Genomic DNA, 144,179 nt, shown 5'->3' with positions numbered 1-144,179 from the left:
TCCCAACACTCTCCCTTCAACTTTATGTCAACTTCCTTCCAATTCTTAATAGTGATAGGAATTCCCTCTTTTGACACTGTTGTCACGTAAGTCAAGTATTTGCTCAACATTTTACCCTTTGGATTCCAATGCCTGTTGAACCTGATACGTAAATTAGGCCTCTTTCCTAAATTAGCACAAGTGGTCTGACCTCTCGTCTTTTTTTGTGGTGCTTCCTCCTCACCACTCGATGAATCAAAAGATTTTGAAGGATTGTACTCCTCTATATCCATCTTTGTAATTCCATAATTTAACATTTCAACTTGTAATTTATTTTTGAACCGTATCATTGATATAAAAAAATAAGCCTACTGTTTTTGTTTATTTACCTGGATTTGCTCCAATGAGATTTTGATGGCTGCTGCCTTCCCCTACCAAACCTTGCGGTAGATATGTGTTCTAAAAGTTATCTTATGTTGATCACTTTTACATGTTATGTTTATGAATTGGATGCTACATGCATTTTGTTCCATGAAATTTATGTTTATCTATAGAAGTGTTCAAGAAGATGCTCTTGGTCTTGAACCATAGAACTCTATATGATGACAAACATAAATCTCTAAAATGTTCACAAACTTGGTTATTAGCATGGAATACTAATATACCATGATAAGTTTGTCATGTTGATTAAAGTACATTGTAGTTCTATAAATGTTGATAAAGACTTATTGTTTAATAACATGAGTATATGAAATGTTTCATATATTGAACAGACCTAACGAATGAAAATATTATATGGGTTATATTAGTGTCATTAATATTAACATGTCAGGGACAATGATAAATACTTCGCAGACATAAGGATATGATAAATACTTCTCAAACATAAGGATAAATACTTGTCAGAACAATGATAAATACTTTCTTGAACATCAATAAATAGATAAATAATTGCTAGCGTGGATTGTTATTAAAGGAAAGTATAATTAATGCGGGCATTGTTATTAGAGGACATTATAATTTATGCGAGGATTGTTAATAAAAGGACAGTATAATTAATGTGGGGATAAATGAAAATTTTTAGCGAAATTAATGGGGGGGATAAAAGACAGTTAATGAAGTTAATTTGGAGAGAGAGGATGAAGGGATAAATGGGGGGACAGGGGTGGGGGAATTAGTATAATTATTCTAAGCACTTAGGTCGAAGTGCTATCAGTAACAATTTAGCCATGCTCTATATATATAGAGTTAGGCTGGGGTGCTATGGATAGCATAGTGGCCTCTATTCTACGGCTCAATATTCGAGTTTCCAAAATCCAAACGGTCGATCCGAACCGTTCATCTTATTCTCCATATTAATATCTGCTTGGAGACCAAATTTTATAATTTTCTGAATTTTTTTACTATTTATTAAGCCACTTTGAAAATCGCTAATCCAACGGTTTTACTGTTTTGTGCAGCCACCGTTGGATCAACAATTTTGTAAAATACTTAATAAATAGAAAACAATTCAGAAAAATGTAAAATTTGGTCTCCAAGCAGATATTAATATGGAGAATAAGATGAACGGTTCGGATCGACCGTTTGGATTTTGAAAACTCTAATATTGAGCCGTAGCATAGAGGTCACTATGCTATCCATAGCACCCCAGCCTAACTCTCTCTATATATATATACACACACACACACAAACACACACACACATACACAGTGTTTTAAAATGCTGTTTTGTTCATGCATGCGGAAGGCCACTACATACCGCATATGCGGATTTATATATACGGATTTAAAAATAAAAATTTATGTGTATATATATATATATATATATATATGAGGAGGGTTCAAATGCACCCTATCCTTTTTCTCCTTTTTCAAAGTCCGAATAGTCAATCCGAACCGTTAGATGCGATCTATATATTAAGATGTGCTTGGAGACCAAATTTTATATTTTTTGAAATTTTTTTACTATTTATTAAGCCACTTTGAAAAATCGCTGATCCAATGGTCCAGAAAATGTAAAATCAGCGATTTTCAAAGTGGCTTAATAAATAGTAAAAAAATTCCAAAAATGTAAAATTTGGTCTCCAAGCACATCTTAATATATAGATCGCATCTAACGGTTCGGATTGACTATTCGGACTTTGAAAACGGAGAAAAAAAATTAAAAAGTTAGGGTGCATTTGGGTGCATTTGAACCCTCCTCTATATATATATAGATATATATATATATATATATATATATATATATATATATATATATATATATATATATATATATATATATATATATATATATATAGTACGGCTAACGCGCTTCCTCTAGCATATGGGCCGAAATGCTTCCGGTGGAAAGTTGAAATTTCAAAATTCAAAAAGTCGATCTGAACCGTTCATCTTCTTCTCCATATTAATATCTGCTTGGAGACCAAATTTTACATTTTTCTGAAATTTTTTACTATTTATTAAGCCATTTTGAAAATCGCTGATCCAACGGTAGCTTCTGATTTTTACTGTTTGGTAAGCCACCGTTAGATCAACAATTTTCAAAGTGGCTTAATAAATAGTAAAAAATTTCAGAAAAATGTAAAATTTTGTCTCCAAGCAGATATTAATATGGAGAAGAAGATGAACGGTTCAGATCGACTTTTTGAATTTTGAAATTTCAAATTTCCACAGGAAGCATTTCGGCCCATATGCTAGAGGAAGCGCATTAGCCGTACTCTATATATATATATATATATATATATATATATATATATATATATATATATATTCATATTCATACATTTGAATTTATTTTCACATAATAACATAACCAACAATAATTTTTTGATTTTTTTAATATAAATTTTAATTAAAATACAATCAAATTATCAAAACCGCATGGAAAAACTGCATGGTCGCATATTTCAGTCCGCATAGCTGCATATTCAGACCGCATGGCCGCATATTCGGACCGCATTGCCGCATTTTTAACCCTCATGACCGCATATGCGGCCGCATGAAAAAACCGTATGGGCATTCTGAGCACGGCTGCCGACCGCATACGCATATGCGGCCCATGCGGCCGCATTTTAAAACACCGCACATACATATATATAGTTGCTAGTGTTTTAAGTAAGCTTTTAGTATGTTATCTATTTCTAATGAATTAACCAAAAAATATAAATAATTCATAAAATAATTTGAAATTATGTTTAATTTCTGAATAACTCATCATAAATTACAAAATATTGTTACTACTAATTACGAATTATACTAAATTAAAGTTTCAATTCTATATAAACACAAATGACACATCCGATCTTTCATAGAATTGTGGATCACAAAAGATCCATTCTCCTACGTAAGACCATGCACGTTATAGATGTCAGGCCTTAATAATTAATTAATGTTGTGCATCTAGCCAACTTCAACAGTTGATGTTTCCTTCCGGTTTGCCGTCAAATATTATACATGAATTTGGTATTAATAAAATAGAAGTTGGAAGTGAATTAGGTGTCTTTGTCTCCCAATTGGCTACTCTTATATTATCCTTAATTACTTTTAGATACTCAACCCTTAAATATATATTTTTTATGATTATTTAGAGTGAAATTTAACTAATAATGTACAATATAATGTTTCAGAATGTCAATTCATTTGAAGCAAAATGAATACTCATTGTTTTTGTTTAAAATAGTTGTTGACAGTTGTCAAGCTAGTATTTTTATTTTTTATTTTGATCAAAATGTGTTTTAATAACTACTAGTATCCAACAAGTGCGTTGCAACGGAAACATATTATAAAATGAAGAAGATTAACAATTTGATTTATAATTTGAATTTCAAACTTTGATGCAAGTAAAAATAAAAATAAAAAGACAGATTGTAGAAATATATACATCCCATAGATCAAAAGGACATAAAAAATATTTAGTAAAATTGAATTCGTATTAATAAATTAGTTGCTCTATTTTGTAGCACTAATTATAATTAATGTTACTACAATTTCTCCTCAATATATGTTCTCCATATAATCTCCATTCTATTATTATGCACGTTGGGTGTCCGATCCGCCAACGGCTACGATTGAGAGATGAAACTTCGGATTTGATCTCAGCTCTCCAATTACATAATTTGTCTTCTTTTGATTAAATGCATCTCTTTTATGTATAGAAGTCTAACTTTAGTTAAAAACATACCCACCACATGTGCTGCCACACGATACGTTACAATTTAAAATGAACAAATTCTGAAATATAGCTATATATTTATTTGTTTCCTTATTCCTTTATTTTCATATTTTTTCCTCTTCAATTGAGAAGACTTCACATTCTATTTTCTTATTTATTGTTTCCTTACTTCTTCGTTTCTATACGAATCACAATGGAAATCATTTTTTTTTAATTTTCTTATTTTTCTTTTTTTGTTTCTATACATATTGGTGTGGGTAATTTAGAATATATTTTCAATATATAATATACCAATGTGTGTATGTGTGTGGAAACAAAGAAGAATATAAATTGGAACATGTGTGTGAATATATATTTTTCTTATAATATGTGTGTGTGTGTGTGTGTGTACATCCTATACATACAAACGATAACACTTTTTATTTATGTTTTTTATATCATATTATATGTTGATATTGAATTGTTGTATGATATTTGATATTATATTCGAATCGAGCTATTATTTGATATCATATTATATGTTGATATTGAATTGTTGTATGATATTTGATATTAGATTCGAATCGAGCTATTATTTGATATCATTGGTACTTAAAAATAAAGAATCATCACATCATCAAATTGTTATCAGAGATCACGATTAAAGTTAATTAAAAATACATAATCATATAAATTTTCTATTAACATGTGTTTTAATTTTTAGATAATTATTATTTTCATTGATATATTTGTTTCTTATAATATGTCCCCGTTGCAACGCACGGGTATGATACTAGTTAAGAACTAAAACTAAAAATGAACCTGAACATACTAATAAAAAGAAATATTTTATCTTATAAAAAATGAAGAAGTAAAATTGTAAAAAAAATGTTATAGCTTAAATTGAGTAATGTATTAAATTTGGAGATATCAAATAATTTGAGAATATATCAAATGCTGATAAAATAGTTTTAAAAGATGTCAGCATTTGATATTCTTAAAAATAAATTGTTCATCTATATATGATTCTTAAATAAGAAAATAAAGAATGGGAGATAGCCGGAGAGGAGAAAAAAGGAAATGAATAAATTGATTTCTCTCCAATTTTGTTCTCTATTCAATTTTAATTGTAACATATCGTGTGATAATATGTGTGGCGAGTATGTTTTTAACTAAATTTAGACTTATACACGTAAAAAAGATGCATTTAATCAAAAGAAGACAAATTATTTGATTGGAGGGCTGATATTAAATCCGAAATTTCATATTTCAATAATAGTCGTTGACGAATCAGAACATCTACATGCATAATATAAGAATAGAGATAAAGATAATTGTCTTTAATTTGAAATTCACACCCATCATAAAATGGACATTTTGTTATTAATATTATTTAGAAGTAGTGAGTAAAAAATGCAGAAGATTTTTCTGAAGGTGAACATGACCAAGACTCATGAGGTAACTACAATATATCATATGTTAAATGAAGAGGGTTCAAATGCCTCAATTTTTAAAATCTTTAATAACTCAAAATTTAAAATTTATAAGAATAGAGATAAAGATAATTGTCTTTAATTTGAAATTCACACCCATCATAAAATGGACATTTTGTTATTAATATTATTTAGAAGTAGTGAGTAAAAAATGCAGAAGATTTTTCTGAAGGTGGACATGACCAGGACTCATGAGGTACTTACAATATATCATATGTTAAATGAAGAGGGTTCAAATGCCTCAATTTTTAAAATCTTTAATAACTCAAAATTTAAAATTTAAAAGTTAAAATAAAACTGTTGGATATGATCTACATCATTGTATCTATGCACTTGTAAAAAATTATGACATTTCAACCTTGTTTTGATTATCATCGAGAGCTTGTAAATACGTACTAATATGAATAATTTTTAGATGTTGATTTTTCAACTAATTGATTCACATAAAAAGAAAACCGAAATTTGATAAAAAAATTTAACACATAGATCACATCTAATGATTTTATTTTGAGATTTATAATTTAAATTTTGAGTTATTAACATTTTAAAAATGGAGATATAGTGGAGGTACAAAAAATGGAGGAATTTGAACCCTCGTCATGTTAAATATTGTAATTTAGATCATATGTATATGTCTATGTTACTATATATGTACGTATATATATATGTATATGATAAAAATTGATTATGCAACTGAAAATTCGGATGAACAGTAAAACAGTAAAAATTTCTGGACCACCAGATCGGTAATTTTCAAAGTAGCTTAATAAATAGTAACAAAATTCCAAAAAATGTAAAATTTGGTCTCCAAGCACATTTCAATATGGAGAACAAGATGAACGGTTTGGATTGATATTTTGAACTTTAAAAACGTAAAATATGAGTGTGAAGTAAAATAGTCGCTTTACTTAGCAACTCAAGTCTAAAACCCATCGAATATGCTTCAAATTACAAATGTGAACAGTTGAAACCTGTTTACCTTACGAGTGATGTGTCTACATGTGAAAATTTTAAACATTTGAATTAATTTAGTATAAAGTCAAGCGGTCAATATTATAAGGTTAATAAATTAATTTTAATGCCTTCATTTTTTGAATGTTTTTTTACCACCTGACTCTATGAAAAATAAAAAATAAAAATTATATACAGACACATCACTCGTAAGGTAGATGAGTTTCAACGGCTCGGATTCATTATTTGAAACCGATTCGATGGATTTTAGACTTGAGTTCACCAAGAAGTTTGATGAACTTAAGAACACCCAAATTCTATTCGTATATGTTATCAAAAAGAAAGACTATACCTTCTCTCTTGTTCGATATTGTACCCTTTTGTTAGTTAGTTAGCTATTCCAATTAATAGCCATATACATATTTCTGAGAATGAATATATCCCCTTTCTCACGGATGTTGTTAGCAACCCTAGCTAACAAGCGTCAGCATAATTAATTAGTAATTAATTTTCCAAATCCTAAATTAGCCGAGGTTAATTAGTGGAATAATAATATATAGATAACTAGCTGGAAGGAAGCAGCCCCATATGTTGAATCAGGCAATCAGCCTCATGTTTTGGAAATTAACTAACATGTCATACTAAATATATATATATATATATATATATATATATATATATATATATATATAGAGGATGGCTAAGCTCAAATCGTTTGTTCCTGGACTCAGGAACAAACGATTCAGTTCTCTGATTTCCGAAGTTCAAATAGCCGATCCAAACCATTAGATGTTTAATCTATATTAAAATGTGCTTGGAGACAAAATTTTATATTTTTTGGAATTTTTTTACTATTTATTAAGATGGTTTGAAAGTCGCTGTTTTTTAAAGGTGCAGAATTTTAATAAAAACAGCGACTTTCAAACCCTCTTAATAAATAGTAAAAAAATTCTAAAAAATATAAAATTGTCTCCAAGCACATTTTAATATAGATTAAACATCTAACGGTTTGGATCGGCCATTTGAATTTCGGAAATCAGAGAACTGAATCGTTTGTTCCTGAGTCCAGGAACAAACGATTTGAGCTTAGCCATCCTCTATATATATATATATATATAGAGTTAGGCTGGGGTGCTATGGATAGCATAGTGGCCTCTATGCTACGGCTCAATATTTGAGTTTTCAAAATCCAAACGGTCGATCCGAACCGTTCATCTTATTTTCCATATTAATATCTGCTTGGAGACCAAATTTTATAATTTTCTGAATTTTTTTACTATTTATTAAGCCACTTTGAAAATCGCTAATCCAACGGTTTTACTGTTTTGTGCAGCCACCGTTGGATCAACAATTTTGTAAAATACTTAATAAATAGTAAAAAAATTCAGAAAAATGTAAAATTTGGTCTCCAAGCAGATATTAATATGGAGAATAAGATGAACGGTTCGGATCGACCGTTTGGATTTTGAAAACTCGAATATTGAGCCGTAGCATAGAGGCCTCTATGCTATCCATAGCACCCCAGCCTAACTCTATATATATATATAGAGAGAGAGAGAGAGAGAGAGAGAGAGTTGGGCTACCGTGCTATGCATATATAGTGTCATATGGTGCTATGTGTTTTTCAACCGTCAGATGGACTTTGAGATTCGTGCAAGAATTTAGTCGCTGATTTGATATATAACGGAGACAAACAGAGATAAAAATTTCCATATGACACCATATAACGCATAGCACCATGTGACACTCTATATATATATATATCTTAATTATTTCGCTTGCTACTGGACCGTTAGCAGTGGCCACACTGTGACCTATGTATTATTGTCAGAGTCCTTTTCGTACATGACCCCACTGGAACCCCAGCCACACAACTTTTGTTTACATGAAAAAGGAAAAGAAAAAAAAACATTTTAAAAAATTAATTAAAAAAATACTTAGACTCATATATATACTATGATTACAAGAGAAAATTATTGTCAAAGGTAAAGTAAGTTAAATTGTGTGAAAATAGTAGGAGATATATGATATATTAGGCTAGCTAGAAAGATTTTGTGTAAATTAAAAAAAAATGGCTATACATTTTTATAATTGGTAAGTTATTCACACAAAAAAAAAACTTTTGAAAAAAGAAACGAAATAATTTTTGAGCAAATGATGTTTACTATTTAAAATAAATTTTCTACAACCGTATTAATTTGTTACCGGTGATAAGATAATCTGGTCTCTTAAACACGACATGTGTATGGAGGAGAGATCACTTGATAATGGTTATTTTAAAAGAGGAGGGATTCACTTACATTCTTATTGGTGACACCGGATTACATCATATATTTTCAAAATTCAAACAGTCGATCCAAATCATTCAATATGATGAATATATTAAAATATACTTGCAGATCAAATTTTCTACAACCGTATTAATTTCTTACCGGTGATAAGATAATATGGTCTTGTAAACACAACATGTGTAGGGAGGAGAGATGATGATCTTAACAATGTGATTTTCAATTTAATTCAATAGAAATTGAAAATTAAAAAGTAAATTTACAAGTATATTATTGGACTTGCAATACTTAAGAATCAAATTTCATGCAATCTAAGTTGTTTGACGATGCATTAGTTGAAATTTTTAAGTCATTTGATGTAAGGTTGAATACACATCAAATTTTATCATATTTTATAGACAATATAGAAAGTAATTGAAAGTAACAAGGCAATAAAAAAATTAATTGATAGTAATTCATTATTGCAAAAAAAGGAGGTCAAAAATGACATCCATTTGAATGCATCGAAGGTCAATTCATGCATGTTTCAACTAATAATTTTATTTATTATAATATTAACTTTTCGTTAAACTAGTAAGAGGTTAAATTAACAAGGTAAGTAAGACTAGGTGGGAAAAATGTTCATTTTAAATATTTTAATGTGAAAGTTTAAGGTGGGTACATGATTAATCCCCCCCCCCCCCATTGAATTTACCATTGAAATTTTCTCTTTTTTTCTGACGCAGGAGAAACAATTCAATTGATACTTTAGATATGGAAAATCTCTTTCAGTTCAATGACAAATAGTCAAATGAAGATCTAAGAGGGTGTCACCTAATCACTGGCTTACGCCAATGCTTAGAAAATTCAATCCGGTTGGGAACTTTATGTATTTGCCCCTATAATATACGGTTTTGTACTTAATTATACAATCTTCAAATTGTTTTTGTAGTTCAAGAAAAGGAACCCTCCAAATTAACAGAAATTATAGCTTCTCAAGTTTAGCATTCAAAAGAAAATATATCTATGCTGACATATATATACTTCTCATGTTAGATTGCTAACCAGTTCTTAGTTGTCTTCTATCAACTTGGTTTTTTTTTTTTTTTTAAATAATTTATAGACTAATTTGATTAATTAACGCACCTAATTTAACTGACATGTAGTTTAAGCAAATTGATGGTTTGGATGTGTAACTGTATATAGATAATTGTAACTGTCAATACCAATTAAGGTATGATTTGTATGCAATTAATACCAATTGGTTCATTTAAAAAGAACCAATTGCCAATTTGATGCCTCAAAATGGGGTCTTATCAGATTAAACATATGCAATAAGCACACTTAGTCAAATTAAAAAACTGCATAAGGAAAAAAATATTAATTTTAGAAATGACAAAACATGAATCATGCCACAAATAGTCATCTGCAAGTAAGATTTTCATCTTATTTTTAAGAATTAGTAGCAATTAATGTAGCATTATTATTAGACCGTATGCGCGCAGATATTATAAGCATGGTTTGCTGGTGCTATTGTCTTGATACATGGAATGGTTTGGTGCTCTTACCTGCCATCAATTTTTTATTTGTCCTCTATATATATGTCCTCATATTTTGGTGTGAAAAAAAGTTTTAATGGTTATCCATTTAGCAAATTACATTAGACCAATTTTAACCAGGTTCTAAATAGCGTGCTCTAGGGGTGCTATAGTGTTTTTGGACTATAAAAACTATGGTGCTATAGTGGGCTAAACCAAATTACATTAGACCAGTTTTAATCAGGATTCTAAATAGTGCACTATAACTAGCATTTTTGGACCATAAAAACTATGGTACTTGCTTTTGGTGCTATAGCACGCTATAGCATTGCAATATGGCAATAACATCGTCTTTTTAACCGTTCTGCTATAATGCAATAAACACTATTTAAACCATTGGTTTTAACAAACACAATTTACAAATTAATAATTAAGTATAATAATTTAGAAGGGTAACACTTTGACAATCTTTGTGTTTTACAAATTTGATAATCTTCCAAAATAAAGCTCAAATTTAAAATTCAATATTATAGGAAGAATAAGATTTAGCGTATGCTTCACCGTACATTGAACAATTTAAGATTTTAACAGTCCAAAATCATCAATTAATTTTCAATATTTAATTGTTATGCTATTGATATATCCAATAACATATCTATAATAATTTTCAATATTTAATTCCATTTACTTTGTTTTAAAATATATTATTAAGATTCTTGAATTAAAATAATCATTGTCAATTGATTCCTCCCCATTTCTTTATATATTGGACAAGTACAGAGTATCAAATAGAAGCTACTATTAATGAGTCTTTTAAAATGTGGCCTCATGGACTACATATGCAGCCGCATATGCTTATGCAGTGGTCTTCCGCATACAGAATCTCATGCAGTCAAGTTCATACAATTTTTAATATACAGTCCATACGAACTTAAAAAAAGCCTAAAAATTATTTTGCGGTGGACGAGATTAGAATCTATAACATTTATAATACGGTAAAGAGCACAAACAACTAGACTAAACAAGTCTTTAGATATAAATTAGTTTTATTTTATCTATATTTCTTTAGCAAAGCATAATAAAACCACATATATACTTCCGCATACAAATCCGCATATGCGGTATACAGTAGTAGCATTTTGCATACATAAACAAAACCACATTTCAAAACACTGACATTAACTGATCTAATTCAACCTATCTAATTCAATATACTGGACATCAGTTTGAGGTTGTGGCCAACTCAGATAAACATTATTTTTTACGGAGTAAGTTTCTGCCTCTTTAAAAGTATATACATTATGGATGGATTCTTACTTTAGATTTATATCTTTATTTTTAAAGTTCAAACAGTTTATATGACCGTTAAACTTAAACATAATCTCTGTATGAAAATATGTATGCAAACTAAATTTTACGATATTTTGATTTTCTTTTATTATTATTTTAGATAGATAAAAAAAATATTATATTCAAATGATCCATAATTTTTAGATCAAGTGATTTTCTACTTATCTAAAAGAAACAGTAAAAAAAAGTTAAAGAATAGAAAATTTGATCTGTTAGTACATTTTCACATGCAGATAATGTTGAGTAATATTTAAATTAACTATTTGAACTTTAAACACAAATATATGAATCCATAATGCGGATAGCTTTGTAACATGCATATTAATTGTCACGAACTCACTCAAAAAGTTGAAAACAATTTTGTCTTGCAGATTGAGATTTTGGCATTGATATTGATATAAATATATGGTCGATGCTTCCTTGGGTTCGGCCTAAGGTTTGCAAATAATGTCTTTCGTATTCTCAAACATTTTATTTATGTATGAGATTTTTAATTTAGTTGTAAAGAACAATATACAGCTGGAAAGTTTCTCAAACATTTTATTTATGTATGAGATTTTTAATTTAGTTGTAAATTAAAGGGACCTACGAAGTGTCAATTTTGCAACCAATCTAAATCTATTAACCACCTATTTGTCACATGTTCTTTCACAAAAAAAAAAAAAAATGGTTGTATATGGGTTCTTGCCAAAATAAAAGTATAGCCTGGACTAGATTTGTAGATGTTATTAATTTTGTTAACCAATTTCCTATTAAACATAGAACTATTTTTCTCTTAGTTTGCAGTGCAATACGCTGGACTATTTGAAAGCATCGTAATGAGCTTTGCTTTGAAGAAGTAAATAGAAATCAATCCGACAACTAACTTTTCTAATCATTTCTCTTGCTCACTGTTAGACATGTCGGGTGACACAGCAGATAGCTGCGTCTACAGCACTTTGGCTCCCCAATGACATGGATGTACTCCCATTGGCAAGCTAGCATCCAGATGATGCGGTTGACTTCTCCACAGTTGATAAAGATCTAGGGAATCAGCTAGTGCTCTATGAAGAGTAGGTGTCTCAGCATGACTTTGGTTTTCATGCTCAATTTTGTAGTTAAATTTACTTTCCTTAGACCCTTGGAGTGGCTTAGTAATAACCTTGTTTTGTGCACTGCCTTTGGACCACAACCTAGCATAGTTATTAGACAGCTAATGTCTGTTTTTTTTTTTTTTTTTTTTTTTGTCATTTAGCTAATGTCTGTTTTAGTTCTCTATAATGGTTGTGATTGTCCTGCAGTAGTAGTACTTCCTTTTATGTTTTGTAAAGGACTAATGTTGTGAAATTAGGTGCATGAACTACTGTTGAAGGGTGTAAGTTAACTATTTTTTTCAATGGAAGATGGACTTCGGCCTTTTTAATATAAAAAAAGAGAGAACAATATACGTGTTCTAATATCAATTGGACAAAGGTGTATTTTTTGTTTTTTTGTTTTTTGTTTTTTTGTTTTTTGTTTTTTGAGTAAAGGTTTGATGAAGGTGTGTGTAATTAGAAATCAAAATATAATGGGTTTTCAATAAAAAAAAAAAATTAGGTTGCAGGAATAGGGATGGCATGATGAGTATTGGATCAAATTTGGTCTAATGCCAGCTGATCAGAGCTGTTTGATTTGTATCACAATTCGTATCGGATTATTTTTTTTGGGGGGCTTTTTTTTTTGTTTCACTGTGGTACCAAATCATTCACGAATTATACTCGAATTATTTCTATATCACGAATTTTCAACTCCACCAAAACGAATCCAAACTATTTATTTGTTACTATTGCCTGCATAGTGTTGCAAGATTCGAATAGTGTTGCAAGATTCAGTGCATAGTAAGAACGTCTTGTCATTGGCCCTTAAATTCTCGTATTAATTTACAAGTGCACGCTTGTAGTTTCTAGCATCATAGCATGCTATAAAATGCCACTTTTCTTTTAATTTGTAGTATAAGCTTGCTTGAATTTATCTATAAGAGTGACATTGTAAGAAGCAACATTTGGACCACATTTACCTTGTAATTAAAATAACCAGATCAATTATGTGGATGTAAATATATTTTAATTTATCACGTATCTATTTAGAAATGAAAATAAATGAAACAGTTATAAACAGAACCTCTATGTGATGTTGAAATTAAGCATCAAGGCACTTGTCTAAAGAACTAATTAATAATTAACAATTATGTTTAATTATTAGTCATAGGGGTGTCAATGGGTACGATACGGGTCGGATGGAGATATTTTCATATTTATGATAACGAAAAAAAATCTTTACCCATACCCGTATTTTCGAATACAGTATGAGTCGGGTAAACGGCTCAAAAAATGTTATTAACATTTCGATTTGTACTTTCGATAAAATATTTTTCAAAATAAGAAAAAAATAATAATAAATACAACTAATTTGTATTCTGAAAATTTAATAAAATACAAAATTTTATTATATCATGTATTATCTTCATACAAATATATATATATCTATATATATAATTTTATTTTTAAAAATTATCTTATATGAAAACGGGTAAGATAATGGAAAAAAAAAATCATTACTCTTACCCGTATCCGATTAGCTAATGAAAAAAAAATCTTACCTTTATTCGTATTTTCGAATACGATATGGCTCGAGTAAACGGGTAAAAGAGTGCCATTGACACCCCATAGTTAGAGCTGTCTGAGGTTCTTTAATGAATCAATTGCTTCTAGATTAAATGGAATGAAAAGAGAACTGCCAACTGCTCTGGACTCTGCTTCTCTTGATTTGCCGAGACAATTACATCCCAGCTGAGCTGGTTATGTTTCACAGTAGAACTCCTCCGTACGAACTTCCCACCTCGGCCATGTCGCCATGGCCCCATGCTATGGCAAGAACTTTTTTTTTTTTACCATGGATGCATGTTATGACCAGATTTTTGTTGTCATGTGCATACACGTAATAAATATATATCACGATACGTCATGTTATATATGTCGCTTAACGTACTTTCATTCAATCGAAAATAACTCGTTACACAAACTGACCTTAACCGACTAATTTTTTTAACATAATTTCTTTATTTTAATTAATTTTACAATATTTTTTATGAACCAACTTAAAAAATATTAAATCTGACATGTTACTTGACATAATGTGACTGTCATTTATCATTTTATTTATATCATATAAAAAAAAATTTAATCACATATCATGACATGACATGATATAACAATTCACTTCATATTAACATGTTACGTCACTTTTTTTTTTCATTGTTATCGTATGAGCTCTGTTTTATTAATCTGGAATTTAATTTTTCTGTGACCGTCGACCTATTAAAGAACACAGCTGAAGATGAGTTCAGATCCCATGAAATAACTCAATATTTGAGTTTTAAATCGGAACCGTTCGATTCGAGTTCGTGATAATCTATTTGAAGTGGAGCACACACATTCCGAGAGATGAATTCAAATCATGAAGCAATCTCGAGTGTCGGATTCGAATCGAACGGTCTTGATCCAAAACTCAAAGATTGGGTTACTTTAGGATCCGGACCCCTTGAAGATGGCTTGGGTTCGGAAACAAGAGCAACAAAAGGGCCTATAGTTCCATCTGAGGTTCTGATGTTGAGGCCCAACCAAATGTATTGAGTCCGGTTGCTCTTTGCCTTCAGCCTCCGGTTAAATATCTCTGGGTAGACCCACAAACTATGGCCCAGTACTGATGGCTAAGGATCTGTCAAGCCCAAAATATAATTCAAATTTTGAATTTAGATTTGAACCATCCAATCAAAATCTGGATAAATCTGATCTAATTTAAAAAATCAGGAATCTCTATTCTTATGTTAAGCACACAAATATTCTGATTTGTCAACGACTTTGATTAAAAGATAAAATTTTGAATTGAATATTAGCCATCGGATCAAATATTTTGATTATATGCATCTATTTGATTTTTTTTTACGTGTAGAAGTCTAAATTTATTTTGAAACGTGCTCATCACACGTACTCTCTACATGCAAATTGTATCACACGTACTCTCTGCATGCAAATTGTATTATATTTCTGAATGATCATGATTTCTTTCTATTTTTTAAATGTCATTTAAAGAATTTTTAATTGATTGATAATTAATTAGTTGTGTCTTCATTTCTTTCTATTTATTTTATATCATTAAATAAATGTTATTTGTTATTTAATATGTCATTTGGTATACTCTATCTTCTCATCTTCTAGAGATGCCACTGTTCTACATTTCTGGTGAGTTTTTTTTTTATGAAAATATGTGAAAAAAGATTAAAAAAATATATATCATTTAATATGTTATTTAAGGAATATTATTTCTATGTAGATGACATTTAATATGTCATTTAAGAAATATAATTTGTCATTTAATCTATTTTTTTTTATGAAAATAAGTCATTTTATATGATTGTTTTTTCTATTATAACGTGTCCTCGTTGCAATGCACGAGCATGATACTAGTAACTATATATAGTTGTATCAGACTATCCGTAACAACAAGAAGATTAAACTTCAAATGTCTTGTTATATGATATATCACTTGTATCATAAACGTCGATTAAGATAAATAACTCGATGGTTACTCTAAATAGTTGTGACCATTTACATAAATAACTCAAGCAATTATTGAGTTGGATTGATTCGAAACTTAAAACAGGTGAACTAGTAAAATAGAGCCGACCACAGACCATGTAATCAGTTCTTGACGTGAGACAATTGATTGTTAAGATGATTTGAGTTGTAAAACTGTGGAACTTGTCCTATAGCCAGCGAGCTCTTTGCAGATTCTTTTTAAAATTTCTCCACCAGAGAATTTTCCTCGCTTGATATCGGATCACAGATAGTTGGTCCATCTGAGGCGGCAGCTCTTCCCGCACCGCTTCAACCCAGCTTTTTTCGGGAGGTAGTGCCAGTTCCCTGGGCCGTGTTTCTCTATGAATTCCTTCAGCTTCTCATCCTCCTCTGCTGTCCATGGACCCCTCTTCACCTCCGCCTTGTCAAAGCACGGTGCTCTAACCATCTATTTAGTTGAAGTATTTGTTCTCTTGGAAGAGCTAATGTAACCTATAATCAGTAGAAGTATTTTGTGTGATGGAAAAAAAAAAAAACTTCTGTACATAGGTATAGATATTTAAATACTGAAGAAACTAAGAAACCAAAATCTAGTAGTAGATTCCATGTATAAAACACTATAGCATGGTGTAAGGAGAAGGGAATATTCTAAAAGCAGATGGATCTTAACAATGTTTCTACAAGAATATTTAGTAAATGCAAGATCAGAGGAAGAGAGATGGGAGAGGGGATGTACCTGAGGAGAAAAGACACCTAAATTGAGGTGGAATTGTGAAATGATTTGAGGGATGATAGTGGAGACAAAGATGTTTTATAGTGTAGTAGGTTGACCATGGTCTCATTTTTTATTTGTTTATTTATTTCATTTATATACGTATGTTGATTATATCCAGTTAGGGTTTTAGTGGAAGGACAAAATATCTTAGGATATGGACTAATGAGGCTACTATATATGTGTTTCTCTATTGGAAGTTTAGTAATGGCTGGATTTTATTGGGCTACAGATAAAGCGTTCTAGTTTATGCACATTCGATTGTTTTATGCTTACACATTTTGACTTATTTAAATCATATACTGCCAAGTTAATTTATAGTAAAATTACCATAATTATATGAAACTAACGACTATATTTGATGCAACAATCAGAGCAAAGGTTTTGAAATTGAGTGGCTGATGTTTGCTAATATTCGTGTAATAATAAAATAATTAATATGATAAGATTTTTTTTAATTTTAAAAGCCCGTAGACATATATGATAAGATCGGAGAACAGAAGTTACATATATAGTACTTACATGTTATTTCCTTTCAATTTATTGCGCAACTTCTTACAACTTGAAAGTGCTTGGAACAAATATTAACCCCCTATAGTTTCAATAGGCAATAGATTGAGTTTGGCAGGGGCGGATCCAGGGAGAGGGAGGGCAAAAAAATATCAAATCGGATTTAAACCCATTAACTAATTAGATACTCGATAAAAAAAATACTGTTTTGACTTATATTTTTCAATACCCTAACTTATAATTTATGATCCTATAACTTATAATTAATATTACCAATCATAATTCAAGAAATTTATTTTAATTTTAACACTAAATATTTAACCCGAATTACAAATCAAACATCCAGAGGGGAGCAAAAAATTTTTTAGGGAGAGACAAAGTCGAGTGGTACCAATAAATCACCACTAAAACTCAAAATGGAGAGAGAGGGGAAGGGGGTGCTATAGTAGATCCGCCCCTGAAGTTTGGCTTGACTGAAATTAATCTGGACCGTCCGTTCTTTTTTTTAATTACACCTCTGGTGCCTGGAGGCTGGAGGGACGCGGACTCCAAATTCGGAATCTATCTACAACCAAACTTTATAAAGTAAAAAAGAGAGGTCAAAGTCCTTTGTTCAAAAAAGAAAATTAAAAATAGTATAAAAAATAATTTTTATAGTCATTTTAATTAATTGTAAAATTTCTTATGATTTTTATCGTCTTGTATTTCATATAATTTACTTTCATATAAATGACAAAAAGTTTATAGAACATAAATGTAATAGATTTCATGTTTCAGTGTTCATACATAATTTTGCTCCGATTCCAAATTGCTAGTGCAAAATAGTTTTTCTTATATATATATATATATATATAAGTTTTATTTATACATTAGTTACTACTGTTTTAAAGTAAGATTTCAGTATATGTGTTATCTGTTTTCAATTAATTCGATCACTATTATACAAAATATTTATCATATCTGTTTTCTTTATATCTACACACCCGATCTTTCATAGAATTGTGGTTCACAAAAGATCCATTCTGCTACAGTCCTACGTAAGACCATGCATGTTACAGCTGGCAGGCCTTAATTAATTAGTGTAGTGCATCAAGTTGAACTTGAACAGTAGATGTTTCCTTCCCGTTTGCAGTCAAATATTATACAATAATTGTTGCAGTTTGGTATTAATAAAATAGAAGTTTCCCGTTTGCAGTCAAATATTATACAATAATTGTTGCAGTTTGGTATTAATAAAATAGAAGTTGGAAGTGAATTAGGTCTTTTTGTCGGAAAATTTTACAAAGTTTCGTTTATTCTTCTTTCAAAATTCTTAACAAAATGTTCTTGTGAACCCCACTTATTCTCTCTCTTTCCCTCTTTGTTCCTTCTCCCTATTTACTCTCATCTATTATTTGCTTATGTAAAATATACAATCGTAATTTTATTTAAGTTATGAATAACTTTTATTTTTTTATGTATATAAATGATTCAGAATAAAAAAATTAAGTTTGAAATTTTATTTGCTAAAATAAGAAAGTTTAGTGTATATGTAGAATATTTCCAACATATGAGTCTTTTAAAAAATTATTATAAGACATGGTATTAACTTATTTTATAAAATCTAATATATAAATATTTTTAACATATGACATTTTATCTAGTTTATTTGGTATAAAATTTCATATTCCTAGTTTTCACACTTATAAGAATTGTATCAGTCACATGTTAAGAATAATTTAGTGAGATACTTGTGCTTCAATAAAAATATGCTAATTATGTATATGACATAATCTTAACAAAATAAGAATATAAATAACCAATGTATTTACTGGCGAGTCATATTACTTGCATTGCAACTAATTCAAAATTGTTGGCATTATTTCTTGCATTGGTTATTTATATTCTTATTTTCTTAAGATTATGTCATATACATAATTAATATAAGCATAAGTATCTCACTAAATTATTCTTAACATGTAATTGACAAAATTCTTATAATTGTGAAAACCAGGATATGAAATTTTATACTGAATAAACTAGATAAAATGTTGTATGTTAAAAATATTTATATGTTATATTTTATAAAATAAGCTAATTATACCATGTCTTATAATAACTTTAAAAAAACATATATATTCTTCAAACCAAAAAAAAATATTTTACATATATACTGATATACTTTCTGATTTTAACAAATAAAATTTCACACTTAATTTTTTTTATTCGAAATCATTTTATACACATAAAAAATACAAGTTGTTCAAAACTTAAATAAAATCACAATTGTATATTTTACATAAGTAAATAATAGATGAGAGTAAATATGGAGAAGGAAGATGAAGGAAAAGAGAGGGAACAACTGGGGTCCACAAGGGTATTTTGTTAATAATTTTAGAAGGGGCTATTTTTTTTCTATGTTTTGAAAAAGAATGACACTTTGTAAAATCTTCCCTTTTTGCCTCCCAATTGGCTACTCTTATATTATCCTTAATTACTTTTTAGATACTCAACTCTTAATTAAATATTTTTTATGATTATTTAGAGTGAAATTTAATTAATAATGTACAATATAATGTTTCAGAATGTCAATTCATTTGAAGCAAAATGAATACTCATTGTTTTAGTTTAAAACAGTTGTCAAGCATTTTTATTTTGATCAAAATGTGTTTTAATAGCTACTAGTATTGAACCCGTGCGTTGCAACGGAAACATATTATAAAATGAAGAATATCAAGAATTTTATTTACAATTTTAATTTCAAACTTTGATGCAAGTATAGAGATTTGATTAAAAAAAAAAGACAAATGGATTATAGAAATATATACATCCCATAGACCAAAAGGACAAAAAAATATTTAGTAAAAGTGAATTCGTATTATTAAATTAGTTGCTCTATTTTGTAGCACTAATTATAGTTAATATTACTAAAATTCCTCCTCAATATATGTTTTTCATATAATTAACAACTAAAAGTAAAAACGAACCTGAACATACTAATAAAAAAATAATATTTTATCTTATCAAAAATGAAGAAGTAAAATTGTAAAAAAAAATTGCTATAGTTTAAATTCATGAGTAATGTATTAAATTTGGAGATATCAAATGCTGATAAAATATTTTTAACAGATATTAGCATTTGATAACATGAAAAGTTCAGTTACCTCAAATAATGTACTCTCCATAAGGTGACTTGTCATAAATTATATAGTAGCCTTGGACATAAAAGAAAAATAGTTGTTCTCTCAACCCATAAAAATAAATATATAACGAAAAAAAAGTAACAAAACTTTCGGAGTGTTCTAGGAAAGTGGTACAAGAAATTAATAAATAACAAAAATCAGAGCAAATCTATCTCTCTTCTTAATAAAACAGAAACACCACCAAATCTAGTGTACGTTGACCAACTTTTTAGTTATTTTCAAGCATTCAAAATGTGTGGCTGCTGAGAAATTGCTAAGAATTTGAAAATTTGAAAAGTCAACAACAATTACCTCGTCTTATGTGCTTGTTTTGTTGCAAGAGAATAATAAGAGAGATCTCTTCCTTTCAGCAAATTCATACATTCAAAAAGGAGATTTGTTACATCATTTGTTCACCTAACGACTCCATCAAACTTGGAAATAAACTTGCTTTACCAATGGCATTGTAAAATATGTTATATTTTGGCTTCGTTTGTAGGTGTCTAATCAATCAATGTAGTTTTGTTTTTTTCTTTCTTTTTTATCATGTAGTGTAATGTAATATAGACTTTATTGGTGTTAGGTATCAATTTTTTTTAATACTTCTCGTCAGATATGATGATTTCAATGCAATAGGTGGGATATTTACTCAACTTTTATGAGAAAAAAATAATACAACAAAACCATAAAATATCTCCAATGCCTTTGTACATAAGTTATATTACAAATTTAATCAGGCTATATCGTCTACGTGACAAGTGCAAAACCCAGGTGTACAAATATGTTCTCTTTTTTTTAGTAACATGTGGACAAGTAATTGGATTTTAGTAGTCTATGGACCTACCTAAACAAATTTAGGAAGTGATTGATCATTTATGATTACATATATAGACAAGCAACATCGTATTGTTTATATATTTATGAGTCCGGCTAATATATTTTTAGTAGTATTTCAACTAATATGTTTTTAATCTAAAATCAATCTAATTAGCTTCAAACGAAAAATCCAAATCGTTCAAAATGATCTTCTTCAAAAGAGCTTCATTTACTTATAAAAAATTAAAATTTTTAAATTCATTTAGTATCAAGTTAAGCAGTCAAAAAATGAAATTGGTGTGCATATTGATGCATTATTGGTATGTCCAAAAAGACAAACTTTCAAAAATCATAAAACAATAGTAAAAAAGTTATAAAAATAGTAAAAATTTGTATTCTACAAGTTTAATATACAAAATTATTGAGCTACTTATTTAACCCAACGTTTAAAATGTAAATTCTAAAATTTCACGCGCAAGTATTTTGGCTGAAGTACTAACAAAAGCATATCTTATATCCTAAGATTTATAGAATTAATAGTCAAGAAATTATCTTAATTTTAACCATCCTTCAGATCGTTTCCCTATGCTTTTTGTTACGTCATTCCTCTTTTTTTGGTGGGGTGGGGAGGGGGGGAAGCGTATCCTCTACATTAATTAACTCAAAAGGGAATCTTTTGAGTTAATGAGTTTCAATCGTCTGATTTTAAACGGAGCCAATCAAGCTCTTGCTTATGTAGGAGGCTCTTTAATATTAGTGCGGATCTATTCCGCACGATTCATAAAACATATCAGATAGTTAAGAATCATTAACTCAAAAGATTTCCTTTTGAGTTAATGCAGAGGATACGAATTCGAGATGCGAGGCCTCTACTCACCCTCTCCCATCTTATTAAAAATCCTAAAAATGATGTTCATGTTAGATATGTGTTCTAAAAGTTATCTTATGTTAATCACTTTTATATGTTATGTTTATGAATTGGATGCTACATGCATTTTGTTCCATGAAATTTATGTTTATTTATAGAAGTGTTCAAGAATATACTCTTGGTCTTGAATCATATAACTCTATATGATGACAAACATAAATCTCTAAAATGTTCACAAACTTGGTTATTAGCATGGAACACTAATATACCATGATAAGTTTGTCATGTTGATTAAAGTACATTGTAGTTCTATAAATATTGATAAAGGCTTATTGTTCAATAACATGAGTATATGAAAGGTTTCATATATTGAACAGACCTAATGAATGAAAATATTATATGGGTTATGTTATTTTCATTGTGTCTCGGAATTCTAAGATATGAGATGTATTTCTTTTTCATATGAGAAGTATACAATGTAATTAGTATTAAAAGCTGCTTAACATAAGTGGTGATAAAAATATTAGTTCCTTGTATATAACTTGTGCAGGAGAAAGAAGTATGTCAACACTATCATTGCCCCTCGATCATTTATAATGAGTGATGATATTTTATGGGTCCCTTGGTAAAGTTGAATTATAATGCATGCAATATAACTGAAGTGCAGTTATATATTTATAATTTACTTAAGAGACCAAGAAACAAATATAATACAAAAATGACACAGTCCGACTTTGTATATTATTCATAATATCATGTGGCAAGGAATGGACACAAGTAATGTTATTTGTAACGTTACTTTAAAGGATCATGTATTGTAAAAATGATACTTTACATCTATGTTATTTGGGTAACTATAATGTATAGCTAGAATACCGCTTATAGTTTATGGTAATAAAATGTTTTATTGCCATTGCTAACATAACACAGATCTTCCATATAGGTCACACCAACTGAACGAGAAATAAGAAGGATATTTTATTTATATGATGTATATTGTTTTATATGACATGAAATAATAAACATGTGATAAATAAATATCATGACTGCTTAAAATGAAGATAAATTTATAAGAAGTGTGCATATATATTATTTGGTATAATATGGTGCATATTATATAGTATATATACATGACACATAAATATAATAATGTGCAAAACATCGTTATAACATAAATTTATTAAAACCCAAAACTAATATGAGTTGAGGCTGGTACTGTAGCAGTTACTGTAGCAGAGGCTAGGGTTGGCTCTTTTAATAAGGAGAATTGTACTAGGAAGGTTACACAATGGAAACCCTAGTATATTTTCATATAAGGAGAGGTAGAGAAGGCATTCAAACAAGCAAGCAATTTTCTGAAAATTTATTTCCTTCTCTTCCTCTCCTTCTTAGCCGCCACCCCTCTTCCTCTCATATTATTGGTTTCTCTAATGAAGAATTATTAGAAGAACAAGAAGGGTTATTAATTAGGTTCTAAGCTTAGATTAGATTAAGACCTCTAGCAAGGTCTTTCTAATCCTTGTTTAGTTCAAGGTGAACACTAGGAGGCCGTTTCGACAAACGAAGGTATCCAAGAGACCTAGAAGAGAATACGACTTCTCTCTATTTACCAAATTGACATTTGGTAGAGGTATATCCAAATCACCTTTAGTAGATAGATTTGTGATGAATGAATGAGTAGATATCCATTTGCATATATATGAATTGCTTTAATATAATTAGCATAATAAAGTAGATTCATAGATGATTGTAAGAGGGTCAAAAATTTTGAATTTATTGCCTTGCCACATCATGAAATCCTTCAGTTCAAGAGATGCAGTAGTTATATAAATAGAATTGACTACTAAAAGTACTCCTAAATAAAATTGACTACTAGATAAAAATACATTGCTTGCATCTCTCTCAACCTGAAAATTGACAAACAAAAATGTATTGTTATTATTAAGTCTCAATATTTTTTTTAAAAGTTGGAATTTAATTTAAAAATATGAGTTAACTACTTCGTGCATCTCGAGCAACTCTGTTTTGTTGTCCCTGTGTATCTCGGTCAGCCTGATGTCCTCTCCTTCTATTATGTAGTAAATCAAGCCACATCAGAATCCTATTTACTCGCCTTCGATCCAAAGTAATATTTTTGTCATTTGGAACAAGGGTTGGAACTTTATTTTCCGGCCAATCAGACTAATTGTCATACACATGCCATTCACCCATCCATGTGTTGATCAGTGTCTGAATGTGGTAGTAGTAATGTACAAACCTGCCAGGGTCGATTCCTCGGAGACGACACACTGCCAGAACATGAGAACATGGTATTTTGTTTAATTGCGACTTCTGGCATGTGCATGTAACCGTGTTCTCATCCGTGATTACCACCATGTATTTGTAATTCACCTTGGTAAACTGGCCAAAAGCGTCAGACATGTATGCATTAACTTTCTTTTGTATGGATGTTATCTCAAACTCGTTCCAGTTGCCAAATTCACCGAGCGTTGTCATAGATTGTGACCTCCCGCACTGTTTGTTAATCAACTATTAAAAATTGATGATATTAATATTTAAAAATAATTGAATGAAAATATAATAATTTAAAATTTAAAAAATAAAATAATTTAATGAAAATAAAATGCCTGGTGCACACGACATGAGAACTGTTGACCATGGCTTACTTCAAATTGTGTTTTTGCCCTCCTTTGAGCAAACCATTACTGACATTTGTAAAATGCGTTCTCAATTATTGCTGCTACCAAAAACCTACGAGATGACCTAAAGACATTATTGAATGACTCGGATTCGTTTGTGGTCATAATTCCCCAACAGTAACCCCCATCCAGCGCTTGGAATATCTTCCATGGTTTTGGACACTCGTTCTCATCTTGATCCAGATACTTACACACACCGTCCAACCAATTTAGAGCACGGTCACATACATCCCTCATTGCTTGCATTCCTTGCTTATATCTCCTCATCTTCCTCTTCACCACACATATCCTGAAGTACTTGATTGCCTGGTCATTGCAATGGTTCTTCTTCATGTTTTCTGCTATGTGAGTAGCACAAAGACGGTGAACGCACTCATCCTCGTCTTCCTCATTCCATCCCAGATCATCATGTCTAAATACCTTTTTTATGCCCTTGCCCCTATCAGTGATAACACACAAACTTGGAGCAAATTACATTGTGCCTTAACCATTGCATGGACCATGCATAATCTTCAAAATTCTCTGTATCTACCAAAGAAAAAGCCAACGGGAGGAGCTAATTTTCTGCATCATACCCGGTTGCAAGCAACATTTTATCTGTATTAGACCATCAAAAAAAGGTGAATAAAAAAAGAGCAAAATGCATCAATTTATCGACTACATGTGAATAAATAAAATGACATATCAATTTCGATTTTTATTACCTTTGTACTAGCCTAATAAGAAACATGCATCAATAGTGATGACAGGTCTCAGGTGTTGGAAATCCTTTATGCACAGTCCAAATGCCCAAGCTGCCCTATAAAAGTACTTGTAAGGTCCAGGCTCACCAGTTGGATATGAGGTAACATCAAACAATGTACCTGTCAATAAAAACAAATTATTTAGTTTTAGAGTTAGCAGATGACAATGTTATTGAAAGAAAATAAATATTATAATACCTGATTTTTTTCGCTTAATTGCCTCCAACAAGGGGACTATAAGTGTGTATGACCCCTCCCAACTACCAAATTGGCGGGCAATTGCCAACTCCCTTCCACACCATAATTTGTTGTACGTTAGTACTTGACCATTGTACGTTTGTGCAACCGCGATTATGATAGTATTGATACTCAAATCCACGTTATTTTTCATGTGCACGGCGATGCAATCGGCAACCATAGCAGCCGTCAACTGTGCATGATCTATTCTTGTGGCATTCGCATGACAAACATGTTTTGTTGGGCACTCAGATACCTTCCATTATGTACCAAAACCAGTGGCCCTTGGTAATATGTACCAAGCACATCTGGGGTTCCTGCACTTGAGCCTAATCCGTTGTTTGTTGTTGTGCGAATTTGTAATCTATTTATTACAAAGAATGTGAAACTTGTAAATTGTAGCTTTCATTTGCTCCTTTGAATCATACGTTTGTCCCTCTGACAATTCATTCTCAAAATCTGTATGTCTACCAAACAACTCCACATTTGCTTCCTGAAATCCTGATAGATCATTGAAAGCTGCAATCGTGTGCTCGAATCCCGCTACCCATTATCCGAAATCCTTCATCAATCTTGATTTTTTTTCTCTGCCCGAGCACAGGTCCGGTATCTTCCTAGTCACTTTAATTGCTCATGCAATCAGGATCAACATCCCTCCAATTTTCCTCTGCCTCTTGTATTTTCGGATCCATTATCTCCTCGATTTCATCCAAATCACAAGGCTGACCCCAATGAGCGGTCCGACTACTACTAGCAATTTGGTCAGGCTGGGGTCGAGACCGACGGGAGGGCCGACTACTAGATGGTCGGTCCCTCTGAACTGGGCTTAACTACTCTCAGGCATGTCAATCTGCAAAGGGGTTCGAGACCGTTGGGAGGGCCGACTAGTAAATCGTCGACCTTCCTAAACTGGGGCATGACTACTCTTAGGCATGTAAATCTGGAGAAGGTATTGGGACACTGGACTTGAGGAGATTGACGCATTATCCCAAGTAGCACTCTGGATTAACCTCGCAAGGGGGTTGCGACGCTGGACTCGGTTAATCTCCACAAAGATTTCAATTACCTTTTATCCATCCTCAGGAAAACTCATGGTCTGGTTGTACAGAACCTGCTAGACTCCATCATTCTGAATAGGAAATAGTTGGAACCAGGTTTGTCTTGAACCAGTGGGCATGCTAATTTTTGCCTAAATATCAAGGTCATATCGATCCTGATTCAATCCCAAGTTTTGAGAAATAATCAATTTCAGAACTAACAAATCAGTACCCGGCATTACAAATATCATAGAAATAGGCCCGATACTGTAATAAACGCCATTAAGGTCTGTTAGAACCTCAACACCAGTGTAAACAGATACCATAATAGCCATTTTGGTCTGAGTATATAAGGAAACCTAAAATTACAAATTAAGTATGCTACATGGGCTTTTTTTTTTTTGCAATTTATATGGGCTTCTGTACTTTTATTCTTATTTCTAATGCTACATGGTCTTCTACAATAAGTATGCTAAACCAAACTATGTGCTTCTATTTTTATTTGTGATTTATTCTCTCATTCTATATCGAGAAATATTCAAATATTAATTCTTTATTTTGATTGTTCTTTGTATAGTATTCATTTGTAAAATTATTATCATTGGTTTCAATTGAAAGCTGATTTTTATTATTATTATTATTATTATATATAAAATGTTTAAATATGTATATTGACTTCATTTACCTATAAAATTAATTACTCTTCATCTATTATAATATGTAATACTATGAAGTATGAACTATTAAATAATGTAACTTTTTAGATTTTTTTTCCTTCTTATTTACATAATTGATAAAAAGTATAGACTTAGATTAGTTGTCATTTAGTTGTTACCTCAATTCTCCAGTATTGATTATGTTGATAATTAGTATAAATATAAAATATAAAATTTGAAATGGAAAAATCACTATGTATGATAGCTTTCGCTATAGCTACGCTATTCGTAATAGCTTTTTTTTGTCTCCCGCTATGCCGCTATAATCGCTATTTAGAACCTTGATTTCTTCTGTTCTTGGAGAGCGAAATATTATTATTTTATTATAAATTATGAAATAATTAGGGGAATGTATTGAGAGATCGGACTTGCATGAAGTGTTGTAGCCCTTCTTTTAATAGTTTAATTGATAGCGTAATAATATTAAGAAGACGGTTCAAATGTCTCTATTTTTTGTGTCTTCATCATGTTTTTATTTTTAAAAGTGTTAATAAATTTAAATTTAAATCATAAACGTCAAAATAAAACCATTACATATGATCTATGTTATTTTCTCTAGCTATATGCTCATAAAAAAATATCATATTTCGATTTTGTTTTTATGTGAATCAATCATTTGAAAAATCAATGTCTAGAAATTATCCACATTAGTACGTTTTTACAAGCTCTTGATGATAACCAAAATAAAGTTGAAATGTCATAATTTTTTACATGTACAGATAAAATAATGTAGATCATATCCAATAGTCTTATTTTAACTTTTAAGTTTTAAATTTTGAGTTATTAAAGTTCTTAAAAATAGAGGCACGATGAAGACACAAAAAAAATGGAGACATTTGAACCCTCTAACATTAATTGACACCAAACCATCTTTATATATATACATGTTTGAACTGTTTGTGTGTATGTCTTAAAAAGGCATTCAACTACAGATTAATTAATTAACCACCTCTGCCTAAATTAAACTTCTCAACGAAAAATCAGCAAAATTACCAAATTTCAACAAGCCTTAAATCATCATTCAACGTAAAGCACTTGTTTTATATAACGATGCTTTCATTATTTGAAAACTATAATTAATTAACAAATTTACTTGGCCAATGTCAAAAGTAGAGCTAGAATACCACATGATAGAATAAGTTAATTTGACAGGCAACTGTCTCTATTTGACTTCAGTAAGAAGACACAAGTAATCAAAGTTTGTTAAAGCTTTCATTGATTTACCTAATCTCTTGTTATCAAAGGTATGACCTGTTATAGGAGTTCTAATAGCAAAAGCAAAAGCAATGATGTATGTTGGATCATAAATTTAATAAAGTGATGTGTCTGGAAAGGGGCAAAAGATAATTGATGATAATAGGATAATTAGTTGTTTTCACAACAAATTTATTAACAAATATAATAATTGTGACAATAGATAAATTTGGTCACAAAATAAAAAATAAAATGTTTTTCTATAATATAGATAGGTTATGTATCAAATTATGTAATTAAAATGTGATTGATTTATATATATGTGTGTGTGTCTATCTATCTATATATAGAGAGAGAGAGAGATGAGCTACGGTGAGTTGCGAAGTAAAACGCGTTTCTACTTCACGTCGTATAGAGAGAGAGAGAGAGAGAGATGAGCTACGGTGAGCTACGGTGAGTTGGAGATCATGTTGAGCGGTTCGGATCGATCGTTTGAATTTTCAAATCTCAAAATATGAGTGGGAAGTAAAATAGTCGTTTTACTTCGCAACTCACCGTAGCCCATGTCATATATATATAGAGAGAGAGAGAGAGAGAGATGGGCTATGGTGCATTGCAATGCATAGGCCATGGTGTGCATTGGACCATAAATCACCGATTCAAAGTCCAAATGACCGATCCAAACCGTTCATCTTGTTCTCCATATTAATATGTGCTTGGAGACCAAATTATATATTTTTTGGAATTTTTTTACTATTTATTAAGCCACTTTGAAAATCATTGATCAAACGGTGACTGTTTGGAACAGTAAAATCAGAAGCCACCGTTGGATCAGCGATTTTCAAAGTGGCTTAATAAATAGTAAAAAATTCCAAAAAATATAAAATTTGGTCTCCAAGCACATATTAATATGGAGAACAAGATGAACGGTTTGGATCGGTCATTTGGACTTTGAATCGGTAATTTATGGTCCAATGCACACCATCGCCTATGCATTGGAATGCACCATAGCCCATCTCTCTCTCTCTCTCTATATATATATATATAGGAATATGCTAGCATGTTATGCATAGCATAGAGGGCCTCCATGCAACGGCTCAATATTCGACTTTTCAAAATCCTAACGGTCGATCCGAACCGTTCAATATCTTGTTCTCCATGTTAATATGTGTTTGGAGACCAAATTTTACATTTTTTGGAATTTTTTTACTATTTTTTTAGATTTATTGAAAATCGTTGTTTTCAGCCAATCTGGACCATAACAAAAACAGCGATTTTCAATAAATATACAAAAATTCCAAAAAATGTAAAATTTGGTCTCCAAACACATATTAATATGGAGAACAAGATGAACGGTTCGGATCGACCATTAGGATTTTGAAAAGTCGAATATTGAGCCGTTGCATGGAGGCCCTCTATGCTATGCATAGCATGCTAGCATATTCCTATATATATATATATTTGAAAGGCATAGTAGAAACTACAGCTCGATAGTCAATATATATAATTAATTATTTTCTTTCACTTCTCTTTCACTTTTACTTGATCTTAAAACTTTCAAAGCAGCTCATATATATGTTTTGAGTATTTTTTTGTAACTTTATTTTTCTTGTTACAAATTAACCTTGTAGCTGTACTTAATCAAGCTTAATATTAATCAAATGAATATGGGTTGACCCTTACTTTTACTCAAAAAATAATATCTATATTCCAAGGATATTATATATGTTTCATCCTTATTCTATATATATATGATGTAAAATTTACGTATATATGCACTACGTACATGCATATCATACATATCTCTACGTGTTATTTCTACGCGGTGCAATGCGTTCAATTATCCTACGTACTAGGGGTGTCAATGGCACCCTTTTATCCGTTTACCCGACCCGTATCGTATTCGATACGACGGGTATGGGTAAGATTTTTTTTTTATAAACTTATCGGGTATGAGTATGGGTAAAAATTTGTTTCCGTTATCAAAACGGGTAAGGATACGGATAAAGCCTATTTCGTACCCATTACCCGATCGGGTAATTATATATATATATATATATATATATATATAGTATATGTTAGTGAGCATTGAATTATTATTCATCTCCAGCAGTCCAACTGGCAACTACTCTTGACCTTAGAAAACAAAATTTATTAAATTTTCTAACTTGAATAATTGACTATTTATGTAACTGTGTTAAACACAATTGACCATCTTTTTTTTATTTGCATGCTTGTTTTTTTTTTAATTAAAGAACAAAGATATTTGTGTTTTTGAATTTGTCTTTTGATAAAAAAAATAATTTAGTTAGAATTAATTTTCATATTAGTAATGTGATTATATATGTGACAAATAAGTGTGTCTTAGTATTTTATTTAATAAATAATAAAAATAATTATTATACAAGTATTAACCGTTATTTACCGGCTACCGTTTCGTTATCCGACAATTACAACGGGTAAAGATAGGGTACGGGTAAGGCAATTTGTAACGGGTAAGGGTAGGGTACGAGTAATGATAATTTGTGACGGGTACGGATATGAAAATGCTTCCACCCGATCCTTACCGTACCCGTTGACACCCTTACTACGTACCTAACAAAGCAACAGACGCTTGTTTCCATGCATGTTTATTTGTCACAGGACATTAATTAATTAATTAAAAGCTCTTGTAAACTCGTGTGTGTGTGTGTAAATTAAAGGTGTACAGATTTCTGTCCTTAGTATTAGTAGTATTGCGTACCTCTAATCATTATTATTGTAAGAAAAACATATATTAGTTGAATTATGAATGTTCCTCTTAATTAACATATTCCAATAATTTACATAGGCTGGTAGTCAACATCAGTTGGTTAAATGTTAGTTGTAATTTGATAGCAACCAAATAAAATATATGTATGTATTGTTTTACTTCAGCTATATATATATATATATATATATATATATATATATATATAGATAGGCTACGGTGAGTTGCGAAGTAAAACGCGTTTCTACTTCACGCCGTATTTTTATTTTGAAAGCCCAAACGACCGATCCGAACCGTTAGATGTTTAATCCATATTGAAATGTGCTTGGAGACCAAATTTTACATTTTTTGGAATTTTTTTACTATTTATTAAGCATTTTTGAAAACTGCTGTTTTGCTGTGAACAGTAAAAACAGTAAAATTTTGTGAACCCTCAGATCAGCGGCATTCAAAATTGCTTAATAAATAGTAAAAAAATTCCAAAAAATGTAAAATTTGGTCTCCAAGCACATTTCAATATGGAGAACAAGATGAACGGTTCGGATCTACGTTTTGAACTTTAAAATCACAAAATATGAGCGTGAAGTAAAATAGTCGCTTTACTTCGCAACTCACCGTAGCCCAGCTCTATATATATATATATATATATATAGAGTACGGCTAACGCGCTTCCTCTAGCATATGGGCCGAAATGCTTCCGGTAGAAATTTGAAATTTCAAAATCCAAAAAGTCGATCTGAACCGTTCATCTTCTTCTCCATATTAATATCTGCTTGGAGACCAAATTTTATATTTTTCTGAAATTTTTTACTATTTATTAAGCCACTTTGAAAATCGCTGATCCAACGGTGGCTTAACAAAACAGTAAAATCATTGGATCAATGATTTTCAAAGTGGCTTAATAAATAGTAAAAAATTTCAGAAAAATGTAAAATTTGGTCTCCAAGCAGATATTAATATGGAGAAGAAGATGAACGGTTCAGATCGACTTTTTGGATTTTGAAATTTTAAATTTCCACCGGAAGCATTTCGGCCCTTATGCTAGAGGAAGCGCGTTAGCCATACTCTATATATATATATATTTATATATCTGACTCTTGTGTAGACCACAACTTCTTGTCTGGTCATTATTTTTTCTTTCCTTTTTATCTTTACCAAATCAATTTGTTCAAGCTCTGTTGACGCTTTCTACATAATTCTATATATATGTTGCATCGTCATTAACGTGTACCACCTAGTTATCTTCGTACTGTTATTTCTTTCTTCTTCTTCTTCCTTTTTTTTTTTTTTTTTTGCTAAATTGTAGTTTCCCATTTTGTAAATTTTATTGTGGATATATATATGAGGAGGGTTCAAATGCACCCAAATTTTTGTGCACTCAAATGCACCCTATCCTTTTTCTCTATTTTCAAAGTCCGAATAGTCAATCCGAACCATTAGATGCGATCTATATATTAAGATGTGCTTGGAGACCAAATTTTACATTTTTTGGAATTTTTTTACTATTTATTAAGCCACTTTGAAAATCGCTGATCCAATGGTCCAGAAAATATAAAATCAGCGATTTTTAAAGTGGCTTAATAAATAGTAAAAAAATTCCAAAAAATGTAAAATTTGGTCCCCAAGCACATCTTAATATATAGATCGCATCTAACGGTTCAGATTGACTATTCGGATTTTGAAAACGGAGAAAAAGGATTTGAAATATAGGATGCATTTGGGTGCACAAAAATTTGAGTGCATTTGAACCCTCCTCTATATATATATATATAATTACTCAGGTTAACAAGAAATACCACAATTTAATAATAAGCAGGACAGACTGGAATTAAATATAATATCGTTCTAAAGGGAAGAGGCAGTTTGGCCAATATCAGCAGAAAACTTGTTAAATAATTAAATAATTAATTGGTGATCTTCAGCGATCGATTTTTCTCTGGAGGAGCGAAATAATTAATTTTCTTTATTCATATATATATGATCTATTGACAAACGAAATCAATTAATTGTTAAATATATGGCTTATCATAACAGTCTCATAACTTTCAAAAATCAAATATATGATGATTCAAATTTTAAATTTAATCTTTAACTAATTTGACTCTATTTGGACAATAGCTTATATATCACCAATTTTCTGTAATGTGGGGTATACCTTTCAAAATCACTAAGGCTGTACACATGTCAATGAAATTTGTAAATCCTTCTCAATGAATAATAAATACATGTATCACATAAATAATTGTCCTGTAAACCTTTTGTCCTAATTAATATGGAAACCTAAATTTACACTACTCATGGACAATGGAAGATTCTGATTATATTGTCACAGGTTCCAAACTCGGCTAAGAGATTTCTTGTGAATATTAGACAGTGGTGGCTTGATGCAACCTTCTTCTAACAAAAATAAAATCATTATTAGTATTAGTAAAACGGGTGTGCTGGATTTAGAGAGGTCACTAGAGTACTAGACCAATAATGGAGATTCTCCTCATGGACACACAAATGATGCAAATCATGCAACTACATATAGAACTCAGGGACCATGTTTTATATGTCTGTATATGATACGATACATGATTGCATGACATATGATACTGACTTTTTATAGGGTAAGTATTCTTGTACTTTTCTATAGATGCCTAGGTTTCACCTACCTGAAAAGCTTCCACCTCCAAGGAAATGCTTGCTTCTTTGGATGAAGGCACTGTACTGATGAGACAGAACTTGTGTTTTTCTCTTGTATGTATCCATTTTATCATGACAGGAAGCATCTAAAAAATGGAAGCTTTATTTGTTCATTTCTTTAAAAGGGCCCGCAAGAATGAAATAGAGAAACAGAGTAAAAAATATATTCTATTTCTACTGAACAAGAGAAGAAGAGAGTGAAATTGGAGAATTAAAAATAGTGGAATTGAGTTTGAATTTTAATTTGTAGTCAAATTCTTGTTTTTTGCATTTTTGTCTCTCTTCAATTTTTCTATGAGCCAATTTCTTATTCCATGAGAAAGATGGAATAGAGGAATTAGATTTTTTTTTCAAGAGATAGATTTAACTCGTTTAAAATATGTGCGGCATCAACACAAATCTTAAAGCAAATGCACATGGATCTTAAATACCCAAAAAACAGGACGACACAGAGCAAAGATATTTGTTGCATAAAACTTTAAAGAAACAAATGAAGTTATAAAGAAATAACTTGGCCACTTGGCCATGTCAGTAAATTAATTCATGAAATAAAAAAATTAGGAAATATATATAGAGGTCAACCACTACTTTTTATATAACTGAAAATGCAGTACATATAAATAAAGCTTTTTACTTTTTATAATGTAACAAAACGAAAGGCTAAAAAAATAATACAAAAGTAGTACCCATTCATAAGATTTGAACTGGATTATCATAAGGAAAAAAATAAATAAATAATCAAATTAATGTAATTAATGACTCTGCATTTATACCCCCTTATATATATATATATATATATGTCCCTCCACCAACTCATTACTGTTTAAAAATATTTATCTCAAAATTCGGTTGCATCCCCCCCCCCCCCCCCCCCCCCCAAATGATAAATGTTAGAATCAGCATATATATATCAGTTCTCTTATTTTATTGTCGACATTTTACTATCTTTAACAAATTAATTAACACCTAAAACGAAATTTCACTTTATTATAGTAATAAAAGAATATTTTGTTTAGTTCACTTAATTAGTAAATGGGAAGTAATAGTTTGCATTAAGATCTTAAATATTAGAGATTCAGATCGAGTTTTTAAACTTTATAAATAAAAATATAAGCGTGAAGTAAAACATACACTTTACCTCATGAAGCACAATATATAGCTCAACTCTATACACACTCAATTTAATTTATTATTAGAAATTACTTTTCTGATCTTGAAAATTAACAACTTTATTAATTTTATTTTATTTTTGATAAAAGTGGGTACCCTTCATTTCCATTAATTGAGAGCCACTTGTTCTGGAGACATGTGCCATACTTCTGTCATACATACATGACCCTCGATCGGTATACTATTACATGATCAGTACCAAAATAGCACTGCAACCTACATATTAACTACAGCAGATAAAGCAAAACACACATAGCTAACACAAAAGCCTGCATAGTACTACAATAACAAAACAGTTTAACACCTTAACAACTATAAATTAGATGTACGCTAAAATTATATATATATATATATATATATATATATATATATATATATATATATATATATATATATATATATATATATCCATGCATTGCAATGCACCACAGCCCATCTCTCTCTCTCTCTATATATATATATATATATAACTGAGTAGAACTAGGGTGCTCTTAAGCTCACCAAAGTGTTTGGTGAGCTTGATTCTAAAACCCATCAAATTGATTTTAAATGACGAATCCGAACCGTTCAAACCCGCCTACCTTACGTGTGATGCGTCTACATGTGAAATTTTTAAACATTTGAATTAGTTTAGTATAAAGTCAATCGGTCAAAATTAGAAGGTTAATAAATTAATTTTAGTGCATTCATTTTTTGAACGATTTTTGACCGCTTGACTTTATACTAAATTAATTCGAATGTTTAAAAATTTCACATGTAGACGCATCACACGTAAGGTAGGTGGGTTTCAACGGTTCGGATTCGTCATTTAAAATCGATTTGATGGGTTTTAGAGTCAAGCTCACCAAACACTTTGGTGAGCTTAAGAGCACCCTAGTTCTACTCATATATAACTTATATTCACACTAAAATTATCCAAAGATTTTATTGCCATTCACATTATTGGATGCTCTTTTTACAATTATAGATCTGAAATCTATTAAGCTCAGAATACATTGAGGCACATGTTATCCATTTGAAAAGAAATGTCAAGCTTAGCTGATCTGTCATTAATAAAAATGATATTGATTTTATATTGTTCATCAATAAATTAATGTTCCCAATCATGGGTCATACATGACTAGCTTGGGAAAGCAATTAAAGTGGGATTTAGGTGAGATGTAATTAATTAAACAAATAAAGCATAATGGATACACGGCAAAAGTTATCTTGTGCAAATATATATATATCAGGATGTCATACGAGGTATGTATATTTACTTAAATGAAAAGGTAATGGATCATTATGCATGCATATATATATGCACACACTTGTACGCTGACTATTCTTACTGTCAATGCCTTGAACCCAAAGGAAAACCCATTACCTAATACTACCTAATATTGCGACTTTTAAACAGTTCTTAGAAACAGAAGACGCAGTGCAGCCAAAAAGAAAGAGAGAGAGAGAGAGAAGGAGAGAGTATATTGGCAGCCTCTTCAAGTTTTTTTTTTTTTTCAACAGAGAGAGAGACATGAATATAAAAACTAAAATATTTAAGTTCTATTATTGTTTTATTAATTAAAGTAGAGTTGCATATTATATAGGTCAATTATTGATAGGCTAATTTCTCTAAATATAAGAGTTTGGTAATTGTAAAAGTTGAGAGGTTTGGGTTATATATGAAACCATCTCGTTGACTAAATTTTGATGCTAATGAAAAGGTAGGGACTTGGTCTGGTAATTAAATTGCAATTGATTTTGCCTTTTGATGTTAATTAGTTAGTCTTTTACCAAAATACAGGTGCAACTATGCAAGAGGCAGAGATGGTTATCTATAAGAACTTTAATTAGCGGAGCTTGCTTAATTAATTACATGTCTTTTTTAATCTCATTGGTAACAAGATATTGTACCATATGCATTATTATTATATGGCTGTGTTGTTTTAGGCTTTTAGAATTTAGCATGTAGTGTGGTACCATTGATCACTCTTTTGTTTCGAATGAAACTGATGGTATAACAACTTTTTAAAATATATATATAGGGTCTGTCTAAATTGCTGCTGGCAGCATTTCAGCAGAGGTGCTGCCGGGGCTATATTTAGCTGTGTGATGTCCAAACAACAAATCCAAATCGTTAGATGTTTAATCTATATTATAATCTACTTGGAGACCAAATTTTACATTTTTTGGAATTTTTTTACTATATATTAAGCTGGTTTGAAAACCGCTGATTTCAGTAAATTTCTGCAGCATTGAAATCAGCGTTTTTCAAACCAGCTTAATATATAGTAAAAAAATTCCAAAAAATGTAAAATTTGGTCTCCAAGTAGATTATAATATAGATTAAACATCTAACGGTTTGGATTTGTTGTTTGGACATCACAAAACAGAAAAATGGGCGGCAGCACCGCCGGCAGAAATGTTGCCGGCAGCAAATTAGCCACAGCCTATATATATATATATACATACGAGAATGAAGGAGCAAGAGTATAAAAAAAATGAGATAAAAGTGAATGAGAGCAAAAAAAAAGAAGTGTCAATAATCCTCTTCTCTTTCTTGTTTGCATCAGATTAGTGTCTATTTTCTTGTCTTCTTTATGCAATAAAATTAGGTGCAAATTAAGTTTTCAAATTAATCTTCTCTGATGAGAACACTATATTTTGAACCAGCAATTAACTTCTAATTATTCTCTCACATATAGAAATAATCAAATAGAAAGTTAAATACACTTAATGTATAATTGCACCTTGTAACCAAAAGAAATAGTATCTCAAATTTAGTCTTTCAAGTTTCAATCGATCAAAAAATATAATTGTAGGATATGAGCACACGGCCCACAATTTTCACTGGTCTATATCAGTTAACAAAAAGACAATTTTATCTGGCAAATTAATTATTCAGATAACTGCACAGCTTTCTAATGAAACAAATTTTCCTTAATCAAACTCATGTGATACTTCCGTGCTAATTAAATATGTTATATATATTGTTGAAATTCAATTAAAAAGTATGCTGTAACGCTATTAATTTAACATGCATGATTTGTTCAAAAACTTTAGTGCCGCTATTTGAGAACCTTTCTCAAGTTTATAGAATAAAATAATGTTCAATAACTTCACAAAATATAGTTCAATGATAGAAAATCATTTTCCCTTTTAATTTGCATATTGGCAGTTGACCATGCATTCTTAGTGTGCGTCAGTACATATATACATCTAAAAAGTTTATTTAATTGCTAAAACTATAGCCAAAAATACCACAAATAACATAGATCAAAAATAGAAATGGTATATATTATCTTTCAATTCTTTTATTAATTTTTATAGTTTACATATGATATTGTGAATAGTGGATAAAGATTTTTGATAGTTCAACTTACTATTTGAACATTTCAAATCAAGAAGAAAGGTCACACTCAGCTCGTTATCTCATTCCACAAGCAACAACCTATATAACTAACCTAACTAATCAAATTTTAGTAGTGCATATATATATAAAAATTATGTCATCGCTGGATTACAAGTATCTAGCAAAGAGTTAGTTAATTAACATGCTGAGTAAAGGAGACGCTCAAAATTAATTAAGAAAATAAATTCAAGGAAGCTGGGGATGAAGTACAAAAACAATATCTTAATTAAAAGAGCCGAAACAACTAATTAAACAAATCATATATAGAACCCTTTTTTACACAAACTCTTTTCTAAAATATCTTCTTCTTTTTATTGGGTCTCTAATTAATCACTCAAAAACATAAAAATAGTTTCCGTCTTTACTCCCACATGACCAAATATCTACGTACTGCTGGGCCATGATAGTTGGCTGCAAATAATTATAAAAAAAAATTAGATAATTAACATAGTGACATTGAGAAAACTTAATCTTGGTAGTCACTACCAAGCTTTCAAAAAAAAAAAAATACATTGAGAAAACTTAAATAAAAATATATAATTAATATCAACAAATTTTGCTACTTACTCTAGAATATCCTTCCAACTAAAACCCTCATCCACTAAATCAGTTAGATTGAGCGTCTCTGACGGCTCAGATAAGCTTGATAAATTTGAGAACGTATTCGGGCTCAAAGCCGGCTGAGCCATTTCCTCAGGTGATGCCGCAACCAATGAAGGGACTTGAGAGATATCAAACAAGGAATTATAAGTACCGTCACTTGCCAGACGACATATTTCGTATGAAAATGAAATGTCAGATTCTTGGTTGAAGGTTTTAAGATTATAGATACCTGAATTTGAGAAATTTGGCTGACAGAGGTTGCTAACAAAGCCGGTCTGAAGGGCATTGCAACCCAAAACAGAATTCAATGCATCAACATTTGTAGACAGAGGATCTGGACTGATTGCTTGAAGCAGGTTTTTTATAAGGTGCATCCTTGCTAGGTGTGCGACATCTGCTTGTAGCCTCAACGCATTTTCTAAGGGGTTTGTGATGTTGCCAAGATTGAATCCATTCACGGTGTTTAGAAGGCTAGGTAAATTGGACAGTATATCGAGATCTGTGCGTTGTTGATGAGTGACCGGATCGATTCCCATCATGAGGAGCTTCTTTCTGATGTGGGTATTCCAGTAGTTCTTGATCTCATTGTCGGTGCGTCCCGGCAATTTTGTAGCTATCATAGACCACCTTCAAAAGATTAATTAGAACATTAATTCGATTTGTTCTTCTAAACACAAGAACATGCTGTCAGGTTAAGTTCCAATTGAAATCATGCTACCGATCCATACTTGAATAAAGTATGTAAACTATTTAAATTTGTGTTCTTTAGAATGAGAACTTCAAAATTACATATGGCCATGTTGATATCAAAGTAAACAGAATCAGACCATGATCGCATAAGCACTTAATAATTTCTGCGTGTGCGCGCAAGCATGTGAGAGAGAAAGAGGTCATACTTGTTACCAAGGATGGAGTGGAGGTGTATGATGAGGCACTCTTCATCATCAGAGAATTTTCCTCGCTTGATATCGGGTCGCAGATAGTTGGTCCATCTGAGGCGGCAGCTCTTCCCACACCGCTTCAACCCAGCCTTTTTCGGGAGGTAACGCCAGTTCCCTGGGCCATGTTTCTCTATGAATTCCTTCAGCTTCTCGTCCTCCTCTGCTGTCCATGGACCCCTCTTCACCTCCGCCTCGTCACAGCACGGTGCTCTAACCATCTATTTAGTTGATGTATTTGTTCTCTTGGAAGAGCTACTGTAACCTATAAGCAGTAGAAGTATTTTGTGTGAAGGAAAAAAGAAATACTCTTTAGGTATAGATATTTAAATATACTGAAGAAACTATAAGAAAGCAAAATCTACAGTAGTAGATTCTATGTAGAAAACACTATAGAAATATAGAATGATGCAATAAATCTAGAGAGGAGAAGGGAATATTCTATAAGCAGATGCATCTTAATAATGTTTCTACAAGAATATTTAGTAGATGCAAGATCAGAGGAAGAGAGATGGGAGAGGGGATGTACCTGAGGAGAAAAGACACCTAAATTGAGGTGGAATTGTGAAATGATTTCAGGAGGGATGATAGTGGAGACAAAGATGTTTTATAGTGTAGTAGGTTGACCATGGTCGCATTTTTTTATTTGTTTATTTATTTCTGTTAATTATATCCATTTAGGGTTTTAGTGGAACGAGAAAATATCTTGGGATATGGACTAATAAGGCTCCTATGTGTTTCTCTATTCATATTGGAAGTTTAGTAATGGTTGGATTTTATGTAACTTCCCCATATATATGATCGCATGCACTGAAGATTTTTAAAATGAATAACTTAATTTATTAGTTTAAGGCTAATCTTCAGTCCTCTAAAATTTGAAAAAATTTAACTATATATATTTATGGGCTTACAAATAAAGTATTCTAGTTTATATATGTACCACCTAGCTAGCTAGCTAGTTAAAGTTTAACTACATTTGATTGCTTTATTCATATACATTTTGACTTATTTCAATCAAATATGACCAAGGTTATAGTAAATTTCCATAATTTATCAAATTATAACTACATTTTGTAACCATCATAACAACAATTTTGCAATTAAGTACAATTTCAGTTCGCAGGGGCATTTTATTTATTTTATGTTTCAAACTCAAAGAAGAAAATGTTTTCCCAAATGTAAAATTTCAGTTGTTAATTAATTAATACAAACAATATATATATACATATATACAGAGAAATCAAGTCCGAGACTATCTCCAAACTTTGTGAGGAAATTAAAAAGAGAGGTTGTTGCATAGAGGGCTACGGTGCTACGGCTCAATTATTCGAGTTTTCAAAATCCTAATTGTCGATCCGAACCGTTCATCTTGTTCTTCATATTAATATGTATTTGAAGACCAAATTTTACATTTTTGAAAAAAATTTACTATTTTTTAGATAGGTAGAAAATCACTTGATCTAAAAAATTATGCACCATTCAAATATTTGATTTTCTACCTATCTAAGAAAATAGTAAAAAAATTTCAAAAAAAGTAAAATTTGGTCTCTGAACACATATTAATATGGAGAACATGATGAACAGTTCGGATCAACCGTTAGAATTTTGAAAACTCAAATATTGAGCCGTAGCACCGTAGCTCTCTATGCAACCCATAACACCGTAGCCTTACGCATATAATATAAATAATTCCAAAATCGTTGCTAGTGTTTTAAGTAAGCTTCTAGTATGTTATCTATTTTTAATGAATTAACCAAAAAATTATAAATAATTCATGAAATAATTTGAAATTATGTTTAATTCCTGAATAACTACAAATTATACTAAATTAAAGTTTCAATTCTATATATCTACACACACATCCGATCTTTCATAGAATTGTGGATCACAAAAGATCCATTCTCCTACCGTCCTACGTAAGACCATGCACGTTATAGATGCCAGGCCTGAATTAATTAATGTAATGCATCTAGGCATCTAGCCAATCAAAAGTTGAACTTGAACCGTAGATGTTTCCTTCGAGTTTGCACTCAAATATTATACAAGAATTAATTTTAAAGAGTTATGTGTGAAAAGCGGTGCCAGCTTCCAGAGGGGAAAAATAAAAGCGATTTAGATCGCCTCGCCATGGCGACACCCTCCTCCACCCCTCCTCTATCTTTTTGAGCTTGTGTTTCTGTCCGGTAGATTAGGTTATCGATTTCGGTACTTTCGTTTAGTGGATCTGGTCACTGCTCATTGCTCCATTGTATTTCGAGCCGGTGTTTCCATTTAACGGATTCTACTTTGTTGGTGATTCCGCTTTATGGATCTGATCATCGTTTTTCGCATCGTTTTTCTGGAGATTTTATTCTTCAGTACCAGCAGTTTGCTTTTTCTTACCTTTCTTTTAGCTCTTCTTCTCCTTTTTGGCAATAGAAGAGTGAGTGGAACGAATAGTACCTATCGTTGCTTTATATATAGTCAAATAAATATTAAGTTAGGAAATAAATGTTCAGTTTTTATGATGATGATGTATGTGTTGGTTTGGTTGTTTTTTGCATCTTCTAATTGTCTTTCAAGGTGATTGTCCTGGTTGATTTAGCTTCCAGTCTGATTTGATTCAGTGCCTCCTTAGCTGATAGGTGACTGTCCTGGTCCAATTGATTCAGTTCCTAGTCTGATTTGGATTCAGTGCCTTATCTGCTGTGATATGCGTACAGAGGACACAATCGCTAGGCTCCTATCACTCTCATCAAGCAAGGATAATCAATTTATGTCCAAATGATGAACATATCCCTGTGCATTTTTTTATTTTGTTTAGCTGTGTGTTTTTCATATACACTTGTTGTCTAATCCTATGTAGCAGCTACTTTATATTAATGAAACTGCCTATGGGTTTTCAACCAAAAAAAATTATTATACAGGAATTGTTGCAATTTGGTATTAATAAAATAGAAGTTGGAAGTGAATTAGATCTCTTTGTCTTCCAATTGGCTACTCTTATATTATCCTTAATTACTTTTTAGATACTCAACTCTTAATTAAATATTTTTTATGATTATTTAGAGTGAAATTTAACTAATAATGTACAATATATAATGTTTCAGAATGTCAATTCATTTGAATCAAAATGAATACTCATTGTTTTACTTTAAAACAGTTGTTGACAGTTGTCAAGTATTTTTATTTTGATCAAAATGTATTTTAATAGCTACTAATATCGAACTCATGAATTGTAACGGAAAGAAATTTGATAAAAACAAAAACGACAAATGTATTGTAGAAATATATACATCCCATAGATCAAAAGGACAAAAAAATATTTAGTAAAAATAAATTTGTATTAATAAATTAGTTGCTTTATTTTGTGGCACTAATTATAGTTAATATTACTAAAATCCCTCCTCAATATATGTTATCCATATAATTAACAACTAAAACTAAAAACGAACCTGAACATACTAATAAAAAGGAATATTTTTATCTTATAAAAAATGAAGAGGTAAAATTGTAAAAAAATATTTGCTATAGCTTAAATTGAGTAATGTATTAAATTTGGAGATATCAAATGCTGATAAAATATTTTTAAAAGATGTCAACATTTGATATTCTTAAAAATAAATTGATCATCTATCATGATTCTTAAATAAGGAAATAAAAAGTGGGAGATAGTTGGAGTGAAGAAAAAAAGAAAATGAATAAATTGATTTCTCTCCAATTTTATTCTTTATTCAATTTTAATTGTAACATATTGTGTGGCAGTATGTGTGGCAACTATGTTTCTAACTAAATTTAGACTTATACACGTAAAAATGATACATTTAATCAAAAGAAGACAAATTATTTGATTGGAGAGCTGATATTAAATTTGAAATTTTATTTTACAATAATAGCTGTTGACGGATCAAAACGTCTACATCCACAATATAAGAATAGAGATAGAGATAAAATGCATAAGATTTTTCTGAAGGTGATGATCAGTACTCATGAGTTAACTATAATATATCATATGTTAAATATTGTAATTTAGATCATATGTATATGTCTATGTTACTCACTACTATGTATATGTTTATGTTACTATGTATGTATATATATGTGTATATGATAAAAATTGATTATGCAACCGACTACGGTTGTGTTTGGATGGGGCAAGAATAGAGCTAATCTTGGGTTAGCTTCACTATTCTTAATCTTGGATGACACAAACACAAATTAGAAAATTGAGTTAAGTCAAGAATAGCTCTATTTTACTAATCCATAGAAATGGCGGGTTAGAAAGAATAGAGCTAGTGGGGTTAGTGATATTAATAAAAAAAATAGTTTTCATTCTTCTTTAGAGTTAGTTTAAATATTAAATTAGTATTAAATAAAATATTTGATTTAATATTAAATGTAAAATAATATTAATTTAAATAATAGATCAGTATTGAATAAATATAACATCAAATTAGATTAATATAAAATAAAATGTTAGATTAAATATAATATAATATTAAATTAAATATTAAATGCAATATAATATTAGTTAAAATATTAGATTTGTATCAAATAAATATAATATCTTATTAAATTAGTATAAAATAAATATTATATTAAATATAATATAATAATAGTTTAAATATTAAATGTAATATAATATTAGTTAAAATGTTAAATCTAATATAATATTAGTTTAAATATTAGATTAGATTAGTATTAAAGAAAATATTAGTTTAAATATTAATTGTAGTATAATATTAATTTAAATATTATATTAGTATTGAATAAATATAATATTAATTTTACATTTTAATGTAATATAATATTAGTTTAAATGTTAAGTGTTGTATGTAATATAATATTAACTTAAATATTAGATTATTATTAAATAAATATAGATTAGCATTAAATGTGATATAATATTAATTTAAATGTTAAATGTAATAAGATATTAGTTTAAATATTATACTAGTATTAAATAAATATAATATCATATTAGATTAGTATTAAATAAAATATTAGATTTGTATTAAATAAATTATTAAATTAGCACTAAATAAATATAATATTACACTATATTATATTATATTAGTATTAAATAAAATATTAGATTAGTATTAAAAAAATTCAACTTAAATATAATATAATATTAGTTTAAATATTATATTAGCTTAATTATTATTTTATTCATCCCTCCATCGCTATTCTAAATATACAATTCTAATAATATTTTTACTAACCCGAATAGTTCAAAGTTAGCGCAATTCTAAAACCTCTCGGATTAGCACTATTCTCAACCATTAATCCGAAGATCGTTATTCTTGCAGTAATCCTTGCACAATCCAATCATACCCATACAAGTGTTGCAAAAAGAAACATTAACTACATATATAATGGATAGGACCCTATAACGCCTGATAATTACCCCAAACAAAATCCCCGAGTGCATCCCCCAAGTAGTTTAACAGAAAATACTTTCAATATTATATAGCTTCCATTTCCAGCGTAAATATCCAAACATTTATGTTTATAACATTTTATAATGCTACTCGCAAGCATTTAAATCTTTACCTGCAAGCATTAAAATTCTAAATTTGTATAGTTTTAACTCCTGACTATTTTTGTCTTCAAACCAAAACGGAAGATTCCTTTTATCCATTTTTTTTTCTCTGATAATTCTCGTCCATTATCCTGACGATCCATGATGAATTTTGCGAATCTAAAAATACGAACATTTTTTTATCCAATTTTCTCTTTCAAATGAGATCCATGAAAATAACTTTCGAGTTATATTTGTGTCGTAATTTTTTTTACCACTTTAAATCTTTGTGACTTTCAATTCTTTTTATTTTGTTTCAAAATAATTTAAACCTCTGTTTACAAGTCTTCAAATCTTTTTGTATATACCTCATGTACAAACGTATAAACCTTATTAATAACACTTTAAATCTCTAAAATAAAGCGTATAAATCCCATGTACAAAGAATTTATACCTCAATAATAATACTTCAAAGCGTATAAACCTCAACAGTAACACTACATGTAAAAACTTATGTACAAAGCATATAAACCTCATGCACAAAGTCTTGAAAATTTTAATGGTTGTAGACTGGGATTTAAAAACTTGAAAAATTTTAAGTGTTCATGAGTTTTACAAAAAAAAAACAAATGACTTCAAAATTACTCAAAAGTATTTCATCATGGATCTTATTTGAAAGATAAAATCGAATAGAAATTATTTGTATTTTTAGATTCGTAAAATTCATCACGGATCGTCGGAAAAATGAATTAAAATGATTAAAGAAAAAATAAAAAATAGTGGGTGAAAAGAAAAAAAAAATTCTTGCTTGAAGACAAAAGTAGATAAAAGTTAAAACTATTTAGAAATGCTTTCAGATAGATGTTTATATTCTTGGGAGTAACATTTTAAAATATTATAAATATAGTTTTAAATGTTTGGATATTAGCTCTGGAAATAGAAGTTAGACAATATGGAATGTTTTTTCTGTTAAACTACTTGGGGGACATACTCAGGTATGATGGCTCGGAGACCAGAATATTTCTTTTTTTTTTTTTATATCCAATATTTTTTTGAAGGCAAAGAGCTTCAGCATGATCAAGAAACTACTAACTTAAGAACAGCCATAGCCAAGTATTATTACACCATACTAGATTAACAAACAATTTTTGTATCTAATTTTAATTATTTCACCTAAATTAAGTAGCTCGCTTATCTGATTGACAAACTATCGTATAAAAAAAAATGAAAAAAAGATAAAAAAAAAAAAATACATGCCAAATATAAAAATTAGGGAGCTGATAATTGTCCCCGCAGGCTCATCCCCGCAATATCCCCGCACATACTACCAAAAACAATCATGGGGGTCAGTAAATAAAATAATAATCATTAAATATTTATTCTGATGAATAAATGTATTTACCATTGGCTGTAGCAGTATTAACTACTATTCGATGAACTCTATTTCTAAAGGGCCATGATAATTGTCCCCCCACTCTCATCCTTCCATTATCCCTCCAATTTTATTTGTTCAATCTCGTTCACATTTCTCACGATCTATAAGGAATTTTGCGAATCTAAAACCACGAACGTCTTCTACGCAATTTTATCTTTCAAATGAGATCTATGATGACATACTTTCGAGCTCGTCGTCATACAAGTATTAATATCAAGTATTACAAGTATTTATATCAAGTATTACAAGTATTTATACATATGCACTGAAGTATATATACTTATGTGGCTATGTGGTCAACTATTTTTGTTAAAGAAAGATTGACGCAGGGATGATTGGGGAAGGTTGATGCAGAGATGCGAGGTCCACGATTTGGGAAGATAAATACTTACAAGTATAGGTATAAATACTTGCACAATGAGGTATAAATACTTCTGTGACGATGAGTCTGAAAGTATGTCATCATGGATCTCATTTAAAAGATAAAATTGCGTAGAATACGTTCGTGGTTTTAGATTTGCAAAATTTCTCATAGATCGTGAAAAATGAGGATGACATTGAAAAAAGAAAAAAAAATCCACCTCTAAAAACATATATGATTTTCCTCCCCATGTAGTTTGAGTGGTTCCCCTCATATAGTCATATCAAGTTAGACATGTAAGTATTAATATCTTCGTTTGCAAGTATTAATTTATTATCTTCCAAGTATTTATACCTATGAATTTAATTAAACTTGGAAGACAACATTATTTTGAATAAATTTAATTAAACTAGTTAGTTAAGTTAGTTTATGGAAGTTAAACACGATTGGGGAATATAAATACTTATAAGTATAGGTATAAATACTTGTGTGACGATGAGCCAGAAAATATGTTATCATTGATCTCATTTGAAAGATAAAATTGGGTATAATACATTCGTGGTTTTAGATTCACAAAATTCCTCATAGATCATGAGAAATTTGAACGACATTGAAAAAAAAAAAAAACACCTTTAAAAATGTGTATGAGAAGTTTAAGAGATAGGGAGATGGGAGTGGGGAATTCATATAATTATTCTAAAAATTAACGCAACTACTTAATAATTAGAGTGTGTAAATTAAGGATCTCTCCTACTAATTATACCTTACTAGTTCTATGTACGTTATCAAAAAATTAAAAAAAACTATGCCTTCTCTATTGTTCAATATTGTACCCTTTTGTTAGTTTTTTTTTTTTTTTTTCCAATTCATATATAGCCATATATATATAGTGTTTTGAATACAGGTACATTTACGATAATACTTTAGATATTTCTGAGAATGAATATCTCCCCTTTATACCACGGGAGATCTACTTGGGTCCAATGCCCATTGGATTCAAAGTGGTTCCAATGGGTTCGGTAACCGTTGAATCTGCTTTAGGATTCATGTATACAGATTTTAAAGCAGACGCAAAATTGCAGGCGCAAATCCTAAAGCAGATCCGACAGTTAGCGAACCCATTGGAACCACTTTGAGTCCAATGGACATCAGACCCAAGCTGCTTCCTTATCACGGATGTTGTTAGCAACCCTAACTAACAAGCGTCAGCTTAATTAGTAATTAATTTTCCAAATCCTAAAGCCGAGGTTAGTGGGATAATAATATATAGATAACTAGCTGGAAGGAAACAGCCTCATATATGTTGAATCAGGCAATCAGCCTCAGGTTTTGGAAATTAACTAACATGTCATACTAAATATATATATATATCTTAATTATTTCGCTTGCTAGTGGACCAGTGGACCGTTAGCAGTGGCTACACTGTGACCTATGTATTATTGTCAGAGTCCTTTTCGTACATGACCCCACTGAACCCCAGCCACACAACTTTTGTTTACATGAAAAGGGAAAAGAAAAAAAATATTTAAAAAAATTAATTAAATAATACTTATTAGTTAATTATTAGGATAATTAAGAGGACAATTAAGAGGACTCATATATATACTATGACTACAAGAGAAAATTATTGTCAAAGTTAAATTAAGTTAAATTGTGTGAAAATAGTAGGAGATATATGATATATTAGGCTAGCTAGAAATATTTTGATTAAATTAAAAAAAATGGCTATACATTTTTATAATTGGTAAGTTATTCACGCAAAAAATAAACTTTTGAAAAAAGAAACGAAAAGAATCTTCAAGCAAATGATGATGTTCACTACAAAAAATAAAATTTATACAACTGTATTAATTTGTTACCGGTGATAAGATAATTTGGTCTCGTAAACACAACATGTGTAGGGAGGAGAGATCACTTGATAATGGTTATTTTAAAATATTAACAATGGAATTTTCAATTTAATTCAATAGAAATTGAAAATTAAAAAGTAAATTTACAAGTATATTATTGGACTTGCAATACTTAAGAATCAAATTTCATGCAATTTAAGTATTGTTTGATGATGCATTAGTTGAAATTTTAAGTGATCATTTGATGTAAGGTGAAATACACATCAAATTTCATCATATTTTATAGACAATGTAGAAAGTAATTGAAAGTAACAAGGCAATAAAAAAATCAATTGATAGTAATTCATTATTGTAAAAAAAAGGAGGTCAAAAATGACCTCCATTTGAATGCATCTATGGTCAATTAATGCATGTTTCAAATAACAATTTTATTTATTTATTATAATATTAACTTCGTTAAACTAGTAAATGGTTAAATTAACAAGCTAATTAGTAAGATTAGGTGGGGAAAATGTTCATTTTAAATATTTTACTGTGAAAGTTTAATAAATAATCCTCCTCCCCCCCCCCCCCCCCCCCCCCCCCCCCCCCCCCCCCCCCCAATTGAATTTTTCTCCTTTTTTTTCTGACGCAGGAGAAACAATTCAATTGATGCTTTAATTAGATATGGAAAATCTCTTTCAATTCAATGACAAATAGTCAAATGAAGATCTAAGAGGGTGTCACCTTGTCACTGGCTTACGCCAATGCTTAGAAAATTCAATCCAGTTGGGAACTTTATGTATTTGCCCCTGTAATAGTACGGTTTTGTACTTGCACAATCTTCAAATTGTTTTTGTAGTTCAAGAAAAGGAACCCTCCAAATTAACATAAATTATAACTTCTCAAATTTTGCATTCAAAATAATATCTATGCTGATATATACTTCTCATATTAGATTGCTAACCAATTCTTAGTTGTCTTCTGTCAACTTGGTTTTTTTTTTAATTAATTTATGGACTAATTTGAGTTAATTAACGCACCTAATTTAACTGTCATGTAGTTTAAGCAAATTGATGGTTTGAATGTGTAAATGTATATAGATAATTGTAACTATCAATACCAATTAAGGCATGATTTGTATGCAATTGATACCAATGGTTCATTTAAATAGAACCAATTGCCAATTTGATGCCTCAAAATGGGGTCTTATCAGATTAAACATATGCAAGCACACTTAGTCAAATTTAAAAACTGCATAAGAAAAAAAAATATTAAATTTAATTAGAAAGGACAAAACATGAATCATGCCACAAATAGTCATCTGCAAGTAAGATTTTCATCTTATTTTTAAGAATTAGTAGCAATTAATGTAGCATTATTATTAGACCCTATGCGCGCAGATATTATAAGCATGGTTTGCTGGTGCTATTGTCTTGATACATGGAATGGTTTGGTGCTCTTACCTGCCATCAATTTTTTATTTGTCCTCTATATATATGTCCTCATATTTTGGTGTGAAAAAAAGTTTTAATGGTTATCCATTTAGCAAATTACATTAGACCAATTTTAACCAGGTTCTAAATAGCGTGCTCTAGGGGTGCTATAGTGTTTTTGGACTATAAAAACTATGGTGCTATAGTGGGCTAAACCAAATTACATTAGACCAGTTTTAACTAGGATTCTAAATAGTGCACTATAACTAGCATTTTTGGACCATAAAAACTATGGTACTTGCTTTTGGTGCTATAGCACGCTATAGCATTGCAATATGGCAATAACATCGTCTTTTTAACCGTTCTACTATAATGCAATAAACACTATTTAAACCATTGATTTTAACAAACACAATTTACAAATTAATAATTAAGTATAATAATTTAGAAGGGTAACACTTTGACAATCTTTGTTTTTTACAAATTTGATAATCTTCCAAAATAAAGCTCAAATTTAAAATTCAATATTATAGGAAGATTTATATATTCCACATATCATATTCATAAAAAATGATAAGATTTAGCGTATGCTTCACCGTACATTGAACAATTTAAGATTTTAACAGTCCAAAATCATCAATTAATTTTCAATATTTAATTGTTATGCTATTGATATATCCAATAACATATCTATAATAATTTTCAATATTTAATTCCATTTACTTTGTTTTAAAATATATTATTAAGATTCTTGAATTAAAATAATCATTGTCAATTGATTCCTCCCCATTTCTTTATATATTGGGCAAGTACAGAGTATCAAATAGAAGCTACTATTAATCAGTCTTTTAAAATGTGGCCTCATGGACTACATATGCAGCCGCATATACTTATGCAGTGGTCTTCCGCATACAGAATCTCATGCAGTCAAGTTCATATAATTTTTAATATACGGTCCATACGAACTTAAAAAAAGACTAAAAATTATTTTGCGGTGGACGAGATTAGAATTTATAACCTTTATAATACGGTAAATAACACAAACAACTAGACTAAACAAGTCTTTAGATATAAATTAGTTTTATTTTATCTATATTTCTTTAACAAAGCATAGTAAAACCACATATGTACTTCCGCATACAAATCCGCATATGCGGTATGCAGTAGTAACATTTTGCGTACATAAATAAAACCGCATTTCAAAACACTGCCATTAACTGATCTAATTCAACCTATCTAATTCAATATACTAGACATCAGTTTGAGGTTGTGGCCAACTCAGATAAACATTATTTTTTACGGAGTAAGTTTATGCCTATTTAAAAGTATATACATTATGGATGGATTCTTACTTTAGATTTATATCTTTATTTTTAAAGTTCAAATAGTTTATATGACCGTTAAACTTAAACATAATATCTGTATATTTCATTGTACATCGAGCAATTTTAAATTTTAACAGTCCAAAATCATCAAACAAGTTTCAATCACTACTACAAAAAATATTTTTTCCATCGCCCCTTTACCATCGAATGTGCTTTCGCACAAATGGTGTACGTCACGAGTGGCAGCGCTATAATTACTTTGAAATTTTTACCATCTGTTATGGGTACAAAATCGATGGCATTGATGGACCCCCTCCTGACCAGCCCCTTTGCCATCAGTTAAATTTCAGGAACAGTTAGTATTGAGCGACTCTTTAACATTGGTTCGGCTAACCGACCGATTGCATTGAGGGGGTTACTTTTACCATCCGTTATGTACATGATCCGTTGGTGATAGTACAAAGTAACACTAGTGGAAAAATTGAAATTAGGATCGGCCTATCTGGACCGACTATATTAAACCATCGATACTAATACCTAACTGGATTGGTTTTTTTTTTTAAAACTGATCTTAAAAACTATTTATATCGGGTTTTTTATCGAACCGATCCTAATTCTATGCTAATTAGGATCGGTTATTGTAAACAATTGATCCTAATACTATGCTAATTAGGATCGGCTGTCTATAATAACCGATCCTAATGGTGCATATATTACAATTCAATTCAGTCCAATTCTTCACAGAACCTTTGCGTGTCTCTCTTGCTCAGGCCTCGCCTCTCTTTGCGCAGCAGCTATCTCGCCCTAGTGTGCACCACCTCTTCAGGTTTTTCGCAGGTTCCTTATCTATTTTCTCAAGTTTTCTATTAATGGAGCACCATTTATAGGCTCTGATTCGGCTCAAAATATAAACCCTAAATTTTATACAAGAAGTGAGCTATGATCTCCGCTCAAAATCGAAATATAGGCCTTGATTCATCTCTTTTATTGATTCCACACGCTTTTAAGTTCGAATACCTCTTCTTATTTCAAGTTTTTCTTTATATGTGGAGATTTGAACATGCATATATTGTTGTTCTAGCAATAATCTTTTTAGTCTATTTGACTAATTTGCAAAAACATACAAATATTGAATTTTACGATTTCTTCTATTTTAGAATTATGCAGGTTTAAGTCAAATGGAATTGCTATATGGAATACTTGAACTGAAGAAATCATGAAGACTTATCAAGAATGTAAATTGTAAAATCTAAACTTGGTAAAGTGTTTTTGATGTTGTTTCAACAGGATAAAAACGTTGGTAACGTTTGTAAAACGTTATAACGATTATACCTTAAGAAAACGATGTGAAACAACTTGATCAAAGACAAAGGAATCAAAAAAATATGCTGTAACGTTTTAAAAAGTTACAACGTTTTCTGTAACGTTTTAGAAATTATGTTGTAACATTTTAAAAAGTTACAACGTTTTCTGTAACGTTTTAGAAATTGTGCTGTAACGTTTTAAAAAGTTATAACGTTTTCTGTAACGTTTTAAAACATTATGTAACGTTTTAATTAAATTCAGCCTTCAAACAATTCTTGTTTTTGATCAAGATTTTACAGAACAAAACGTTATGTAACGTTTTACAACCGTTGTAACGTTTTGGATTGATTAGCTGAGCTGTCAGAAAATTGAAAACCTAAAATCGCATTATAAGATAAAACGTTGTAACGTTTTAGCTCAATTTGCTCATTTTTGAGCTGTCTCTATAAATAGAGCAGTGGGGTCTCTTCCCCACTAAACCCTAGCCGTCCCTAATTGCAAAAGAGGCGATTTTCTGTGAGCTTGGTTCCACCATTGTTGATTGAGCTTAAAACTTCAATATCTCTCAATCAATCTCAAACAACCTCAAATCCACTTCACTAATCTCTAATTAGATTAGGTTAGAGTGATCTATTGAGTGTTTCTCTTGTTCTTGAGTAGCTTGTGTGACTTCCCTTGTTTGTAAGGGCTCGCCGGCTCAAACCTCGAGTTGCTCGTGTGACTTCCCTTGTTTGTAAGGGCTCGCCGGCGCTCATCTCTCGTTGGTCGTGACTTCCCGTTTTGTAAGGGCTCACGGTTCACAATTGTAATCCTTTCATATTGGGTAATAGAAAGGCGCACCTAGAAAGAGGTTGCGACGCCCCGGAGACGTAGGCCATTGTTTTGCCGAACTCCGTTATCATCCCGCGTGTCAATTTCTTTAAACTCATCTCTTTTACTCTTAATTACAATTTAATTTCAGTTTTTCGAGCTAATTAGTGGTGCCCCTAGTTACAACATATATCTCTCCTCCGTATTAAGGAGCTTAATGTCTAGATCCTACAAGGGTCCTGATTTACTGTTTTTTTTTAGAAGGATGCTTAGCTGTTGAATTTCCAGATTGCACATAGACGAATTTTCCAAATTATGTGCTTGAACACTTAAGCATGCACTGGTCGCGCCGCATATGATACCAGCGCCCGTAGACCGCACGCCGCACCCGTGGACCGCGCTTGCGGACCGAGCCTGTGCACCGCGCGCCCTTTTTTCTGCTGAAGGCGGGATTCGAACCCAGTTGGGTTCTGTTGGTGCCAAAATTTCTTACCACTACACTAGAGTTCACATGTGTTATCTTATAGATAAATATAGTATTTAACTATTTTTCTCTACAAATTTGATTTAAATTATAATTATATAAATATCTTATATAAAATAATAAAATATATATATATATATATATTAATAGCCGTATTGTATCCTTCATTTTTGAAAATTGTCGTATCGCCGTATTCGTATCGTATGAGTATTATTATTGCTTTGAGATTTGTGCAGCACGTATTTGAACGGTTGATTTTCAAAAAGGTCACGCAAATAATGAAATAATGAAACGCTTGATCTTCTTCAATTTATAATATTTTATAATGAAGTAATATGTTTCCGTTGCAACGCACGGGTACGATACTAGTATGCTATATATGAGCTTTTGATAATCATATTCTAAAATTTTCTTTCAATACATTTGTGCAAAATTATTTGCATCTTTTAATTTTAGGATAGCATGTTAACTTAGCTTTTCTTTTAATTGAATTTGGTGTAGTTAGTTATATACAACAATTAGAGGTTCGACAATTCAATTTGGGATCCGATGATATTGGAAGTTAGAAATAATGTAAAGGGCTGCTATATACATCTCTTAATTAGGATACGATGGTTTACTTTTGTAGATTGACTATTATTGAGAGATTTGGTGCAACGATCTTCATCTCACTCGATCCATCATCCAAAAAAAGTTGTAAGTACAACATAAAATTCATGTTTAATTAGTTTTGTGCATGAATGTGTATTTTGATAAGAGTATATAGCTAGAGTAAATGTATTTATATTAGATATATATGCAGCTAGAGTATTGTCTTATGAGCCACAACCGCATGAATAATGCCTTTAAGTCATGATACCCATTCAAAATTAATCCAATGGATTAATTTTGAATAGTCCCCGTTTTGGGACTACTCTTTGAATACTTTGTCTCAATTAGGATGTGGCCACATGTTAGTCGTGTTTTAGTATTTAAGAAAATTTCAGCAGCATTTCATCTTATTAGTTCCCCGAATACTCAGGGAACTAAGGGGAAATGATGCTAAAATTTTCTTAAATACTAAAACACGACTAACAGGTGGTCACTACTGAGACAAAGTATTTAAAGAGTGGGATAGGATGGTAACCCGACCCCATGTAAGCCCTATTGTGAACATTTAACCCTAACCTTGTTCTTAATTAATTGTATTTTATTATAATTGCAGAAGGACTGTAGTTGGATGTACAAAACATCACGTCTATCGGATGAATATATGACAGGTGTCGATGAATTTATCATAGTTTCTATGAAAGATATGGCGAATAAGGGGAGTGCACTTATGTCGTGTCAATGCCGCGATTGTAAGAATGGTCAAAAAAATTCCAACCCAAACCAAGTGAGGAACCATTTAATCTGTCGTGGATTCAAGTAAGGATATAAGTGTCGGATATGGCATGGTGAGAGTTTGCCAACCGACATAGGTACTGGTACTGAGCATCAGGAATACCATATCGGTGGAAATAACGGGAATGATGTACGTGTTGGGTTTCGAGGCTGTCAAAACTCGTTTAGGTTTAAGATGCGAAAAAACCGTAAAACAAAAATTTTACTTCTAACTTAAGCCAAAGATTAAACGGGGTATGTCAGGAAACTTTCCAAGGCAATCCACCTTCAGTATTCCTTTGGCATCAAAACCCAATTTAATCCTTTTATAGATCTACTCCATGATTGATTTCTAAAACTTTAATCTACTTACTAATTAAATAAATTAATATAACATATTTATACCTTGTTTCCAAATTCCAATTGAAATACAGACCGAGCGAGAAGAGCGACACAGGGAATGACTCGTCTCGGAGCACCAGACGTCTGATGCCTCTATTGGTTATCCACCAGGACTAACCGGAGAGCGGTTTATTTCTTTTGCCAGAAATAGTATAAACTGCGGAATTCTGCAAAAACACTATTCACCAGTAAAAGACGAAAACACAAATTTGCAGTTATTCAGATTCACTAATAAGCAAAACTAAAATACCACAAAATTTGGAAAAACAACAAGATTATACATTGATTATGTATAACATCCTTTTCTAACCCGAAACACTATTTGGGAGGGAAATCGAGAAAAAGAGAAAATACCAATTCGATTTAATACGAAATAATACGAGTGAATTAGTAATTTTCTCTCTCACTCTCACCCCTCTATTTATAGCCATTTGTGGCCGACCATAAAATTACCAAAATGCCCTTTTGTGTCGATTTTGGAGAGGAGAAAGCAAAATTGGAATTTTGCACTTTGGCCTAAAATTAAATCTAATCGATTTGGGCTTTTAATTATAATTAGGGCTTTGATTGTTAATGGACTTTAAATCCATAATTCAAATCCATAATTAACAATGCCTTTCTAAGCGGTCAATTAACTAACCTTATGGGCTTTGTGGACGCTCCCTCAGCATACAACACGATATTGGGCCGAGGAACGCTAAACCGGATTGGAGTGATCGTTTCTTCCCCTCACCTGAAGATTAAGTTTTATACGGACCATGGAGTAAGGGAGGAGTGCGGGCAACAGAATGTAGCCCGAGAATGTTATCTCACCTCTGTCACCCATCACGGAGGATCAGTACACCAAGTAGATAAGAAACCAACTGCGAAAACCTCCCCACAAAACCCGCAAGTAAAATCCAGCGCTGACTTCATGCCACCCGGCACAGAGATCTCGCTGGATCCCACCAAGTCTGAAACTTAGATCGAGCCGATAGATGAGATAAAGCAAACCGAGTTGGAAGTAGGAAAATTCTTGAACATAGGAAAGGCAGTGCAAGGCGACGCGAGGAAAGAACTAGTCGCCTTCCTCAAGAATAACCAGTCCGTCTTTGCATGGACCACCGTTGATATGCCCGGGATTCCGCGACATATCGCTAAACATAAACTCAACATAAGACCGGGAACTAAGCAGGTAAGACAGAAGAAGCGGAATATGGGCGAAAAAAGGCAGATGGCAGTGAAAAAAGAAGTAAAGAAATTACTGGAAGCCAGGGTCATCCGAAATGTTGATTGTTCGGAATGGATAGCCAACTCCGTATTAGTAAAGAAGTCAAATGGTGACTGGAGGATGTGCATCGACTATACCGATCTCAACAAGGCTTGTCCTATGTATCATTTCCCTTTACCCAAGATTGACCAATTGGTGGATTCCACCTCGGCTCATGCCTTTCTAAGCTTAATGGATGCCTTTTCCGGGTACAATCAGATTAGGATGTGCCTGGAGGATGAAGAGAAAACGACATTCACGACGCACTCGGGACTTTATTGCTATAAGATGATGCCCTTCGGCTTACGAAATGCCGGGGCACATTCCAGAGAATGGTAAATAAAGTCTTTGATAAGCAAATTGGGAGGAACATGAAAGCTTATGTAGATGATATCCTCGTAAAGAGCATGTCCGACTTTGGGCACATTGAGGACCCCCGCAAGACATTCACAACGCTGAATGGGGCCGACATGAAGCTCAATCCCAAGAAGAGTTTCTTCGGCCTCATAGGAGACAAATTCTTAGGGTTCATGGTATTGATGCGAGCCATCGAGATTCATCCCTTCAAATCCCAAGCCATCCTGGATATGAAGCCTCCCAAAAATCTTAAGGAGCTCCAGACACTGACTGGCAGATTGGCCGCACTTAACAGATTCATCGCGAAATCGGGAGATGTTTGCTTCCCATTTTTCAAGTTAATGCGTAAGTCCGCTAGGTTTGAATGGACAGACAAGTGCGCGCTGGCCTTTCAGAAAGTGAAAGAGTACCTCGCTAACCCGCCATGTCTCAGCAGACCCACGTCGGGGGAATCATTAGTACTGTCCATAGCGACCATGGGTCACGCGATGAATGCCGTGTTGGTGCGCGAAGAAGACCGGGAACAAAAACCGATCTACTTTTTTTCTCACATTTTATGCGACGTAGAGACCCGATATACCCAAATTGAGAAGGCTGCCTATGCCCTCGTCAAGGCATCCAGGAAACTAAGGCCCTATTTCCAGTCCCACCCGATCAAGATATACACCGGGGTATCCTTGAAGAAGGCATTCGCAAATTTTGAATCCTCAGGACGCCTATTAGCATGGGCGTTAGAATTATCCGAGTTCGACATCACCTTTCACCCTCAGAACTCACTCAAATCACATATCTTCACCGATTTTATAGCTGAATACTCCGGGATACCTGCGGAGTTGGGAGGAAAATGGAAATTGTATTTAGACAAAGCCTCATCGCAACAAGGTGGGGGGGCGGGACTGCGGGAGTATCTTTACTCGGGCCACAAGGGGAGATGTTGAATTACGCACTTCATTTTCAGTTCCCAGACACTAATAACACCACCGAATACGAAGCACTAATCGCGGGGTTGCGATTAGCTAAGGAGATCAGGGCCCGAGATGTTCACTTACATAGTGACTCTGAGTTAGCCGTACGACAGCTGAATGAAGAATGCCGCACAATTGACGAGAAGTTGTGTAAGTACCGTGACCATTTCCAGTCTTTGAAAGGGCAATTCGATGAAGTCGAGATACAGCATGTCCCGCATACACAGAACAACCAGGCATATGCTCTCTCTAAGCTGGGAGCTGCAGGAAATCTTGTTAAAGACAAGCCAGTTATAGCGAAGAGTAACCAAGAAGTGTTGATGATAGAAGAAGTCGAGGAAATGTGGATGACCCCGATGTGGAAATTTCTCACCACGGGTACCTTACCCGACGATCCATTGATAGCCCAACGCCTTAAAAAGATAGCACATTTGTACTTAATCTTCAACAACCACTTGTACAAAAGAGTCTATGTAAGACCATGGTTGAGATGTGTAAGTAACGAGGTAGCTGAGAAGATTTTACTGGACATCCACGAAGGGCTTTATGGAAGTCACCAAGGCACGAAGACATTGGCAAAGCGTGCTATCCGAGCTGGTTTCTACTGGCCAACGATGCAAGATGACGCGGCGAGGTTGGTAAAAAAGTGCGCTAAGTGTCAATATCATAGCAAACTCAGCAACATCCTGCCATATGATCCAGTTTTGATCTCGGGGGCCTAGACCTTTGATCTATGGGGTATTGATATAGTGGGACCATTCCCAAAGGCAACCTTAAACAGAAGATGGCTCATTGTCGCTGTTGAGTATTTCACCAAGTGGGTCGAAGCTGAAGCCCTGTCTGAGATCACCGCAATTGCAGCCAAAAAGTTCATCTGGCGTAATATCATTTGCCGGTTCGGAGTACCTGATGCCATCATTTCGAATAACGGGACGCAGTTCAACGCGACATTAACTATGAAATTTCTAGCCAGCCTGGGAGTCCATAACAACTTTGCAAGCATCAGCCACCTTGCGAGTAACGGACTTGCCGTGGTAACCAATCGCATGATCTTAGACAGACTCAATAAAAAAGTTGCAGCAAATCGGAAGAATTGGCCCGACATGCTCAATCAAATCTTATGGGATTATCAAACAACTCCACGGGAAGCAACGCAGCAAAGTCCTTACTCCTTGGTGTACGACATGGAGGCCGTAACCCCAATGGAACTCAACCAACCATCTCTACGAGTCATGACTTATGCAGCAGACAGTAACAACGAAGCTCGTGCTACCGAGTTAGATTTCACCACAGAAGCACGAGAGAAAGCAAGGGTGTGCACAGAGGAATACCAAAAGCGTGTCAAACGTGGCTTTGACAAGAAAGTGGTGCCCCGAGATTACAAACCCGGGGACCTAGTGCTAAAGAAGGTGAAGGCCTCGGGCAAACACGTTAGTAAGCTTGGGCCAAATTGGGAAGGCCCTTATCGAGTCGTATGTATTCGAGGCAAAAGTGCTTACAAGTTGGAGGACATGGAAGGACGCAACCTAGTCCACCTTCGCAAGTTTTACATCTAGTGAACACAGCCATGTTGGAATGTAACGTTGTCTGCGTTCATTTCGTTGTATCTTACTAATCTTGTTTTTATTTCCATTGCATTTACTTTTACAAGAGTCAAAGGTCTCGGGAGTCGTAGAGGTATGCCTACGCGATCCCGGTACCCATAGGTTGTAGGGTTTGTGCATTATAAGTGCTTATGAAAAATTTCAATTTTAGGAACATCATTTCTTTTATTCTATGATGATCAACGAACGAAACCCCACGTGGCAACGATGCAGAACTTGCGTAAAAAGATATAACTCCGAGGTTTGGGACAAACGAAAGCCCACAGGGCAATAAATTTATACCTCGGCACAAACAAAAACAGAGATCTAATGAACGAAAACCTTCTTTGGTAACGAAAGTGGATCTCAGACGAAGCACACGCGAGATTCGTAAATGATGAAAGCCTGTAAGGCGACGAATCAAACCTCGCAGGTAAATAAACTGGGTTCGTCACAAATGAAAGTATTTCTAAGACAACGAAATCGGGTCCCAGTCGACATATACGTGAGGTTCATAAATGACGAAAGCCCATATGACGACGGATCGAACCTCGTCTGCAAATACTAACGGATTCATCACAAACGAAAGCCTTCCTAAGGAAACAAAATCGAATCTCGGCACAAACAAAAATGAGGTCCGTAAAAAGCGAAAGCCTTTCGAGGCAACGACATCGGACCTCAGCGAATAAACTTACGGGGCTCATAACTAACGAAAACCTATAAGGTAACGAGATCGAACCCCGTAACAAAAATAATGAGGCTTTCCTAATCGTAGAGAGCCTAAAAAGCAACAACACTCTGATTTCAAGCCATTCACGATCAAGGAGCATATCAGCACATGTGAAGAAATTTCAAAAAATAAAAGAGAGGGGGAAGGGTACTTCTCCCCTCCCAAAAACAAGGAACCATGTCGGAAGAATAAAAAAAACATAAGAAGAGAAACGAGGAAGAACGAACATCTTCACAAAGGTAATATTTAATACATCCAAGTTTTTTGTTACTTCCCCACATCTCGGGACCAAATGCAAGAAACAACTATTATGACCCCACAGTAGGGGAGCCCAAATTAAATAATTAAAATATTACACACATTTCTGTTATTACCCCCACATCCCGGGGGCATCAAATGACAACCTAAATAAAATAAAATAAAAACATAACGCGTATTTTTCACGTTCATCTACACCGGTAAATGTGTACACCGCATATTCTCCACGTTTAGCTTAAAACTCGCGTATAGGAAATAAATTCTTACCGCGTACATTAATAAATCTTATTGCGTATGCCTTCAACTATATATACGATATGATGTCATGACATAAGCAATACCAACAACTGTTGAAAGCGACGTCATGAATCCCGGACCAACCTCAAATAGCAGAGGGAAGGAAATAGAAGTCCGAGATAAAAAAAAGACTTCTGCCCAAGGTGCCAACAATTTGGAAAACGTAAGGAAATGTTCATGTGTGACGAGTGTAAAGAGGCATTCCACCCTCCTTGTATCACGGAATATCTTCCTAAGAGTAATGAAGACTTGAGATGGAGGCATTTCATTTGCTCGCCTTGTGCACTTGATAAGTCGAAGCGACTTAGGATCAAAAGAAAATGCAAGAAGATATTTTATTCTGATTCCAAGTAATAAACTCGTTATCGAGTTAATAACCCTATCCAAGTTCATTTCAAGTCCTTCTAAAAAGTTTTTTGAGTTTCGATTAACATATGTACGCAATATAAATTTGAATGAATGAACTTTTATGTTACTCCGGGATGGTTTATGCTTTAGCTTGTTTTTCAAAAAGATTATGACTGAAACAAGTCAAAAACACCTGAGTGTGATGCATTTTGACTTTGGGGGATAATGATAGGGCCATGTTCCCAAGGCCCTTTTAGCTTCAATCTAGGCCATGAAAAAGGCCGGGATTAGGACCTCATTTTTAGATGCCAACCCGGGTACAATGCAAAGCCCACGATTGAAGCCCCTTATGACAAAAGTCCAAAATAAACTGACTCAGCTAGGCCAAGATAGCTCGTATATCGCGACATGGATCCCTGAGGTTGCTCCTGGATGATAATCATTTATAACCAGTCGCGATGTCGGTTACAGCATAACCGTCCACGACATCGTATAACCGCTGGTCATACGTGGCCATGATCACATGATTTTATGACTAACCCACGAACCGGCTTATCCTGGCATGGGTGAGGTGGTACGCAAGTCACATTATATAAAGCCCTCCCTTTGACAGGAAAAGGGCGAACCACAGGTAATACACGCTTATACCCTTACACACTTACACTCTCAAAGATATCAGATAGTAAAGAGTTCGATATCTCTGAAATCATCCCTCAGTCTCCGAGGCCACCTTGCGACTTCCGAGATCTAGACACAAGATCATCCCTTGGTCTCCCCGACTTAGTCATCTCTCGGCCTACAATCCCGAGTAGGGCGAGCCCAATCCAAGCCCTTATTAGCATACGGCGTGCTATCCCGAGATAGCATGTATCATGTATGATATTTAATTATTGCTTTTTATTGTGCAAAACAAAATAATTTAGGATGCTGACCAGCAAAATATATATGGGAAGCTGGCCAAATAAATCAAAATATTTTTTTTAGATTCAATAAAACATCAAGATAGGTTATTTGAAAAAAAAATGATCTAGATACAAACAATTAGGATCGGTTTAATCAATTAACCAATACAGATTTTTTATTGTATAAAAAAACTTCGAAATAACCATTAGGATCGGTTATTTCAAAAACCCGATTCAGATTAATAACCATTAGGATCAGTTGTTTCAATTAACCAATCCTAATATGTATTAATCTGGATCGGGTTTTTGAAATAATCGATCCTAATGGTTATTTAAAAAAAATAAAAAACAACTATTAGGATCGGTTATGTTAAACAACTGATCCTAAAGGTTATTTAAAAAAATGAAAAACAACTATTAGGTTCGGTTATTTTAAACAACCGATCCTAATATTTGTTAATCTGGATCGATTGTTTCAAATAACTGATCCAAATAGTTTGAGTTAGGATCGGTTATTATATACAATCAATCCAGAATAACAAATATTAGGATCGGTTGTTTAAAATAACTGATCCTAATAGTTCTAATCTAGATCGGTTGTATTGAATAACCGAAAATAATTCAAACTATTTGGATCGATTATTTAACCGATCCAGATTAGTCTAGTATTAGTATCGCCTTGATCATGATCGGTTAAATTCCGATCCTAATGTGCGTATATAACCGATCCTAATTCTAGTTTTTTCACTAGTGTAATAACAACTCGTTACCATATTGAACCGATGGCATATTCCTAGGGGCAACGCTTTGTAAATAATTAGAACCTCGAGTTTAGTATACATTATCTGCTCAATATGTTAAACCGATGGTGATGTTGTTATATTTTATATATTTCAATAAACCCTAGGTCGATCGATTCATCTCTCCAGAGCCTTCCAGTATATCTCCAAATTAAGTATTGTGCTATATTGCTCGCTGCGAATTTTAACTTGTCAAATCGACGGACAAAGATCAGCATTTCCTCTCTCGGAGTCATTAATTTGTATGCTAGATCACTCTTCCCTCCTTTATTTTCTGTTTATTTTAATCGTTACTTTGAATGCATGGTTTCTAAAATTAGGGAACAATTAATTTAAACTAGGGTTTAGTTAATTAATGTTATTTTTTGTTTTGTATAGGAGAAATGAGTAGCCAAAGTAGTTGTTACTCATTAGAACCTTATAATTGCAATAGATGTCTTAAGCCGACTGTTGTGAGGCTTTCGAAGACCAAAAAGAATATGGGGAGGAAATTTTATACATGTCTAGCATGCAATCAATGGATGGGTTGGTGCGACAGCACGGCCAATTTAAGTAACGTAAGTTTAAATAATCCTCATAGGCAACATTACAGACAAGTTGTGATATACCAAAATGAGACAGAAGTATCTTTGATTCTCAAGAAACAACTAGTATTAATTGTGCTTTGTGTGTTGATCCTGATTGTGATCTGTTTTTTTTATTGTTTTGTTGCTTCATGTAAAGTAATTGATTTAATGAGATAGGTGTCACAAGCTGTCCAAAATCCATGCTAAACATGTTCTTAAAATTAAATCATATTTTGATCCCAACTCTTCGGCAGTGTAAAAATGGCATGTGACAGTGCATTGTTGTTTAATCTCTTACACAAACTCCCTTTGAATTAAGTGGTGGTTTGCGAAAGAGTTTAAACAACAACGTAAGTCCACTGTCACATGACCATTTTTACACTGCCGAAGACTCGGGATTAAAACATGATTTAATGTTTAGAACATGTTTTGCATGGATGTTGGACAATTTGTGACACTCATCTCATTTAATTATTCTGACATAGTGTTCTCTCTTCTAATGCAAAAAATATAGTAAGTTTAGCTCTATATTAAATCCATCCTACCATAATGAACTAATGTGTGTGATGTGTTGTAACTGTTGTGTTGTAATTATATATATTAAATTGATCCTACATATTAAGTTTGTATATGATGTGTTGTAATTAATTGTAAATAATGTGATGAATTTTACGGATGTTTATTTGAGTGTTTATGTTGCATGTGCATGGTAACTTTTATATGGATTAATTAATTATCACATGTGCATTGCGACACTGCCGAAGACTTGGGATAAATACATGATTTATTGTTCAGAACATGTTTTATTAGTTGAAAGTTAATTTGACCCATTTCTTTGTAACTTAACCAAGAAAATTGATAATAATCTTATAAATTTAGTGTCTAATAAGATATAGTGAATTAATTAGTCAAATCAAAAGAAATTGTTGCATATTTATGATGTGTTGTAATTGTTGTATTGTAATTGTAAATAAGGAGATTAATTCTATATATGGATATGTTTATTTGAGTATTTATGTTGCATATATGCACTGGTAACTTTTATGTGGATTAATTGCACAATTAGATAAATTAGTGAATGTTGTTTGCATGTACAATTCAATCAGTGTTGTCAAGCTCCACGTATTAAATTAGAAATGGTAAACTCCAATAGAATTGGCAAATCACTATGAAATATTAATTTATAAGAAATATCAACGAAACAAGTTCACATAAGAAGGGATCCACTTACAATTAACATTTGTTTACAATTGTTTACCTATTGCCTAAGAAATGTCAATTTATAAGAAACATGCATCAACAAATGTTAATTATAAGTGGATCCCTCCTCGTATATTGTTTACCTGTATTTATTGCATGCACAACTCGTTAACTTTTATGTGGATTAATTGCACAGTTACACAAATTAATTAGCAAATGTTGCTTGAATTTATGTGGATTAACTCAAATTTACATCATCTTCAATACTGCATAAGGGAATCTTTTACAATTAATGGATCTAGACCGTTCTTTTTAACTTGGCACGAATCACAAAGCCCAATAATACTTCTAGTTTGAATCCCAAAGCGATGAGATTTAATCTCAAATTATAAATCAAGCCCATGCTCTACAGTATCGGAGAGGAGTTGAATCCGATGTTGCTATATTAATAAATACGTGTTTGCATTTATCCACCGTATTTATCAACATACCACCATCGGTGGCACTATTGACCATCACTACGTAACTGATGGCATTACAAGTTAAAGAGGGACCTAGGATTTCAAAATATATATATCTAACAACACAGAGTGTTACACCGCACTCTTAAAATTAATGGTCATATCTAGATAGCTCGCTTTCTCTGCCACTACTCCGTCTTGACAATAACACTCATTGCCCGCCACCTCAAGAACACCGATCGAGCACTCTCCGTCGTAAGGTTCCTGCAACTGACACTCTGTCTATATCTTAATTTCTAGGGTTTCCTAGTTTAGGGGTTTTTAGAATAATATGGTTATAGGGTTTAGTTTTAGAGATCTTTAGCTTTTTCAAACATTAATTTGTAGTTTTTGAGGTTCCTTATTCTTTGATTTGTAATTTAATTTCAGCAATGTCGGTCCAAGATTATTTGCCACTGACGAAAGGACTGAGAAGACCGGTTGCTGATCCACAACAAATTCATATTACCACCAATGGTGATGCTGGTTTGGATGTATGGATAAAAAATTTTAATTTAGCATTTTATTGATTTTTAATTCTTCAATAACATGAAATATGCAAGAACGACTTTGCCTTGACATCCAATCAGATATATTTCATTTTTTTGAAGATTTGCATCAATTCAAGACCTGTTAGGAGGAATGCAAGAAGAACAAGGGATTGGATATTAGCTTGAGCAAAGCCAAATGCCAACCAAGAAGCTAATTCTCCGAACTGTACTAAGGTAAGGCAACTGACTGAATAAATTAGTGTTTTTTAAATAAGTTGCTACATGTACATGAAAGTGATACAATCATATGTACATTGTCAGGACTAGTCTATAGTATGTTATTCATTTTTTATGTTATAAGACATATATGGCTGTTAGTAATAGTTGTTAGTGTAGTTAGTTACAACTGTAACTATATAGTTAGTTATGTGTTGTTATGATGTAAAGCTGATGGCTATATAAACAGCTCAAGTGTAATCAATTCAGACTAATGATGAAATACAATTGATTCAATCTATTCTATCTCTCTGTCTCTAGTCTATCATACATGATAGGGGCCTGCTGATGGGATTAATGAGATGGCCAGCAAGAGTATTACTGAATTGGTGCTACCGAGACAGTCAGTACCTGTAGAAGGAATATGGGGTCGGGTCCCGCTTGTAAATCAGGAGGCATTGGATGAACTGGGTCTAGAATTCCAACTGCTGCATGACAGATATCTTGCGATGCCACTATCCGAAAGAGGAGCCTTCTGCCTCTCTATCGAGCCGGGAGCTTTACAGGATGAGAGTTTTTCAGATAACAGTGGATTTTAAAGATCTTCGTGATTTTATGGCTTTTAACGATATTGACATCTTTATTATCCAAGTCTGGACGGTGTGAGAATTTATTATTATAAACATATCTATTTTTTTACAATCAACTCCTTTATTTCATTATGTCCCTGACTATTTTCAGGTATTGCATGAAACTAATTCCTAAAGGTGTCCAAAATAATGTTGACATTTGTTTCTTGGACCCCAGTCAGCTTAGCGACATAGCTATTAAATATGCTGGTGAACATTCTCTTTCATACTTGGTCGATTCCTTGCTAAAGTTGCAGGATAAGAATCTTATATTCTTACCATGCCACAAAGATGGATAAGCTGCTAATTATACTCGTGATTATTGTCTATTATTAACAGGATAAGAATCTTATTTTATTAATTAAATTATAAGGAACGTTGGAGGCTTCTTGTTATTATTCCAAGATAGAATGTTGCCTACTTGCTGGATCCGGTGCTAAATAATAATGACCGGGAGTTTTACATTGTTCTCGTATTACAGCAGTAAGTAAAATACATATAATTTAAAATGCAAAGTACTTCCCATTGACTACTTCTAGGTACGTACCATATACTGACATTTAATAATTTTAGGGCTTTTAAGTCATACATTGTTAGTGTAATAATCTAGAAGTCAATAATACGATAATTTATCATAAAGCTTTGTTCATGAATTGGATGATTAATATCATTTTGTTGCCTTGAGTATTATTGAATTTATGGATCATTTCGAGTTCATGACTGAAATTGTGAAACTCCATAATATAGATAATATATACTCTTAAAAAGTCACTAACCAAGGTAATTAGCAGGAACACTAATTACCGCGATAAGGTTAGTATGTGGATTAAAAGATGGTTAAGTTTTACAAATCACCTGACACGAGATGTCATTTTAATCACATAGATACATGTTCTAGGAACATGGTATTTGACAGACCCCGAATGAAACAATAAATAGAATTGTGTTCGTGTCATTTATGTTTTCATTCAGTGTCAAGTTCTACAGTATGAGGTATTCATCTTTCCTACTAAGAAATGTATATGTGTGATTGTTATCAAACGCTGTCAGTAAAATGCAGTTATAACGGTAGCTCTTCGGTATACATGGCTTAGCTGAGGTAGTGATGGTTTACCAAGAATACTATTTGTCCCTCGTATCTCTATACGAGCTATAGCATCACTGGGCCCCTTGATAGAGTAAGATTATCTGCTAGCGGTATAATTACAAGAGTAATTATATTTGATAATCTGCTCAAGATCAAGAAAAAATTCAGTTAGCAAGGATGACACACATCTACCTTGAAACTAATATGATAGCTATGAGACAGAAGAACAGACACAAGTAAATTGTTTACTGGATCGTGATATTGTACAGTACAGCATCATCTGTGTAATTGGATGGTCATGATGTGTTGCCAGATGCCGCTCATGATTATAGAAGTTAAAACAGTTTTAACTCTATTTACCAACATAACACAGATCCTATTGGGTCACACCATATAGGAGTTAATCGGAGAATCTTATTGTGATTGATTATAAATTTGTTATGATCAATAGTAAGATGGTTATAATTAATTATACGTGTTATAATTAAATTATAAATGTTATGTAAAAATAACAAGCAAAAACATTGGCTAATTTATAAACGTGTGTGACACGTTGTATAAAAGTTAACCGGTTAATTTATATATGTGCATGACACATTGTATAAATTACCGAAACAACAACCGCAAGAAAAATATATATAATTGTTCAGAATAATTATACGAATATTATTTGTATTCGGGCCGAGGGCATTCGGGTCTTTTCAGATTCGTCCTTATCCGCATGACATGTCATCGATCCTATCCAGATGACACGTCATCGATACCGAAACGAACAACCGAAGAAAAATATATATAATTGTTCAGAATAATTATACGAATATTATTTGTATTCGGGCCGAGGGCATTCGGGTCTTTTCAGATTCGTGCTTATCCGCATGACATGTCATCGATCCTATCCAGATGACACGTCATCGATCTTATCCACATGACATGTCATCCTTATCCATTCAATGGCATATCTTGTAAATAGGCCGAACTTGGAGGGTATTTTGGTCTTTTGGTAACCGACCCTAAACCCTATAAATAGGGGTGGAGGGGTAGAGAGAAATTCGCTAATTCACTCATACTGTTTCGTGTCGAAACAGATCGGTATTTTCTCCCTTTCTCGGTTTCTCTCCCAAATAGTATTTCGGTTGAGAAAAGAAAGTTATACGTAGTTGACGTATAATCTTGCGAGTTGTTGTGAGGTATATTTACGGGATTGATGAATAGTGTTTTACCGAATTTCGCGATATGTCAGTTTTGCATATTGATGAAACTGAGCAACCGAAAATTCGTGTTTACGGGTTTTCATTTTTTTCCCCGTGAATAGTATTTTTGCAGATTTCCGCGGTTTACGGTATTTCTGGTAGAAGAAATAAACCGCTCTCCGGTTAGTCCTGGTGGATAACCGATAGAGGTATCACACGTGTGATACTCCGAGTCGATTCCTTCCCTGGTGAGGCTCTACTCGCTCGGTCTGCATTCCAACTGTGATTTGTAAACAAGGTATAAATATGTTATATTAATCTATTTAATTGGTAAGTAGATTAAAGTTTTAGAAATCAATCATGGAGTAGATCTGTAAAAGGATTAAATTGGGTTTTGATGCCAAAGGAATACTGAAGGTGGACCGCCTTGGAAAGTTTCCTGACATACCCCGTTTAATCCTGAGCTTAAGTTGGCCGTAGAAATTTTTGTTCTACGGTCATTCCGCAACTTAAGCCTAAACGGGTTTTGGTTACAGCACCCCAAAACCCCAACAGTGGTAGCAGAGCACAAGGCTCCCCGCTGATTGATTTTCTAAAAGTTATAACTTATGCAAATTAGGTGCATATACCGCATATCTGTTTAATTCTTACATTTGCAACTTAAGTCCAAAACCGATTAGAAATGAGATTTTCTTGGATTGGTTCTACCGACTAAGAAAGTTAAATTAGATTTAAGCTTTCTTTATACTTTCTTATGAAATGTAAACTTTTACATTTCTTGGATCGGTTTTCCGACCGAGAAAGATAAAATAGGATTTTATGCTTTATTTATGTTTTCGTTTTCAAAACTTTCAACTGCGTTCGAGTATATCTAAGAATGTGATGAAGCAATAAAGTACCCAAGTAAGAACTGCTAATCTCCACCCGTGAACGACAAGGTTAATGACAAGAAAAGTCTCGACTTTTCGTCTAACCCTCGTTTACGTGTCCTGATAGCTGGCCCAAAGGGGACTTTGTCACGTTATCAAATTACTGTATGCTTTTGAAATGGAAAAATTTAGTGTAAGTTTTTGCCTTTTCGAAAACCTTCGGATAAGTAAAGTTCATCGAAGAATGTGATGAAGCAATAAAGTACCTGAGTAAGAGCTGTCATTTCCACACAAGAAAGAGATGGTTCTGTCTAAGAAAGATTGAGTCTAAGCGGTCCTCGTGACCCCAATCTTTCCTGGGAGCCCCTTTCACGTGTCCTAATGGCTGGCCCAAAAGGAACTTTGTCACGTTACCAAATTGCTTTATGGACTGAAAAGAATATCTGATTTTAAAACATATAAATTGTTTATGTGCTTTAAATGGTATAAATAAGAACTGAGCATAGCTGCAAAATAAAGAATTGGTAACTGATAGATTATATACCCGACTTGGTCCCGTATATAAGTAAATTAGATTTACAGCTTAGAGTAAATTAGATTTACTGCTTTAAAATGAAAATGGATAAAACTAGATTTACCGTCTTTCCAAGGAACCGTGAAAGAAAATTTTCTTTGAAGAAAAATACGAATGTGGAATCACATTTGGCATTGTTTTCTTTCTGACTTCCTTTCCACGACTGCTTGCTGAAGCATATGAAAGAGGTCTTTTTAAGAAAATGGAAATGCGATCATATTCACTATTCTTTCTGTCTGACTTCCTTTCCACGACTGCTTACTGAAGCATATGAAAGAGGTCTCTCAGGAAGATAGAAATTGAATCACAATCGGTATTTTTCTGACAAGCAACTTTCACGTGTCCGTAACGCTGACCAAGGTCAACATTACGAACTGAAAGAAATATACGTGACTCGGTCACATATATAGGTAAATCATATTTACTGCTATCATATAAAAACGTATAGATTAGATTTACCGTTTTTATAAGAAACCATATAAATATCTCTACAAGATAGACGGTAGCTAAAGTCAGTTACAAGAACTGACTGCTTAACAAAGCTAAGCGTATCAAAGAGGTACTGATAAGAACAAAAACTAATGGAGATCACATTTCGTATTCAAGACTTCATTTCCACGACTGCTTAATGAAGCATATGAAAGAGGTCGTTATAAAGATACGAATAGAATCACATTTAGTCATTCTTACATATGCTAAGAAAAGAAAGTAATGGGGATCACATTCGATATTTTAGACTTCCTTTCCACGACTGCTTAATGAAGCATATGAAAGAGGTCGCTATAAAGATACGAATAGAATCACATTAATTGTTCTTTCTAACATAAGATAAGAAAAGAAATGGAGATCACATTCAGTATTCAAGACTTCCTTTCCATAATTGCTTAATGAAGCATATGAAAGAAGTCGCTATAAATATACGAATAGAATCACATTAGTCGTTCTTTCTGACATACCCCTTTGGAGATTGCTGGCACTGTTAAGCATAAACACCAACTCACTAATTAAGTATTATGCCCTTCCTACTCTATCCTCCTCACATCGTTGTTCATTGGTTGATGATTGAAACCTACTCAGTAGGCATCGCCTTTTACCTTTGGTGGTCGAGGGTTATGTGAGACATAACAAAACAAAATAGAGCGAGGTTACTTACCGATGATTTCTAAAAGAGTTTTAGGCTCAGGGCAAAGTCTTTGTTAAATACACGTGATGTTTTAACGAAACTAAGAATCACAAAGAGATGTGATTAGCAAGTTTGCTTACCTAAGATAACTGATAGCCATGATATGCATACACTGCCTTGGTTATTGGTGAAAACATGGATCTTGGTCCTACTGCAAAATGGGAATAGAACAAATTTGCAGTGGGAGTTTTATTATTGGAATAAAACATTACATGAACAAAGCTAAAATCTTTACATTAAACGTTGTAGAAATATGGCTAAATAAACATCTTTCTCTTTACACTCCCTACTAAAAAAGGTAGACATACGTGAGAAAAAGGAATATATCCTAAATACACCGGTCCCTGCTGAAATAGTAGAAAGCAGCTCTGTCAGTACTCACACGCTTCGTATGACAAGCGATGATGAGAAACTGGAGAAGCTTAACTGTCCGTTGAGCCACGAGTTGGCCACGGAAGTTATCCTGAACTCATTTCCTCTCAGCTATTCGGAGTTCATTGTGAACTCCCATAAGCAAGAGTTGGATAAAAGCTTGCAGGAGCCCCAAGGGATGCTGAGGATCACTGATAAAGACATCGAGAATAGCTCTCATGTCCTCATGATCCAAAAAGGTGGGAGGAAGATCAAGAAAGCAAAAGGGAAAAATGGCTATTAAGTACAAAGGCAAAGGGAAGTCGGTTCCAGGAACGAACTCTCCCAAGATAAATGTTTCTGCTAACTCTGACTACTATTTTAGCAATAGCAAAGGTCACTGGAAGAGAAACTGCCCGGAGTATCTTGGAGATATGAAGTTTGAGAATGTCTCAAAAGTCTCAGTCTCAAGTATTTATGTTATTGAAATTAATGTTGCGACCTCTCTTAATGATTGGGTACTGGATACCGTATCATATGCTCATATTTGCACGAATATGCACGCACTAAGAGGAAGTTACGCAATAAGGAAGTACAACTCCGAGTTGGAAACAGAGCACAAGTTACAGCCGTTACAGTCGGTAGAATAGAATTGTACTTGCCTAGCGGGTTTATTCTGGAACTAGAAAATGTCTATTTTGTTCGTACCATTTCTAGAAATATCATATCAATCTCGTGTTTAGAGATGAATGGTTTCTCGTTTGTTATAAAGGACAATAGATGTTCTATTTATAAAAATGAGACATATTATGGATCATCTTACTTGTTAAATGGTCTTTATATGCTAGAAATGGAAAACTCCGTGTTTAACATCAATAACAAAAGACTCAAAACGTTTCATGAAAGTATTGACTTACATGAGACATAAGTCTGAATCCTTTGACGAGTTCAAGGAATTTAAGACTAAAGTAGAAAATCAACTGAACAAAAGTATTAAGGCATTATAGTAGGACCGTGGAGGAGAATACTTGAGTTATGGTTTTCAAAACGTACTTAAAGGAATGTGAGATAGTCTCACAACTCACACCTCTAGGAACACCGCAATGTTACAGTGTTGCCAAGAAAATGAAACAAACCATGTTGGACATGATTCGTTCCATGATGAGTGACGCCACCCTTCCAAAATCATTTTGGGGACACGCACTAGATACTGCCGCACTAACGATAAATATGGTTCCATCCAAGTCAGTTGAAAAGACTCCATACGAGTTATGGTTTGGGAAATCCAAAATATGTCTTATCTTAAAAATGGGGTTGCGAAGTATTTGTCAAACGCTAGACGTCTGACAAACTTGATCCCAAATCTGACAAGTGCTTTTTTCGTAGGGTATCCTAAGGAAACGAAAGGATATTACTTCTATTACCAATCCGAGAATAAATTAGTTGTTGCTCGTCATGGTATACTTTTGAAGAACGAGTTTCTTGCAAAAGGAAGTAGTGGGAGTAATGTAATACTTGAAGAAATTCAAGATACATAACACAATAAAATATCTGAACTAGATCAGATTAACCCACCTCTTGATTTTTTGGCTGATGAGCATCTGGAAGTACCAAGTCCACAAGTAGCTGTGGATGAGGTTCTAGTCCCGAGCTCAAGTACTTCGATGCAAGTTGAAGTAGAACTGGATCCGCAGACAGTTGTGGATCAAGTTTGACAGCCTGAAGAACAAGTGCTATGTAGGTCAACGAGAACAGTCCATGCACCCGAGAGGTACTTGGGACTGCACGAGGTCTCAGTTTTTGACACTGAAGATCCTCTGACCTATGCGGAAGCAATGGATAGGCCTGACTCTGATAAATGACTGGAGGCCATGAGATCCGAAATATAGTCCATGTATGACAACACGGTCTGGAACCTAGTTGTACCACTTGATGGGGTGAAACCCATAGCTAACAAGTGGGTTTTCAAAAGGAAAACAGACATGGATGACAATATGACTATTTACAAAGCACAGCTAGTAGCAAAAAGGTTTCAAACAAATTCTGGGAATTGATGAAACTTTTTCACCCGTGGCTATGTTTAAGTCAATTTGGATACTCCTAGCAATTGCCGCATTTCATGATGATGAAATATGGCAAATGGATGTCAAAACCGCCTTCTTAAAAGAAATTTAAGAAGAGGATGTGTATATGACACAGCCTACGGGTTTTGAAGATCCAGAGAAAGCTGGGAAGGTATGCAAGCTTCTTGAATCCATTTATGGATTGAAGCATGCATCACAGAGTTGGAATCTTCGATTTGGCGAAGAAGTCAAAAAGCTTGACTTCGTCAGATGAGAAAAAGAATCTTATGTGTACAGAAAAACTAGTGGGAGTGTCATCGCCTTTCTTAATCTTATATGTAAATGACATACTCTTAATAGGAAACGATATTCCTCTATTTGCAATTAGCCAAGTCTTCATTAAAGAAAAGTTTTCTCGATGAAGGACTTGGGCGAGGATGTCTATATACTAGGCATAAAGATCTACCGAGGTAGATCAAAGAGACTTATAGGATTAAGTCAAAGCACGTACATTGACAAAGTGCTGAATCGGTTCAGCATGCAGGATTCTAAGAGAGGATTCCTACCAATGAATCATGGTACACAGCTTAGCAAGACTCAGTGTCTTTCGACAACTGATGAGCAAAGCACTATGAGTAGAGTACCATACGCTTCGGCTATTGGCTCTATCATAAATGCCATGTTGTGCACTCGCCCTGATGTCTCGTACGCTTTGAGTGTGATGAGTAGATATCAGGCTAATCCAGGCATAAGGCACTGGAATGCTGTAAAGAATATCCTTAAGTTCTTGAGGAGAACTAAGGATATGTTTCTCGTCTACAACATTATCACCTAATACGAGAGATCGTAAACATAATAAGATGTTTATAATTTAATTATAAAAGATATAATTAATATAAAGGTGATGTAAAGATATGTAGAGTTGACACAGTCAGCAACACAGCTGATCCACTCACAAAATCTCTTCCTCAAGCCAAGCACGAGATGCTTAATGCTTCTATGAGTCTGGAACACATAGAAGATTGGCTGTGAGATTTTCTCAGGATCTACGAGATCTTAGAGAATATAGAGTTTTGTATATAAGTAGGGCCTATGATGATTGGCTCCTAACTTAAGTGGGAGATTATTAGTGTAATAATCTAGAAGTCAATAATACGATAATTTATCATAAAGCTTTGTTCATGAATTGGATGATTAATATCATTTTGTTGCCTTGAGTATTATTGAATTTATGGATCATTTCGAGTTCATGACTGAAATTGTGAAACTCCATAATATAGATAATATATACTCTTAAAAAGTCACTGACTAAGGTAATTAGCAGGAACACTAATTACCACGATAAGGTTAGTATGTGGATTAAAAGATGGTTAAGTTTTACAAACCACCTGACACGAGATGTCATTTTAATCACATAGATACATGTTCTAGGAACATGGTATTTGACAGACCCCGAATGAAACATTAAATAGAATTGTGTTCGTGTCATTTATGTTTTCATTCAGTGTCAAGTTCTACAGTATGAGGTATTCATCTTTCCAACTAAGAAATGTATATGTGTGATTGTTATCAAATGTTGTCGGTAAAATACAGTTATAACGGTAGCTCTTCGGTATACATGGCTTAGCTGAGGTAGTGATGGTTTACCAAGAATACTATTTGTCCCTCGTATCTCTATACGAGCTATAGCATCACTGGGCCCCTTGATAGAGTAAGATTATCTGCTAGCGGTATAATTACAAGAGTAATTATATTTGATAATCTGCTCAAGATCAAGAAAAGATTCAGTTAGCAAGGATGACACACATCTACCTTGAAACTAATATGATAGCTATGAGACAGAAGAACAGACACAAGTAAATTGTTTACTGGATCGTGATATTGTACAGTACAGCATCATCTGTGAAATTGGATGGTCATGATGTGTTGCCAGATGCCGCTCATGATTATAGAAGTTAAAACAGTTTTAACTCTATTTACCAACATAACACAGATTCTATTGGGTCACACCATATAGGAGTTAATCGGAGAATCTTATTGTGATTGATTATAAATTGGTTATGATCAATAGTAAGATGGTTATAATTAATTATACGTGTTATAATTAAATTATAAGTGTTATGTAAAAATAACAAGCAAAAACATTGGCTAATTTATAAACGTGTGTGACACGTTGTATAAAAGTTAACCGGTTAATTTATAAATGTGCAGGACACATTGTATAAATTACCGAAACAACAACCGCAAGAAAAATATATATAATTGTTCAGAATAATTATACGAATATTATTTGTATTCGGGCCGAGGGCATTCGGGTCTTTTCAGATTCGTCCTTATCCGCATGACATGTCATCGATCCTATCCAGATGACACGTCATCGATACCGAAACGAACAACCGAAGAAAAATATATATAATTGTTCAGAATAATTATACGAATATTATTTGTATTCGGGCCGAGGGCATTCGGGTCTTTTCAGATTCGTGCTTATCCGCATGACATGTCATCGATCCTATCCAGATGACACGTCATCGATCTTATCCACATGACATGTCATCCTTATCCATTCAATGACATATCTTGTAAATAGGCCGAACTTGGAGGGTATTTTGGTCTTTTGGCAACCGACCCTAAACCCTATAAATAGGGGTGGAGGGGTAGAGAGAAATTCGCTAATTCACTCATACCGTTTCGTGTCGAAACAGATCGGTATTTTCTCTCTTTCTCGGTTTCTCTCCCAAATAGTGTTTCGATTGAGAAAAGAAAGTTATACGTAGTTGACGTATAATCTTGCGAGTTGTTGTGAGGTATATTTACGGGATTGATGAATAGTGTTTTACCGAATTTCGCGGTATATCAGTTTTGCATATTGATGAAACTGAGCAACCGAAAATTCGTGTTTACGGGTTTTCATTTTTTTCCCCGTGAATAGTGTTTTTGCAGAATTCCGCGGTTTACGGTATTTCTGGCAGAAGAAATAAACCGCTCTCCGATTAGTCTTGGTGGATAACCGATAGAGGTATCACACGTGTGATACTCCGAGTCGATTCCTTCCCTGGTGAGGCTCTACTCGCTCGGTCTGCATTCCAACTGTGATTTGGAAACAAGGTATAAATATGTTATATTAATCTATTTAATTGGTAAGTAGATTAAAGTTTTAGAAATCAATCATGGAGTAGATCTGTAAAATGATTAAATTGGGTTTTGATGCCAAAGGAATACTGAAGGTGGACCGCCTTGGAAAGTTTCCTGACATACCCCGTTTAATCCTGAGCTTAAGTTGGCCGTAGAAATTTTTGTTCTACGGTCATTCCGCAACTTAAGCCTAAACGGGTTTTGGTTACAGTACCCCGAAACCCCAACATACATCTCCTGGGGAGGTCGGCACACGCCGGGAAAAAGAGCACTGGAGGTCAGAATGTTTCAAGTAAGGGATACTTTAATCGAGTATTTCCTTGCAACTTATTTGAAGTTCCAATTGCACTACTAATTAGATCTTATTTTAAACAATACACATTTGATCAGATCCCCACACAAAGCGATTTATGGGAGTCCGGGTATTATGTAATGAAGAACATGGAGACGCTCATCAAAAATTATGCACGTTCTTTTCCAAAGGTTTGTCAATCACCTGTTTCTATCATATGTTTTCATTTATTCATGCAGTGTCGTATGTCCAAAATGTCATACAAAGAACACGAATTACATGACATCCGTATCCAATGGTGTAAGTTATTCTTGGAATTATCATCAGTTTAATTGTCGTGCATGTACTTGGCGGTGGGAGGATTTGACATGTTGTTGTCTATGGTTTGAAACAGTTATTGTTTTCAGGTTCTTGTGTTCAAACACTTAATTAATTTGTTGTTGGTTTTAATAATTGTGGTAAGAACAATTAGTTTTCTTGTACAATGAACTATTGTTGTGTTTATTAGCTGTATGTGTGATGTTGTTAGTGCTTGTTTAATAATTGTTGTAAACTCTTTTTATATATTGCTTGTGGTATGGATTGATATATATTATATGGCTAAGCTAGCCTATAATACGAGAATTAATAGTAAAAATAATAATAATTACATATACATCACCATCGGCCCAGAAATTAATGACATGCTAGAATTCTAGAATTTGCCAGCGCCAACACAAAGAAAATAGATGGTGCAAAACACTATTGTAATCGTCTATTGAAATTCAGTAGACAGCGTTAATCACATCTGCCGTCGGTAGGCGAAACGAGAGCGATGACATTGGGTTTGTCAAACCCGATGGCCAAAGGTGCAATGCCGATGGTATATTTAATAACGTCATTTGTTTTGATCTGATAGCATAGATGTGTACATTTCTTATTGGGGTGATATGCATCAGTTCGAAACCTGATGGCCGAATGCGATTTCAACCGATATAAAAGAATTTTTTTGTAGTAGTGAATATTTAATTGTTATGTTATATATAGGTCCAATAACATATCTACAATAATTTTCAATATTAAATTTCATTTACTTTGTTTTAAAATATATTATTAAGATTCTTGAATTAAAATAATCATTGTCAACTGATTCCTCCCCATTTATTCATATATTATAAAATGGGGCAAGTACAGAAGCTAGTATCAAAACGAATCCAAACTATTTGTTTGCTACTATTGCCTACATAGTGTTGCAAGATTCAGCGCATAGTAAGAACTGTCTTGTCATTGGCTCTTAAATTCTCCTATTAATTTACAAGTGCACGCTTGTAGTTCCTAGCATGATAGCATGCTATGAAATGCCACCTTTTTTAATTTGTAGTATAAGCTTGCTTAGTTGCTTAAATTTATATATCAATAAGAGTGACATTGTAAGAAGCAACATTTGGACCACATTTACCTTGTAAATGTATTTTAATTAAACCAATAAGGTTGTAACAAGCTTATCACGTATCTATATAGAAATGAAAATAAATGAAACAGTTATAAACAGAACCTCAATCAAATTGTTATGTGATGTTGAAAGGGGTTGAAATTAAGCATGCATCAAGACACTTGTCTAAAAAGCTAATTAATAATTAACAAGTCTGTTTAATTATGAGATAGTTAGAGCTGTCTGAGGTTCTTTAATGAATCAATTGCTTCTAGATTAAATGGAATGAAAAGAGAACTCACTACAAGAAAATATGCTTTTACCGGCGTTAATCCAGCCGGCGCTAATAGAAAACGCCAGTATAACATGCGAAATTAAATCGCGGAGTATCAAACGCCGGCTTAAGTTGGGGTTAAAAAAAAAATTTCCATGATCGATCCGCCAAATCGCACGCCAGACCCCCAAACACTCCCGCCTCTCTGCCTCTCGACCCAAACCTCCGCGCCTTGGGCTTTTCCTCTCTGCTCTCCTCCGCCTCCGCACCTCTCCGCCTCTTTTCTCCGCTCACCTCAGTCTTCTCTGCCTCTCCTCTTCCACCTCAGTACTGCCTCCTTTTTCTCTCAATCCGCGACGGCCGCGCGACTTCAGTTTGTGACCTCGCCGTTCGCTCTTCTCCACTCCGCCGGTAAACACACACTCTCTCTCTCTGGAACTCTGTCACTCAAGGCAACCTTACTACTGCATCTTTTTCTCTAGATCCGCAACGGCGGCGCGTCTTCGGCTCGTGACCTCGCCGTTCCTTCTTCTCCACTGCGCTGGTACTCTCTCTCTCTCTCTGGAACTCCGTCACTCAAGGCAAGTCTCCTCTCTCTCTCTCATATATTATAATTCAATACTACTTTAATGAATTACAATGATAATTTTTTAATTGCATCCACAAATTAAACTTATAAAAATAAACATTTTTTTAATTACTAACATAAAATACACAATTCAAAAGATTTTCAATCATCCAACAATTTTATTACTATTTGGCATCCACAAAAGATTCACTCTGTTAACATAATGCATAAACGTAACTTGCCTAAAATTAAGTTTTCATTTTTGTTATCTTTCATTTAATTATTTTCATGTCAACGAAAAGAATAGTTAACAAATTTTATTAAATTAATATCGAATTTGTTCCTTAATTGGTTAAATTTCATTAATCACATAAATTACTAATCATACATAATAAATAAAATGTATTCATTATCGCATAATTCAAAAAATCCCATTATAAAATATTTATTATATCTACAAATTCAATTTAAACAAATAAACTTAATTATTAAATATCTTACAAAATATTCATTACTGCGTAGATTTCAATAATAACATTTTTAATACAAAATATTTTACTAAATTAATGTCAAATTTGTTCATTAATCGCATAAATTTCATTAATCACGTAAATTATTAATTTTTTGTCATCTCCAATTAAAAATATTAATCACGGACAATTAAAAATGAACACATTATATTCGAAATTTCATTCGAACGCTTGAAAATTATAATGAAACTGACAAGAATAATTGAGCCAAAATATTAAGAAACTATTTAGAAGTGTTTAAGATCTCCAACAAATTGAGTCTATGAAATAAGCGGCCCGCCTGTCAGACAGAACCACACAAATAGCTGTATGGCCTTGCCTCACTTTTTTCTTTCATTTGCTCTCAATTTCTCTATCTCTTCCAAGTGGATCCCACCCCAATAAAATATATCCCATTTCTCTCCCTTCATTTCCTTCCTGGAGAAGATGACTAACGCGCTCCATTTACAATTTTGCTCAAAACTTCCAAAATTTTCAAACCAATTTTTTCATTTCGCTCCAAAACTCTAATTTTCATTTCCCTCTAAAACTCCAAAACTCCAGTACTTTTAGTGACTTCCCTCTACATTTTCCCTCCACAATTTTTGGCTGCCGCCAAACAATTTTTTTACAGTGCAATGGACGATTAGTGTTATTTCTACTGTCATTCCGTCTAGAGACCGTCGGATAGAGGCAATCAGACTCGGTGCTTGTGCGTCGCTACTGAAGACTCGGTGCTGGCACGTCTCTCTACACCAACGATTGCGCAGTGATCTCAGATCAATATAGACGGGTGTCTTTGGACTCTTCAATGTTACTTCCAAATTGTAAGACTAACTTTGTATCATAACTAATTTCTATGATTTGAACTGACTTCAGATCATAACTTCAAAATTGTGAAAGGTACTTGATGAATTGTGATTAGAAACTGACTGCATGTACCTTGCGTGAAAGGTGTTTGATGAATTGTCTGACTTAGGCAAAGTTATTAATTCAGATTTTTGGTTGTCAAATTGATATTGTACTCTATTCCGATATGTCTTTCATCAATTAATTAAAGATAAGAATATTTACAATCAGGATATATGAGGCCAGTAGGCAGTAGTTATTAATAATCAGCGAGAGAGAAGCATGAGTTAGTTCATCAATCTGTCTTTTTTCTTTTATTAAAGTTTACTTGAATTGTAAATAGATGGTTAAAGTGGTTTATTTCTTCAAATTTCAGGGTACGAATGACAGTTTTGCTCTAGTACACTATTGTCCTTTCTCGCTACTGTCTCCCTCTCTCTTTCTCACTAGCCGAACCCAAATCAGATCCGGTGTCTCCCCTCCACGCGACCACTGCCGACGCTTGCCGACCTCTCGCGACACATCCTAGGCTTTCCTGGTGTCTCTCTCCTTTACAATTCTTCAATTTTTAGGTGTATTATTAAGGTACGAATTCCTTTGTGTTGTTGGCAGGTCAAAAATTGAGTAAAAGATGGAGTCTGAGATAGAGCATAATACTTGATTTGAACTCTCGATTAGTGAATCTAGGTTAAGTGGAGCACAATCTTTTCTTTTTGTATATATACTGACAACACTGTAACAAGGATGCATGCCTTTAAAGTGTTCGACAAATGCCCAAACCAAAAAGAAATTGAAGTTAGTAATAAAAAAAAGTCTACCTTCAGTCGTGCAGCTGCACGGCTTTAAAAAAAAAAGGCTACCTTCTGTCATATATTATTTACAATAACATTAATTGAATAATTAGTGTGCTAGTTGAAACGTTCAACATTTTCCACAGATGGTCTCAATTCACTTTCATGTTAGCACTTTAAATGTTTTTTTATTCACATTTTTTTAATTTGTGAGTTCTCAGTCACAAAGAAAATGGGGGAGACACACGTAAACAACCTTGTACAAACTGCCATGATTAGCATGTGCAATTGTGAATCAAAGAATTACGGTATAGCTAGAATACGGTACCAATTGGGATCAAAGAATTACGGTATAGCTAGAATACGGTACCAATTGGGATCATATGGCTGTTATCACTCTTTTATGGTAACCACAATTTAATTGGTGACAACAATTTGCTACCAAGTTTTTTATATTTTTCATACGGAAATGCACATATTAATTTAACATGATCTAATTGCTCACAAATATTCAATTTTTTTCACATTATCAGCAGCTATGCCTATCCGATGCCACCCTTCATTGCCCAACAATTTTTTTCACAAATGCTAATTAAATAGTGTCAAGGCATAAACCCTTCATTGCCCAAGCAATGAATTCAACCCCTTCACATGCCACCCTTTCATAAACACTTGCGTTTTTTTCATTCCAGAATCTTCACATGTCACCCCTTCACAACCAATGCTAATTAATATGGTTTTTTTGTTATTAATATTTCGAATTATAAAATTGTATTATGTTGTGGATGTTAATTACAAGCAATGAATCCACCCCTTCACATGCCACCCTTTTGTTTTTTTCATTCCAGAATCTTCACATGCTAATTAATATGGTTTTTTGGTTATTAATATTCGAAATATAACATTGTATTTTGTTGTGGTTGTATTAATATTTTGAATTTATGTGATGGTTGTATTAATATTTATTGTGTCACAAAGGGAGATATCAAATTCAGGTGTGCCTCTCTGTCTAAGGGTGTAACAAACAATTGCAACGGTGGCCCTTGCTAATAATTTCCTTCTTTTACAATAAAATAATATAAACCGAAACTTAGAAAACATTAGCAACGGTGCCCCTTGCAAATAGTTTAGCCCTTCACAATAAACTAATATAATCTGAAACCTAAACTCAATTGCAACGGTGTCGCTTGCAAATATTATTGACTTTAATAATAGAATAATATTAAAAAAAATCGTTAAACTTTTGCAATGGTGACGCTTGCAAATAGATATGGCATTCGCAATAAAATATTATAAATAACATCTTAAGAACTTATGCAACGGTGGCCCTTGCAAATAATAAGGTCTTTCAGAATATAATAATATAAAAATCAACTCCAAAAATATTTGCAACGAGGACGCTTGCAAATAGTTTAGGCCTTCACAATTAAATAATATAAATACAATCCTAAACATTATTTGCAACGGTTGCCCTTGCAACAAATGTGTGGGACCCGTCTACGACTCATTTGCAAGTGTAACAGAACTGGTAATTGCAACGGGTTTTAATAAAAAAAAATAATATCTGGGGTGTTTAGGGTGGGTCTTATTATTTGCAAGGGGGAATATGTGACATTAGCAAGGGCCAGTGGAAGACATTAGCAAGCGTGATTATTTGCAAGCGCCTCCCGTTGCAACAATATTAATTTAATCAGCGAAATTCAAAAGCTCTATTTCTATTGCAAGGGGGCTTCCTACGCTTGCTAATAACGCTTCCTACGCTTGCTAATATTGGGGATTCTAGTAGTGTAACATTAATTGACACCAAACCATCTTTATATATATCCATGTTTGAACTGTTTGTGTGTATGTCTTAAAAAGGCACTCAACTATAGATTAATTAATTAACCACCTCTACCTAAATTAAACTTCTCAACGAAAAATCAGCAAAATTACCAAATTTCAACAAGCCTTAAATCATCATTCAATGTAAAGCACTTGTTTTATATAACGACGCTTTCATTATTTGAAAACTATAATTAATTAACAAATTTACTTGGCCAATGTCAAAAGTAGAACTAGATTACCATGATAGAATAAGTTAATTTGACAGGCAACTGTCTCTATTTGACTTCAGTAAGAAGACACAAGTAATCAAAGTTTGTTAAAGCTTTAATTGATTTACCTAATCTCTTGTTATCAAATGTAGGACCTGTTATAGAAGTTCTAATAGCAAAAGCAAAAGCAATGATGTATGTTGGATCATAAATTTAATAAAGTGATGTTCCTGGAAAGGAACAAAAGATAATTGATGATAATAGGATAATTAGTTGTTTTCACAACAAATTTATTAACAAATATAATAATTGTGACAATAGACAAATTTGGTCACAAAATAATTTTTTATCTATAATATATATAATAGGTTATGTATCAAATTATGTAATTAAAATGTGATTGATTTATATACATATATTTGAAAGGCATGGTAGAAGCTACCAGCTCGATAATCAATATATATAATTAATTATTTTCCTTCACTTCTCTTTCACTTTTACTTGATTTTAAAACTTTCAAAGCAGCTCATATGTTTTGAGTATTTTTTGTAATTTTATTTTTCCTGTTACAAATTAACCTTCTGAATACTTAATCAAGCTTAATATTAATCAACTGAATATGGGTTGGCCCTTACTTTTACTCAAAAAATAATATCTATATATATATATATATATTCCAATGATATTATATATGTTTCATCCTTATTCTATGATGTATGATTTACGTATATATGCCCTACGTACATGCATATCATACGCGCGAACCTCTACGTGTTATTTCTACGCGGTGCAATGCGCTCATTTATCCTACGTACCTAGCTAACAAAGCAACAGACGCTAGCTTAATTTGTTTCCATGCATGTTTATTTCTCACATTAAGATGACTATTTACATATATTAGAAAAATTTTGTTAAATGAGAAAAGTTGTATCCACTGGCATTAATTAATTAAAAGCTCTTGTAAACTCGTGTGTGTGTGTGTGTGTGTGTGTGTAAATTAAAGCTGTACAGATTTCTGTACTTTAGTAGTAGTATTGCGTATCTCTAATCATTATTATTGTAAGAAAAATATATCAATTGGGCCTGTTGAATTATGAATGTTCCTCTTAATTAACATATTCCAAATTTACATAGGCTGGTAGTCAACATCAGTTGGTTAAATGTTAGTTGTAATTTGATAGCAACCAAATAAAATATATGTATTAATTGTTTTACTTCAGCTATGCGCTAGCTATATAAATATACATAGATATAGCTATATATCTGAGTCTTGTGTAGACCACAACTTATTGCTTGGTCATTATTTTTTCTTTTCTTTTTATCTTTACCAAATCAATTTGTTCAAGCTCTGTTGACGCTTTCTACATAATTTTATATATATGTTGCATCGTCATTAACGTGTACCACCTAGTTATCTTCGTACTGTTATTTCTTTCTTCTTCTTCTTCTTCTTCTTCTTCTTGTTTTTTTTTTTTTTTTTTTTTGCTAATTTGTAATTTCCCATTTTGTAAATTTTATTGTAGATTATATAATTACTCAGGTTAACAAGAAATAACACAATTTAATAATAAGCAGGACAGACTGGAATTAAATATAATATCGTTCTAAAGGGAAGAGGCGCCAAAGATTTGTTACATAATTAATATGTGATTTTCAGCGATCTATTTTCTCTGGAGGAGCGAAATAATTAATTTTCTTTATTCATATATATATGATCTATTGACAAACGAAATCAATTGTTAAATATATGGCTTATCATAACAGTCTCATAAATTTCAAAAATCAAATATATGAGGATTCAAATTTTAAATTTAATCTTTAATTAATTTGACTCTATTTGGACAATAGCTTATATATCACCAATTTTCTGTAGTGTGGGGTATACCTTTCAAAATCACTAAGGCTGTACACATGTCAATGAAATTTTTAAATCCTTCTCAATGAATAATAAATACATCTATCACATAAATAATTGTCCTATAAACCTTTTGTCCTAATTAATATGGAAACCTAAATTTACACTACTCATGGACAAGGGAAGATTCTAATTATCACAGGTTCGAAACACGGCTAGAATATTTCTCGTGAATATTAGACAGTGATGGCTTGATGCAACCTTCTTCTAGCTAACAAAAATAAAATCATTATTAGCATTAGTAAAAGGGGTGTGCTGGATTTAGAGAGGTCACTAGACCAATAATGGAGATTTCTCCTCATGGACACTCAAATGATGCAAATTAATCATGCAACTACATAGAACTTAGGGACCATGCTTTATATGTTTTTTTGCTTGATTGTTTTATATGTCTATGATATGATACTGCATGACATATGTAAATTACTGTTTTTATAGGGTAGGTATTCTTGTACTTTTCTGTAGATGCCTAGGTTTTACCTACCCGAGAGGCTTCCACCTCCATGCAAATGCTTGCTTCTTTGGATGAAGGCACTGTACTGATGAGACAGAACTTGTGTTTTTTTGTATGTATTCATTTTCTCATGACAGGAAGCATCTAAAAAATGGAAGCTTTATTTGTTCATTTCTTTAAAAGGGCCCGCAATAATGAAATAGAGAAAACAGAGTGAAAAATATATTTTATTTCTGCTGAATAAGATAAGAAAGAGTGAAATTGGAGAATTAAAAATAGTGGAATTGAGTTTTATTGTTTGAATTTTTGTAGTCAAATTTTTGTTTCTCTTCTATTTTTCTATAAGTCAATTTTTTATTCTATGGGAAAGATGGAATAAAAAAATTATATTTTTTTCAGGAAATAGATTTAACTGATTTAAAATATGTGCGGGATCGGCACATCTTAAAGCAAATGCACACAAATCTTAAATACCCAAAAAACAGAACGACACAGAGCAAAGATATTTGCTGCATAAAACTTTAAAGAAACAAATGAAGTTATAAAGAAATAACTTGGCCACTTGGCCATGTCAGTAAATTAATTCATGAAAAAAAAATTAGGAAATATATATAGAGGTCAACCCCCACTTTTTATATAACTGAAAATGAGTAGATATAATAAAGTTTTTTACTTTTTATAATGTAACAAAACGAAAGGCTAAACAAATAATACAAAAGTAGTACCCATTCATAAGATTTGAACTGGATTATCATAAGGAAAAAAAAAACTAAATCAAATTAATGTAATTAATGAATCTGCATTAATACCCCCTTCTATATAAATCCCTCCACCTAGGGGTGTAAACGGATCGGATATTATCCGATTTCGTCCGGATCCGAATCCGAAAAATTACCTAAATTATCTGATCTGTGTTCTTATTCGAGACTATCCGTATTCGTATCCAAAAAATTATAACGGATAAGAATACGGTAAGACTTTTAACTATCGTATCTGACCGTTTACACTTTTAAATCACAACAAATGTGCTATATGTTCTTAAATTGATTTATTAAATTGCATATTGTACCAATAATTTATTAAATTGAATATAGATGTATATTTTGATGAACAATATAACACAATGACATAATTAGTGACTAATATTTTAACAATATAATAGATATTTTGTAACCAATAGCTAATTATTAAAAATATATGTATCCATCCAATATCCGATTCGTATCCACAACGTTTAATATCCGAGACTATCCGTATCCGTATCCGAAAAATTATAATGGATACGGATACGGTAAGACCACTATCGATCCGATCCGTATCCAACCGTTTACACCCCTACCTCCACCAACTCATTACTGTTTAAAAATATTTATCTCAAAATTCTGTTGCATCTCTTCCTCCAAATTAATGATAAATGTTAGGATCAGCATCAGTTCTGTCATTTTATTATCTTTAACAAATTAACACCTATAAAAGAAAGTTCACTTTATTATAGTAATAAAAGAATATTTTGATTAGTTCACTTAATTAGTAAATGGGAAGTAATAGTTTGCATTGATTAAGATCTGAAATATTAGAGATTGAGTTTTGTGAAGTAAAACATATATGGGTAAGGTTACGGTGCTATGGGTTGCATAGAGGGCTACGGTACTATGACTCAATATTCGAGTTTTTAAAATCCTAACAGTTGATCCGAACCGTTCATCTTGTTCTCCATATTAATATGTGTTTGGAGACCAAATTTTACATTTTTTGGAAACTTTTTACTATTTTTTTAGATAGGTAGAAAATTAAATATCTGAATGGTGCAGAATTTTTTAGATCAACTGATTTTCTACCTATCTAAAAAAATAGTAAAAAAATTTCAAAAAATATAAAATTTGGTCTCCAAACGCATATTAATATGAAAAACAAGATAAACGGTTCAGATCGACCGTTAGAATTTTAAAAACTCTAATATTGAGCCGTAGCTCCGTAGCCCTCTATGTAACCCATAACACCATAGTCTTAATTACCCAACATATATACACTTTACTTCATGAAGTACAATAGCTGAACTATGTACACACTCAATTTTATTATTAAAAATTACTTTTCTGCTCTTAAAAATTAACAACTTTATTTATTTTATTTTTATAAAAGTGAGTACACCTCATCGATTCCCATTAATTGAGAGCCACTTGTTCTGGAGACATGTGCCAAACCACTGGTATCTGACAAGACCCTAGGTATACTATTACATGATCAGTACCAAAATAATACTGCAACCTACATATTAACTACACCAGATAAAGCAAAACACACATAGCTAACACAAAAGCCTGCATAGTACTACAATAACAAAACAGTTTAACACCTTAACAACTATTATTTAGATGTACGCTAAAATAATATATATATATATATATATAAAAACTTATATTCACACTAAAATTATCCAAAGATTTTATTGTCATTCACATTATTGGACGCTCTTTTTACAATTATATATATAGATTTGAAATCTATTAAGCTCAGAATACATTGAGGCACGTGTTATCCATTTGAAAAAATATGTCAAGCATAGCTGATCTGTCATTAATATAAAAAATGATATTGATTTTATATTGTTCATCAATAAATTAATGTTCCCAATCATGGGTCATAAATGACTAGCGTGGGAAAGCAAATTAAAGTGGGATTCAGGTGAGATGTAATTAATTAAACAAATAGAGTAATGATTTCATCCCCCTTCTAGTCCCCTAACAGTCTCCTGACCATTAACTACTTATGGTAACTATATATCTCTCTCATTCTAGTTAGTCTTTCTAACTGTTTTGATCTCTCTTTCTCTCCCAATTAACAAAAAAAAAAAAATCACGCTCTTCACGGCCTTCACAGCCTCCGCCTCTTCTCTTTCTCGGCGTGGTGCATCATCGAGATCTGGTGAGGAGAGCGTGGTGCATCATCGAGATCTGGTGGGGAGAGCATGGTGCACCATTGGAGGGGGTCCATGCTAGCCCAGTGAAGGTTATCAGAGTGCAAGATATGAATACTTCATTAGTTGGATATGCATACTTCATGTTGTTAGATATAAATACTTCATATCTACATTAATTAGTTATAAATATTTCATTATTTGTTAGATATGAATACTTTATACCTTCAATATGAATAGTGTTAATGTCAGGTGTGAATACTTACTATAAAAAAAAAATTAAGTAAATTGAAGAAGTATTGGAAGAGATGTCCCAGAAGAGGTGTCTAATTTTGAATTGTATAAATTATTTCTTATATGTATGAATACTTCATTAATTAGATATGAATACTTCATGTTGTCAACATATGAATACTTCATTTGTTAGATATGAATACTTCATTATTTAGATATAAATATTTCATTAGTTTGATATAAATACTTCATTGTATAGATTCGCTGTAGTGGTCCCCAATCTTGGCAAATGTCGCTTTCAAACGGTTGCGGTCCCTAATCCAAGCTGTTAGATGTCGTCAGTGGTCCCCTTGATCGTTACTGGTCCCTAAAATTAATGGTCCCCCAACAGTTTGTGTTTACATTTGACCAATATTATGGATAATAAGTAAGACTACTTAAGTTCATAGGTATGAATATTATGCCTGTCAACGATGAAAAATCGCGTTAGCCCTGTAGGTTGTCGGTAGTTATCTGATGTCCAAGTCAGTTAGTGGTCCCCTGTCACACGTTTTTTGTCTTTTAGCACGAAGAACGTTTAGGGGACTGATATGGAGGTAGTGTTAGTCGACCCAAACAAATAAAGCATAATGGATACACGGCAAAAGTTATCTTGTGCAAATATATATATATATATATATCAGGATGTCATGCAAGGTATATATATTTACTTAAATGAAAAGGTAATGGATCATATGCATGCATATATACACACACACACACTTGTACGCTGACAATTCTTAATGTCAATGACTTGAACCCAAAGGAAAAGCCATTACCTAATATTGCGACTTTAAACAGTTCTTAGAAACAGATCAGTGCAGCCAAAAAGAAAGAGAGAGAGAGAAAGAAGGAGAGAGTATATTGGCAGCCACTTCAAGTTTTTTTTTTTTTTCAAAAGAGAGAGAAAAATTGGATATTAATTTACTTGGCAGTCACTGCAAAGATTTAAAAAAAAAAACAGAGAGAAACTGAATATAATTAAAAACTAAAATATTTAAGTTCTATATTGATAGGAGTTTGGTCAACTTGTTAAGATGAACTTTTCTCTAAAAAGAGAGGAATAGAATAATATTCAAGGTGGTAATTGTAAAAGTGGAGAGGTTTGGGTTATATATGAAATCATCTCGTTGACTAAATTTTGATGCTAATGAAAAGGTAGGGACTTGTCTGGTAAATTGCAATTGATTTTGCCTTTTGATGTTAATTAGTTAGTCTTTTACCAAAATACAGGTGCAAGAGGCAGAGGTGGTTATCTCTAAGAACTTTAATTAGCGGAGCTTGCTTAATTACATTTCTTTTTGAATCTCATTGGTAACAGGAAATTGTACCATATGCATTATTATTATATGGCTGTGTTGTTTTAGGCTTTTAGTAGCATGTAGTGTGGTACCATTAATTGAACTCTTTTGTTTCGAATGAAACTGATGGTATAACAACTTTTTAAAAATATATATATACGAGAATGAAGGAGCAAGATTATAAAAAAATGAGATAAAAGTGAATGAGAGCAAAAAAAAAAAAAGTGTCAATCCTCTTCTCTTTTTCTTGTTTGCATCAGATTAGTGTCTATTTTCTTGTCTTCTTTATGCAATAAAATTAGGTGCAAATTAAGTTTTCAAATTAATCTTCTCTGATGAGAACACTATATTTTGAACCAGCAATAAACTTCAAATTATTCTCTCACATATAGAAATAATCTAATAGAAAGTTAAATACACTTAATGAATAATTGCACCTTGTAACCAAAAGAAATAGTAGCTCAAATTTAATCTTTCAAGTTTCAATCAATCAAAAAATATAATTGTAGGATATGAGCACACGGCCCACAATTTTCACTGGTCTATATCAGTTAACAAAAAAGACAATTTCAACTGGCAAATTATATATTCATGAGATAACTGCACAACTTCTAATGAAACAAATTTTCCTTAATCAAGCTCATGTGATATTTCCGTGCTAATTAAATATGCTATATATATTGCTGAAATTCAATTAAAACATATGTTGTAATGCTATTAATTTAACATGCATGATTTGTTCAGAAACTGTAGCGCCGCTATTTGAGAACCTCCCTCAAGTTTATAGAATTAAATAATCTTAAATAACTTCACAAAATATAGTTCAATGATAGAAAATCATTTTCCCTTTTAATTTGTATATTGGCAGTTGACAATGCATTCTTAGTGTGCGTCAGTACATACATCTAAAAAGTTTATTTAATTGCTAAAACTATAGCCAAAAATACCACAAATAACATATATCAAAAATAGAAATGGTATATATTATCTTTCAATTCTTTTATTAATTTTTATAGTTTACATATGATATTGTGAATAGTGGATAAAGATTTTTGATAGTTCAACTTACTATTTAAACATTCCAAATCAAGAAGAAAGCTCACACTCAGCTCGTTATCTCATTCCACAAGCAACAACCTATATAACTAACCTAACTAATCAAATTTTAGTAGTGCATATATATATATATATATATATATATATATATATATATAAATTATGTCATCGCTGGATTACATGTTTTTAGTATCTAGCAAAGAGTTTGTTAACATGCCGAGTAAAGGAGACGCTCCATATTAATTAAGAAAATAAATTCAAGGAAGCTGGGAATGAAGTACACATGATCTAAGTACAAAAACAATATCTTAATTAAAAGAGCAGAAACAAAACAAATCATAGAACCCTTTTTTACACACTCTTCTCTAAAATATCATTTTCTTTTTATTGGGTCTCTAATCACTCAAAAACATTAAAAATAGTTTCCGTCTTTACTCCCACATGACCAATTCAAAGATCTACGTACTGCTGGGACATGATAGTTGGCTGCAAATAATGAGGAAAAAAAAATTAGATAATTAAAATAAGGTAATTAACATAGTGACATTGAGAAAGCTTAATCTTGGTAGTCACTACCAAGCTTTCAAAAAAAATAAGATATTGAGAAAACTTAAATAAAAATATATAATTAATATCAACAAATTTTGCTACTTACTCTAGAATATCCTTCCAACTAAAATCCTCATCCACTAAATCAGTTAGATTGAGCATCTCTGACGGCTCGGATAAGCTTGATAAATTTGAGAATGTATTCGGGCTCAAAGCCGGCTGAGCCATTTCCTCAGGTGATGCCGCAACCAATGAAGGGACTTGACAGATATCAAACAAGGAATTATCAGTACCGTCACTTGCCAGACGACATATTTTGTATGAAAATGAAATGTCGGATTCTTGGTTGAAGGTGATAAGATTATAGATACCTGAATTTGAGAAATTTGGCTGACAGAGGTTGCTAACGAAGCCGGTCTGAAGGGCATTGCAACCCAAAACAGAATTCAATGCATCAACATTTGTTGACAGAGGATCTGGACTGATTGCTTGAAGCAGGTTTTTTATAAGGTGCATCCTCGCTAGCTGCGCGACATCTGCTTGTAGCCTGAATGCATTTTCTAAGGGGTTTGTGATGTTGCCAAGATTGAATCCATTCACGGCGTTTAGAAGGCTAGGTAAATTGGACAGTATATCGAGATCTGTGCGTTGTTGATGAGTGACCGGATCGATTCCCGTCATGAGGAGCTTCTTTCTGATGTGGGTATTCCAGTAGTTCTTGATCTCATTGTCGGTGCGTCCCGGCAATTTTGTAGCTATTGTAGACCACCTTCAAAAGATTAATTAGAACATTAATTCGATTTGTTCTTCTAAACACAAGAACATGCTCTCAGGTTAAGTTCCAATTGAAATCATGCTACCGATCCATACTTGAATAAAGTATGTAAACTATATAAATTTGTGTTCTTTAGAATGAGAACTTCAAAATTACATATGGCCATGTTGATATCAAAGTAAACAGAATCAGACCATTATCGCATAAGCACTTAATAATTTCTGCATGTGCGTGCGAGCATGTGAGAGAGAAAGAGGTCATACTTGTTACCAAGGACGGAGTGGAGGTGTACGATGAGGCGCTCTTCATCATCAGAGAATCTTCCTCGCTTGATATCGGGTCGCAGATAGTTGGTCCATCTGAGGCGGCAGCTCTTTCCGCACCGCTTCAACCCAGCCTTTTTCGGGAGGTAACGCCAGTTCCCTGGGCCATGTTTCTCTATGAATTCCTTCAGCTTCTCATCCTCCTCTGCTGTCCATGGACCCCTCTTCACCTCCGCCTCGTCACAGCACGGTGCTCTAACCATCTATTTAGTTGATGTATTTGTTCTCTTGGAAGAGCTAATGTAACCTATAAGCAGTAAAAGTATTTTGTGTGAAGGGAAAAAGAAATACTCTTTAGGTATAGATATTTAAATATACTGAAGAAACTATAAGAAAGCAAAATCTACAGTAGTAGATTCTATGTAGAAAACACTATAGAAATATAGAATGATGCATAAATTTAGAGAGGAGAAGGGAATATTCTACAAGCAGATGCATCTTAATAATGTTTCTACAAGAATATTTAGTAGATGCAAGATCAGAAGAGAGATGGGAGAGGGGATGTACGTACCTGAGGAGAAATTAAAGACACCTAAATTGAGGTGGAATTGTGAAATGATTTGAGGGATGATAGTGGAGAGAGATGTTTTATAGTATAGTTGGTTGACCATGGTCGCATTTTTTATTTGTTTATTTTTTTTTAATACGTGTGTTAATTATATATATCCAGTTAGGATTTTAGTGGAACGAGAAAATATCTTAGGATGTGGACTAATAATGCTACTATGTGTTTCTCTATTCATATTGGAAATTTAGTAATGGCTGGATTTTATGTGACTATAATTTGTCATATACCCATATGGCTCTCCTCTATGATCTGTTTGCACTTTGCACTGAAGGTCTTTTTTTTTTCCTTATTTGTTGGAAATTAAGTAAAAACATTGCAAGTATGGTTTTGGAATTACACGTCCATTTTGCTAATTTAATGTAGTTCAAAATGTTAAATAATTTGTTTGCCCCTAATTAATGTAGATAAATTAATAACTTTCACCTATTTGTTTAAGGCTAATCTTCAGTTCTCTAAAATTTCAACCAAAAATTAAGTGTATATATAAATGGGCCGGGCTACAATAAATAAAGCGTTTTAGTATTATGTACCAAGTTTAACTACGTTTGATTGCTTTATTTTTACACATTTTGACTTATTTAAATCAAAAACTGCCAATCTTATAGTAAAATTACCACAATTATATGTAACTAAAGACAATATTTGATGCAACAATTAGAGCGACAATTTTGAAATTAAGTTGGGAGCTGACTGATCATGATGTTTGCTAATATTTGTGTAATACTAAAATAATATGACAAGATCAGAGCAGAAATTATAGATAAGTACCTATATATATATATATGTTACTTCTTTTCAATTTTATGTAGCTTCCGATTGGAAAGGGTTTGGAACAAATGGAGAGAATAAAAAAATGTTTTTTTATTATTTTTAATTAGTTTGCAAAGACACTTTATTTATTTTATTTTTCAAACTATTTTTCTAAACTATCTAGAGAGACAAGTTCGGAATATATCTACCAAACTTTGTGAAGTAAAAAAAAAATATCAAAGCCCTTTCTTCGCTTAAAAAATAAAAATGAAAATATATAATACATAAAAGCTAATTTTTATACCCTTATATTAATTGTACAAGCGCTTACGATTTCTATTAATTGTCTTGTATATCATACATTTTACTTTCATATAAATTACAAAAATTTATAAAGCATAAGTAATATTTATGCATAATTTTATCACGATTTCTCATTGTCAGTTCAAAATAGCTTTTCTTAATTGAAAATAGATATATATCTAAGATTTATTTATACATTTTGCTACTGTTTTAAAGCAAGCTTTTAGTATATAGGTATATATGCATTATCTATTGTCAATTAATTCAACAATAATTTATTATGAATAATCCATAAAATAATTCGAAATTATGTTTAATTCGATCATAAATTATACAAAATATTAATTGTTACTATGAATACTGAATTAAAGTTTTCAATTCTATATATCTACACACGCCCTATCTTTCATATAATTGTCACAATTGTGGTTCACAAAAGATCCATTCTCCTACCGTCCTACGTAAGACCATGCACTAGGGGTGTCAATGGTACCTTTTTAGCCGTTTACCCGACCCGTATCGTATTCGATAAGGCGGGTATGGGTAAGATTTTTTTTTCATTAGCTTATTGGGTATGGGTATCGGTAAGAATTTTTTTTCGTTAAATAAATGGGTAAGGGTATGGATAATGACTATTTTGTACCCGTTACCCTATAGGGTAATTATAAAATCTAAATATATATTCAATTCAATTTTCAACCCACTTAAATGTATATTGTGTTTTTGAATTTTTATTCTTTATAAAAAATAATTTAGTTGGAATTGATTGCACATTTTTTTATTTTTTTTTATTAGAAATGCAATTATGTATATGTGAAATGAATGAGTTTTTGATGTTTAATTTGTAAAATATAATAAAACTAATTATTATACTAGTATTATCCGTTATTCACTCGCTACCGTTTCGTTACCCGATAATATTAACGGGTAAGGATAGAGTAGGGTAAGATCAATTTTTAATGGGTATGGGTAGGGTATGGGTAAAGTCAATTTTAATGGGTATGGGTATGAAAATGTCTCCACCCAATCTGAACCGTACCCATTGACACCCCTACCATGCACGTTATAGATGTCTAGCTGAATTAATTAATGGGGTAATGCTTGGGTGCTATGAATAACATAAGGTCATCTATGCTACGGTCTAAAAAATTTATCATATAAACTTTAAATTTCGATTTAAGTAGCTCAATAAATTGATTATATAATAAGCTTGTAGAATACTAATTTTTACTATTTTTGAAAAAAAATTACTATTTTTGAAAAAAAATTACTATTTTTTATGATTTATGAAAGATGTCAAAAAAGTCTAAAATATTGACAATTTTTTTTAATTTTTATGTCATCTTTCATAAATCATAAAAAAATAGTAAAAAAAATTCAAAAATAGTAAAAATTAGTAAATTACAAGCTTATTATATAACCAATTTATTGAACTACTTAAATTGAAGTTTGAAGTTTATACGATAGGTTTTTGAGACCGTAGCACGGAAGACCCTTATATTATCTATAGCACCCAAGCCTAACTCTTAATTAATATATTGCATCTAGCCAATCAAAAGTTGAACTTGAACAGTAGATGTTTCCTTCCCGTTTGCAGTCAAATAGTATACAAGAATTGTTGCAATTTGGCATTAATAAAATAGAAGTTGGAAGTGAATTAGGTCTCTTTGTCTCCCAATTGGTTACTCTTATATTATCCTTAATTACTTTTTAGATACTCAACTCTTAATTAAAATTTTTTTATGATTATTTATAGTGAAATTTAACTAATAATGTACAATATAATGTTTCAGAATGTCAATTCATTTGAACCAAAATGAATATTCATTGTTTTAGTTTAAAACAGTTGTTGACAGTTGTCAAGTATTTTTATTTTGATCAAAATGTGTTTTAATAGCTACTAGTATCGAACTCATGCATTGTAACGGAAACATATTATAAAATGAAGAAAATCAAGAATTTGATTTACAATTTTAATTTCAAACTTTGATGCAAGTAAAGAGATTTGATTAAAAAAAAAACAACTGGATTGTAGAAATATATACATCCCATAGACCAAAAGGACAAAAAATATTTAGTAAAAGTGAATTCGTATTAATAAATTGGTTGCTCTATTTTGTGGCACTAATTATAATTAATGTTACTAAAATCTCTCCTCAATATATGTTCTCCAGATAATTAACAACTAAAACTAAGAACGAACCTGAACATACTAATAAAAAATAATATTTTATCTTATCAAAAATGAAGAAGTAAAATTGTAAAAAAAAATGTTATAGCTTAAATTGAGTGATGTATTAAATTTGGAGATATCAAATAATTTGATAAGATATCAAATGCTGATAAAATATTTTTAAAAGATGTCAGCATTTGATATTCTTAAAAATAATCTATCCTGATTCTTAAATAAGAAAATAAAGAATGGGAGATAGTTGGAGATGAGAAAAAAGGAAATTAATAAATTGATTTCTCTTCAATTTTGTTCTCTATTCAATTATAATTGTAACATATCGTTTGACTAAATTTAGACTTATACACGTAAAAAAGATGCATTTAATTAAAAGAAGACAAATTATTTGATTGGAGGGCTGATATTAAATCCGAAATTTCATCTTTCAATAATAGCCGTTGACAGATCAGGACATCAACGTGCATATATAATATAAAAATAGAGATAACTTTCTTTAATTTCAAGTTCACACCCATCATAAAATGGACATTTTGTTATTAATATTATTTAGAAGTAAAAAATATTGGTCCCAAAAGCACTTAGAGGGGGTGAATAAGATCTTTTTAAATTTTTAATCTAAGTTATAAGGTTCTAGTGTGTCGTAAGTTATTCTTGGCAGAAAATTAGAATAACTTTGTTCTAAACTAAAATATAAAATAAAATAAAGTAAATAGTAGAGTTTAGAGACACTTGACACGAGAGTTGTTTACGGAGTTCGGCACTAACGTCTACGTCTCCGAGGCCCGCGATCTTCGAGATGGCGCGCCTTTCTTTACCCAATGAGAAATGATTACAAGGTGAAATCGGTGAGCCCTTACAATCTTCTGAGAAGTCATACGGCCTGAACACGAGCACTAAAGGCTCAAAGAAAGACAATCTGATTCGCAAGGACTCAAGGATTGCTAGGTGAGCACAAGGCTTGAAGTAGTAATTGATTTGATCACGCATGATTACTCTAGGAGCTGTTGAATTGATTGAATAAACTTGAGATTGATTGTGAGTATTGAAGTTTAAGTGCACAAGCAACAATAGCTTTCTCTAGATCTGAAAATACGAAATATTGAAGTTGGGGATGGCTAGAGTGTCAATCCAAACCTTAGTATAGCTTCTATTTATAAAGAGCTGATAAAAAGGAAGTATCTGACCGTTACAACGGTACAGGGATCGTTATAACGGTAGGTAATTTGAACTGGTTTGGATTGTAACGGTAGGGACCATGATAACGGTCCCCATCACGAAAGTCTCTGACTTGCCAACCATTCAGCGCCGGTTATGATCAATTTATATCGGCACAGCACATTCTACAAATTTATTTATTCCGTTGCAACGGTAGGCCTCACTTAGGTCAGTCTCAAACTTATTTTACCAATTTTACAGATTGATTGTCCTTAATCTTGAGTTAATATTTTTGCTATCCAATATCTTGTGCTTCATTACTACATCCTCGATGTTATCTTGCAGTTCATTAATTCATTCTTGATGTGTATTTATTGAATCTTCAGTTATCATGAACCTGCATAATGTTTCAAGAAGAAAAACTGTAAAATACAATTATATATGTTTTGCAAATCTAGTCAAATGGATAAATCGAGGGCTCCAAAAGCCAACAAAAAATGCATAAGATTTTTCTAAAGGTGAACATGATGAGGACTCACACTACTACAAAAAAATCCTTTTATATCGGTTAGAATCGCGTTGCGCCATCGGGGTCCGATCTGATGCATATCGCCCCGATAAGAAATGTGTTCCCTTTTGCCATCTTTTTCTCCATATTAATATGTGCTTGGAGACCAAATTTAAATTTTTCTGAATTTTTTTACTATTTATTAAGCCACTTTGAAAATTGCTGATCCAACGGTGGCTTAACAAAACAGTAAAATCAGCAGCCACCATTGGATCAGCAAATTTCAAAGTGGCTTAATAAATAGTAAAAGTTCAGCAAAATGTAAAATTTGGTCTCCAAGCACATATTAATATGGAGAACAAGATGAACGGTTCGGATTGACGTTTTGGATTTTGAAATTTCAAATTTTGACCGTATGTATATCGGGTCATATGCATACGAATGCACATTAGTCACTCTCTCTCTCTCTCTCTACATATATATATATATATATATATAGGCTGTGGCTAATTTGCTGCCGGCAGCATTTCTGCCGGCGGTGCTGCCGCCCATTTTTCTGTTTTGTGATGTCCAAACAACAAATCCAAACCGTTAGATGTTTAATCTATATTATAATCTACTTGGAGACCAAATTTGACATTTTTTGGAATTTTTTTACTATATATTAAGCTGGTTTGAAAAACGCTGATTTCAATGCTGCAGAAATTTACTGAAATCAGCGGTTTTCAAACCAGCTTAATATATAGTAAAAAAATTCCAAAAAATGTAAAATTTGGTCTCCAAGTAGATTATAATATAGATTAAACATCTAACGGTTTGGATTTGTTGTTTGGACATCACACAGCTAAATATAGCCCCGGCAGCACCTCTGCTGAAATGCTGCCAGCAGCAATTTAGACAGACCCTATATATATATATAATGTTTTGATTACTGGTACATTTACGATAATATGGAGAACAAGATGAACGGTTCGGATCGACGTTTTAAACTTTGAAAATTGGAAAACGAATTGGTAGCACCAAAGCTTAGAAACTACCACTTTGATCTTAACCAACCTCTATATAATATGTTTTGATTACTGGTACATTTACGATAATATATATTATACTTGACATATTTCTGAGAATGAATATCTCCCCTCTCACGGATGTTGTTAGCAACCCTAGCTAACAAGCGTCAGCATAATTAATTAGTAATTAATTTTCCAAATCCTAAATTAGCCGAGGTTAGTGGGAGAATAATATATAGTCATAGATAACTAGCTGGAAGGAAACAGCCTCATATGTTAACGTTGAATCAGGCAATCAGCCTCATGTTTTGGAAATTAACTAACATGTCATACTAAATATATATATATAGGAATATGCTAGCATGCTATGCATAGCATAGAGCTCCTCCATGCAACGCCTTGGATTTCGACTTTTCAAAATCCTAACGGTCGATCCGAACCGTTCATCTTGTTCTCCATATTAATATGTGTTTGGGGACCAAATTTTACATTTTTTGGAATGTTTTTACTATTTCTTTAGATTTATTGAAAATTGTTGTTTTCAGTAAACCTGGACCATAAAAAAACAGCGATTTTCAATAAATCTAAAGAAATAGTAAAAAAATTTCAAAAATGTAAAATTTGGTCCCCAGATACATATTAACATGGAGAACAAGATGAACGGTTCGGATCGACCGTTAGGATTTTGAAAAGTCAAAATCCAAGGCGTTGCATGGAGGGGCTCTATACTATGCATAACATGCTAGCATATTCCTATATATATATATATATATATATATAGAGTTAGGCTGGGGTGCTATGGATAGCATAGTGGCCTCTATGCTACGGCTCAATATTCGAGTTTTCAAAATCCAAATGGTCGATCCGAACCGTTCATCTTATTCTCCATATTAATATCTGCTTGGAGACCAAATTTTACATTTTTCTGAATTTTTTTACTATTTATTAAGTATTTTACAAAATTGTTGATCCAACGGTGGCTGCACAAAACAGTAAAACCGTTGGATTAGCGATTTTCAAAGTGGCTTAATAAATAGTGAAAAAATTCAGAAAATTATAAAATCTGGTCTCCAAGCAGATATTAATATGGAGAATAAGATGAACGGTTCGGATCGACCGTTTGGATTTTGAAAACTAGAATATTGAGCCGTAGCATAGAGGCCACTATGCTATCCATAGCACCCCAGCCTAACTCTATATATATATATAGAGAGAGAGAGAGAGAGAGAGAGAGATAGGCTAATATACAATCGATTGCACCACGCCTCTCGTGCAACCAAGTGGTTTTCCGATTTTTACCAAATGATCGATCCGAACCGTTAGATGTGTTCTCCATATTAAAATCCGCTTGGAGACCAAATTTTACATTTTTTTTGGAATTTTTTTACTATTTATTAAGCCACTTTGAAAATCGCTGATCCAACGGTAGCTTCTGATTTTTACTGTTTGGCAAGCTACCGTTGGATCAGCAATTTTCAAAGTGGCTTAATAAATAGTAAAAAAATTCCAAAAAATGTAAAATTTGGTCTCCAAGCAGATTTTATTATGAAGAACACATCTAACGGTTCGGATTAATCATTTGGACTTTAAAAATCGGAAAACCACTTGGTTGCACGGAAGGTGTGGTGCAATCGATTGTATATTAGTCTATCTATATATATATATATATATATATATCTTAATTATTTCGCTTGCTACTGGACCGTTAGCAGTGGCCACACTGTGACCTATGTATTATTGTCAGAGTCCTTTTCGTACATGGCCCCACTGAAACCCCAGCCACACAACTTTTGTTTACATGAAAAAGGAAAAGAAAAAAAAACATTTTAAAAAATTAATTAAAAAATACTTATTAGTTAATTGTTAGGAGAATTAAGAGAACCCATATATATACTATGACTACAAGAGAAAATTATTGTCAAAGTTAAATTAAGTTAAATTGTGTGAAAATAGTAGGAGATATATGATATATTAGGCTAGCTAGAAATATTTTGTGTAAATTAAAAAAAAAAATGGCTATACATTTTTATAATTGGTAAGTTATTCACGCAAAAAATAAACTTTTGAAAAAAGAAACGAAAAGAATCTTTGAGCAAATGATGATGTTCACTACAAAAATAAAATTTATACAACTGTATTAATTTGTTACCGGTGATAAGATAATTTGATCTCGTAAACACGACATGTGTAGGGAGGAGAGATCACTTGATAATGGTTATTTTAAAAATATTAACAATGGGATTTTCAATTTAATTCAATAGAAATTGAAAATTAAAAAGTAAATTTACAAGTATATTATTGGACTTGCAATACTTAAGAATCAAATTTCATGCAATTTAAGTATTGTTTGATGATGCATTAGTTGAAATTTTAAGTGATCATTTGATGTAAGGTGAAATACACATCAAATTTCATCATATTTTATATACAATGTAGAAAGTAATTGAAAGTAACAAGGCAATAAAAAAATCAATTGATAGTAATTCATTATTGTAAAAAAAAGGAGGTCAAAAATGACCTCCATTTGAATGCATCTATGGTAAATTAATGCATGTTTCAAATAACAATTATTTTTATTTATTATAATATTAACTTCGTTAAACTAGTAAATGGTTAAATTAACAAGCTAATTAGTAAGATTAGGTGGGGAAAATGTTCATTTTAAATATTTTACTGTGAAAGTTTAAGGTGGGTACATGAATAATCCCCCCCATTGAATTTACCATTGAAATTTTCTCTTTTTTTCTGACGCAGGAGAAACCAGTGTTATAAAATGCGGTTTCTATGCGGTATGCGGAAAGTCACCGCATACCGCATATACGGTATACGGCCGCATATGCGGATTTTTATGCGGATTTATATATGCGGATTTTAAAATAAAAATTCATATATATTTGGAAGCATAATCTCACAACAAGAATAAGAATACACATATTTGTAGAACTATTTTATATCCATTATTCTCTAATATAAAAGCAACATACATATATAAGAATACACAATAACAATATCATATGCGGATCACATGCAGTTCATATGCGGATCATATGCAGTATATGCGGTTCATATGCGGATCATATGCGGTTCATATGCAGTATATGCGGTTCATATGCGGATCATATGCGGTTCATATGCGGATCATATGCGGTTCATATGCGGTATGCGGATCATATGCGGTATGCAGTCAAAAATTATGCGGCCGAATATGCGGCCGCATATTAGACCGCATATTAATTTTCTATGTGGTTCGGAACCGCATACGCATATGCGGCCGCATATACCGCATTTTGTTACACTGGGAGAAACAATTCAATTGATGCTTTAATTAGATATGGAAAATCTCTTTCAATTCAATGACAAATAGTCAAATGAAGATCTAAGAGGGCGTCACCTTGTCACTGGCTTACGCCAATGCTTAGAAAATTCAATCCGGTTGGGAACTTTATCTATTTGCCCCTGTAATAGTACGGTTTTGTACTTACACAATCTTCAAATTGTTTTTGTAGTTCAAGAAAAGGAACCCTCCAAATTAACATAAATTATAGCTTCTCAAATTTTGCATTCAAAATAATATCTATGCTGATATATCCTTCTCATATTAGATTGCTAACCAATTCTTAGTTGTCTTCTGTCAACTTGGTTTTTTTTTTTTTTAATTAATTTATGGACTAATTTGAGTTAACTAACGCACCTAATTTAACTGTCATGTAGTTTAAGCAAATTGATGGTTTGAAGTGTAACTGTCAATACCAATATATTAAGGCATGATTTGTATGCAATTGATACCAATGGTTCATTTAAATAGAACCAATTGCCAATTTGATGCCTCAAAATGGGGTCTTATCAGATTAAACATATGCAAGCACACTTAGTCAAATTTAAAAACTGCATAAGAAAAAAAATATTAAATTTAATTAGAAAGGACAAAACATGAATCATGCCACAAATAGTCATCTGCAAGTAAGATTTTCATCTTATAAGATTTAGTAGCAATTAATGTAACATTATTATTAGATCCTATGCATTGCTGGTGCTTACATGTCTTGATACATGGAATGGTTTGCTGCTCTTACCTGCCATCAATTTTTTATTAATCCTCTATATATGTCCTCATATTTTGGTGTGAAAAAAGCTTCAATGGTTATCCATATGCATTTAGCAAATTACATTAGACCAGTTTTAACAAACACAATTTACAAATTAATAATTAAGTATAATAATTTAGAAGGGGTTACTTTGACAAAAAATTTATTCTTACAAATTTGATAATCTTCAAAATAAAGCTCAAATTCAAAATTCAAAATAAATTTTAAATGATCAGATTTAGTATATATTTTTACATCGAGCAATTTTAAATTTTAACAATCCAAAATCATCAAACAAGTTTCAATATTTAATTGTTATGTTATATATATGTCCAATAGCATATCTACAATAATTTTCAATATTTAATTTCATTTACTTTGTTTTAAAACATATTATTAAGATTCTTAAAATAATCATTGTCAACTGATTCCTCCCCATTTATTTATATATTGTAAAATGGGGCAAGTACAGAGTATCAAATGGAAGCTACTATTAACATACTATAGATCAGTCTGAGGTTTTGGCCAACTCAGTATAATGGCCTCCTTTTAATTTACTGTTTTTTTTTCTTATGATGTAACTGTACACCGGTTTTCTATTTCTCTTTAATTTCCGTTATTTATGCTCAACTGTTTTGAGCCTCTATGTTTTTCTATTTTAAGTTAGTTATCAACTTTGTAACTGACTTTATTTAAATGGAATGTGGGCTAGACCCATATTTTTACTCAAAAAAAAAATGGAGGGCCGCAGATTGAATTGGAGCTCCACTCCCAACAAAAAAAAACAAAAAAAAAAATTTCTAGTGTACCCATTCAAAATTTCAAAATAACCAATTTTCCCATCATAACATAACATCATTTTTTATATCCCTTTTTATTTATTTTATTTTTTATTTATTCAGTTTAAAAATGAAAATGACTAATATACCCTTCTCTCTTCTTTCTCTCCTCTCCTTCTTCTCCTTCACTTCTTTTTCTTCTTCACGTACTGTATACACAAAGGAGACAACTGATCTAAGATTTGAAAAGACATTCTATTGGTCTGTACCAATATAGCATGGTCTAGAGTTAGAAAATAAATCTGCTGTGATTCTTTGAGAATCACAGGGCCCTGTTATTCTACATCCATCTCTTCATATATTTTGAGTTTGCACGATTAAATTAGAGACCATACATTTTTCAATTTGTTCATCCAGATTCTGGTCATTGTTTATTCTATTTCAAATTTGAAGCAATGTGTCCGTGGCTTATATGTGAGGTTTTGGTCATTGTTTTTTCTACTTGAAATTTGAAGCTATGTTCTCAAGTTTTTGCTTTGTTTTTTTTTCTTTCTTCTTTTTTTTTTCTAACAAGCTCCAGGCGTTTTGAAACTGGAGGCTAATGAGGAAATAAATCTGAGTGGTTTTTGTCGCTGGGCGAAGACAGTGAGGAGCATAAATGATTGAGAGAAAGACAGAGCCATCACTGCTAATGGAGAAAAGAGGAGGCAATTAATTAGGAGAAGGAACGGTCTGGGAGAAGGAAAGAGAGACAGGAGGGTACATTAGTCATTTATATTTTTAAACTGAATAAATAAAATAAAAGGGGATATAAGAAAGCATGTAATGTTATTATGGAAAAATTGGATATTATGGTGTTATAATGGAAAAAATGGCTATTTTGAAATTTTGGATGGGTACACTAGAATTTGTTTTAAAAAAAATCTAAATATCAGTATATTATAGTGTATTTTTGAGTTTTTAGGGACCTCCAATTTAATTTGCGATCCTTTGAGAATAGGGTCACAGATTGAATTACAAGCCCTGATATTTTTTGAATTTCTCATAATTTGTGGTTTTTTATTTATTTATTTTTTTACCGTGGTATTAATAAAAATTTCAGCAGATAAACATTATTTTTTATGGAGTAAGTTTCTGCCACTTTAAAAGTATACATATTATAAATAGATTCTTATTTTAGATTTATATCTCTATTTTTAAAGTTCAAACAGTTGATATGAACCGATAATATGATCTTTATCAAAATATGTATGAAAACCAAATTTTACAATATTTTGATTTTTTTTCTATTAATTTTTTTAGATAGATAAAAAATTCATTACTTTCGATTGATTCAGAATTTTTAGATCAAGTGATTTTCTACTTATCTAAAAGAAATAGTAAAATAATTCTAAAGAATATAAAATTTAGTTTGTAAGTATATATCATGTTAATTCAGATTGATTGTTTGAAAATTGAACTTCAAACACAAAATATATTGAATTTATAGTACGAATAGCTTCGTAATATGTATATTATCACGAACTCACTCAAAAAGTTGAAAACAATTTTGTCTTGCAGATTGAGAATTTGACATTGATCATAAATGATCGATGCTTCCTTGGATTCGGCCTAAGTTTTGCAAATAATGTCTTTCGTTTTCTCAAACTTTCTATTTATGTATGAGATTTTTAATTTAGTTTTTAAGAACAATATACATGTTCTAATTTCAATTGAACGAAGGTGTAGTTTTTTTTTTTTTTTTTTTTTTTGAGTGAAGATTGGATGGTGTATGTAATTACTATAATTAGAAATCAGAATATATTGGATTTTCAATTAAAAAAAAAATGATTAGGTTGTAGGAATCAGAGATGGTATGATGAGCATTAGACCAAATTCGGCCTAATGTCAGCTGATCAGAGAAGTTTGATTTTATTAAAATTTGTACAAACAACTTCAAAATTTGTACATATTAAGTGTGCACAGATCTGAATACAGATTGGACAGTTCTAATCGGATGTCAGACCCAATCTGCCTACATCATAGTAACACAACTCTCATTTAATCGAACACCGAATAAAACGCAAAAAAAACGTATAATACGTTTTATTCGCGAATAAAATGCAGAAAAAAAAACATAATTTTTTTAAAAAAAACATAATTTTTTTAAAAAAATTATTATTATTATTTTTTGTTTTTTTTTCCTTGTAGTACCAAATCATTCTCGAATTATTTTCGAATCACGAACTTTTGACCCCCGCTGAACTGAATTGCAAGCTAGGTTCAGTGCACAGTAAGAACGTCTTATCATGGTCCTTAAAGTCTCCTATTAATTTACAAGTGCACGCTTCTAGTTCCTAGCATGATAGCATGCTATCAAATGCCACCTTTTTTAATTTGTAGTATAAGCTTGCTTAGTTGCTTAAATAATTTATATATCTATAAGAGTGACATTGTGAGAAGCAAACATTTGGACCACATTTACCTTGTAATTAAAATAATCAGATCAATTATATTGATGTAGATATATTTTAATTAAACCAAGGTTGTATATCACGTATCTATGTAGAAATTAAAATAAATGAAACAGTTATAAACAGAACCTCAATCAAATAGTTATGTGATGTTGAAAGGGGTTGAAATTAAGCATTTAAGTCACTTGTCTAAAAGCTAATTAATAATTAACAAGTATGTTTAATTATGAGATAGTTAGAGCTGTCTGAGGTTCTTTAATACATCAATTGCTTCTAGATTAAATGGAATGAAAAGAGAACTGCCAACTGCTCTGGACTCTGCTTCTCTTGATTTGCCGACAGGATTACATCCCCAGAGCTGGTTATGTTTCACAGTAGCACTTCCGGAGAAAAGGCTTTTATATTTCTTTTACTGCGTTTAGCCTCTGTACGAACTTCCCACCTCGGCCGTGTCGCCCATTCTATGACCACAATTTTTTTTTTTACAATGGAATTTAATTATGACCAGATTTCCGTTGCGATATGTAATATGTATGGATAGAGTATGGCTACGGTGCTATGGGTTGCATAGAGGGTTACGGGGCTACAGCTCAATATTCGAGTTTTCAAAAAGTCTAACGGTCGATCCGAATCGTTCATCTTGTTCTCCATATTAATATGTGTTTGGAGATTAAATTTTACATTTTTTGAAAAAAATTTTACTATTTTTTTAGATAGGTAGAAAATCAAATATCTGATTGTTGCATAATTTTTTAGATCAAGTAATTTTCTACATATCTAAAAAATAGTAAATTTTTTTCAAAAAATGTAAAATTTGGTCTCTAAAAACATATTAATATGGAGAACAAGATGAACGGTTTGGATCAACCGTTAGGATTTTGAAAACTCGAATATTGAGCCGTAACACTATAGCCCTCTATGCAACCCATAGCACCGTAGCCTTATTCTTATGGATACATCACGATAGATTATGCCACGTGTGTTATTTAATTAGCGTGTCTCCATTAGATCAAAATGATCATCACGCAAACTGAGCTTGATCGACTAATTTCTATACTATTATTATTTTTTAATTTATTTTATAATATTTTTTATAAACTAACTTAAAATTTAAAAACAAAATATTAATGTACCATGTCACGTGACATGATCATTCAGATAATATAATTATTCTTCATCATTTTAATCAAGTCACATCATATTATGTTACAACACATAAAAAATATTAATCAAGTATTATGATGTGATATGATAATTCACGATATATTAATCACGTCACATCACTTGACATTAGGGGCAGATCTACTGTAGCACAGAGAGGCAGCCACCCCCCTGGATTTCGAATCGACTTTGCCCCTCCCTGGAAATTTTTTTGCCCCCCTCTGGATGTTTGATTTGTAATTCGGGTTAATTTTAGTGTTAAAATCAAAATAAATTTCTGAAATTATTATTGGTAATATTAATTATAAGTTATAGGATCATAAATTATAAGTCAGGGTATTGAAAAATATAAGTCAAAATATTATTTTTTATCGAGTACTCAATTAGTTAATGGATTTAAATCCAATAAATTATTTAAACTCAATATAATATTTTTTTTGCTCCTTCACGAAAATCCTGGATACGCACCTGCTTGACATTACTTTTTAATTTTCATTGGGATCATACGAGCTCTATATTATCAAGAGTGAGTCTATGGTACTATGCATATCACGAGTTGTTACCGTGCTACAGCTCTATATTTGAGTTTTCAAATCCTAACGGTCGATCCGAACCGTTCATCTTGTTCTCCATATTAATATGTATTTGGAGACCAAATTTTACATTTTTTGAAATTTTTTACTATTTTTTTAGATATTTAGAAAATCACTTGATCTGAAAATTCTGGACCTTCCAAAAACTGTGATTTTCAATAAATCTAAAAATATAGTAAAAAAATTTCAAAAAATATAAAATTTGGTCTCCAAACACATATTAATATGGAGAACAAGATGAACGGTTCCGATCGACCCTTAGAATTTGAAAACTCAAATATAGAGCCGTAGCACGGTAACAAATCGTAATATGCATAGTACCATAGGCTCACTCTATTATCAATATGAATTTAGCTTTACTGTGACCTTCGGCCTGTTGTAGAACCCAGTTGAAGATGTCTTGGGTGGGGGAACGAGAGGAACAAAAGGCCCAATAGTTCCATTGCAGGTTCTGATGTTGCAACTTGCAACCAAGCCACCTGTATATTTATGCTTTTGACCTAAAAGATTTTGAATTTAAAAAAAAACTGTCAACAACTTTTATATCCGTTTTAGAAATGGTTAATTGTCTCCATCTACATTCTTATTTACTAATTAAATTTAAATCTCATTTCTTTATCTACGTTTCTTCATTTATACAATATCAAATTTTAAATTAGCAATTTGTCCATCTATGTTATATACTATATAGGCATCATTTTCATTAGAGTTATACTAACTTATATTTAAAAACAGTTTTACATTGAAAAATCATTACTCTGTTTTTCGTTTCCAAAACTCTTTTAGTTAATTTTATCTTCTCAAGTGAAATAGACAAGATTTTTTTTTTTTTTTTTTGCTGCAATTAGTACCTAGTAATGGATAGAATCCGTATCACTCCGGTACAGGGTACTTGAGGTGTAAGTTACAAATTCGGACTGTTCTCTTAACATAGCACAAAACTTAAGGCATAACCCCTACAGTCTTAGGGCGTGTTCGGATGTCACGGGATTATGGAATGGGAATGAGAATGAAAATGGAAATTCACTTTTGAAAAAGTGGGAACCCACGGGTATGGAATGCACGGGATTAATTATGAGAAAATGAGAAAATGAGTGTTCGTTTGTATCATGGGATTAATTGTGGGAAATCTTTATTTATTTTAAAACATATATATTTATTTAATTGTTTTAGTTTAATTTAGTTATAAATAATTTTTTATTTAACTATTTTTTGTGAATGGTATAGCGTTATGTTATGTATTAATTTTAACCAATTAAGTTAAAGTTAGCTTAATATAAAAAAAGTAATTAAATATAAAATTACAATGAAAAAATATTTGACATTATACGATTATATTATTAATAAAATATTATTGTAATTAAATAGATGAAACATTTCAAATAAAAATTATTATTAAAATGGGTACAAATAAAATAAGAAAATATTTATAAATAAATAAAATGAGAAAACAATAATTAAAAAGCATTTAAAAACATTTACAAAAATGAACATTATAAACAAACAAATATTTAAAATATGTAATTAGAAAAATAAGAAAGAAAATAGTTAAAATATGTAATTTAAAAAAGAAAAAGAAAACAGCAGTTAAAAAAAATCCGGATCATATCAATAGTTAGTCCCACAACTAAAAATCAATTTTTTTTTTTTTTTTTTTTTTTTGGTTTCAACATGACCCATAGGCCTTCACACAAAATCCTAGGACAATTCTTCTATCTCAAAGACTGGCATCGAATGCCCTATTCTATCCCACTCATACAATCTTGCTTGGTTAGCCAGCCTGTGTGCTGTTACCAAGTTGGGATATTCTCTTGCGCAGAACAGAATGGTGAACTTGTGCAGTAGCTGATGTTGAAGTGACCAAGCTTGCCAAATTTCTCCATAGGACCTCCAATCAGAGATTACTGGCCAGTGTTGAATCAAGGCAGATGCTGTTTCCTTGGAGTCTGTAAACAACCTTCCCTCTTGTAGTGCCATATCTCTCATAGCCTTCAACCCTTCCAAAACTGCCCTTACCTCTGCCTGTGCTGGGCTTAGTGCCTGAATAGTCTTAGACATCCAGAAAACAACTTCGCCATTTGTCATGATGCAGACCCCCACTCCTGCCTTCCCTTGTTCATCCCAAGATCCATCCACATAACAAGAGTGATGATGAGTCTCATGCAAGCTGTTACTGTGGGTATTTACCGTGGGTGCCCGATTATGGTTCTGCAGAGTCCCCCTTGACGCCACCATTTGCCTTGTCTGACATGATGCCAAGGTGGCCCTATGCATAGCCAGGCAGGACGTGAGAGACTGAGTTTTTTCCCCATACAAAACCTCATTTCGTGAGTGCCAGATAGCCCAAAGCATGGAAACAAAGGAGCAAAGATCGTTTTCATGAAGTCGAAGTGCCATACCTCTGATTATTTCTTTGAAGTCTCCTTGTAGAGAGTCGGATCTTAACCCCAATTCAGATGCCAGCCATGCCCCTCTTGCAAAGTCACACAGGAATAGACAGTGCATGACCGTCTTTGGTTCTCTCTTGCAGAGTTGGCAGACCGGGTCAATATGATTTATCCTTGCTACTAGAACAGCTTTGACCGAAAGCGCACCATGAACCGCTCTCCACAGGAAGACCTTTAGCTTTGGAATCAGAGGCACTTTCCCCCACAACCAATCCCAAAAGACCTTATCTGACTGCGATCCAGTATCCCTTTTTAACAACTGATACGCCTTTTTTACCGTAAATTTTCCATCTTTAGCATAGGCAAAAATTAGTGTGTCAGGTGCTGGGCTCGGTGCAGGTCTGATAGAGTCCAATGTAGCAATGGCCATAGCTGTGGTGTATCCCATTATTTGTTGGAGGGCCTCGAAATCCCAAATTCGAGTATTAGGGTCCAGAAGTGAGGAGACTCGGGCTTGTCTTTGTTGGGAGGTGGTTGCTGTGAAATCAACCCAGCCAGGGAACCAAGGTTGAGAGTAGAAAGGGATGTCCGCACCGCTTCCAATTTTCCAACAAATGTGGTACTGGAGGAGGGGCCTTAGCTGCATAAGGTTTCGCCATAGTTTAGAACACCTGGTAGTTCTTTGAGATGACCAAAAAGCCCCCCTTGGGTAGTATTTCGCTTGTAGTAATTGTACCCATTGGGCGTCTGCATTAGAGGTCAATTTCCAGATTACCTTTATCACCAGTGCCTTATTCATTTCCTCAATACTTCTAAGACCCAGGCCTCCCATGCCTTTTGGTTGTGTAATTGTTCCCCATGCAACGTAAGACATGCTCCTCTTATCGTGAGAACCCCCCCAAAAGAAATTTCAAGATATGGCAGTTAACTTCTTGACCACCTTTTTTGGAAGCAGTATGGTGCCCATAGCATATATAGGCAAGCTGTCTAAAACGGATTTAATCAGCACAAGCCTCCCTGCGTGGGAGAGAAAGTTGGTCTTCCAATGATTTAGCCTTCTTTCAAATTTTTCAATTAGGTAGTCGAAGGAGTTAGTACCATCCACCATAATTGGGCAGCCCAGGTACTTCTCTTCATGCCCAGCCTCATCCACTTGCACGATTCGCATGAAAATCCTTTTGTTATCAGGAGTTGAGTTGGAGCAGAACCACACTTTGGATTTGGCAGGGTTGATTGCCAACCCCGAAGCAGAGGAGAAGAGGTTGATTGCCCTCTGGAATTGGTTGGTCCCTTCCTCACAAAGTCTTCCCATTAGCAAAAGGTCATCTGTAATAAGAGAACACGTTATAGGATTTGCGGATCTTGCAATTTTGAGCCCCCTGATCTGTGCCGATCTTCTCCTTGATTCTAACAATCTTGCCAATGGATCCATGGCGATGATGAATAAATATGGTGACATGGTGCATCCTTGTCGTAGCCCTCTTTGCGGTAGGAGGAAGTCATCGCCGCTTCCATTGAAAAGGATAGTAAACTTTGCGGATTTGACACAGGCTTCCACCCAATTGCAGAATTTTCGGCTGAAACCATACTCGGGTAGTAATTGAAAGAGGAAGTCCCAGCTGAGCCTATCGAAGGCTTTAGCAAGGTCTGCTTTGAAGACGAACTGTTGATCCCGAGTTGTTGGCTTCTTGAAACTATGAATTACTTCTCGAAGGAGCAAGACATTTTCCGAGATTTCTCGTCCCGGGATAAACGTTGTTTGAGAAGTTGAGATGATAAAGCTCATGAGGGGCTGCATTCGCTTTGCCAAGAGCTTAGATACAACTTTGTAGATGAGGTTGCAAACACTGATAGGTCAAAAATCAGTGACTTTGAGAGGAGCTTCTGTCTTTGGGATGAGTACCAAATTGGAGTGAGCTATGTGCGGCTTCATAATTCCAGTTGAAAAGAACTTCTGGACTTCATCAATGATAATAGGTCCAAAAATTCCCCATTGTCGCTGAACTATGCCCGCAATTATACCATCGGGCCCCGGAGATTTCATGGGCCCTAGTGCATTGACAGCCCCAGTGATTTCAGCCACTGTTGGATCCGCATCCAGAGAGAGGCCCGCTTGCGGTGGAACTTTGACAATTAGGCCCCTTACCTCTTCTTTAATTTGTTGAACAGCAATGTGAGAAATTTGGGGGTCTGCTTGGTAAATTTTCTTGAAGTGCCTGACAAATTCTTGCGTGACCTCATCCTAACTTACGAGCCATTCGCCTCTCTCAAATATAACTAGGTTCCTTTTATATAAGACAAAGAGAGAAAGAGAGATAGTTCATAGAGAATATGAAGAGAGCACGTGGGGTTGGAGGTAGAAAAGTTATGAGAGAGAATGTAGGACCCAACAGTAGAGAGAAGGAGAAAGAGGATTGGGAAAAAAAAAATGATGCAAGTAATGAGAGAGAATGTCACGTGGGGCTGGGGCTGGAGGTAGAAAAGTTATGAGAGAGAATATGAAGAGAGCTCCGTTTTTTGAACCCACCAAATTACACTGAAATGGGAACGAAAATACTGTTCTCGTAGGGAACATTACGGAACAAAATGAGATGCCGAACGCTTACATGGGATCATATTCCGATCTGACCTAATCCCATCAAAATTCCCAGTAAAAATTGACTGCCGAACAGGCCCTTAATGAGCACCAGATGTCCGGATTGAATTTGATTTGACTGGGATTAATCTGAGCCGCACTTTTTTTTTAAATTGTACCTCAGGTACCTGGGGGATTAAGCATTTTGAAAGAGCCGTGTAAATTTTATTCATTCGAGAATTATTTCGATTAACGACTTGCATAAATATATTTGAAATAAAAGAAGACGTCTCTAATTTAGAAAAAAAATAAAAAGGATAAATCACTAATTTCAATCATTAGAAAACTAGGAATAAACTAAATTAGTAAAAAGAGAGAAAATATTTTAGTTTGAATAGAAAATTAAGATATTTTATATTTTTAATGGAAAAATATACCATTTACAAAATTCTACACGAGGAATTATGAAATAAAGTACTGAACAAAACTCATCACTGGAACCATGTAACGAATTCGAACCGTTGGATCTGTATTAACACGAATATTAAAGAGGCTCGTACATTACAGGTGTGGACCGGATTGGTCCGAATTCTGATCGGACGGTCGATATAATAAACCCAAAATCTGAGGTAATGCTCCCCATGTAACAGCGCCATTTGTTAGAACCTTTTCTAAAACCCTTCTCTACCTCTGTTGGCGCCGCCCTCTTGCTCTTCCTCTTCCCGGTTCCATTCCTTCCCGCCTGAATACTAAAACCCTAGCGCCATGGCAACTACTGCACCCTCTTTCGCCCCCAAGCGAAGCTACCGGTGCACTCCTTCCCTACAGCAGTTCTATTCTGGCGGTCCGTATGCTGTCTCCTCTGACGGTTCGTTCCTCGCTTGCGCGTGCGGAGAAGAGGTGAAGATTGTCTCCGCCACCGACGCCTCCGTCAGAGCTACTATCTCCGGCGACCCTGACGCAGCCGTGACCGCGCTTGCGCTTGGACCAGACGATCGTTACCTCTTTACGGCTTCTCACAGTAGGCTCATTAGGGTTTGGGATGTTTCATCTCTTCAGTGCATCCGTTCATGGAAGGTAAATCATTTGGTTTGCAACGGTCGGGGTTTGATTTTTCTAAAGCTGGTTAGCAATTCAAGTTGAACGCGGTTAAAAGGTAATTTAGGGAGATTGTGGGATGAAAGAGTCATAATATTAACAGGAGTGTCCTTGTTAGTTTAATTTTTTCCTGCAATTGGAATGTTCTCTTTTTTATTGGTTCAATTTCATTTGATCCATCAATACCCTTTTTTTCATCAATTCACTGTGAAATTTGTATTTTCACAATTGGTTCACAAGCTCGAGTATTGTTTGCGACTGAACTCTTAATACAATATGTTCAATTGTTAGAGCTAGTGATCTCCCAACCAAGTATCAGTACCACTTCTGTGAAACACATGGATAAACAGGGCAAGGGCTGATTGCAAATTATTAGAGGTTTAGGTCAGCTACTATATCCTTACCCTCTCGGTTTTTTTTTTCTATTTTGGGAATCTGGAACAGGGGCATGATGGTCCAGTTATGGCAATGGCATGCCATTCATCAGGTGGTTTGCTGGCAACAGCTGGTGCAGATAAAAAGGTATTGGTGTGGGATGTAGATGGTGGCTTTTGCACCCATTTCTTCAGAGGTCATGGTGGAGTTGTCACCACTGTCATTTTTCACACTGATCCCAACAAGTTACTGGTAATTATTGGACCTTTATCTTTTCATTGTTTATTTTTGTAAGTAGTTGGTCTTGACCTTTTGTGACTTTTTAAATTGAATTACATAGTTTTGTGGTAGGGAATTTTGAATCTTAGTCTGAACTCTGAAGGCATGTTTGTAATTTCTGCTGGTACATACTAATAACTGAAGTGATAAATGTACATCCCCCAAATTGTGAAACTAAGTGCCGAGTTTTTCAGCATTTCTGTAATAAATATGAAAGCAAGTTGGAAAATATTTAAGAAACATAACTAGATGTTCACATGAATACTTATTCAAATTTCAAAATGATGTGCATGATCATGATTAGTTGGGTCTTTTCAGCTTTTCTCAGGGGGTGATGACGGAAGTGTTAGAGTTTGGAATTTGGAGAGCAAAAAGTGTGTAGCAACATTGGAAAAGCATTTCTCAACTGTGACCTCATTGTCGTTATCCCAAGATGGGAATACGTTGCTCAGCTCAGGAAGAGACAAGGTTCTTTTGTTACGGCCTCATTTCATATTGTGTTATTAAGTTCAAGACACTAGTACAAAATTGCTTATTTTTTCTGATTTAGAAGGCACCTTGTTGCTCATATCATTTAACTCCTGTAGTTGTTGTTAGTAGAACAATTTTTTTCATTCTATATGCATCACACTAATGGTATATTTAAACTTATCATTGGTCCAAAATAGTTAATGACCCCCTTTTAGTACTGGCTGGTTTAGAAGCAGCTTTCCGTTATTCATTGGTTATTCTGGAGGATAGCAGAAATGTGGTTTTTTTTCGGTAATTTGATCATCAAAATTAGTTCCTGGTGCTTTTTTTGTGCACCACAAGATCTTTTATGTGATTTTTAAGAACTAGTAGGTCGTTCTTTTTTGTTTCTAAAGCATTTTCTTTACACAAAGAAATCAGCCTGTGGATTTTATTTTCTTATCCTTTTCAAATTCTTGGTAATAACCACTTGCTATTTTAATTTTATGAGTATCTCTACAGGTGGTTAATATATGGGATGCATTGAAGTACACGTTTAAAATGACGGTGCCGACCTATGAGATGGTAGAAACTGTTTGTATGATTGAGCCAAACCACAATATTTTTTCTAGTTTGAGCGTAGAAAAAAAGAAAAAACTTAAGGGGAAGAAAACAGCTGATTCACTATCTTCACAAGTTTATTTTCTAACTGTGGGTGAACGCGGTGTTATACGTATATGGTGCTCTGATGGGTATGTATTTCTTTCTTAATTTAAATGTAGAGTTACTATTTATTATTTGGCCATGCAATTTTCAATTTGCATCACTTTTTTTAGCAAGTTGAACTACCGTTTATAGATCCTGATAAAAGGGCTATAAGTTCCTCCTAACACGTACACGTGGAGGATGCCTATTTCCTATAATGACAACAATCATTAATTATAATCCCCTTTTACAAATTCTGGACCAAACATAGCAGATTGCTTTATTTCATGTTGTACACTTTTGATCATTAGTTCTGATACTGGTCTATAAAAGTTGGTTTTCTTTTAGCACCTGCTGCAAACAATTCCATAGGATCCCTGCAACAAGATGTTTTGTGCTGTCTAGTTTTGATTAATATACAATTATACATGAATGTAGTGAACAAGGTGTTTTATCCCTGCAACTGCATAATCTACCACCACTTCTATTTTTATCTATTTCTTTGATGTAATATTTTTTTCTCATTAATTCAATAGATCGACTTGTATATTTGAGCAACAGAGTTCTGATGTAAATATTACATCAGACAAAGAGGATTCTGGAAGGGGCTTCTTGTCTGTGGTTATTTTACATGATGATCAGGGGCTGCTCTGTGTCACTGCAGATCAACAGTTTTTATTCTACCGCGTTATTAAATCTGATAAAGATGAATTTGACCTTGATCTTTATAAACGCCTTGTTGGTTACAACGAGGAGATTCTTGACATGAGGTTCATTGGAGAAGAGGAGAAATATCTCGCTGTGGCTACTAACTTGGAGCAGGTATTTATATTGCCTTGTTAAGCATAGTTATACTGGCAAGCTTGTTCCAGTTCTAGTTTATAACTGTACATATTTAGCCAAGGAGAGAGAAACAAATAAAAAGATGACTTTTGCGCAAACACAGATTTAAGTAGACAACGGCAAAATAAGGAATGAGAACCAATAAACTAGTAGTATGCTCCATGAAGACTCCTGTCCAGCTGTACCTGATATAACAAAATTAATGACAAACATAGTAGCTGATTCTCTATACGATATATCTATTTTTTTCCTTCATGTATTAATTTGAAAATTTTTACAGGTGAGGGTGTATGATGTTGCAACAATGTCATGTGTGTTTGTGTTATCAGGTCACACTGAAATTGTTGTATGCCTTGACAATTGTGTTGCAAGCTCAGGGCGTACACTCTTGGTGACGGGAAGCAAAGACAATACAGTAAGTTGCATGATTTTTTTTTCAGTTATCTCAATCTATATTAATGTATAGAATGTGTGTAACCCCTAATTGCTAAAAATCTCTCCTTTTTTATTATTTAAGGTGAAACTTTGGGATATTGAGAGGAGGAGCTGTCTTGGAACAGGTAGAGGCCATTTGGGGGCTATTGGTGCTGTTGCTTTTTCAAGGAAGTTCAAAAACTTTTTTGTTAGTGGTAGTTCGTAAGTACCGTACATCCTGTTTAGATTTTTCTTTCCCCTTTTTAATAACATGTTTGAATTTGGAACTGAACTGCATACATTTGAAGAAAGGAGCACCTTGGCTAACAACCATGTTTGCTCTGTTGATTTTTTTCTTTTATTAAAATACAGAATCAAAACGTTTAAATTTTTAATCGTACGCATTAATCAAAAGAATGGGCTTCATTCCTATCCACCAACCTATAATGCAGGGGTATTATATAAATCATCCATTTGATTGTAGGGACCGCACAATTAAGGTGTGGAACTTTGATGGGACATTAGAAGTAAAAGATGAGGAGCATTCACTAAAAGCAAGAGCTGTGGTAGCTGCACATGATAAGGATATAAACTCCCTTGCTATCTCTCCTAATGACAGTCTAGTTTGTAGTGGCTCTGAGGTAATCTTGCTTATCATTTAAAAAATATGCAATTAGTTAACCTTCTCATTTTTTTTTGTTTTTTCTTCTTGATTGGCCCAGAGGAAGTGGGGGTTTGCCAAAAAGAAAACTAAAAATACGTCTTTTGTAATGTAAATATTCATGATCTCAGCTGTTGGGACTGCAAATTAAAAAGATAGACATTTTATAACAAAGACTACTATACATTGCTGTCTTGCAAGATATGAATATTATGAAGCCTATTAAATGTATGGAATATCACATTCTCCCTTACAAAATGCTTAACAGACACAACATGTTTGACAATTGATTTGAATATGTAATGATTACATGATTATATATTATTTAGGATAGGACAGCTTGTATATGGAAGCTGCCAGACCTGGTGTCAACAGTTACACTAAGAGGTCACAAGAGGGGAGTGTGGTCAGTTGAGTTCTCTCCAGTCGAGCAATGTGTGTTGACTTCATCTGGTGACAGAACAATCAAAATTTGGTCTATTTCTGATGGCTCCTGCCTTAAAACGTTTGAGGGTCACACTGCCAGCGTGCTTCGTGCCTCTTTTCTGTCATCTGGGACCCAAATCGTCTCTTGTGGTATAAATTTGCAATTTTTTAATTATTACTCTTTTACATATCATCAAGTAATTTCAGTATCTGTCCTGTTGCCACTTTTGCATTAAGATTGAAGTGGGAGACATTGTACGATTGAGGCTCAAATAACCCTCAGTTGCAATTAGAAGGGCTTGCCTGTTGGGTCATTAGTAATTTGTATTATTGACTTCTCCTTGTATACTGCATATCTAGGACCTAGATCTGTGTTGCACCACTGCTAGCTGGTTTTTTGTGCAAGTCAATATTTTGTTTAACCTAGATATGTTATTCATGACCTCATAAATTTGGAAGTATCATGTGTGTTGCTGCAAAATAAATGGAGCATAAATTTGGAACCAATGACAGTTTCCTAGGTTTATATCGATGCATGCAAAGCTTTCTGTTTTTACCTTGTAAAGGGGTATTTTGATATTGTTGGCTACGCTTGAAGACTTTCTTTTGCAATTTGTTTTGTCAATTAATAAAGTGAATGGTGTTACAGGTGGTGATGGTTTGGTGAAGTTATGGACAGTCAAAACAAATGAATGTATTGCTACTTATGATCAGCATGAAGGAAAGGTATACAAAGGATGTTACTGCCTCTTATGTTACTGGCTCGATTAATCACATCTACGAGAACACCTACATAAGAATACTTTGTTTGTATTGTGTTAGCACGAACCATTATTTTTAAGATTATTAAGCTTTGTGACTAATATTTGTATGGTAGAGAGCAGTTTAGTACTACTTGAATGAACCTCATATTTAACTCTTCAAAAGAAAATGATGCAAAAGCTGAAGATGCTGGTTGGCCTATACTTGTACTATACCTGACCAAGGCTGTGCTCAGTCTGGTACATCAATCCTTGAGTTAACATATCTTAACTAAAGTAACTGAAATTGGTGAAGGTATGGGCTATGGCAGTTGGAAAGAAAACAGAAATGCTAGCCACAGGGGGTACTGATGCATTGGTCAACTTATGGTTTGATTGCACTTCTGAAGAGAAGGAAGAAGCCTTCCGAAGAGAGGTAACTTAAAAAAATTACTTACACTTTTTTTTTCCGAAGAGAGGTAACTTCCAAACATGCATTTGATATATTTACCATTCAACTTTGATGCTGTTCTATTGTTATTGGACCATATCACCTCCAGATTATCTGAAGTAGTGTAATTGAAAAACATTAAAAGCACAAACATGATAAATCAAATGAGTCATCCTTCAATTGATACTTCTTTCTGTTAGCAATAGGATTTTTTTTGTTTTATAGGGTGAGTATTTATATAGAGTTATATATGATATTAATATTACCACAGGAGGAAGCACTGATAAGAGGGCAAGAGTTGGAAAATGCTGTGTCAGATTCAGATTATGCAAAAGCAATACAACTTGCTTTCGAGCTTAGGAGACCCCATCGGCTTCTAGACTTGTTCTCTCTCCTCCATAGGTATGTTCTCTCTGTTTTACCTTTTTTCTCCTTTTCTTATATATTTTTTGCAGTTCCTGAAATTACAGATCTTCTTAGAGTCACTACTATGGCTCTTAATAAAAGATAAAAAGGAAACAGTAGTGATGTTTGAGGATTACTGTACCAGACTATGGTGCCCTCCAGGTCAGGTATGTGTCCATCAGATTTGTGACATCACTGGTTAGGCTACCAGTTTGACCTTTTCTTTGCCATCATTAGCTATAACTTATAGCAAGGACACAAAATTGTCAATACCTTTTGCATTGAAAGGGAAATGTAAAGTGGGTTGAGTTTGACATTTATCGAGTTTTCAGGAGAGGAGATGCAGAGCTACCAGTAGAGAAAGCACTTCAAAATCTCAGCAAGGAAGAAATACGTGTGCTTCTGGAGTATATTCGTGAATGGAATACCAAGCCCAAGTTATGCCATCTTGCGCAGTTTGTGCTATTTTGTATATTCAAGATCTTTCCACCAACTGTAATCATGGAGGTGTGGCTTTCTTACCTTTTGCATCCTTTCACGTGGGCCCGTTTTATGTACTACAAAGTTGTTAGTAACCAAAAAAAATAAAAAGGGTTGCTTCACAAGTTTGATTTGCAACTGGCTGTGGTTGTGATTGTGCATTTTAGGGTGTACATTTAGGCCAAAGTAAGTTCGATTTTCATGTTATATAACTGAAGTTTGTAGTGGAGTTCACTTAAAGTGAAGGGAGTTGCTTGGTCAAGGTTCAATTGGGTTCAATCATTTCTTTTCTTTAAAGTGTTCAAATGTTTACAAGTTTTGCATCAATAGTCAGTAATTTTCAGCACGCTTCCTTCCAGTTGTCCTGTTTACTTCAATACAGCTATTTGACTAACAATCTTAGCAAATTATTTTTAAAATGACTTTGTCAGATAAAAGGCATCAGTGAGCTTCTTGAGGGGCTGATACCATATTCGCAGAGGCATTTCACTAGAATAGACCGGCTTGTCAGAAGCACTTTTTTGTTGGATTATACCCTGACCCGCATGTCAGTTCTGGACCCTGATAGTGACTCTCTTTCGACCGTAGAGGACCCCATTTTGCCAGACAATAAAACCCTATCTCCGACTAACCCTCCAAATAACATCCAAGAAGAAACAGTGTTATCTCGTAAGAAAAGAAAATCTAGCAAGTCAAAAAAGGGACGAGAGAAGAAAGCCAAGGTACTTAATTCAACTGAGGCCTAGTAGAGGGTTTCCTTCTTTCCTTTCATTTTTGGTTGTAATCTATTTTTCTAAAACCTTTGGTCTAAAGACCATATTGCAATTTTGTAGCATAGTGTTGTTCATTTTGCCTAGTTGTAATTTTGTTTATGTTTAACCTTCCACCCATATGATTGTGTTCGTAAAACATTGTATTAAACTCCTTTGCTGAAATCATGCTTCTAGTCGTTTGGATTTTTGTGTTCTGTAATTTGGAGCCAGGTTGACTCTGAATCTGCAGTTCAATTACTTTTTTGTAAAATAAGCATGTAAAAAATGTTAAAAACCTGGATGAGTTAGGTTTGATTTTATTTCAGTACCAATCTATTGGTATAGGTGGTAATTAGAGGGCCAGATAGATCCTATTTGATGTGCATTTGATATCCAAGAAATACATGTAGTATTTTTTGAATGCCAAATTGACCTGGAGTCCTGGAATGATGCAGTGAAGTTATCTTCACTTGATTTTCAAACCATGTTTAAAAAAATGCGTGATTAGTTAATTGTTTGTAGATATAGTTAGTGCTTGCATTTGGTATACTATTTTTGGACTAATTATCTCATTAGTATAGAAGTACAGAAGATTATTGTACTTGTTACAATTTATTTGAATGGACAATCAAAAGAAGAAACTCTTTCTATTTTTTTTCAATATCATTCATTGTTGTTATTCTATATTTTATAAGGTATTTTAATAATTAGTTTGATATTTTTGGCACTTAGTTGATGGTTAGTTAACGAAGCGCATGTTTGATGGAAGAAAGGTATTACAATGCTATTGGATTAAGAACCAGCCTTTAATCCAATAGTAAAAGATAATATTCTATGTTCAGTTCTCTTCTAAAAAAATGAAGTGAAATCTAAGGAGGCCCAGTCGCCACATTCTTATCAAAAACAATATAATCAGACCAAACAAATTTAGAAATAAAAAGAAAAGATAGTAACCCCAAATTGGGAATATTTATAAGAGAAATTTAAATATATACCCATTGTAACTTGATCAATTAGATATTTATCCGTCAAAACTTCAAAATTAATTATTTCTCCATCTAAATATAACTATAGAGGGAATCACTTGCAACATTTATAAGTTACAACATCTTATAATAATAATTTAGTTTTGCAGTTTTTAAATTTTAAACAGTCGATCCAAACCGTTCAACATGTTATCTATATTAAAATGTGTTTGGAGAACAAATTTTATATATTTTTTGAATTGTTTTACTATTTTATTTATTAAGTATTTTACAAAACTGTTGTTTTCCAATGGTCCAGAATTATCTTAAAACAACATATTTGTAAAATATTTAATTAGTAAAAAAAAATTAGAAAAATGTAAAATTTGATCTCCAAGTACACTTTAATATAGATATCATGTTGAACGGTTTAGATCGACTGTTTAGACTTTAAAAATCACAAAACCGAATTGTTATAAGATGTTGTAACTTACAAATGCTATAAGTTGATCCCTCTATTATCAATGAGTGTTCAAATGCCTCCGCCATGCCTCTATTTTTAAAATATTAATAAATCAAAATTTAAATCATAAATATCAAAATAAAACCGTTAGATGTGATCTATGTTATTTTCCCTCTGTGCCTATAAAAAAATATATCACATTTCAATTTTGTTTTCATGTAAATCAATCATTTGAAAAATCAACGTTTATAAATTATCCACATAAGTACGTTTTTAAAAGCTCTTGATGACAACAAAAATAAAGTTCAAATGTCATAATTTTTTACACGTGCATATATAAAATGATATTGATCATATTCAACGGTTTTAATTTAACTTTTAAGTTTTAAATTTTGAGTTATAAAATTTCTTAAAAATAAAAGCATTTCAACTCTCCTCATTATCAATATTACCCATTTATCAATTTTTTCACTAAAAAGTATAAATTAATAATGATTAATAGTTAAATAGACCATTTTGCCCCCTTTCAAAATAATGTATGTTTAAGTTCTGAAACCTTCCTCTTCCTGCACGACTCTTCTCTTCCGCCAAATTCTTCCATGAACCTTTCGCCAAGTTCTTCCCTGCACCTCCTCGGGTTTTTTTTTTTTTTTTTTTTGCACCTCATATTTCCTGCACAGTGTGCTGCGCTGGCAATGGATATACTATTTTAGGCGTTGATCAAATTGAAAACCTCATAAAATTCTGCCCAACGAATGAAGAAATGGAGCTTCTCAAGATAAAGATTGAAGTTTTTAATCTATATGGTTCTGTTCTTTTTCTCAAAAATTAATTCTATAATAAATGTAATTTTGTTGTTTTCCTGTCTTATTTTTCGTTTTCTTCTTGAACTATATTGGCGAGCAGATTGGATTTATTTTGAATTTATATTTGTTTTCTTTTATGTATACATTTCTTAATTTTGACTAATAGGAGCATCTACATCTCAGCAACTCAGATGAGTTTCTAAATAACTGTTGATCATTTTTTAGAAATTAAGATCTCTAGAGTTTATAACTCTCGTATCTCTGAAATTAATTTTAGAGTTTCTATTAAGCCATGTTAATAACAAATTAAAAAAGAGAAACAATTTAAGCTAATTATTTGGTCAACATAAAGTTTATAAACAGTTTCTTAATAAGAAACTTTAATGTATAGTTTCTAAATAAATAAAAATTTCACATCTCTGAAATTGGATTAAAAACTGCTACATCATATTAGAAATTCTAATTTCGAATTATACATGTAATTTTGGAGTTGATGAAAGTTATGGAATGAAAATTGCGTGTTTTCTCCTTCAAGATCCTTTCATAATATTATTTTTTATGTGTATGTTTTCCTTGACAAGATATCCGCATATTTGCTTTTAATTAATATTGAATCAATCAGAGTTCAGGATAAAGGGTGTATTAATCGTGATGATTTTCCCTTTCCATCTTTTTTTTAATACTTGCCAGGTTGTAGATTTCTATTGAATTTTAATTCATTTTCTTTTATGTATACTCTTTAAATTTGGAGGAAGTTCAACCTGTGGGGAAGATGAGGTGCAAAATAGAGCTGAGAAGGTTCAGGGAAGAACTTAACAAATGATTCAGGAAAGAATTTTGTGGAAGAGGAAGGATTCAAAAATCAGAACTTAACAATATAGAGTCCGGTTTGTAATATCCGTGTCATATGACACCAACTTCAAAATCTATTGAATAAACTTCAAACAACTAATTTAAATCATTTCAATCAATTTATTTTATGAGTGATGTTTTTACATACATAATTTTTATTTTTTCGAGTTATTTTAGCATCAAGTCAAGCGGTCAAAAATATTAAAAAATGAATGCACTAAAATTATTTTTTTTAAAACTCTCATATTTAACCGCTTGACTTGATACTAAATAAGTTTGAGAAATTATAAATTTTACATGTAAATGTACAACTAATGAAGTAAATTGATTTAAACAGTTTGGATTCACCATTTGAAGTCGATTCTACAGGTTTTAGAGTTTCTGTTATATAGGCTGAAATTACACTAATGTCATACTAGTCGGACTCAACAATATATATTTTTTAATATTAATAATCATTATTATTCATATTTTTTTTATAGTATATTGATAATAGAGTTTCTATTTAAATGAGAAAATATCTAATTCAACAAGTTATGATGAGTCGATTCTTTGCGTCCAGAAACAGTTTCCAGAAAATTGTAGGTGACTAATACTAAATTAGGTTTTTCTTCAGTTACTAAGAAGACAACTTAAAGGCATGCTACAAGCAATCCTATTCAAAGGAATCATTTAAGGATCATTGCTATTTTTGATGGGCACCTAGACGAAAGATGCCATTTTGCTTTGATGCATATATTATGATTGATTCCACGGGAAAACTACATTGCTTGGAAGTTGAAATCAAAGGCGACTCGAAATAAAGGAGGCCAAGGGACTAACGAATCCATATCCTACCGTAAAAAGGATTCTTTTACAATTACTATTATAATAACGGTCCAGATTACATTGATCTAAAAAAAAAAAAAAATTGATCTAAAAAAATAACGGTCCAGATTACTCCTCAGCCGGTGCCTATTCGGGATGGTGCGGGGGCAGTATTTTTTTTTTGAGGTGTAACAGATGAAAAAAAAAAATTGTTATAAATATTTTTAAAGAAAATGACACAAATGTCTAATCCAAGGTATATAATTCTCATACAAATTTATTTGTTATAAATCTATATCAGCTATCGAATTTTTCATTAGCCTTCTCAATTCCAATAAACCAAACAAGATATAAGACGAGAAAGAAAATTAAAGTTATTTTTCATCATCAATCATTCAAACAGGAAGATATTAAATATCTCAATCTTCATTTTCATTTCATTTCATTCTTTATATTCTTCAACTCTCCTCCCTTCATCTACTCTCTATCCAAATAAGGTTTAAATTGATCTCTAAAGCATAGATAATTGATGAAAATGGAAAGATTATCTTAAATGATATTGTATATGAAGAAACGAACAATATATATATATTTTTTATTATTAAAGGATCTTTGTACCATCCAACATCTTTTAAATGTTATTTTCTAAAATTGAACCTACAACCTCTCCGTAGAAAAAAAAGACTCGTGCCATTGCACTAAGTCTGTGGTTTAAATTAACAACATATTAAACATTTAGTATTTAACATTATGATCCCTAACTAATAACATTCAGTATTTTGAGTCTGCATCATCTGCATTAACTCAAAAGAGTATCTTTTAAGTTAATGCATCTCAACTGTCTGATTTTAAACAGAGTCAATCCAGTTACAACCTATAATTTAGGGGCCCTTCAATATTAATGTAAATCTATTCTGCACGAATTTTAAAGCAGATTGGATGGTCCAGATGCATTAACTCAAAATATTATTTTTTTAGTTAATGCAGAGGATACGAATTCCTATTGACACTTTAAGACCCTGTTCGGCAATAATCCCGAAAGTTATTGTACAGTAAAATCCAGTTTAAAATTTTTATTCCTATACTCATTTCTATTTCCTATTGGGCTGCCGAACAGATTCTAAATGTCTCTCCCCGTGTTGACTAAGTCTAACCCCACTTTGAACCATATGCAATTAATGTTATTTAGTCCTTGTGCCCGTTGAAATTGTTAAATCTCCGGAATTAAGGGAAACGAAAACTGGACACAAATATATATACCATCCATTTTTGGGGCCCATCATGAGTTAGTTAATTTATTATCCGAATTTAATAGCTTCGATGTTTCAATTTCTTAATTTTTATATCTTTTGTTCTCATTTGTGGCGGACAAGTGGAGCACTAGGCTCAATAATTTTATGTGCAATGAAAGCACAACTTGCAAATGTATGTATCTATTCTAGATTTGATGTCATGATGCAGTTCAAATATGTCAGAAATTTATAGCATTTGCGATGATATAATATAATTAATTGATTGGTGGTAATACCAATAATTAAATCTAAAGTGCAAAAGTTTAAATTTAATTTTTAATTAATCTATAACTATTCCTATGCGAATTAATTTGTTTTAAATTAATCCTCATATATAAAATAAACGTGAACCAAACAATCAAAAGAAAATAACAATTTTCTCCGTATGAAAGGTCACATATTTAAAATCTAAATTAAAAGTTTCTTGTGAATATTAAAATATTTTGATAACTTAAACTCTCAGCTTTATTAAAAAAAAATACATTGAGATACAAACCTTACTTTACTTTTAATTTTTAAATAACAAATTGCCTCCCAACAATTAGACTATATAATCTTAATCAATAGCAATCTTACCAAAAGTTTTTCTCAACTTCTGTTGGCATTCAACTAACCTTCTCTAACAACTGAGGATATTGAGGATTAACCAATTGATCTTGGGTTTGGAGTATTGAGTAGAATTGGTCTATATTTTTTTTTTCTATAAATTTATTTATGAAAAATAAAATAGATATTGGACCTATGAAGTGGAATATGCATGGCTATATTAATATTAGGGTTTGACAAAAGCATATTTTAGCTTATGTTATTACCTTATTTTCTGTCTAATGAAAGGGACATCTAAAACAATTGGGGTGTTGGAGGTATTTATATGCTTGAGAGATCAAATCCTAATTAATTAATTAATTATCAAAACATAATTATTTAATTATCTGATTTAATAGCCTTGATGAATAATATGTTAGTTTGTAATAATCTAGAAGTCAATAATACGATAATTTATCATAAAACTTTGTTCATGAATTGAATGTTTAATTATATATCATTTTGTTGCCTTGAATATTATTGTATTATGGATCATTTCGAGTTCATGACTGGAATTGTGAAACTCCATAATTAAGATGATATATATTCTTAAGAAGTCACTAACCGAGGTAATTAGCAGGAACACTAATTAACCGTTACTAGGTTAGTATGTGGATTAAAAGATTGTTAAGTTTTACAAACCATAGACACGAGATGTCATTTTAATCACATAGATACATGTTCTAGGAACATGGTATTTGACAGACCTCGAATGAAACATTGAATAGAATTGTGTTCGTGTTATTAATGTTTTCATTCAGTGTCAAGTTATATAGTATGAGGTATTTATCGTTCCTACTAAGTAATATGTATGTGTGAGTGTTATCTAACGCTGTCCGTAAAAAGCAGTCATAACGGTAGCATTTCCATATGTGTAGCTTAGCTGAGGAAGTGATAGTCTACCAAAAGTACTATTTGTCCCTCGTATTTTATACGAGCTATAGCATCACTGGGCCCCTTGGTAGAGTTAGATTATCTGCATGCGGTATAATTACAAGAGTAATTATATTTGATAGTCTACTCAAGATCAAGAAAAGATTCAGTTAACCAGGATGACACACATCTACCTTGAAACTGATCTGATAGCTATGAGACAGAAGAACAGACACAAGTAAATTGTTTACTGGATCGTGATATTGTACAGTACAGCGTCATCTGTGTAATTGGATGGTCATGATGTATACTGCCAGATGCCGCTCATGATTATAGAAGTTAAAACAGTTTTAACTCTATTTATCAACATAACACAGATCCTATTGGGTCACACCATAAAGGAGCTATTCGGAGAATCTTACTGATTAATTATAAATTGATTGTAATTAATATTAAGATGGTTATAATTAAATTATACGTGTTATAATTAAAGAGGAGGGTTCAATTGCCTCCATGTTTTTGTGCCTCCATCATGCCTCCATCTCTCTCCATCATTTTCAAAGTTCAAACAGTCGATCCGAACCGCTCAACCTAACCTCCATACTAAAATATGTTTGGAGACCAAATTTTATATTTTTAGGAATTTTTTTACTATTTTTTTAGATAGGTACAAAAATACTGTTTTTAGATGGTTCAGATTTACTGATTTTGTACCTATCTAAAAAAATAGTAAAAAAACTCCTAAAAATATAAAATTTGGTCTCCAAACATATTTTAGTATGGAGGTTAGGTTGAGCGGTTCGGATCGACTGTTTGAACTTTGAAAATGATGGAGAGAGATGGAGGCATGATGGAGGCACAAAAACATAGAGGCATTTGAACCCTCCTCATAATTAAATTATATTTGTCATGTAAAATGACAAAGCAAAAACTAATTGTTATAATTAGTTATACTTGATATAATTAATTATAATTAATTATACATCATTTAGAATGACAAACAGAAACACTGGTTAGTTTATAAATGTGTTTGACATGTTGTATAAAAATTACCAAACGAAAACCGCAGACGAATATAATTGTACATGACAATTATACATATTTGATTTGGATAGTTACTATTTACTATTCCTTTGGGTTAATGGGTTTAGGATCCATTAAACAAATCCAACCAATATGAAATAGCAAAATCCAAATTGGACACCTCTCCAAAATCGCCACAAAAGGGCAAATTGGTAATTTTGGCAACTTCAGGGGTATTTCGGTCTTTTGCGAACCTCCTCGAATGCCTATAAATAGAGGGGCATAGGTGAAAGAGAAGATTCACTAATTCACGTGTTAATCTGATTACTTCGTTAATTGTAATTTCTCTCTTTCTCGGTTTACGGTTTTTCAGATCGGTGAATAGTGTTTTCCCGAATTTTGCGGTATTTCAGATTTTGCTTATTAGTGAATCTGATTAACCGAAAGTTTGTGAATAGTGTTATTACGCCTTTTTTGGTGAATAGTATTTTTGCAGAATTCTGCGGTTTACGGTATTTCTGGCAAAAGAAATAAACCGCTCTCCCGTTAGTCCTGGTGGATAACCTATAGAGGTATCACACGTGTGATACAACGAGTCGATTCCTTCCCTGGGGTAGCTCTTCTCGCTCATCTGCATTCCAACTGTGATTTGGAAACAAGGTATAAATTGTTATATTAATCTATTTAATTGGTAAATAGATTTAAAGCTTTAGAAAATCAATTATGGAGTAGATATGTAAAAAAGATTAAACGGATCTTCTCGATTCATTTAATCCGTAGCTTAAGTTAGATGTAAAAATTTTTGTTTTACTCTTTCCGCAGCTTAAGCAAATAAATGGGTTTGAACCGTCAAAACCCCAACAAACTTAATCAATGGGTTTGAACCGTCAAAACCCAACATAATATATATATATATATATAAAGAGAGAGAGAGAGAGAGAGAGTGGCTAATATGCATTCGGTTGCATATGGATCGAAGTGCTTACGGTCCAAATTTGATTTTTCAAAATCCAAACGGTCGATCTGAACCGTTCATCTTGTTCTCCATATTAATATGTGCTTGGAGACCAAATTTTATATTTTTCTGAATTTTTTTACTATTTATTAAGTATTTTACAAAATTGTTGATCCAACGGTAGCTGCTGATTTTACTGTTTTGTTAAGCTACCGTTGGATCAACAATTTTGTAAAATACTTAATAAATAGTAAAAAAATTCAGAAAAATATAAAATTTGGTCTCCAAGCACATATTAATATGGAGAACAAGATGAACGGTTCAGATCGACCGTTTGGATTTTGAAAAATTAAATTTGGACCGTAATCACTTCGGTCCATATGCAACCGAATGCATATTAGCCTCTCTCTCTCTCTCTCTCTCTCTATATATATATATATATATATATATATATATATATAGGCAAAGGCTTCTATGGACAAAAGGACCTATTTGTAAAATGAATATATTTTTATTTTCAAAGTTCAAACAGTCGATCCGAACCGTTCAACTTGTTCTCCATATTAATATGTGCTTGGAGACCAAATTTTACATTTTTCTGAATTTTTTTACTATTTATTAAGAGGGGTACAAAATTCAATGGTCTGAATTTGATATTTTTTGTACCCATCTTAATAAGTAGTAAACAAATTCAGAAAAATGTAAAATTTGGTCTCTAAGCACATATTAATATGGAGAATAAGTTGAACGGTTCAGATCGACTGTTTGAATTTTGAAAATAAAAATATGTTCATTTTACAAATAGGTCCTTATGTCCATAGAAGCATCACTCATATATATATATATAGTACGGCTAACGCGCTTCCTCTAGCATATGGGCCGAAATGCTTCCGGTGGAAATATGAAATTTCAAAATCCAAAAAGTCGATCTGAACCGTTCATCTCCTTCTCCATATTAATATCTGCTTGGAGACCAAATTTTACATTTTTCTGAAATTTTTTACTATTTATTAAGCCACTTTGAAAATCGCTGATCCAATGGTTTTACTGTTTTGTTAAGCCACCGTTGGATCAGCGATTTTCAAAGTGGCTTAATAAATAGTAAAAAATTTCAGAAAAATGTAAAATTTGGTCTCCAAGCAGATATTAATATGGAGAAGAAGATGAACGGTTCAGATCGACTTTTTGAATTTTGAAATTTCAAATTTCCACTGGAAGCATTTCGGCCCATATGCTAGAGGAAGCGCGTTAGCCGTACTCTATATATATATATATATATATATATATATATATATATATATATATAAAGAGGAGGGTTCAAATGCCTCCATGTTTTTGTGCCTCCATCATGCCTCCATCTCTCTTCATCATTTTCAAAGTTCAAACAGTCGATCCGAACCGCTCAACCTAACCTCCATACTAAAATATGTTTGGAGACCAAATTTTATATTTTTAAGAATTTTTTTACTATTTTTTTAGACAGGTACAAAATCAGTAAATCTGAACCATCTAAAAACAGTATTTTTGTACCTATCTAAAATAATAGTATAAAAATTCCTAAAAATATAAAATTTGGTCTCCAAACATATTTTAGTATGGAGGTTAAGTTGAGCGGTTCAGATCGACTATTTGAACTTTGAAAATGATGAAAAGAGATGGAAGAGGCGTGATGGAGGCACAAAAACATGGAGGCATTTGAACCCTCCTCATATATAAATACTCATTTGACACAACTGGACTAGTTGTTGGGGTGTCCAGGAAAATACAATACGGTGGTTTATATGGCTTTAAATTTAAAATAAAAAAATTAAAGGTTATAGATAGGTAGGTTAATTAAACTTTGATCTAATTTGTCCACATGAAGCAGAGAATCTCGTGTGCCATGGCATTCTTAATTAAATAATGCATTGATATTTAGTGATAGCTACCAAAGAAGCAATAATGAATATTTATTAGTATATGCTAAAAATCACCCAAATTTAAATATGGAGATACTATGCTTTGTCCCATAGTGCAAAACTCTCCGAATTTTTTTTTAGAAATATAAAAAATAAAATATCAGAAATTAGATAGATTACTTTTTTTTTCATTTGAAAGAGATCGAATTATTAGTTTGATCTTTTTGAATACTTAGACTGAATCGATGGTACGATCTCTTTAGTGGGAATTCATATCTTCTGCATTAACTCAAAAAATATATATTTTGAGTTAATACTTCTAGATCGTCTGATCCACATTAAAATCCGTACAAACTACATCATGCTAATATTAAAGAGCCCCTAAATTATAGATTGTGATTGAATTAGCTCCGTTTAAAAAAAAGACAATCGAAATGCGTTACCTCAAAAGATAATATTTTGAGTTAATACAGACAATGCAGACTCCTTTAGGACCTGTTCGGCAGCCCAGTAGGGAATAGGAATGGGTATAGGAATTTAAAATTTTGAACTGGATTTTACTGTTCACGTGGGGAAAAAAAAATTCAGTCTGAGTGAATTTTTTTTTCCCGCGTAAACAGTACTTTCAGGAATACTGCCGAACAGGACCTTAGTGGCTACACTAGTCCTAATGTTATATTAATAAAAACTTCAAACAATTGGAACTATTAAATGCTAATTAATAAATAGGACTAGCAATAGCCTCACCTGAAGAATCACCAAAACATCTGCTATTAATTAATTAGCTATATATATACCTGTCAACTGGAGCTGTTCAGGCAAAAAATATGAGAAGTGTATTACATGTAAAGGCGTAAATTAGGAAAGCCAAGAAGTAGCATACTAAACAAAAATAAAATTTGATGCAGGGTATACAATTTATAGACAGAGATAATAATGTAAGACATAATAAGGAACACAAAAATAATATAAAATTTTAACCCAACTCTAAAAACTAACCTCCAATATATATTGATTGAACATGCACACAATATGCATTATAAAATAAAATTTTCAAAGAAAGATAGAAACTTAATGATACCACTAGAGACTAAACTAGACTTTCAAATTATGAGGATCAAATGTAAATGGAGATCAATCATATAAAAAAAAAATATTACTGTGAATGGAATCATTTTACACTAATCATAATATTTTTACTATAAATTATATAAAAAATAAGTTGCAAATCAAAAATTTGAAAAAAAAAAAAAATAGAGATCAATTGATCCACATTCTTATAGTGTATATCCGCCCTGGATACCACGGTGTACATTTTGACCGTTTAATTTTGGTAGAATAAAAGTAATACCACGATGTATATTTATAAATAAAAGATAAAAGTAAAAATTCATAATTTGATCCTTGAACTTAAAAAAAAAATTAGTAGCTTCTGAACAATTTAATTAGTTTTTAAATTTTAAAAAAGGTAACAATATTTGTCCCTAAACTTCTATATGAACTGAATTGATTCTTTAAATTTAAAAAAAGAATTAAGTTAGAAGAATTAATTTGAGAGAAGTTGGAAAAACCATATTTTTTTTCTCGAAAATTAAATAACTAATTTGGTAAAACTCAATATTTTAATTTGAGTTTTTTTTTAATTAATTATTCGATAAAACGACAAATCGGAATTTGTTCCTTTTGAAAAGCGGTCAAACTTGTCTTGGACCGACCTTGTCAGAAACCATGTTATTCTACTTCTTTTTACTTTTTTTTGGTTTGGTAACGAGATACCACATTATTCTATTGAAGGCGTTAACTTCTATAAAACAAATACAGTTGGCTTGACACGTCTCCAGTATTGCAAAGACTGGAGGAAACAAGAGATCTGTACGTCAATTTATATGCCGCTTCAAGACTTGAACTACTCGGTTGGCTTGACACGTCTCCAGTATTACAAAGACTGGAGGAAGCAAGAGATCTTTTGTTGCTAATCCCCAACAAACTGATAAGAACAAATGAAGGTTTTAAAGTTTAAACTATAGATAATATTAATCGAAACCGAAAATTTAATTACTTTTACAAATTCAAAATTAAATTGGTGGAAAATGAATGGAGATTTTTTTTTTTTATGCAATAGAAGAGACTGAACCAATATGAACCGTTGGTTCGGTTTTTATGAGCCGGGCTAAAAAGTGATATCTTTAATTTTCTACAATTATACCGTTGGAATATTGTATGTAAAGGAAAAGATCAAGGAGATTTAGGTGTATTAGACTTAAAACTCATGAATAAATTTTTATTAGCTAAGTGGTGGATTAGATTTGTAGATAATTCTGTTAATGGTAGATGGAAAAGTATTATTATAAGTAAATATGGTAGTAGAACAACCCCTTCTATTTGTTGGCCATTTTGAAAATCCATTCTAAAAGATCATAAGGTAATTAACCTTGGCCTTAACAAAGAAATTGGAAATGGTAAATCCACTTCTTTTTTATTAGATAGATGGTATAACGAACATGCATTGCAACATCAATTTCCAAATTTATTTTCTATTGTTCGTAATAGATTTATCTCTGTGGCAGATGTCTTTGCATCATCACCTTTACAAATGTCTTTCCAAAGACAATTAACAGGTATCTATAGAATTGAATGGCTGACCCTATTACAAAAATTTCAGCATTTTACTTTATCTGAACAGTTAGAAGACAGATTAATTTGGAGATGGTCTCAAGATGATAACTTTACGGTTCATTCTTTTTATAAATGGTTAGAATTTGGTGGTATGCCTAATTCTGATTATGATACTATCTGGAAATCTCATTGGCCTCTAAAAATAAAGATTTTTCTTTAGTTGGTCAAAAGAGATAAAATTTTAACAAATGACAACTTATCAAAGAAAGGTTGGCCAGACGACTTGACTTGTGCCTTTTGTAATCAGTATGAAAGTACTACACATTTGTTTATTCATTGTTCTTATATTATAATGATTTGGGATTGGATTGCTGTTTATAATAATTTTACTTTCGAGTGTGTCTCTTTAGATGATCTATGGATGCTTGATGCATCTATCCCTCTAAAGGATAGATTGTTGGTTGAATTATTACGTGGAACTATTTTATGGACTATTTGGTTAGAAAGAAATAGAGTCATTTTTAATGATACTCAACCCCTGTCTATCAGGTCTATCGGATTTAAGATTATTTCTTTAGCAATATTTTGGTGCAAATCAAAATCTGAAAACTCTTTTTTTAAACTAAGTCTAATGCTTCTATCTGATGTTAAGGATCTCTCAGATCAAATAAGGGAGGAGGAAAATCGGTTGGTATCCATGGCACGGGAGGTAGTGGACCCACTTCAAGCTCTTGGAGTTGGCAGCCCCCCAGGTCAAATGTCTGGCAAAGAATTGACGGATGAAGACTTACTGGATTATTATTAGTCTTTTCTTATGCTGACTGTTTAGCTTTTGATTTGATTACTTGGTGGTCTTTTGTTGGTTTTGTGTAGTTACTATTCCTTTGTTGTTTTTTGGTATGTTTTCTATTTTTGCTATGGATACTTTATTGTTGTAGACCTTCTCATATTTAGTTTTGGTACCTAATTTGGGTACCATATCAAGTATGTTTGATTTCAATGAAATTGGTGGTACTACCACTACTTTTCAAAAAATATACTAACACGGTCACAAAAGAATCTTCCATTTCTTTATAAATACAAAGATGTCATAAATCCTAAATTAGCTGAAATGAAAGAGACTGAATTAATGATTCAGTTCCTTTGATTTTTCAAACTGTGTGATTATTGATGTGTATTGCGTATATCTTTCATCTCATCATATATTTATCTCATGTTTGATTTAGCATGATATTAGAAATAACAGGCTATGTTTGACATGCTATATTAATGAGGGAATTTTAAGTATTTAAGTACGTAGAGTATTTTAGTAATAATTATTTATAAGTTTCTTGTTTTAGATATATACATTATTATAAATAAATTATTTGTATTATATGTAATTATAAAGTCAAAAAATACAATTAAGTTTTTGTCTTGTAAGCCTTTGCTAGAAAAGACAAACTATAAATTTGGTTACTTCTATATATAGAGAAAAAAATCAATTTATCTATTTTCTTATAATTTATTTTATATGTCTAAAAACAAAAAAAAATTGTCCAAACCGGGTGTCTGACTAATTGGACAAAAATTTGGTAACGCTTTTAACACGTGGCCGGGGAAAACGAGTAATTTTAATATATTGCTATCCAAAATTTATACATGAAGAAAACATATTTTGCCATTTGTTTCATGTAGTGAATTGAAAAAGTCCGGATGGGTCAAACCGGATCTGGCCAAACCATGGACCGCTTCCGAACCGGTCCGATCCTAGGTAAGCTCTCATACCAGTTTGGACTAATTCTAGGGTCGGATCTAGCAAGAATTTGAGCCAGTTTTTTGAACTAGATCTCTGAAAATTTGACCCGCCAAAATTCCCGACCCGACAAGCCTCGACCCGGACCAACCCGAGACCCGCCTAAATCCAAACCGGACCAAACAATAACCAGAAACAGTCCACCGTTTAAAAAAAAAAAAAAAAAAAAAAAAAAACCAAACCCGGACTAAGACCCAGACCAGACCCACATCCGACCCCGACCGACTCGTGCTAATTTTGGACCAAGAATCTAGCACGAATTTGGTCCAACTCCCCCAAATAGGATCCGTCAGATCCGACCATAGCTAACCCGTAGACCCGCCGGACCCGAGAACTGTGGTCCGAGTGGGTTCGGACCGACGGGACCCGACCCGTTTGGTAAATACTAGTTTCATGCTATGTATTATTATAATTTTGTTTATTAAGGTTCAATCATTAAAGGTTTACTGCTATGTCTATGTTGATGTGACTCCAGATTTAAAAGGAGAATAGGTCTATAACGATTAACGAGTATCTCAATTCTCACGCAATGACTCATCGACCCAATCCAAATATCCAACATTTAAAACAAGGTTATATGAAATTACGAAAACGAGACATATTTATGAGTACCTTTTTATGAATTTCTCGTGGGTCCCATATGCCACGTCTGTGTCTCCACCTAGGTTATATTTGATTGTATAATAATAATAATAAGAATAATCAAATTAAAAATAATTATTGTTTGTCTTAGTAAAATAGTTAAATCTTAATTTTTTTTTAAAATAGTCTATTTTAATAGGATAAAAGTTTGAATTCCTTGTTATAATTATTCTAATTCAACCAAACACAAATAAACTATTCTGAATACTCTAATTCTAAAAATAACATATTCTCAATCTATCCAAACATATCCCTGATACAAAATTACTAAAGAGGACACATACCTTGACCTAACTTAAATTGTAACTACATTAAGATCAATTAAAACTAAAATAAGGGAAAAATAGCATAAAACCTATTACACGGACTGTTTTGGGAATAGTGGCACATATTTTTCGAACTAAATCTGCTGTTATTCTAAAGGAATAACAGGAACCTGTTATTCCTATCCCAACCGTTCAAATTTTTTTATACGTGAATCTCAAGGAAACAGTTTTTCGTATCCGAATCTTGATAAAGATCAACGGTTGTAATAGGAATAACAGGGTCCTGTTATCCCTTTGGAATAACAGCAGATTTATTTCCTCTTTCCTTTCTCTACCGAACACTACACGAATATTCCCCCCTTTAAATCCCCACGGAAAAGCTACAGGGAGAGAAGCAAGAGAAAGGCGAGACAAATTGAAAAGGGAAAGACAAGAGAGAAGAAAACAAGCAGAGAACACGGAGAGAGAATTGTTTCTCTTCCTTCGTAATTTGCTTGATTTTTCTCGCTTTTCACTCCCACCTCGCTCCCTCCTAGATCCCGAATCTCTGGTTCGACAAGAGAATTATTGAGAAAGAGATGGGAAAAACGCGAAACTTCCCGCTTTCTTCGACGGAGGTGGCCATGGCGTTTGCTTTACTCGGGATCTTTGGATTGGGGCTTTTCGGGGTGTATTTGTCGATGCCAGCAGAGGATTATAGCTTCCTCAAGCTGCCTCACACTTTAGAGGAGCTCAAGATACTGAGGTAACGAATTAATTTTTCTTTGTCAAATTGAACGATTGTTTTGCAGCAAATTTCATTTCGTAAGTGGTTTCTGGATCTGGTAGGTGTTTTAAATTTAGAGATTAGTTGACTTTGTTAGGCAATGGAACAGTGCTATAGCTACTATTGAAATGATGCAAATTGGGGGTTCTTCTGGTGCCTTTGTTTAACTTGTCTTCATACTTTACTCTCTTTCAAAATTCTGTAATCTGCGTTTTCTTTTTCGTTTTTGCAATGCTGGTTTTTGTTTGCTAGTTAGCAGAACAGTAGCCATGGGTTTTCATAATTTTGTGTAAATTTAGGTTTTATAACTATATACGCATGTAGATTTGTGGCTATTTGTAGCCAGTTAATTTAGTTTTTTTTTTCTCTTTCAAATTAGTCAAACCTCGAGCAAATTTAGCTGCTCCAATTTTTTTTTTTAATTTCTCATTTTTTTAAATATTAATTCAAAGGAGGTGCGATTATAACTGAAGGCGTTTTACAAGATCACTTGTGTCGTCATTAATTTGAAATGCTATAATCATTTGGTCGTAACTCGTAAGGTATTATACTTGTACTGGGGGTCCCACTTGCAGTTGGTATAAGCAGTTAAAGTTTACCCGACCTGTGGAGCAGTGTTAGCACTACTAGCCAATGCTGAGTCAGCTCCCAATATATATATAATGAGAGAACTTGTCTGGCTGTTTGTTTTGTTCTTTTTCTCCAGTTCATTTATTATTTTACTTTTCAAAAATTGGACCAATGCATATTAAAATCCCAAAAATTATTTGCACTATTCTGATTACCTGTACTCTAATTATTATGGTACCTTATCAAAAAGAAGATAAGAAATCTAGGTTCTCGATTTGGCATCTTGGCATCTTTCACAGTAGTTCTCTTCCACAAATTATATACATTTAATAAGATTTTTATAGTTTGCTTATTTGTTTGGCTTTTTTTTTGGATAAAAGAATTTTAATGATCCTCAAGAGTTTAGGTTGCACACTTTTCTTATTCTGTTCCTAATTTGAGTACTGCCTTACTGTCCATGCAATCTGTACTGATTTAATTGCATCTGATAGAAAACCTAAATATGTCAGCTTATCAGTCCTCTTATCTGACGACTAAATTTTCCAGTTCCGCCCCTGTCTGAATATACATCAAATGCTTCATACATATATTATTTTTTTCAAGTTATTAAAATCTCGGGAGTACCAAGTGCATTTAATCGATAAAGAAATTCTAGAATTGAAAGGGAATCTGATCTTGTTATTCTTCGGTGGTGCTTTTTAGGGACAACTTAGAGAGCTACACTACTGACTACACTATTCAAGTGCTGGTGGGGTATTGCATGGTGTACATATTCATGCAGACTTTTATGATCCCCGGTACCATCTTCATGTCCTTGCTTGCTGGGGCCCTCTTTGGTGTCATACGTGGCGTGGCCTTGGTTGTTTTTGCTGCCACTGCCGGTGCCTCTTCATGCTATTTCCTCTCTTACCTAGTTGGGAGGCCTCTTGCTGTCTCTCTCTGGCCTGACAAACTCACCTTCTTCCAAGCTCAGGTATTACGATGATTTTCTTTTACGAAATATACTTTGTGATTTTGTCTTCTGGAATCATGTTGTCTCATTCGGGATTTGTTCACTAATGTGGTTCCATTGTGAAAACAATTACAATAAGGGCTTAATTTCCCATACAAAATGTGTATCACATCATGCAATTCAAGTGTGTGTGTGTTTGTGTTGGGGGGTTGGGGGTTGATGGGGGCATCTGTGACATTTATCATGTTTTGTTGATGTGGCCACATAAGATCATCAATATATTATGAGTACACTAAATGTTCTAATGAATGAGCATCTTTTAAATTGTATTGAAATTTATAATAGAGATGGGTGAGTGCTTGTTAATCTATGTACCACTTGTTCAGAGGAAGTTTATATGACATGTGTTCACTTCCTACCTAACCCAAGGGGTATGGAACATCACGAGAGGCACATATTCATTTATGATATTATGAAAACATTTTTCATATTTTGTGGCTTCTAAAGGGACAAACTGGCAGTTGTTCCTTTTGCCAACTATGTCAATCATCCCATTTTGTCCTTTTGCCCCATTCTTTGTTGTCGCTGTACCCTCAATTTATTTCTAAATAAATGGATTTTGCTTCATGATGGGCCTATATCTTTTAAGAGATACTTCAATATTGTATAATTTTCATGTTTTGTTAAAAATACACTTATTCCTTAATATCTCAAGCTTTTCTAGTTCAATGTCATCACATGCAATTTGAAAATACTTGCGCAAAGTGAGGTGTCCTTGCAGCTAACTTGTACTATTGTCCATTGGTCCCTGATTATTCTCTTCTCTTTGTTTTGAAGGGGACCTGGTAAAATAAAACTGACAACCATGTTTTCGTTTCTATTTTGTAGGTGGCGAAGAGGAGACAGAAGTTGCTAAATTACATGCTTTTCCTAAGAGTAACCCCTACATTGCCTAACACATTTATAAACTTTGCCTCTCCTATAGTCGATGTGCCTTATCACATATTCTTCTTTGCCACTTTAGTTGGCCTAATTCCGGCTGCCTATGTCACTGTAAAGGTATTGTCTTATCTTAAATGTTAATTGTGCTATCAAGCACCCAATTTAATCCAATGAAACCACAAATGAGCAGTATTGTCTTAATTGAGCTTCAATTTTTACGATTTACTAATAAGCCCCAATATATTACGTAATTGTTCAATTATCCTCCAAAAATTAATGGTTGCACATAAAATTGATACCAAAATCCTTGGATAGTACTCTGTTTAATCATCCCAAAAAATAATAAATTTCAGGCTGGAATTGCATTGGGAGATTTGCGCTCTTTGGGAGATCTTTATGATTTCCAATCTATTGCAACGCTTTTCTTCATTGGCATTATCTCAGTGACTCCTACACTTCTAGGCAAGAACGAGTCCAAAGAAGAAAGCCATACTAGATCTGAACCGTTGATTAAAAGCGATTGACATCATACTCTTTAATTCTCTTGCCTAGTGTTTCCTTGTACATACCAAGAGCGTCAGCATGGCTTTGAGCCAGCAAAAAAAAAAATGGAAAATTTATATGGTAAAAATGGGGTAAAATTCATTGATGCAATCCGGGACCATGTATTGGTTCTGTGATTATATGTCATTGGTTAGGAGAAATGTTGGAAATTTGGGGGCGGTTTGTTTCAACTTTTAGATCTGTTGGTTGGACAGTGCTTCAAATGGTTGTAATAGATGTTTCAATCAAGTTAAATGAATGATCAAAGAATAATTAAGTTATCGTTGTCCTTGGAACGAAATTACCACTCTTTACCCACTTTAGCCATTTAAAGTTGCAAAAAGGTCATGTTTTGATCCAAAAAATTATCAATTTGTACCATATTAGTCTTTATGAATGATTATGCATCATACTAATCTTAGATCATATAAATTAGCTGAAGACTGTATATTTAATTAATCTAGTAAGAAATTTGTTTTACAATTTCAATATATATGTAAGAATAAGTACAAATAATTTGATACAAGAATTCATCGTGAGTTGTTTATTTCGGGCTGGTAACAAGAGCGAGCTAAGACAAACTCGAACTTGGGCTCGTAAATATAACTTGAGTCAAGTCGAGTTCGACTTTAGCAACAAGCTGAAAGTTTTGGCTCGAGTATGCTTGTTAACAACTCGTTTGTGTTGTGAGCCGTGCATAAACTAATTGAGCCGAGTTGTAACTCAACTTATTATACTCAACGACTTAACCTTTTTAAGTTTTCCACCTTAGTTGGCTGATATACTTGACAATCTCATAACTATAGAAAAAATAATTTATAACTTTACAATTAGGCAAGTAAAATGTACTTTTAACATATATCATATACATAAAAAATGATGATGAAATCTGATGTAAGTTTCAATGCTCATCAAATTATATAAAATTTACATCAACCCATATATAACGGTATTTGTTTGAACATTAAATGATATTGAAATTATATGAAAGCTGATGAATTATTAATCTATAAGAAAAATAACATTTTTATAATGTTTTATGTGAAAATTATTTTGACATAATTTACAAAAGTATTGTCAAAATTATCAAAATATATTGTTAACAACTTCCAAGAGATCCTAACCCTTATTATTAATTTTAAATGAATAAAATAATTTTATTGAAATAGTTTATATTGGAAAATGAAATCAGGCATGTTTCATTGTGATTACGGAGCTTTTTTTTAGATAGAACAATAGAGATCTAGTATTTTAATTCCTCTTTAA

General features: G+C 32.6%; 5 protein-coding genes across 5 annotated transcripts in view; 2 read left to right on the top strand and 3 right to left on the bottom strand.

The window, feature by feature from the left end:
- Positions 1 to 424, bottom strand: part of LOC144558834 (uncharacterized) — a 4,426-nt gene extending 4,002 nt beyond the window's left edge. Inside the window, exon 1 of the transcript XR_013513002.1 lies at positions 369 to 424. The gene's annotated coding sequence lies outside the window, so the exon portion shown is untranslated. The remainder of the gene's footprint in view (positions 1 to 368) is intronic.
- A 38,863-nt stretch (positions 425 to 39,287) lies between these two features.
- LOC144558272 (transcription factor MYB41-like) lies at positions 39,288 to 40,882 on the bottom strand. The gene is made up of 4 exons (XM_078307081.1): positions 40,576 to 40,882; positions 39,909 to 40,306; positions 39,644 to 39,797; positions 39,288 to 39,487 (listed from the first exon to the last, which is right to left on the bottom strand). Exons 1-4 carry the CDS (start codon positions 40,836 to 40,838, stop codon positions 39,460 to 39,462), a joined length of 843 nt encoding a protein of 280 aa, XP_078163207.1. The 5' UTR covers positions 40,839 to 40,882; the 3' UTR covers positions 39,288 to 39,459.
- Positions 39,425 to 94,955, bottom strand: LOC144558273 (transcription factor MYB41-like). The gene is made up of 4 exons (XM_078307082.1): positions 94,646 to 94,955; positions 93,979 to 94,376; positions 93,714 to 93,867; positions 39,425 to 39,487 (listed from the first exon to the last, which is right to left on the bottom strand). Exons 1-4 carry the CDS (start codon positions 94,906 to 94,908, stop codon positions 39,460 to 39,462), a joined length of 843 nt encoding a protein of 280 aa, XP_078163208.1. The 5' UTR covers positions 94,909 to 94,955; the 3' UTR covers positions 39,425 to 39,459.
- Positions 94,956 to 115,863: 20,908 nt separating this feature from the next.
- TOZ (Transducin family protein / WD-40 repeat family protein) lies at positions 115,864 to 123,406 on the top strand. Its single transcript, XM_078306578.1, has 14 exons — positions 115,864 to 116,300; positions 116,766 to 116,948; positions 117,294 to 117,443; positions 117,948 to 118,177; positions 118,667 to 118,952; positions 119,254 to 119,388; positions 119,491 to 119,609; positions 119,872 to 120,028; positions 120,378 to 120,624; positions 121,124 to 121,200; positions 121,531 to 121,650; positions 121,937 to 122,067; positions 122,403 to 122,577; positions 122,982 to 123,406. Exons 1-14 carry the CDS (start codon positions 115,989 to 115,991, stop codon positions 123,294 to 123,296), a joined length of 2,637 nt encoding a protein of 878 aa, XP_078162704.1. The 5' UTR covers positions 115,864 to 115,988; the 3' UTR covers positions 123,297 to 123,406.
- A 16,100-nt stretch (positions 123,407 to 139,506) lies between these two features.
- LOC144558809 (SNARE associated Golgi protein family) lies at positions 139,507 to 143,186 on the top strand. The gene is made up of 4 exons (XM_078307685.1): positions 139,507 to 139,885; positions 141,179 to 141,449; positions 142,317 to 142,487; positions 142,724 to 143,186. Exons 1-4 carry the CDS (start codon positions 139,719 to 139,721, stop codon positions 142,892 to 142,894), a joined length of 780 nt encoding a protein of 259 aa, XP_078163811.1. The 5' UTR covers positions 139,507 to 139,718; the 3' UTR covers positions 142,895 to 143,186.
- Positions 143,187 to 144,179: the final 993 nt, after the last annotated feature.

This window comes from Carex rostrata, chromosome 8, assembly GCF_964058835.1.
Source record: "Carex rostrata chromosome 8, lpCarRost1.2, whole genome shotgun sequence".
Taxonomy (NCBI): domain Eukaryota; kingdom Viridiplantae; phylum Streptophyta; class Magnoliopsida; order Poales; family Cyperaceae; genus Carex; species Carex rostrata.
This window is presented reverse-complemented; position numbering and strand designations above follow the sequence as displayed.

Coding starts and splice junctions, on each gene's coding strand:
- LOC144558272 (XM_078307081.1), bottom strand. CDS start 40,838: ATGGTTAGAGCACCGTGCTGTGACGAGGCGGAGGTGAAGAGGGGTCCA. Junction 39,798..39,908: donor GCCAAATTTCTCAAATTCAG/GTATCTATAATC, acceptor ATATCTCTCAAG/TCCCTTCATTGGTTGCGGCA. Junction 39,488..39,643: donor AGTTGGAAGGATATTCTAGA/GTAAGTAGCAAA, acceptor AATTATTTGCAG/CCAACTATCATGGCCCAGCA.
- LOC144558273 (XM_078307082.1), bottom strand. CDS start 94,908: ATGGTTAGAGCACCGTGCTGTGACGAGGCGGAGGTGAAGAGGGGTCCA. Junction 94,377..94,645: donor CACTCCGTCCTTGGTAACAA/GTATGACCTCTT, acceptor AATCTTTTGAAG/GTGGTCTACAATAGCTACAA. Junction 39,488..93,713: donor AGTTGGAAGGATATTCTAGA/GTAAGTAGCAAA, acceptor AATTATTTGCAG/CCAACTATCATGGCCCAGCA.
- TOZ (XM_078306578.1), top strand. CDS start 115,989: ATGGCAACTACTGCACCCTCTTTCGCCCCCAAGCGAAGCTACCGGTGC. Junction 116,949..117,293: donor CTGATCCCAACAAGTTACTG/GTAATTATTGGA, acceptor GGGTCTTTTCAG/CTTTTCTCAGGGGGTGATGA. Junction 121,201..121,530: donor ATGATCAGCATGAAGGAAAG/GTATACAAAGGA, acceptor AAATTGGTGAAG/GTATGGGCTATGGCAGTTGG.
- LOC144558809 (XM_078307685.1), top strand. CDS start 139,719: ATGGGAAAAACGCGAAACTTCCCGCTTTCTTCGACGGAGGTGGCCATG. Junction 141,450..142,316: donor TCACCTTCTTCCAAGCTCAG/GTATTACGATGA, acceptor TCTATTTTGTAG/GTGGCGAAGAGGAGACAGAA. Junction 142,488..142,723: donor CTGCCTATGTCACTGTAAAG/GTATTGTCTTAT, acceptor AATAAATTTCAG/GCTGGAATTGCATTGGGAGA.